The sequence below is a fragment of the Eleutherodactylus coqui genome, chromosome 8 (assembly GCF_035609145.1).
Source record: "Eleutherodactylus coqui strain aEleCoq1 chromosome 8, aEleCoq1.hap1, whole genome shotgun sequence".
In the NCBI taxonomy this organism is placed as follows: Eukaryota; Metazoa; Chordata; class Amphibia; order Anura; family Eleutherodactylidae; genus Eleutherodactylus; species Eleutherodactylus coqui.
The window spans coordinates 99348784-99458362 of NC_089844.1; the positions used below are offsets into that span (position 1 = coordinate 99348784).

A 109579-nucleotide genomic window follows, 5' to 3' on the forward strand; every position below is an offset into this window, starting at 1 on the left:
CTTAGGCAGGGACAGAAGACATATTGATTATTGATTGAATATAGGCAGTGGGCCTTTGCAAAAAAATTTGGGGAAAAAAATCTATTTGGGCTGCCTGTGAGTGTCCTCAGTGTTCTGGGTCTCTGCTGGGTGTAGTAGTTCTCCAAATTCATATGCAGCCAGCTAAGTGTTACAGCAGGCTTGCGCAAAATTATTTCCTGGCTCTGTCTGGGCTGTGAAATCACCGCTGTATTGCAGTTCACAGTGCAACACTCTGCAGTTCTTTGACATACTCCAGGGCCAGAAGCGCTTAGGCAGGGACAGAAGACATATTGATTATTGATTGAATATAGGCAGTGGGCCTTTGCAAAAAAATTTGGGGAAAAAAATCTATTTGGGCTGCCTGTGACTGTCCTCAGTGTTCTGGGTCTGTGCTGGGTGTAGTAGTTCTCCAAATTCATACGCAGCCAGCTAAGTGTTACAGCAGGCTTGCGCAAAATTATTTCCTGGCGTTCCGTAAGCGAAGTCAGCCTCCAACCACAGGCCAATAAGCGGCACATTTAATTACAGCGTTCTGTTTCTGCATTACTGGTAATACAGCATGCTGAGGGGTAGGCCTAGAGGACGTGGACGCGGGCGAGGACGCGGAGGCCCAAGTCAGGGTGTGGGCACAGGCCGAGCTCCTGATCCAGGTGTATTGCAGCCGACTGCTGCGGGATTAGGAGGTTTCTGGCGTCCCCACATTCATCGCACAATTAATGGGTCCACGCGGTAGACCTTTATTAGAAAATGAGCAGTGTGTGCAGGTGCTGTCGTGGATGGCAGAAAGTGCATCCAGCAATCTATCGTCCACCCACAGTTCTGCGCCGTCCACTGCTGCAACTCAGAATCTTCTGGCTGCTGCTCGTCCTTCCTCCCAGCCTCCTCACTCCATTACAATGAGACATTCTGAGGAGCGGGCAGACTCCCAGGAACTGTTCTCGGGCCCCTGCTCAGATTGGGCAGCAGTGGTGCCTTTCCCACCAGAGGAGTTTATCGTGACTGATGCCCAACCATTGTAAAGTTCCCGGGGTCCGGGGGATGAGGCTGGGGACTTCCGGCAACTGTCTCAAGACCTTTCAGTGGGTGAGGAGGACGATGACGTTGAGACACAGTTGTCTATCAGTGAGGTAATAGTAAGGGCAGTAAGTCCGAGGGAGGAGCGCACAGAGGATTCGGAGGAAGAGCAGCAGGATAATGAGGTGACTGACCCCACCTGGTTTGCTACGCCTACTGAGGACAGGTCTTCAGAGGGGGAGGCAAGGGCAGCAGCAGGGCAGGTTGCAAGAGGCAGTGCGGTGTCCAGGGGTAGAGGCAGGGCCAGACCGAATAATCCACCAACTGTTTCCCAAAGCGCCCCCTCGTGCCATGCCACCCTGCAGAGGCCGAGGTGCTCAAAGGTGTGGCAGTTTTTCACTGAGAGTGCAGACGACCGACGAACAGTGGTGTGCAACCTTTGTCACGCCAAGATCAGCCGGGAAGCCACCACCACCAGCCTCACCACCACCAGCATGCGCAGACATATGATGGCCAAGCACCCCACAAGGTGGGACGAAGGCCGTTCACCGCCTCCGGTTTGCACCGCTGCCTCTCGCCCTGTGCCCCAACCTGCCACTGAAATCCAACCCCCCTCTGAGGACACAGGCACTACCGTCTCCTGGCCTGCACCCACACCCTCACCTCCGCTGTCCTCGGCCCATCCAGCAATGTCTGTCAGCGCACCGTCCAGCCGTCGCTAGCGCAAGTGTTTGAGCGCAAGCGCAAGTACGCTGCCACGCACCCGCACGCTCAAGCGTTAAACGTGCACATAGCCAAATTTATCAGCCTGGAGATGCTGCCGTATAGGGTTTTGGAAACGGAGTCCTTCAAAAGTATGATGGCGGAGGCGGCCCCGCGCTACTCAGTTCCCAGTCGCCACTACTTTTCCCGATGTGCCGTCCCAGCCCTGCACGACCACGTCTCCCGCAACATTGTACGCGCCCTCACCAACGCGGTTACTGGCAAGGTCCACTTAACAACGGACACGTGGACAAGCACAGGTGGGCAGGGCCACTATATCTCCCTGACGGCACATTGGGTGAATTTAGTGGAAGCTGGGACAGAGTCAGAGCCTGGGACTGCTCACGTCCTACCCACCCCCCGAATTGCGGGCCCCAGCTCGGTGGTGGTATCTGCGGCGGTGTATGCTTCCTCCACTAAAGCACCCTCCTCCTCCTCCTTCTCCGCAACCTCTGTCTCGCAATCAAGATGTGTCAGCAGCAGCACGTCGCCAGCAGTCGGTGTCGCGCGGCGTGGCAGCACAGCGGTGGGCAAGTGTCAGCAGGCCGTGCTGAAATTACTCAGCTTAGGAGATAAGAGGCACACTGCCCACGAACTGCTGCAGGGTCTGACAGAGCAGACCGACCGCTGGCTTGCGCCGCTGAGCCTCCAACCGGGCATGGTCGTGTGTGACAACGGCCGTAACCTGGTGGCGGCTCTGCAGCTCGGCAGCCTCACGCACGTGCCATGCCTGGCCCACGTCTTTAATTTGGTGGTTCAGCGCTTTCTGAAAAGCTACCCACGCATGTCATACCTGCTCGGAAAGGTGCGCCGGCTCTGCGCACATTTCCGCAAGTCCCACACGGACGCTGCCACCCTGCGCACCCTGCAACATCGGTTTATTCTGCCAGTGCACCAACTGTTGTGTTCCCACACGGTGGAACTCTACGCTCCACATGTTGGCCAGGCTCTATGAGCAGCGCAGAGCTATAGTGGAATACCAACTCCAACATGGGTGGCGCAGTGGGAGTCAGCCTCCTCAATTCTTTTCAGAAGAGTGGGCCTGGTTGGCAGACATCTGCCAGGTCCTTGGAAAGTTTGAGGAGTCTACCCAGGTGGTGAGCGGCGATGCTGCAATCATTAGCGTCAGCATTCCTCTGCTATGCCTCTTGAGAAGTTCCCTGCAAAGCATAAAGGCAGACGCTTTGCGCTCGGAAACAGAGCCAGGGGAAGACAGTATGTCGCTGGATAGTCAGAGCACCCTCCTGTCTATATCTCAGCGCGGTGAGGAGGAGGAGGAGGAGGAAGATGAGGAGGAGGGGGAAGAGACAGCTTGGCCCACTGCTGAGGGTACACATGCTGCTTGCCTGTCATCCTTTCAGCGTGTATGGCCTGAGGAGGAGGAGGAAGAGGAGTTTCCTGAAAGTGATATTCCTAGTGAGGACAGCCATGTGTTGCGTACAGGTACCCTGGCACACATGGCTGACTTCATGTTAGGATGCCTTTCTCGTGACCCTCGCGTTACACGCATTCTGGCCACTACGGATTACTGGGTGTACACACTGCTGGACCCACGGTATAAGGAGAACCTTTCCACTCTCATACCCGAAGAGGAAAGGGGTTCGAGAGTGATGCTATACCACAGGACCCTGGCGGACAAACTGATGGTAAAATTCCCATCCGACAGCGCTAGTGGCCGAAGGCGCAGTTCCGAGGGCCAGGTAGCAGGGGAGGCGTGGAGATCAGGCAGCATGCACAGCACAGGCAGGGGAACACTCTCTAAGGCCCTGGACAGCTTTATGGCTCCCCAGCAAGACTGTGTCACCGCTCCCCAGTCAAGGCTGAGTCGGCGGGAGCACTGTAAAAGGATGGTGAGGGTGTACGTAGCCGATCGCACGACCGTCCTCCGTGACGCCTCTGCCCCCTACAACTACTGGGTGTCGAAGCTGGACACATGGCCTGAACTCGTGCTGTATGCCCTGGAGGTGCTTGCTTGTCCTGCGGCTAGCGTCTTGTCAGAGAGGGTGTTTAGTGCGGCTGGGGGAATCATCACAGATAAGCGTACCCGCCTGTCAACTGACAGTGCCGACAGGCTTACACTCATCAAGATGAACAAAGCCTGGATTTCCCCAGACTTCTCTTCTCCACCAGCGGACAGCAGCGATACCTAAGCAATACGTAGGCTGCACCCGCGGATGGAAGCATCGTTCTCTATCCCCATCAAAAACGGGGACCTTTTAGCTTCATCAATCTGTGTATAATATTCCTCCTCCTCCTCCTGCTCCTCCTCCTAAAACCTCACATAATCCCGCCGAACGGGCAATTTTTCTTAGGCCCACAAGGCTCAGTCATATAATTTTTGTAAACAATTTTTATACGTTTCAATTCTCATTAAAGCGTTGAAACTTTCACCTCAACCAATTTTTATTTTAACTGGGCTGCCTCCAGGCCTAGTTACCAATTAAGCCACATTAACCAAAGCGATTAATGGGTTTCACCTGCCCTCTTGGTTGGGCATGGGAAATTTTTCTCAGGTACATTAGTACTGTTGGTACACCAATTTTTGGGGGCCCTCGCCTACAGTGTAATCAAATGAATTTTTAGCCCACCTGCATTACAGCTGACGTTACATCAGCTGTGTTGGGCACTGCAATGGGATATATTTATGTACCGCCGGTGGGTTCCAGGGAGCCACCCATGCTGTGGGTCCACAGGGAGTTGTAACTGCATGTGTCCACTTCTAAAGAACCCCAGTCTGACTGGGGCATGCAGTGTGGGCCGAAGCCCACCTGCATTAAACATGACATTACCTCAGCTGTGATGGGCAATGCAATGGGATATATTTATGTACCGCCGGTGGCTTCCTGGCACCCACCCATGCTGTCGGTCCACAGGGACTTCACAATAGGGAGTTGTACCTGCCTGTGTCTATAAATTAAAAAGCCCGGTCAGGTTGGGGCATGCAGTGTGGGCCGAAGCCCACCTGCATTTAATCTGACGTTAGCTCTGCTGTCCAGGGCACTGCAATGGGATACATTTATGTACAGCCGGTGGGTTCCAGGGAGCCACCCATGCTGTGGGTGCACACGGAATTCCCATTGCGGAGTTGTACCTGCCTGTGACTATTTATAAAAAAACGCGGTCTGACTGGGGCATGCAGACACCTTGACAGAATGAATAGTGTGTGGCACATAGGTTCCCCATTGCTATGCCCACATGTGCAGCTCCAGATGGAGGTGGCACAGGATTGGATTTCTCATTGCTTATGTACAGCATTGTGGACTATCGCCCCGCCCCTTTTAAAGAGGGTCGCTGCCTAGCTGTGCCAACCCTCTGCAGTGTGTGCCTGCGGTTCCTCTGCAAATAAATAGACATGAGGGTGGCGTGGCATGAGGGCAGCTGAAGGCTGGGCAGGGACAGTTTGGTGTGCGCTGTGGACACTGAGTCGTGGGGGGGGGGGGCGGTTGGGCAGCATGTAACCCAGGATAAGTGGCAGCGGAGTGTCATGCAGGCAGTGATTGTGCTTTGTTGGAGGTAGTGTGGTGCTTAGCTAAGGTATGCATTGCTAATGAGGGCTTTTCAGAAGTAAAAGTTGTTGGGAGGGGGGGGGCACTCTTGCCGCTATTGTGGCTTAATAGTGGGACCTGGGAACTTGAGATGCAGCCCAACATGTAGCCCCTCGCCTGCCCTATCTGTTGCTGTGTCGTTCCCATCACTTTCTTGAATTGCCCAGATTTTCACAAACGAAAACCTTAGCGAGCATCGGCGATATACAAAAATGCTCGGGTCGCCCATTGACTTCAATGGGGTTCGTTATTCGAAACGAACCCTCGAGCATCGCGAAAAGTTCGTCTCGAGTAACGAGCACCCGAGCATTTTGGTGCTCGCTCATCTCTAGTAACAATGTCTTCTAGTTGTGTAGCTGAATAGGAATTTTCTATGAAAATGTATAGAATGGACTGATTAAACATATTGCAAAAATGCTTGTAATTGCCTATTCTGTACATTTTAAGGAAAGAATTTAAAGTGCAATTACACTCTAATCTTTTTTCCTTTAATTGTTTTTTTCCCATTAGAGATGAGGTTTTAAGCATTAACCCAGAGACACCAAGCCATGTTGCATACATCAAACAAATCTGCAGTGATTTACAGGTAGGTTACAAATACACTTGATGGAGTTAAGTACCTTCTGCCTGTTTTTGAAAAGGTCTTTGCAGTATTTTGATGAAGTAATAGGATAGTACACCAATCGCTGAATCTTACAGACAATATCCAGGTTTTGCCTTTTCATATCAAATTCTCACCTTGCTTGCTGCTGAAAACCATATGCACAGGCGTATAATGGAGAAATTCCTCTAAAGTGATTCTCCTCTCCTGCTCCTGCCCTGGCTGACCCGCACCCCACAGGCAAACATATCTAATCATTAACCCTTTTGGGACCCACCAATTGCTTGTATGTTTTAAACACAAGCTGAACTGACGAAGGGGTTATCCCCGAAACACCTTTTTATAAGCTGATCACGTACTTTATTAAATAAAAGCAGAAGTTTCCCAAACCTTTGGTCACTTTCTATTTGCTTTAACCTGGAGTGTTGCGCCTTCTCTACTGCCAGTTTTTTAGTTCTATTCTCTTCTTCTATTGATGACAGACAAGTCTTCAATAGATGATCCCCAGCAATCAGTTGATTCGCTGTGTCACTGTCACTATGGTAAGTGGAGGAAGCTGAAAGCATTGACCATAGTGCAGTGGCCCAGGTTGGCATTGCAGCTCAGCTCTCATTGAAGTCAATGAGAAGAGCAATTCTAACCCAAAGCATTGCACAATGGTCAGCACTTTTGCTTCCTCTGCTGTCTATAGCGATGGTAGCAATGGCAATCAGCTGATTGGCGGGGATTTGAGCAACCGGTTCCTGCTGATCATGTATTGAAGACCTGTTAATCATTAATAGAAAAAGTTCACTAAGTCCTGGAATGCCACTTTAATCCTCATAGTGCCTTGAAATCTAATTAATCCTGACCTTGATAAAACAATAATCTTTAAGATTCCCTAAAATTTTGCAATGCCCCTAAATAAAAAGATACAAACTCCTATCTTTCAACTGGTTTTTTGAAAAGGACAAAATAAAAGGAGCAGATCATAGCAGAGCTGAACACAAGTGTTGAAGGGAATCTCTAGCGAACATTCAAAAATGGTCAGATACTTGTAAATCAGGAATCAAATCAGCAAAGAAGCAAAGATGGTTGTTTTATTTTTGATGTGGCAGACATTTTGGCAATAGAATGTGCAGTCATATCGGTTCTAATTTTTACAAAAAACTTAATTTTCATACCACAGGAGATGATCCTGTTGATTGCACATTTTCCAACATATCTGATTATGAGGCTGCAGCAAAGGTATAATTCCTGTTTCAGCCACCAGAGGTGGTTATCTGCTTAGGGTTAGCATGCTGTATGTTTGCTTCCTTTGCTCACCGGCCTCTAATTGAGTTTTTTACCTATATACATCAATAGAAAATTATTTGTGAATTAGAAGTTTGTGACAAGATTTATTTAATTATCTCCACGTTCAGAGTTAATTGTACTCTCTTAAGACTCGTACACACGAGTGTGTGTTTTGTGCGCACATAATGCACTTGAAAAAGACCCTTGCAGGGGTTGAAACGTCGTTTGTTGTTGCAGTCGACCTAAAGCTTATAGTTAAACCAGTCGTGCATGAAAACTATTAGATAAGATTATAATAATAAACAAAGAAACGAAGTTTTGTTTATTCTGAAGTCTTATTAGTTTGGAACAATGTAGGGTCTGAAAAAAAGCTGCAGGTTCTCCTCTAATGCTTTTTCCTTCTTAATATAAGAGGATTATTATAAGTATGCTGGGTGATTCAAAATTCAGGGTCACCTGGAATAACGGTAGTGTCCAGGACAAATCGAGAATTGCTTTTCCAAGCACTGTTAGCGGTTTTCATGAAGAGTCCACAGAAAAGCACCAAGAGACTAGCATCGGGGCATTGTGTAAGTCAGTCAACTGTCACAAGGATCCTTCAGATGCTACATGTCCTGGACACTACCAGTTTCCCTGAACGTCTGAATTAGTTTCCTGATAGCTTGTACACCCACTGGCTGTCTACTTGTGTGTTCTTGATTGAAAGCCTCAGCCACCACATGTAAACTTCAGCTACCAACCATCAGGACAATTTCAATTTTGTCCTGAATTGTTAATGGCATCTTCTGGTCCCTGAAAGGACATGTGATTAGTGTTTTCCATATATCATACCTGAAAATATTAACTTTATTAATACTGAACATGACATCATCCATAGCTTGAAAATGGTTGTAGGTATTGGAAAAAAATGACTGCAGCTATAAATTTCCTGATGAAATTCTACCCTTGAACCATGTATCTCATGACCCCCTTTCCATTGAAGTCTTTTAAATCTAAGATGACTGCTACCAAGATAGCTGACAGGCACAACCATAATATCACAGTTTTCCCCCCACCCATCTACGTGTTCTGCAAAGTTTCTTACTTGTACTTCTTTACATTAAGAAGATATGCCAGGTGGTCTTGACTTTTGAATCACCCTGTATGATAAACTAATTATTGTCAGAATAATAATGCACACAGTGTCCAAAGTCCAGTGTTTAACCCAAGTACAATCAAGTGTCGTACGTGTATAGCACCTTGACCTGGGACGGTGCATGTGCTTGTATGTAGAGCTGTGTACATGATGTCTCTGACAGCTCAGGTAAAGCAGATAACTACCAGGAAGCAATAGCTTGTTCTCTGATCATGTGATCACCATGGCATCAAGTTGTGATCATATCAGTGTTACTTAGTAACTTGTTACTTTGTCCCCTTTCTCATCAAAATGCTCCACACTTCCGGAACCAGCGTGTGCATAGTGACGGTGTCTGCTGTGGGCATTGCCTCACTGTCATCATGCGGATGTGCCAATTCTGCAAGTGTGGTACAATTTTGTGCTGATGGATGGGGACAATACCCTGAAACTGAATCGCAGATTGGATCATTTGTAGCTACTTTGTATACCTTGTGAATTGCTTAAAAACTGGAGACACTGGGAAGAGAAAATCTGTTCTGGCCCTTCAACATGGGACGATAAATCATTCAGATTCCTGCATTCAGCTGGAATCTGAACAATTATTGTTCATTGTAAATGCATACCCCAACTGAAAGACGAAAAAAAATTCATTCACTTCTCGTTCGTCATTCAGTTTATGCATGCATAAAGCTAAACAATGGATTGGTCCATGTAAACAGGCAGTGGTTCACTTATCAATAACTGCCGGCTTAGGGTGACTACCCACTAGTGTTTTTTTTTCTGCTGCGAATTTGCTCCTATTTTTTCTTCCAATTGTCAATGGGACTTTCTAATGTTAAAAACGCAAAGTTGCGATGCGTTGCGTTGCGTCGCGGTTTTAACATTAGGAAGTCCCATTGACAATTGGAAGAAAAAATAGGAGCAAATTCGCAGCAGAAAAAAAACGCTAGTGGGTAGTCACCCTCAGGCCTTAGTCAGACGGGCGTTTTTTCGCGCGATTTGCGGATCACATGACGGATGCGCATGCGCAAATCGCGTGACCGGGGGCGAAAAATCGCGGGAAAAATCTGCACCTAGCTGCGTTAATCGTCGCAGCAAAACGCCCGTCTGACCGGAGAAAAATCGCCGTGCGCATCAAAATGTGCATGAAACTTAGACTGGCCGGCGAAAAAAACGCAGCTAGCTGCAGTAAATGATTTTGGTGCGCACATAAAACGCCGAACGCAGATAGGCGCGATCTGCAAATCGTCGAGTCCTATAATTTATCGCATATCCGCATAAAAAGCGGACATGTGACCGATACCATAGCGAACTATTGGTTCTATATATGCGCGAATCGCATGCGCAAATCGCGTGAAAAAACGCCCGTCTGACTAAGGCCTCACTGTGAATGTAGGTGAACGGAATGATCCCCTTGCCTGCTCAGCCTCCATTTACTAGTGATCGTCGTTCTTGAGTAAAAGCACAGTAGTGATCATCATTCTGACGACCTGTCGGGCATCTCCCCCCAAAAGGTCATCCTGTGTAAAAGAGTCCTTATAATTAGAATTGCTTGCACATCCCACATCTTTAGGAAGGATTGGTTTAGGATGCTAGCCTTAGGTGATAGACTTCCTTTAATTAACACATCTGTGAAATTTGTGCTGGTAATTAAAGTTGTATTCTGGTAGCTGCTGTTTCTAAAGTAGTCACCTATACACTGGATAAGTAAAAACTGATTGGTGGGGGTCTAATGGCTTCATTCATTCAGTTCTGGCAATCAGTCGGGATCCCAGTGGTTGGATCCCCACCAATTTATCAGTTTCCACCTATCTAGTGGATAGGTGAAAATTTGAAAAATCATCACCTAACCAGAACACCCCTTTAAGGTATAATGCAACCCAGTCACACAAAGGTTAATGCATGCAGTATAAACTACTCAAGTATGTTTGACCTATAGATGAACTATAGTATAATCTGCCTACTCCAAAGTTAACATACAGCATGTTGACATTCCATTCTGTTTCACTGCAGCTCGACTTGTGGAAACCAAATTACTTAGAGGACATTCACCCTGGCAGAGAAGTACATGTACGGGTGCCATCATCACAGTTGTATGATACTAAGCAAAATCTGCAGCAAAAAAAGATTTCATTTAAGTATGTGTGTTTTATTAAATAAGAGCAGCTGGAAGAAATGTACGAAAGGTTGCTTTTTTTCTGTTAGACTTACACAAGGCATTCTATTACATTTGCCTATATACCTTTAAAATGACAAACAATATGCAGATTGTCCCACAGCTGGGTCATATAGCTCACCAAATAAACAGGGGCATCATCATGCCAGAATGTGTTACGATGCTGTTCTGGCACTTTTTTTGGCTAGCAGGACACTCTTAACCCCTTCCAGCCCCATGACATACATGTATGTCATAGGAAGGAAGCAGTTCATGTGAAATGACATACATGTACAGCATGTAAATAGTGCAAGCTCAGGAGCTGAGCCTGCGATATCCGCAGTGGGTGCTCGGTGTACCTGATACCTCTGGGTTTTCTATGGCTTGTGATGGCAAAGATAAGAGATAATACACTGCAGTACAGAAGTACTTCAGTGTATTATCTGAATGATTATAGGATTGCGGGTTCAAGTCATCTATAGGGACATAGAAACAGGTAAAAATTAAATTAAAATATTTTTTTTTTTAAATCCCAGTCAAAATTAACCAAAAAAACTTTGCACTTTTCTTTTTTTTTTGTAAAAAAAAAAAAGACAAAAAGACATGTTTGGTATCACTGCATTTGTCACGACCTATATAATAAATTGGACACACCTTTAATCTGGAATGGCAAACATAGGAGTTATTGACTGTTGCAGGAATGTGTCAGCTGTTTAACACAGTTGGCTTCCACTAGATACGAAGTAGATTTGGCTCCTAAACCTACTCCATACCACCACTCCTATGACCTATAATGTGTATATATGTCATAGGCTGCAAAAGAGTTAAAGATGGCCCCTGCACAATGACGGTCAGACACGGCAGGAACAAATAAGAGGAGATAGCCAGAGCAAGCCCAGAGGGTGTTCTGCACATTGGTTTATTGCTACTGCACTGAATTACTGATTAAAAAAGAACTTGTTGGTCTTCTCGACAGGAGAACATCCAGTCAGCATTTCTCATTGTAAATAGTGAAGGATCAATAGAATATGAGAGTGAGTGTTGGCCAGGGTTGCCAACCATCTGTAAATTACTGAATAGTACATAAAATAGGGTTTTCTTTTACACTGTTTGTAAAAAATGTGTGCCCGTGACTTTTTGAAGCTGGAGAAACTTGTGCAAGTTATCATAATTTTATAGTTCACAGTAAATGCAGGTCATGTACTCATCTTACTATTATGAGCTATAGACATGCATCACTTATCATATTAGTCATTCAGTACGGTTTTCCGTGATTTTTAGATATGTTGTCCAGAAAAAAATTAAAAATTACAAAGTATTTTTTATAATTTCTAGAGTCTTAATAGCTAATAACCTGCTTAAATATGTTTTCAACCAGTACCTCAACTTCTGTAACTTTTTTTCTACATGAACATGCCTTTGCATAATCGCACCCACCAAGCCTGAGCAAACTGGACAACTCTGTTGTTTATTGTCTCTTCAGACATTATAGCCCTTTTTCTTTAAGATGATACCTCTGCACAGTGGCATACATAGAAGAGATGGAGCCCCATAGCAAAAGCTTAGCTGCCCCTCCCCCCCCCTCCCATTATGGTGCCCAGTTTTGCCCCCCACCAAGCACAGAAGGGATTGACTCTTGTTTCCCATTCCATGCCCTTTAATATGAGCCTTGGGTCAATTCTCTACATCCTTGTTGCTAACAATGCAGTTTTTCTTTGGAGGAAGGTCCCGATCCCATATATTTGTTCTTGCTAGCAAAAAGAGATGGTGCAATCAGAGATCAGGCCTCCTTTTTCCATGGACCCCATAGCAGTCACTTGGTCTGCCTCTATAATATGTGATCTCTTGCCCCTGCATATAAGTCTATTCGACAAGTCGCTGCTCTGGTACATCAACTATCTGTCCCAGCCACTATGCTGTGTGCTGCCACTCCTTACACCTACCTCTCGTACATGATACAAATCCACTCCCAATCCCCATTATTAATATGACTTTCTTCATTTCTATAAATGAGTCCTTACTGGAACATTTAATAGCTAACAGAATAAGTTATAATGAGGAAATCCTTCTAAGACAATAGTAACTTACCTTGTTCTTTTTGATCTTGTTTCCTTTCAGGATTCTGATAGATGATGTACAAAAGCTTATAGATGAGCAATTTGTTTCAGAACGCAGACATGAGAAATCATTGGATTCATTTAATTATACAAAATACCATCAAATGAATGAGGTAAGGAGGGGGTTTAATGTTACTTTGTTACAACGTATCGTATTATTGGACAGGTTTGAACAGATTAACCCCTTCATGACGCGCCTCTTTTTTTTTCCATTTTCGTTTTTTCCTTCCCCCTTTAAAAAAATTGTAACTCCTTTATTTATTCATCGACGTCACTGTTTGAGGGCTTGTTTTTTGCGGGACGAGTTGTAGTTTTCAATAGTGCTATTTAAAGTACCATATAATGTACTGAAAAACTTTTAAAAAGTTCTAAGTGGAGTAAAATGAAAAAAAATACGACATTCCGCCATATTTCAGTGCATCTTGTTTCTACGACGCACAAACTGCAACAAAAACGACAGGATAACTTTATTCTATGGATCGGTACGATTACTACGATATCAAACTTGTATAGGTTTTTTTTACTACACTACTCTTTTTACTACACTACTACTGCAGGTGATGGCAGAAGAGTGGTCATTTGTAAGATCTGCAGTAATTGCTTAAAATACAGTAAGAGCATAGATAACCTCAACCAATGTGTATGAACGGCCACATGAACTCCCCCCACCTGCTGCCTTGGAGAGCTCACCTGGGCCAGAGGGCAAATAGTCAGCCTCATCCTGCTCCCTCTTCCTCTGCTGTAGCTGCCTCTTTCTCCATTTACTTCCCTGTTCATGGAGTAGCCTCTGAGCACAGAGAGGCAGTTTTGTGTAGGAGGAGTAGCACGCCTACTTCAGGCCACTCCTCATGACCAACAGTGAAAAAAGGAGAGTAGAAGATGAGCTGCTACCATCACCATCATCTTCATCGACATCTACCCAATATTTCAACGTGTCCCAGGTCAGCCGACAGCCCTCCATCCCCCAGCTATGGAAATGTAAAATAAAATAACCACCCCAACCATCCACGAGCACAGAGCCTGAACACAAGCATTAAACAGCTGCTTGCAATGGAAATGCTGCCCATTAGGCTCGTGGACACAGTAGCCCTCCGCAACGTGATGCTCTGTGCTAACCTACAGTACCAGATTCCTAGCCACCATTTCTTTGTCCAAAAAGCCATCCCTGTGAGTGATAATGTGGCTCCGTGCAGTGACCGAGACACAAGGCCCACGCTGAGGAGCTGGCGGGGGTAGAGATGGCACTTCTCATGGTGGCTCTACCAAACTCCTCCCGGGAGTTTGGTAGAGCCACCGTGCAACCTTGGCCAAGGCACTGCTAGGCCTCTTCCAGGAAACGCTGGGTAGTGGTTACCTGTATAGGTGTGTAGTGGACTGTAGAAGTTGTCACTCGTGACACCTCCGTTCCTTCTCACTGATGACTCTTCAGCGGTAGAAATGAAGAGAGTCCACACACAGTTAAACTTGTGAACCTCAATTACTGGGAACAGGCAGTGACTGGCAAACTTTACTTCAGACTTTTACAGAGTACAGCTTACTCGCTCATGCAGGTAATGGACAGTTTAGCTGACGGTCAGGGAGGAAGACCCAGGATGATATTGGGCCTACAGTCTCATTATCTGTAAAGCTCCGCTCCTAGATACACACACTCCGGGATGCAGAATAACACTGGAGGGGGACACAACACTCTCCAGACACTCACTTGAAGCTTAGCAGGTAAATTGCTGCACAGCAGACTCTTGCTCCTCTTTCTATTTCATTCTCCTCCTGGGATTTGGAATGTCAGGATACCTTTCTTCTGCTTCCATCACTTCACCACATAAGGGTTGAAGGTACCCTCATGTGGCCGGCACTCCTACTCCATTTCTAACCGTTAAAGATGATAGACCTCTCCTCACTGAACTCACTCATATATATAGTCATACGACACTACGTGACTAGACAAACTTGTTACTTTTTCCAAACATATCCCAGCCACTTTCAGACATTAACCTCTTGCATGCTGCAGCTGTGCAATACACATAACAGCAGACAAGACATGTTGCACAGTGTATCCACATAAAAACATGACAAGTGTAACAATTATGGAGGGGCCACATATATGGACTTTCAGGCCACTACACCTGGAGTTGCAGAACACTGTCAGTGGCAGGGTGTACCTAACCACAGACAAGTGGTTAGGCAAGCATGGTCAGGGGCATTACTTATCCTTAACACTGGGTCAATGTCCTGCAGGTGGGGCAAGGAGCCGAAAGGGATGATCCACATTTCATAGTACGACAAAGACACATTGGACATTCATCAGTTTCTATCCCCTCCTCACCACTCTTTTCCTTCCTCCACCTCTTAGTACCACATCAGCATAAGTATCTGTATGTGACAAAACACGGCCTCCATACAATGCTGCTCATGGTAAAAGCCAACATGCTGTCCTAAAACTCATATGATTAGAGGAGTTCAGCCACATGGTCAAAGAGCTGATGATGGCTCTGCGAGCCAAGGCTGACAAGTGGCTGACCCCACACAATCTGAAGCCAGGCAAGGTTGTGCATGACAAAAGGGGCAACCTGCTGGCAGCCCTGTTGCAGAATTAAGCCAACAGTAGAAAGCAATCACAGAGTACCAGATGGTGTATTTTGTTAGCAGGTGCTGTATGGAGATCAATTATCTGACGCCTGTGGAGTGGCTGCAGATCAAAGATATGTGTGCTCTTTTAGCCTACTTTAAAGGAAGGGACCAAAATGGTCAGTCATGATGATGCACTGATCATTATGATCATCCCTATTGTCTGCCTGCTGGAACAGGGCCTCAAGGACAATGATATATTGTTGTCACACAACAAGGAGGAGGAAGGGATACCCATTTCCCTACTGTCTGGCCTGTTCACCATTGCTCAACATAGACGCGAGGAGGGTAGCTTTCAGCAAGAAAAGGGGACGTTTTCTGTAACTCATCTCTTCACCTATAGAAGAAGTATAAAGAAGGAAGAGCAGTAGGAGGATGAAGTGGACAATAAGGAGGGGACTAATTAAGATACAGAGGCAAGGGAGGGAGCTACACAATGTTCCTTCTATCCATCACTAACCCAAGCCATTCTACATGGAAGGGGACACTCTTAAATCTGACCCTGAGGAATGTGGGCCATTGCCCTGAGGCTTTTTGAGACATATGAGTGCTTTTATGCTTCAGTGCTTGCAGAAGGACTATCGCATAGCCCACAAAGGCCATACATGACTGGAATAAGCATTAAAAAAGTCTTGGCATGAACATATATCTATCCTAAGAGGAAAATAAACAGGAAATAATATAAGACCAGGCTAGATGGGACACGTGGTCTTTTTCTGCTGTCAATTTTCTGTATTTCTATAAAATACTAATGTTTAGCACAGTTGAAGACCATTTGTCAAAAATATTTTGATGCAATGCATTTAAAAGGGTCCGGAATACTGTAGTGCATGTGTGTAGGCATACACAATCTATAAATTTAGCTATTTCAAGAAAGTTTCAAAGTAAATTCGTTATTTTTGATAATTAGACCCATCATAATAATTAATATGATGAGTGGCAATGTAGCGTTAATCTGTTCAATAGATAACCATAGATAAAAAGTGTGAGAAAATTACATTTTCATCCTCCTGTCTGCTTTCTAAAAAGCAAATGTTTCACTTTGGAGTTACAATTACATTTTTTTCTGACTGTTTCCAATTTACAGATCTATGAATGGATGGATCAAATCCAAGAAGCATATAAAGAATTAGTTACATTACGTTATCTGGGGTCAACCTATGAGACAAGAGCCATTTACTATTTAAAAGTAAGCTTCCCTCATGCTTTACAATGTTATGTGAGTAAATTATATTTTGTGCCATCATGGTAAAGAAAATACTATAAACCTCATGATTACCACAGGCTGCAGTTCTCTGAAATCATTAAAGAGGTTGCCTGAGTTGTAATATCCCAGTACAACCCCTTCCCCATGCAGTAACATAAGAAATAGTCATATACTCACCTCTCCTCGCTACCTCTGTGTTCTGCGCCAATGGTCAGTGACCCATATCAGTCTGTGTTTACAGCTGCAGACATGCCTTGTTACAGACGGGACCACATCTGCAAACACAGACTGGAGCAAGGGACCAAGCATTGTTGCTGGACACAGGGGAAGTGGAGAGAGGTGAATATATGACTATTTCTGATATTACTGCACGGGGAAGTGGTTGTATCGAGATATTACAACTGGGACAACCCCTTTAACAATTTACTGTGATTTCCAACTAGGATATGTCATAACATTAAAATGACCCTACAGTTTCATGCCAAAATTCTGTCCCATGACTGGAAAGTGGAGGGATATCTTACCTGTACTTTATATTCTCTTCTTGGACCCTCTATTCCACTGGTTCAGTGCTTTGCTTTAAAGTTATGATGGCCACCACCATTTCCTAAGGTGAAGGTAAGGTAAAGTCCCCTAGTGCAAGCACTGAGTCGTGACAGACTCCTAGGGTGATGTCACATCATGACTAGAGATGAGCGAACGTACTCGTCCGAGCTTGATATTCGTGCGAATATTAGGGTGTTCGGGATGCTCGTTACTCGTAACGAGCACCACGCGGTGTTCCGGTTACTTTCAGTTTCCTCTCTGAGACGTTTGCGCGCTTTTCTGGCCAATTGAAAGACAGGGAAGGCATTACAACTTCCCCCTGTGACGTTCAAGCCCTATACCACCCCCCTGCTGTGAGTGGCTGGGGCGATCAGATGTCACCCGAGTATATAAATCGGCCCCTCCCACGGCTCGCCACACATGCCTTGTGACTTAGCTGAGGGAAAGTGCTGCTGCTGGTGCTGCTGTAGGGAGAGCGTTAGGAGTTAGTGTAGGCTTCAAGAACCCCAACGGCCCTTCTTAGGGCCACATCTACTAGTGTGCAGTACTGTGTTAGCACAGTAAATTTTTTTTTTTTGTCCAAAATTGGATCTGCAGAGCATTGCGCCCAGCAATAGGGACAGAAGTGGGGGTTAGGCAGGGAGAGTGTTAGGAGTTAGTGTAGGCTTCAAGAACCCCAACGGTCCTTTCTAGGGCCAGTTCTATCCGTGTGCAGTACTGTCCAGGCTGCTGTTAGCAGTGTTGCATATTTTTTTCTTCTCAAAACCGGCTGTGCAGAGCATTGCACCCGGCATTAATACTACAGGGATAGAATTGTGTAGGCAGGGCCAGAAGACATTTATTATTCATTGAATACACGCAGTGGGGTCTTCCCTAAGCTAAAAAGGAAAATAAATTATATTTGGCCTGCCTGTGTCAGTCCTAAGGTCTGCGTGTATGTGTGTGCTGCGTGTACTACGTACAAAAATCAGACGCAACCAGCTACGCTTTACTGCAGCCTAGCGCCATTGTCTTTCCTGACTGGCAAATACCTGCTCTGCTAGAGTTAATAACTCTGCTACACTATAGTTGTGTGACACTTTTTGAGGGCCACACCACAGATATTAAACTTCTTGTTCATTGAATATACGCAGTGGGGTCTTCCCTTTGCTAAAAAGGAAAAGAAATTATATTTGGCCTGCCTGTGTCAGTCCTAAGGTCTGCGTGTACGTGTGTGCTGCGTGTACTACGTACAAAAATCAGACGCAACCAGCTACGCTTTACTGCAGCCTAGCGCCATTGTCTTTCCTGACTGGCAAATACCTGCTCTGCTAGAGTTAATAACTCTGCTACACTATAGTTGTGTGACACTTTTTGAGGGCCACACCACAGATATTAAACTTCTTGTTCATTGAATATACGCAGTGGGTGCTTCCCTAAGCTAAAAAGGAAAAGAAATTATATTTGGCCTGCCTGTGTCAGTCCTAAGGTCTGCGTGTACGTGTGTGCTGCGTGTACTACGTACAAAAATCAGACGCAACCAGCTACACTTTACTGCAGCCTAGCGCCATTGTCTTTCCTGACTGGCAAATACCTGCTCTGCTAGAGTTAATAACTCTGCTACACTATACTTGTGTGACACTTTTTGAGGGCCACACCACAGATATTAAACTTCTTGTTCATTGAATACACGCAGTGGGGTCTTCCGTTTGCAAAAAAGCGAAAACATTATATTTGGCCTGCAGGCTTGCGCCAATTTATTTCCTGCCTGGGAAATCAAATCACTGGTAATACAGCATGCTGAGGGGTAGGGGTAAGCCTAGAGGACGTGGACGTGGACGTGGCCGAGGACGCGGAGGGCCAAGTGAGGGTGTGGGCACAGGCCGAGCTCCTGATCCAGGTGTGTCGCAGCCGACTGCTGCGCGATTAGGAGAGAGGCACGTTTCTGGCGTCCCCACATTCATCGCCCAATTAATGGGTCCACGCGGGAGACCTTTATTAGAAAATGAGCAGTGTGAGCAGGTCCTGTCCTGGATGACAGAAAGTGCTTCGAGCAAGCTATCATCCACCCACAGTTCTGCGCCGTCCAGTGCTGCAAATCCGAATCCTCTGTCTGCTGCTCCTCCTTCCTCCCAGCCTCCTCACTCCACTACAATGACACCTGCTCAGGAGCGGGATCACTCCCAGGAACTGTTCTCGGGCCCCTGCTTAGATTGGGCAGGAGTAGTTCCTCTCCCACCAGAGGAGTTTATCGTCACTGATGCCCAACCATTCGAAAGTTCCCTGGGTCCCGGGGAAGAGGCTGGGGACTTCCGCCAACTGTCTCAAGAACTTTCTGTGGGTGAGGAGGACGATGACGATGAGACACAGTTGTCTTGCAGTGAGGTAGTAGTAAGGGCAGTAAGTCCAAGGGAGCAGCGCACAGAGGATTCGGAGGAAGAGCAGCAGGACGATGAGGTGACTGACCCCACCTGGTGTGCAACGCCTACTCAGGACAGGTCTTCAGAGGGGGAGGCAAGGGCATCAGCAGGGCAGGTTGCAAGAGGCAGTGCGGTGGCCAGGGGTAGAGGCAGGGCCAGACCGAATAATCCACCAAGTGTTTCCCAAAGCACACCCTCGCGCCATGCCACCCTGCAGAGGCCGAGGTGCTCTAAGGTCTGGCAGTTTTTCACAGAGACGCCTGACGACCAACGAACAGTGGTGTGCAACCTTTGTTGCGCCAAGATCAGCCGGGGAGCCACCACCAACAGCCTCACCACCACCAGCATGCGCAGACATATGATGGCCAAGCACCCCACAAGGTGGGACGAAGGCCGTTCACCGCCTCCGGTTTGCACCGCTGCCTCTCCCCCTGTGCCCCAACCTGCCACTGAGATCCAACCTCCCTCTCAGGACACAGGCACAACCGTCTCATGGCCTGCACCCACAGCCTCACCTCCGCTGTCCTCGGCCCCATCCACCAATGTCTCGCACCGCACAGTCCAGCCGTCGCTAGCGCAAGTGTTGGAGCGCAAGCGCAAGTGCGCCACCACGCACCCGCACGCTCAATCGTTAACCGTCCACATAGCCAAATTTATCAGCCTTGAGATGCTGCCGTATAGGGTTGTGGAAACGGAGTCCTTCAAAGCTATGATGGCGGCGGCGGCCCCGCGCTACTCAGTTCCCAGTCGCCACTACTTTTCCCGATGTGCCGTCCCAGCCCTGCACGACCACGTCTCCCGCAACATTGTACGCGCCCTCACCAATGCGGTTAGTGGCAAGGTCCACTTAACTACGGACACGTGGACAAGCACAGGCGGGCAGGGCCACTACATCTCCCTGATGGCACATTGGGTGAATTTAGTGGAGGCTGGGACAGAGTCAGAGCCTGGGACCGCTCACGTCCTACCCACCCCCAGAATTGCGGGCCCCAGCTCGGTGGTGGTATCTGCGGCGGTGTATGCTTCTTCCACTAAAGCACCCTCCTCCTCCTCCTCCTCCTCAACCTCTGTCTCGCAATCTAGATGTGTCAGCAGCAGCAGGACGTTGCCAGCAGTCGGTGTCGCGCGGCGTGGCAGCACAGCGGTGGGCAAGCGTCAGCAGGCCGTGCTGAAACTACTCAGCTTAGGAGATAGGAGACACACGGCCCACGAACTGCTGCAGGGTCTGACAGAGCAGACGGACCGTTGGCTTGCGCCGCTGAGCCTCCAACCGGGCATGGTCGTGTGTGACAACGGGCGTAACCTGGTGGCGGCTCTGCAGCTCGGCAGCCTCACGCACGTGCCATGCCTGGCCCACGTCTTTAATTTGGTGGTTCAGCGCTTTCTGAAAAGCTACCCACGCTTGTCAGACCTGCTCGTAAAGGTGCGCCGGCTCTGCGCACATTTCCGCAAGTCCCACACGGACGCTGCCACCCTGCGCACCCTGCAACATCGCTTTAATCTGCCAGTGCACCGACTGCTGTGCGACGTGCCCACACGGTGGAACTCTACGCTCCACATGTTGGCCAGGCTCTAAGAGCAGCGTAGAGCTATCGTGGAATACCAACTCCAACATGGGCGGCGCAGTGGGAGTCAGCCTCCTCAATTCTTTTCAGAAGAGTGGGCCTGGTTGGCAGACATCTGCCAGGTCCTTTGAAACTTTGATCAGTCTACCCAGGTGGTGAGCGGCGATGCTGCAATCATTAGCGTCACCATTCCTCTGCTATGCATCTTGAGAAGTTCCCTGCAAACCATAAAGGCAGATGCTTTGCGATCGGAAACAGAGCCGGGGGAAGACAGTATGTCGCTGGATAGTCAGAGCACCCTCCTGTCTATATCTCAGCGCGTTCAGGAGGAGGAGGAGGAGGATGAGGAGGAGGGGGAAGAGACAGCTTGGCCCACTGCTGACGGTACCCATGCTGGTTGCCTGTCATCATTTCAGCGTGTATGGCCTGAGGAGGAGGAGGAGGAGGAGGAAGAGGAGGATCCTGAAAGTGATCTTCCTAGTGCGGACAGCCATGTGTTGCGTACAGGTACCCTGGCACACATGGCTGACTTCATGTTAGGATGCCTTTCTCGTGACCCTCGCATTCAACGCATTCTGGCCACTACGGATTACTGGGTGTACACACTGCTCGACCCACGCTATAAGGAGAACCTTCCCAGTCTCATTCCCGAAGAGGAAAGGGGTTCGAGAGTGTTGCTATACCACAGGACCCTGGCGGACAAGCTGATGGTAAAATTCCCATCCGACAGCGCTAGTGGCAGAAGGCGCAGTTCCGAGGGCCATGTAGCAGGGGAGGTGCGTAGATCGAGCAGCATGTACAGCCCAGACAGTGCAACAGTCTTTAAGGGCCTGGCCAGCTTTATGGCTCCCCAGCAAGACTGTGTCACCGGTCCCCAGTCAAGGCTGAGTCGGCGGGAGCACTGTAAAAGGATGGTGAGGGAGTACGTAGCCGATCGCACGACCATCCTCGGTGACGCCTCTGCCCCCTACAACTACTGGGTGTCGAAGCTGGACACGTGGCCTGAACTAGCGCTGTATGCCCTGGAGGTGCTTGCTTGTCCTGCGGCTAGCGTCTTGTTGGAGAGGGTGTTTAGTGCGGCTGGGGGAATCATCACAGATAAGCGTACCCGCCTGTCAACCGACAGTGCCGAGAGGCTAACACTCATCAAGATGAGCAAAGGCTGGATTTCCCCAGACTTCTGTTCTCCACCAGCGGACAGCAGCGATACGTAAGCAATACGTAGGCTGCACCCACGGATGGAAGCTACGTTCTCTCTCACCATCCAAAACGGGGACATTTCTGCTTCATCAATCTGTGTCTAATATTCCTCCTCCTCCTCCTGCTCCTCCTCCTGAAACCTCACGTTATCACGCTGAACGGGCAATTTTTCTTAGGGCCACAAGGCTCACTCATAATTTTTCGAAACAATTTTTATATGTTTCAATGCTCTGAAAAGCGTTGGAACTTTAACTTGAACCAATTTTTCGTTAAACTGGGCTGCCTCCAGGCCTAGTTACCACTTAAGCCACATTAACCAAAGCGATTAATGGGTTTCACCTGCCCTCTTGGTTGGCCATGGCCAATTTTTCTGATGTACATTAGTACTGTTGATACAGCAATTTTTGTGGGCCCTCGCCTACAGTGTAATCAAATTAATTTTTAGCCCACCTGCATTACAGCTGACGTTACATCCGCTGTGTTGGGCAATGCAATGGGATATTTCTATGTACCGCCGGTGGCTTCCTGGCACCCACCCATGCTGTAGGTGCACACGGAGTTTTTACTACATCTGTACACTTGAAAAGAACCCCACTCTGACTGGGGCATGCAGTGTGGGCCGAAGCCCACCTGCATTAAGCACGACATTACTACCTCAGCTGTGTTGGGCAATGCAATGGGATATTTCTATGTACCGCCGGTGGGTTCCAGGGAGCCACCCATGCTGTAGGTGCACACGGAGTTTAACCTACATGTGTCCACTTGTAAAGAACCCCAGTCAGACTGGGGCATGCAGTGTGGGCCGAAGCCCACCTGCATTAAGCACGACATTACTACCTCAGCTGTGTTGGGCACTGCAATGGGATATTTCTATGTACCGCCGGTGGCTTCCTGGCACCCACCCATGCTGTGGGTCCACAGGGAATTATAAATGCATCTGTTTCCACTTGTAAAGAAGCCCAGTCTGACTGGGGCATGCAGTGTGGGCCGAAGCCCACCTGCATTAAGCACGACATTACTACCTCAGCTGTGTTGGGCACTGCAATGGGATATTTTTATGTACCGCCGGTGGGTTCCAGGAAGCCACCCATGCTGTCGGTCGACAGGGACTTCACAATAGGGAGTTGTACCTGCCTGTGTCTATGAATTAAAAAGCCCGGTCTGACTGGGGCATGCAGAGACACCTTGACAGAATGAATAGTGTGTGGCACATAGGTTCCCCATTGCTATGCCCACGTGTGCAGCTCCTGATGGCGGTGGCACAGGATTCTATTTCTCATTGCTTCTGTACAGCATTGTGGGCTATCGCCCCGCCACTCTTAAAGAGGGTCGCTGCCTAGCCGTGCCAACCTCTGCAGTGTGTGCCTGCGGTTCCTCCTCATGGCAGACGCTCTTCTAAATAGACATGAGGGTGGTGAGGCATTAGGGCAGCTGAGGGCTGCGCAGGGACACTTTGGTGTGCTCTGTGGGGGGGAGGGGGGGCGGTTGGGCAGCATGTAACCCAGGAGAAGTGGCAGTGGAGTGTCATGCAGGCAGTGATTGTGCTTTGTTGGAGGTAGTGTGGTGCTTAGCTAAGGTATGCATTGCTAATGAGGGCTTTTCAGAAGTAAAAGTTTTTGGGAGGGGGGGGCCCACTCTTGCCGCTATTGTGGCTTAATAGTGGGACCTGTGAACTTGAGATGCAGCCCAACATGTAGCCCCTCGCCTGCCCTGTCCATTGCTGTGTCGTTCCCATCACTTTCTTGAATTGCCCAGATTTTCACACAAGGAAACCTTAGCGAGCATCGGCGAAATACAAAAATGCTCGGGTCGCCCATTGACTTCAATGGGGTTCGTTATTCGAAACGAACCCTCGAGCATCGCGAAAAGTTCGTTCCGAGTAACGAGCATTTTGGTGCTCGCTCATCTCTAATCATGACATTTTCTTGGCAGACTGCTTTTGTGGGGTGGTTTGCCATTGCCTTCCCCAGTCATCTTTATTCCCTAGCAAGCTAGGTACTCATTTTATCGACCTCAGAAGGATGAGTCAACCTTGAGCCGGCTACCCGAACCATGCAGGGCTTGAACCTGTAAATTTCAGGTTGTGAGTGACTGCATTCATTGCCTTAACACTGTGCCAAACGAGGCTCATAGCAATCTGACACTCTGAACTGCTCTGTGATTGGCAACCCTGATCAATCACAGGACAGCTACAGTACATTACTAGTCTTAACACTACCAATGCCCTATAGATGCTTAGGTAGCCTAAAGTTGGTGTCAGACATCTTGGCTACCTGAAAATTGGAATCTGAACCAGCAGACCAAAAAGCCAGAAAGAGAAGATAAACTTCAGGTTAGATCCCTCCAACCTCTGGTCCTGGGAGAGATATTTGTCCACAAATTGGATAGTTGCTTTAAGATCAGTGGGATCTGCAGAATTTCTTGTACTTGGTTTACAACATTCTGTCATTTGTAACTTTTTTAAAAATTTTATATCCCCATAACTGTTTGAGAACTTGTTTTTTGCGGAACAAGTGGAAGTTTTTTCAAGAATTCTTTAGTTAAAGATGTGTTCCCATGTTGACCAAGCATGGGCGAGATCGGAACAGTGCTCTGTATGACATGGCCAGGTGCTAGGCATTACAACCAAGCACAGCTGAGCTATGATGTTTCTGTGTAACTCCTATAGAAGTCAATGGGAGCTACTCAAACAGCATAGAACAGGGAGTTATGCTATTTCTGTAACGTGGGAGTTACAGGAACAGTGTAGCAAAGCATGCTGAGTCATTCTTGTAATCATGACCAAACCTTGGCCACCTCTTACAGCTGGGCTAGTTATATTGCGGGCCAGAAAAAGCTACAGGTCCAAGAGGTGGGACCTGCACCTATTTGATTTTTATGACATATCATGCAAATATGCCATGAAAGTCTGTGAAGGCAATATCCTTTTAATTTAAAATGTGCTTTGGATTATATTGTCTTGTTGTTGTAACTGTATTAGGGATGCCTGAAGTAATAATTAGCCATACAATTAATTTATTTTGTCAATTATGGTAAATACTGTAAAAAAAATAACCAATCCGAAATATAATTCTTAAATTTTCTACATAAATTAAATCCTAACTTATATGTGCCCCAAAATAATTTGTAAAAAAAAGATTTGTGTTTTGCAATGGCCAAGTCCTGCACTTTACCCTATTAAGATACTGTGGCATGACCTGAAGAGGAATGGTCCAAAATTTTTCTTTAAGTTTGTGCAAATCTTAATTGGAGTTACAGAAAACATTTAGTGGAAGTGACTGCTGCTAATGGGGAATTTACAGATTCATAAAGTTCACTTACTATTTCTCCCTGCAAAGCACTGTGGATGTTTAGTCAATGGGGCACAGATACTATTTAAAGTTCAAAGGTTTTTGAGGACAAATTGTACCAGAAAACTGCCTTACATGGTTTTTGCCATATTTATTATGAATTTTTAAACACTTTCGGCCTAAGTGTAACACTTTTTTAGTCCCTTCAAGGACTTTTAAACTTTTCAGCTGTTCTATTTTATGTAAAATGCACAGGCACCTGTTGTGGGCATACCTAAAGTACCTATAATAATAAGGTACCTTATAATATACTTAGCTATGGGAGCTTATTTTAGGCCTCAATCTGACACTATAAAACAATCAATCACAGCAATCGAAATAATAGGGCTGACAAAGAGATGGCAAAAGTCCAATAGGTCAATGAGCGAGGATTGGAGTTTCCTTCAATCCAAGCTATTGCTGTGGGAGAGCAGTTGTCAATCAGCGCATCTAAGCCCTGCGCAGTTACCATCACCTTTATGAGCAATGGGATGTGAGAAGGGGATATTTACCATGCCATAAAAGTAGTGTAGGAAAATGGTAATAATAAAAAATAGCTTTATTAGTAATACAACACTAATAATCACCAAATCGATATACATTTTGGTGTTGTTTATAGTACCTTGGTTATTTGTAATTTATATGCATTTTTCAACCTTTTTGGGTCTAGAATATATAAGCATTTGTTTGCTATTGGTCATTCTATATATGCTATACATATTAAAGGTAACTGTATTACAAGAAGGCTGGGTTCACACAAACATGACGAAACAGTAAACTCCGCACACGGGTCTTGTGCGCGTGATACGCCGTAAAAATCTGCCACAGGCCGCCATGTTGCCACTTATATGATTTGTGATAAGTATGAACGCAAAAAAATTACAGCATGTTCTATCTTGGTGCGTATTACGCGTACATACACACCGAGATAGTACATGGCTATGGGCAGCCTGCAGAAAGTACAAAATGTCATTGTGTATTTGCTGCGTGCCTCTCGTGGGTGGCACATTGCGAATCACAGACGTGTGAGCCCAGCCTAAGTATTGAAAGTGTACTTATTTTACAAACATTTGAAATATAAAAATGAAAAAGAGAATTTTCCAATTATATTTTATGATTTTCTAGATCGGGTTGCCATCTTACACAAGAAAGAAAATCATATGGATGGACTGTGGAATTCATGCTCGTGAATGGATCTCAGTGGCATTTTGTCAGTGGTTTATTAGAGAAGTATGTAACTATTTATTAGGATATATTATTTATTCCTATTATTATTATTATCTATTTTTAAGGTACCAATAATTTCAGATTTTTTTAGAGTTGAGTAAGATGAGGAAAGATAATGAATTCTTTTTTCTGCTATGAGGAGCAAAGCCTGTCTTTGGAGCTCCATTTTGTTTGCTGCAGTCTACTTGCTTATTGTAATTAGGGCTCCCTGGTAGGGATTTATCAGTGGCCTAGGTACGCATGCGACTCCGCACTTATCAGAGCGATTGGCCTGCTGGTTAGGCAGGACTCGCTCCTGGAACAAGGGGTTTTGTTTAGGGAGAGATTTCCCCTTTTTGGTTTAGTTACATTCGTTATGCACAGTGGTGCTTTGGTTTAGTTTCGCACAGTCATGTTTCTTTATGTTTATTTATCCTTCATGTCCAGTCAGGACGCTACACTGCATATCTTGGAGGAACCTTTCTCCTTGTTCCTCGGAGTATGCTCCCATGTTCTGCTTGAATTTATGTAGATGAGAATCCAGGATATGAACCTTGAGCGACATCCTGCAGTACATAGCGTGGTATTTCTTCACCATTGTTTCCACCAACTCCACATAGTTGTCTGCTTTGTGATTTCCCCAAAATAATAATAATAATCTTTATTTGTATAGCGCCAACTTATTTCACAGCACTTTCAAGCACAGGAGAACATAGACAATACAACAATTACATGTGGTATACAATCAATTTAAAACAAACAGGGTGGGGGTGATACAGGATGTACAAGGGGGGAAGACAAGGCATGGAGGAACACAGTCAGTAGGGGGATTACCTGTGGAAATCAGTTATTAAGAAGCAAACAGGGTGGGGCAGTAAGGGGGTGCAGGGGCAAGGGTCATATGCAATAAGCTGGGTGGAAGGTGTGGGGAGCCATAGGGAGGTGCAGGGGGACTAGGTTAGGAGAGTTGGTATGCCTCCCTGAAGAGGTGCGTTTTAACACGCATCTGAGGTTTTGTTCATTGGGAATTGTCTGGATGTCTTTGGGTAGAGTGTTCCAGAGGATGGGTGCTGCTCTGGTGAAGTTCTGTAGGCGAGCATGTGAGATTGGTATTATAGGGGTGTTTAGTCTGAGTGTGTTAGTGGATCAGAGTGTGCGGGTTAGGTGGTGTACAGACAGGAAGGAAAAGATGTACGGTGGTGCGGCGCCATGGAGAGTTTTGTGGGTGAGGTTGAGGAGTTTAAATTTAGTTCTGCAGTGGATGGGCAGCCAATCTAGTGACTGGCAAAGTACAGAGGCATCTGAGAAACAGCTGGATAGAAAAATGAGCCTATCAACCACATTTAGTATTGATTGGATAGGAGAGACTCTGGTGAGGAGAAGGCTAATGAATAGTGAGTTGCAGTAGTCGAGTCGAGAGTGGATGAGGGCAACAACGAGTGTCTTTAGCGTGTCCGTGGCTAGGAGCAGATGGATTTTAGCAATATTTCTGAGGTACAGGTGGTATGTTCAGGCCAGAGATTAGATGTGGGGGGTAGAGAAGAGGTCAGAGTCCAGTGTGACCCATAGGCAGTGGGTATGCTGGGGATTATGATGGTGCCAGACACTGGAATGGAGATATTGAGGGGAGGTCAGTTGGAAGGCGGAAAGACAAGAAGGTCAATTTTAGAGAGGCTAAGTTTGTGAAAAAGGGAGGACACAGTATTAGAGACAGCAGACAGACAGTTGGTTTTATGTTGGAGGAGTGGTTCAGAGATATCACGGGAGGAGGTATATAGTTGGGTATCATCAGCATAAAGATGGTATTGAGGGCTGAATTTGCGGATGGTTTGTCCAATTGGGGCTGTGTAGATAGAGAAGAGAAGGGGACCAAGGACCGAGCCCTGGGGGACCGCAACAGCGAGAGGAAGTAGAGAGGAGATAGAGCCAGCAAAGAAGACGCTGAAAGAGCTGTCAGAGAGGTAGGAGGAGAACCAGAAGACAGCAGTGAACCATCGCAACAAAACTGCCCAAAGCTGCTTTCTGTACTTTTGTGAGTATTTCAGGAAATTTCGGACATTCTATAATCCTCTTGATTTGTGGTCCCACAAAGATGCCAGCTTTTACCTTGGCCTCAGGCAGCGTCGGGAAGAAGTTTAGTAGACGTTTCATTGCTGTAAATTATTTATCTAGAGCTGTGACAAACTGTTTCATAAGCCCAAGTTTTATGTGAAGAGGTGGCATCAGAATCATCTCAGGATCTACTAGGGGTTCCCACTTGACGTTGCTTTGTCTGACAGGGAAGTCAATACGTTCAGGCCAGTCTCATCGATGATGAAGTGTTCAGTTTTGGCTCTGCTACCCCAAAGGCAAAGATAGCAAGAAAACTTTGTGAAATCACCTTGAGGGCCCGTTAGGAAAACAACCATCTTGAAATCTCCAATTACCTCTCAACCATAGTGATCGTACTTCAGAACTTGCAACAGGAATTTGACACTACTGTACTCCTTGAAATGTGCAGAGTGAGCCACCGGAAGGGATGGAAGTTGATTTCCATTGTGGAGCAGAACTGCTTTCAGGCTCTAGGAAGACCTGTCGATGAAAAGGAGCCAATCCTGTAGATTACAAGATATCCCAATTTCACTGAATAGACCTGTCACATCATGGCAGTAACAATCTTGAGTCAATCTTAAAGAGTGAAGAAGCTAGAAAACATTTGATGACGTTTTCTTTGACTTGTAACTTGCACGCTATCATCCAGCAAGTTTCACTGTTTCTGCCTGGATGTCAGAATTTCTGCTTTAGCTTTGTAAGACTAATATCTCTTACCAAATCATAACATCCTTCTGGTTTGGGTAGTATGGTCTTCTGTCATCTTCGCCAGCATGGAAAGGATCAGTTGCATCTTCACTGTCTGAGCTGATGTTTTCTGAACATGTCTGCACACTATGCATGCTCTGTGGAAGCGTCAGAATGGGGAGATCAGAGCAATGTGGTACCGGGGCCATAGATATAGGAATGTTTGGATACATCACAGCAACTGCATTTTTTCCACTTCAACATTTGGAGGGGTCTACCATGCAGAAATAGCCGTTGGTGGAATGATCAGTTGTCTCCGGCCAAATTCTTGGCATTGCAAAATTTATGGCTCTATTTTTTCCTCTGAACCAACTTTCAAGAGTTTTCTTGCAATTATCGCAGCTGAAGTGATTCGCAGGCTGCATTCATTTTTGCCGTTGTTGCCAAAGAGTGCATCTTTGCCTGTGTCTTGATGAACTCTCCGCGTACATAACAGAAAGCATCTGCAGGATATTTACAACTAGAGATGAGCGAGCACCAAAATGCTCGGGTGCTCATTGCTCGAGTCGAACTTTTCGCGATGCTCGAGAGTTCGTTTCGAGTAATGAACCCCATTGAAGTCAATGGGCTATCGAGCATTTTTGTATATGATGCTCCGCAGAAAACATCCGAAAGTCATTGAAACACCACAGAAACGGATAGGGAAGAGCAGGAGCAGCATGCAGGGCTGCATTTTAGGCTCCCAGGTCTCACTATTAAGCCACAATAGGGGCTAGAGTCTGCCCCCCCCTAACAATTTTTACTTCGAATAAACCCTCATTAGCAAGGCACACCTTAGCTAAGCACCACACTACCTGCAACCAAGCACAATCACTGCCTGCGGGTCACACCGCTGCCTCTTCTCCTGGATTACATGCTGCCCAACCCCCCGCACGACCCAGCGTCACCAGCGCACACAAAAGTTTCCCTGCACAGCCTTCAGCTGCCCTCATGCCACACGCTCGGTTCATAGCTACACCACCCTCATGTCTATTCATAAGTGCGTACTGGATGAGGAGGAACCGGAGGCACACACTGCAGAGGGTAGGCAGGGCCAGGCAGCGACCCTCTTTGAAAGGGGGGGGCGATAGCCCACAACACTGTTGAGAATTGATGAGAAATTGACGTTCGATCTTCATTCCAATCCTGTGCCACCTCCGTCAGGAGCTGCAAATGTGGGCATAAAGGGGACTCAGGTGCCAGCCCAGCACTTCTACACATCTCCACAATGCAGCAATACTCTGTGTGGGAAGTATGTGAGCGGGCCCTGGGTCAGGCTCGGTCCCAGCAAACACCTAGTGTGGCCCAAGCTGCTGCGAGTGACATAGCAATGGGGAATCCATGAGTCCACACACTACTCATTGTGTTTGGGTGTCGGATACCTCATCGACAACTCAAGGGGAAAGGCATCTGCACTCTGCACCCTACCCAAGTCAGTCAGTGTCTTTGTGCCAGACAGGTAAAACACCGTGATGGGAAGTCTGTGTGCACCCACAGCATAGGTGGGTCCTAGGCAACCCAAGAAATGAACCATTAAGAAATCAGAGTTCCCAAACATGGCAGACTTTCACTGCGCCGAGGACATAGGCTTCTGCACAAATCCTCAGCAATCGTGGGCATAGAGCGGACTTCGATGCTAGTGCAGCTATGAATGTCTCATAAGAGCAGTATCGCTCCTCTTATTTGGGCCAAAGCAGTGCCCCAGATAACTGGGGTAACGCGAGAGAAAATACATATTGGCCTCGGCCCACAATTCATGCCCTAGTCAGTGAGTGTTTTTGGGCCAAATAGGTAAAACACCGTGATGGTAAGTCTGTGTACACCCATAGTATAAACAGACCCCTGTAACATTCCAGTAGAAAAGGTATAAGCAGACCCCAGTAACATTTCGGCAGCAGTAGTATAGGCAGACCCCAATACCATTTCTGTAGTAGAAGTATAGGCAGACCCCTGTAACATTTCTGTAGCAGAAGTATAGGCAGACCCCTGTAACATTTCGGTAGCAGGAGTATAGGCAGACCCCAGTACAATTTCTGTAGAAGTATAAGCAGACCCCAGTAACATTTATGAAGCAGCCGTATAGGCAAACCCCAGTATCATTTCTGTAGCAGCAGTATAGGCAGACCCCAGCACCATTTCTATAGTAAAAGTATAGACAAAGCCAAGTAACATTTCTGTAGCAGCAGTATAGGCAGACCCCTGTAACATTTACGTGGCAGAAGTATAGGCAGACCCCTGTAACATTTCAGTAGCAGGAGTATAGGCAGACCCCAGTACCATTTCTGTAGAAGTATAGGCAGACCCCTGTAGCATTTATGTAGCAGCAGTATACACAGACCCCAGTATAATTTCTGTAGCAGCAGTATAGGCAAATCCCAGCAACATTTCTGTAGTAGAAGTATAGGCAGACCCCAGTAACATTTATGTAGCAGCAGTACAGGCAGACCCCAGTATCATTTCTGCAGCAGCAGTATAGGCAGACCCCAGCACCATTTTTGTTGTAGAAGTATAAACAGACCCCTATAACATTTCTGTGGTAGAAGTATAGGCAGACACCTGTAACATTTCTGCAGCAGCAGTATACACAGACCCCTGTAACATTTATGGACCAGCAGTATAGGCAGACCCCTGTAACATTTTTGTAGCAGAAGTATAGGCAAACCCCTGTAACATTTATGTGGCAGAAGTAAAGGCAGACCCCTATAACATTTATGTAGCAGCAGTATAGGCAGACCCCTGTAACATTTCTGCAGCAGCAGTATACACAGACCCCTGTAACATTTATGGAGCAGAAGTATAGGCAGACCCCTGTAACATTAACGTGGCAGAAGTATAGGCAGACCCGAGTAACAATCTTGTAGCAGAAGTATAGGCAGACCCCAGCACCATTTCTGTAGTAGAAGTATAGGGAAACCCAAGTAACATTTCTGCAGCAGCAGTATAGGCAGACCCCTGTAACATTTACGTGGCAGAAGTATAGGCAGACCCCTGTAACATTTCTGTAGCTGAAGTATAGGCAGACCCCTGTAACATTTCAGTAGCAGGAGTATAGGCAGACCCCAGTACCATTTCTGTAGAAGTATAGGCAGACCCCTGTAACATTTATGTAGCAGCAGTATACACAGACCCCAGTATCATTTCTGTAGCAGCAGTATAGGCAGATTCCAGTAACATTTCTGTAGTAGAAGTATAGGCAGACCCCAGTATCATTAACGTGGCAGAAGTATAGGCAGACCCCAGTAACAATCTTGTAGCAGAAGTATAGGCAGACCTCTGTAACATTTATGTGGCAGCAGTATAGGCAGAACCCTGTAACATTTATGTGGCAGAAGTATAGGCAGGTCCCTGTAACATTTCTGCAGCAGCAGTATACACAGACCCCTTTAACATTTATGGAGCAGCAGTATAGGCAGACCCCTGTAACATCTACGTGGCAGAAGTATAGGCAGACCCCAGTAACAATCTTGCAGCAGAAGTATAGGCAGACCCCTGTAACATTTATGTAGCAGCAGTATAGGCAGACCCCTGTAACATTTATGTAGCAGCAGTATAGGCAGACCCGTGTAACGTTTATGTGGCAGAAGTATAGGCACACCCTAGTAACATTTTTGTAGCAGAAGTATAGGCAGACCCCTGTAACATTTACATCGCAGAAGTATAGGCAGACCCCTGTAACATTTATGTAGCAGCAGTATAGGCAGACCCCTGTAACATTTATGTAGCAGCAGTATAGGCAGACCCCTGTAACATTAACGTGGCAGAAGTAAAGGCAGACCCCTGTAACATTTATGTGGCAGCAGTATAGGCAGACCCCTGTAAAATTTATGTAGCAGCAGTATAGCCAGACCCCTGTAACATTTACTTCGCAGAAGTATAGGCAGACCCCTGTAACATTTTTGTAGCAGAAGTATAGGCAGACCCCTGTAACATTTTAGTCGCAGAAGTGTAGGCAGACCCCAGTAACATTTTTGTAGCAGAAGTATAGGCAGACCCCTGTGGCATTTATGTGGCAGAAGTATAGGCAGACCCCTGTAACATTTATGTAGCAGCAGTATAGGCAGACCCCTGTAACATTTATGTAGCAGCAGTATAGGCAGACTCCTGTAACATTTATGTAGCAGCAGTATTGGCAGACCCCTGTAACATTTATGTGGCAGAAGTATAAACAGACCCCTGTAACATTTATGTGGCAGAAGTATAGGCAGACCCCTGTAACAATCTTGTAGCAGAAGTATAGGCAGACCTCTGTAACATTTATGTGGCAGCAGTATAGGCAGAACCCTGTAACATTTATGTGGCAGAAGTATAGGCAGGTCCCTGTAACATTTCTGCAGCAGCAGTATACACAGACCCCTTTAACATTTATGGAGCAGCAGTATAGGCAGACCCCTGTAACATCTACGTGGCAGAAGTATAGGCAGACCCCAGTAACAATCTTGCAGCAGAAGTATAGGCAGACCCCTGTAACATTTATGTAGCAGCAGTATAGGCAGACCCCTGTAACATTTATGTAGCAGCAGTATAGGCAGACCCGTGTAACGTTTATGTGGCAGAAGTATAGGCAGACCCTAGTAACATTTTTGTAGCAGAAGTATAGGCAGACCCCTGTAACATTTACATCGCAGAAGTATAGGCAGACCCCTGTAACATTTATGTAGCAGCAGTATAGGCAGACCCCTGTAACATTTATGTAGCAGCAGTATAGGCAGACCCCTGTAACATTAACGTGGCAGAAGTAAAGGCAGACCCCTGTAACATTTATGTGGCAGCAGTATAGGCAGACCCCTGTAAAATTTATGTAGCAGCAGTATAGCCAGACCCCTGTAACATTTACTTCGCAGAAGTATAGGCAGACCCCTGTAACATTTTTGTAGCAGAAGTATAGGCAGACCCCTGTAACATTTTAGTTGCAGAAGTGTAGGCAGACCCCAGTAACATTTTTGTAGCAGAAGTATAGGCAGACCCCTGTGGCATTTATGTGGCAGAAGTATAGGCAGACCCCTGTAACATTTATGTAGCAGCAGTATAGGCAGACCCCTGTAACATTTATGTAGCAGCAGTATAGGCAGACTCCTGTAACATTTATGTAGCAGCAGTATTGGCAGACCCCTGTAACATTTATGTGGCAGAAGTATAAACAGACCCCTGTAACATTTATGTGGCAGAAGTATAGGCAGACCCCTGTAACATTTTTGTAGCAGAAGTATAGGCAGACCCCTGTAACATTTATGTGGAAGAAGTATAGGCAGACCCCTGTAACATTTATGTAGCAGCAGTATAGGCAGACCCCTGTAACATTTATGTCGCAGACGTATAGGCAGACCCCTGTAACATTTATGTAGCAGCAGTATAGGCAGACCACTGTAACATTTATGTAGCAGCAGGATAGGCAGACTACTGTAACATTTATGTAGCAGCAGGATAGGCAGACCCCTGTTACATTTACGTGGCAGAAGTATAGGCAGACCCCTGTAACATTTATGGAGCAGCAGTATAGGCAGACCCCTGTAACATTTACGTGGCAGAAGTATAGGCAGACCCCTGTAACATTAATGTGGCAGAAGTATAGGCAGACCCCAGTAAAATTTCTGTAGCAAGAGTATAGGCCAACCTCTGAAACATTGGGGTACCATGAGTGTAGGCGAAGTCCAGAAAAATTAGTTGGATAAGAGTGTAGGCGTGGGCCAGAAAAATTTGTGTACTAAGAGTACAAGTGTACCTCTGAAAAATTTATCAACTGAGAGGGCAGGTGAAACCCATAAATATTTTTTGGTAGATACAGCTCACTGTTGCTTAATTTCTAACAGAGCCTCTAGCCAGCCCTGTTAAAAAAAATTGGTTCATATTAAAGTATCAATACTTTTGAAACTTTGAAAAATTGTAAAAAAATTGTTAGATGAGCCTTTTGGGCCGCAGAAAATTGGCAGTTCAGCATGATGACATGTTGTTTCTGGAGGAGGAGTAGCAGGAGGAGGACTAATATCAGGGACAGATTGACAAAGCTAAATGCCCTGTTTTTCTGGTGATACAGAAGAGTGCTTTTATCTGCGGTTGCAGCAAAAAGAATCTTTAGGTTCCGCTGCTCACCGCTGGTAGAGAAGAGAAGTCTGGGGAAATCCAGGCTTTGTTCATCTTTATGAGTGTAAGCATGTCGGCACTGGCAGTTGCACTAAACACCCTCTCTGACAAGACGCTATCGGCAGGGCAAGCCAGCACCTCCGGGGCATCCAATAGTTGTATGGAGCAGAGGCATCACGGAGGACGGTGGTACGGTCGGCTACGTACTCCCTCAGATGGACCCGACTGGAGAGTGTTCCCCTGCCTGCGCTGAATATGCTGCCTGATCTTCGCGCCTCCCCTGCTACTTGGCCCTCAGAACTGCGCCTTCTGCCGCTAGCGCTGTCAGATGGGAAGTTTAGCATCACTTTGTCCACCAGGGCCCTGTGGCATTGCATCACTCTCGTACCCCTTTCCTCTTCAGGAATGAAAGTGGAAAGGATCTATTTGTACCATGGGTCGAGAAGGGCGTACACCCAGTAATCCGTGTTGGCCAGAATGTGTCTAACGCGAGGGTCACGAGAAAGGCAGCCTAACATGAAGTCAGCCATGTGTGCCAGGGTGCCAGTACGCAAGATATGGCTGTCCTTGCTAGGAAGATGACTTTCAGGATCCTCCTCCTCCACAGCCCATACACGCTGAACAGATGAGAGGCAAGCAGCATGGGTACCCTCTGCAGTGTGCCCAGCAGTCTCTTTCCCCTCCTCCTGCTCCTCCTCCTGCTCCTCCCCTTCCTCCTCCTCCTCCAAAACGCGCTGAGATATAGACATGAGGGTGGTCTGGCTATCAAGCGACATACTGTCATCCCCCATCTCCTGTTCCAACCGCAAAGCGTCGGCCTTTATGCCTTGCAGCGAACTTCTCAGCAGGCATAGCAGCGGGATGGTAATGCTAATGATTGCAGCGTCGCCGCTCACCATCTGGATAGACTCTTCAAAGTTTCCGAGGACCTGGCAGATGTCTGCCATCCAGGCCCACTCCTCGGTAAAGAATTGGGGAGGCTGACTACCACTATGCCGCCCATGTTGGAGTTGGTAATACACTATTGCGCTACGCTGCTCATAGAGCCTGGCCAACATGTGCAGCGTAGAATTTCACCATGTGGGCACGTCGCACAGCAGTCGGTGCTCTGGCAGATTAAACCAATGTTGCAGGGTCCTCAGGGTGGCAGCGTCCGTGGTGGACTTGCGGAAATGTGCGCAGACGCGGCGCCCCTTGCCGAGCAGGTCAGATAAGTGCGGGTAGTTTTTCAGAAACCGCTGAATCACCAGATTGAAGACGTGGGCCAGGCATGGCACGTGTGTGAGGCTGCCGAGCTGCAGAGTCGCCACCAGGTTACGGCCGTTGTCACACACGACCATGCCCGGTTAGAGGCTCAGCGGCGAAAGCCAGAGGTCGGTCTGCTCTGTCAGACCCTGCCACAGTTCGGGGGCCGTGTCTCTCTTGTCACCTAAGCTGAGTAGTTTCAGCACGGCCTGCTGACGCTTGCCCACCGCTGTGCTGCCGCACCGCACCACACCGACTGCTGGCGACGTGCTGCTCACACTTCTTAATTGAGAGGTAGAGCTTGCGTAGGAGGAGGAGGAGGAGGGGAAGGGTTTAGAGAAGGTAGTGTAGACCGCCGCAGATACCAGCACTGAGGAAGGACTCGCTATTCTGGGTGTGGGTAGGATGTGAGCGGTCCCAGGCTCTTACTCGGTCCCAGCCTCCACCAAATTCACCCAATGTGCCGTCAGGAAGATATAGTGGCACTGCCCGCCAGTACTTGTCCACGTGTCCGTGGTTAAGTGGACCTTCCCAGTAACCGCGTTGGTGAGGGCACGATTTATATTGCGGGAGACGTGCTGGTGTAGGGCTGGGACGGCACACCAGGAAAAATAGTGGGGACTGGGGACCGAGTGGCACGGGACCGCCGACGCCATCATGTTTTTGAAAGCCTCCGTTTCCACAAGCCTGTACGGCAGCATCTCCAGGCTGATTAATTTGGCAATGTGCACGTTTAAAGCTTGTGCGTGCGGGTGCATGGCGGCATATTTGCGCTCTGGCTCAAAAGCTTGCGCTAGCGACAGCTGAACGCTGCGCTGAGAGACATTGCTGGATGGGGTCGAGGACAGTGGAGGTGAGGGTGTGGGTGCAGGCCGGGAGGCGCTCGTGCCTGTGTCCTGAGACGGGGGTTGGATCTGAATGGCAGGTTGGGGCACAGGGGAAGAGGCAGTTGTGCGAGCAGGAGGCGGTGAACGGCCTTCGCCCCACCTTGTGGGGAGCTTGGCCATCATATGCCTGCGCATGCTGGTGGTGGTGAGGCTGGTAGTGTGGCCCCCCGGCTAATCTTGGTGGGACGCAGGTTGCACACCACTGTTCGTCGGTTGTCCACGCTCTCACTGAAAAACATCCACACCTTTGAACTTCTAGCCTTCTGCACGGAGGCTTTGCGCAAGGGTGTGCTTTGGGAAACAGTTGTGGGATTCTTCGCTCTGGCCCTGCCTCTACCCCTGGCCACTCCACTGCCTCTTCCAACCTGTCCTGCTGCTGCACTTGCCTCCCCCTCTGAAGCCCTGTCCTCAGCAGGCTTAGCAAACCAGTTGGGGTCAGTCACCTCATCGTCCAGCTGCTCTTCCTCTGAATCCTCTGTGCGCTCCTCCCTCGGACTTACTGACCTTACTACTACCTCACTGATAGACAACTGTGTCTCATCATCATCATCATCCTCCTCATCCACTGAAAGCTCTTGAGACAGTTGCTGGAAGTCCCCAGCCTCATCACCCGGACCCCGGGAACTTTCCAAAGGTTGGGCATCGGTCACGACAAACTCCTCAGGTGAGAGAGGAACCATTTTTTCCCACTCAAGGCAGGGACCCAAGAACAGTTCCTGGGAGTCTGCCTGCTCCTCAGAATATGCCATTTTCATGGAGTGAGGAGGCTGGGAGGAAGGAGGAGCAGCAGCCAGAGCATTCAGAGTTGCAGCAGTGGACTGCGTAGAAGATTGGGTGGCCGATACATTGCTGGATGCATTTTCTGCCATCCACGACAGGACCTGCTCACACTGCTCTGTTTGTAATTAAGGTCTACCACGTGGGCCCATAAATTGTGATATGAAGCTGGGGACCCCAGAAGCTTGCCTCTCTCCTAATCCCGCAGTAGCCGGCTGTGATTCACCTGGACCAGGAACTGGGCCTATGCCCACACCCTCACTTGGACCTCCACGTCCACGTCCTCGACCCCTACCCCTACCCCTCATCATGGCGGATTACGAATAGAGCAGGGGCCAAAAAAATTACCCCACTGTACAGCACTGAAAACTGGGCCTTAATTCACTGCACACAGAGACTTGTAGATAGCGGAGGCTCTATGCTGTGACTATGAAAAAGTAAACCGCTGTCTCGCGCTGATACCTTGGGGTAATTTACTGCTCGCAGAGACTTGAAGATTATAGAGGCTGTGTGAAGTGGGAGAAGACTGTAAAGCCAGTGGATAGTGCTGGTAACTGCGGCGATCTCAACCCCACCCACGGAAATGGTATTGTGGGACGCTCTGCACAGCGGCTGAGCTGAAATACTTTGCAGTGGCCCCGGTAATATTTAGCGATGAGACCACGGTCTAATTCACTGCAGACAGAGAACTGTATAAATAATTATGCAATTATTTGCGTACACTTTCACTCTGACAGCGCTATTGTAACGCTAACTCCAGACAGAAAAAAATAATACGGAAGGCTGCAAACAGGTCTAGCTATGAAATACTGAAGCAGTACAACTCCCAGCAGGCACCTAGCAAAATGGAGACGTTGAGATGCAGCCCAAGGAAGGTTTTTGGGTTTTTTTGTGAAAAAGAATACAGGCTGTATACTGTGTATATCACTTTCCCTCTACAATTGGCTGTGTTGGCCCTACGCTGTGCGAATAATTGACTGCAGACACATACCAGTGTAAATAATTATGGAATAATTTGCATACACTTTCACGCTGACAGCGGTATTGTAACGCAAACTGCAGCCAGAAAAAAGTTATACGGAAGGCTGCAAACAGGCCTAGCTGTGTAATAGTGAAGCACTACAACTCCCAGCAACCACCCAGTAAAATGCACACGGTCAGCGGTAGCCCTAAGAAGGACCGTTGGGGTTCTTGTAGACAGGATCCTACACTAACACTGTCCTTATCTCAGCAGCACTTCCCCTATATTCTGTATAATTGACTGCAGACTGAGAACGCTTTAGCTGTAATAGCCTGCACAGCCCGAGATGAAAAAAAAATGTGTGCAAAACTGCTCCCAGCAGCCACAACAGTAATGCACATGGTCAGATGTGGCCCTAAGAAGGACTGTTGGGGTTCTTGAAGACAGGAATCCTACACTACCACTTTCCCTATCAAAGCAGCACTTTCCCTAATCTCTCCCAGTGTGTGTCTGAGGTGAGGCGCAGGTTGGACCGCTTTAAATACTTGGCGGTCACTTGATCTCCACAGCCACTCTCAGCAGGGGGGTGGGATAGGGCTGGCACGTCACAGGCGGAAATGGTAATGCCTTTCCTGCATGTCTGCATGTTGGCTAGAAAATGGCTCTAAACATGCAGGGAAGGAAATGGAATTGACTCGAGCACCGCGTGGTGCTCGTCTCGAGTAACGAACATCTCGAGCACCCTAATGCTCGAACGAGCATCAAGCTCGGACGAGTGTGCTCGCTCATCTCTATTTACAACCTCTTGGTGCCATACTTGAATTAAATAATCAGCAATTTATCTACAGATGTAACAAAACAAAAAAATAACAGCGTTATATTAGCATAGAAAATAATTACTGTACATATATAGTCATGAACCTGCACTGTACATAAAATCTAAGCAATTTGACGATCAACGTTTTGGTTTAAAGGGGTTGTCCCGCGCCGAAACGGGTTTTTTCTATTGAACCTAATAGCTCAGGGCACAAGGTGCGGAATTCCACCGCGGAATTCCACACCGTGAAATCTCCCGTCCTCACACGCGGCATGCTCTATTTGCCGCAGGTGTACGCGCTGACGGCTTCCATTGCAGTCAATGGAAGCCGTCCGTTCACGCTATCTCCCGCTGTAACACAGCGGTAGATAGCGTGAAAATGCTTTCCCGCCTACCGCCGCCGCGTCATATGACACGGCGGCGGTGGGCGGGGAAGCGTCATGCGGGAGCGAAGACGCCGGATCCACTGGTAAGTATGGGGTCTCTGGGGGGCGCTGTGACGGGCTTCGCCGCGGAATATTCCGCGGCGGAGCCCGTCACGCTCATGTGCAGCCGGCCTAACAATATCTTATTAGTTGCCTATTTTTCCTATATTTACAGATATACCAGATTTTAACTTGGCAAAAAACAAACAAGACACATTAAAGGTTTGCTGCTTAAGGGCGTCCACCCACTGGCGATTTTTTTCCCTGCGAAATTCGCAGCATTTTTTTCTCTGCAGGGGTCTATGGGACTTGTAATGTTAAAATCGCGATCGCGCAAAATCGAAATTTACCGCGAAATCGCGATTTTGCGCGATCGCGATTTTAACATTACAAGTCCCATAGACCCCTGCAGAGAAAAAAATGCTGCGAATTTCGCAGGGAAAAAAAATCGCCAGTGGGTGGGCGCCCTAAGGGCTCCTTTCCACTGGCGATAGTGATAATCGCTGCGAGAAAATCGCAATGCTAAAATCGCATCGCATCGCTACAAAATCGCAAGTTTTTGCGTTGCGTTGCGATGTGAGAATCTGTTTTGTCATTACACTGTATGTGCGAGAGAAAAACGCAAAACGCTGAAACAGTCCCCCTGCTGCGATTTTTAATCCTCGCATCGCAGCTTACCCTTAAACATCGCTAATGGAAAGGTTGTCATAGAACAACATGTGCAGGACTTTCCTGCGAGAGCTCACACTCTCGCATCGCACTGAAAACGCACGATTCTCTCGCCAGTGGAAAGGAGCCCTTAAGGTTATGTTGTCACAATTATTGTTGCTTGTCATGATCAGCTGAGTAATATGATCAACCTAAATTACGCTGGTAGAATTTGTCCTTTGCACACTTTATGACATTGCTTTTACAACAAGCACCGCACCTGCTGTCTTCCCGACATAATTTTCAGTAATTCTACTGTTTTTCTTTGGAGGAGAAGGAAAAGAAGGCATGTACTTGAGTGTTTTGTTCACCTGGTAGACTTTGTCCTTGTAGACAAGCAGCACGCCTGCTGTCTTGCATAGGATAATTTTTGGTAGCTCTATAGTTGTTCCTTGGAGTAGGCTTGTGCTTGAGTGTTTTGTTCAACTAGTGCAATTTCTCCTTGTAAAATTTATGAGATTGCTTTTAAAACACCACACCTGCTGTCTTCCTTGACACCATTTTTTTTATGTAGGAGACCCTACTGGGGCTTTTTTAAATTTTTAATGACATCCCTGTGTTTTGACTGACCCCTACACCACTGTACACTATTTTTACCAATTTTTAGAGGGAGCACAGTGTTCCCTAGATCTGTGGCTGTATTCCATATAATTTGGGGCTTTGGCTGCATTATGGAACTTCTGGACGGCAAATTAGGGAATCCAATTTTTACTCCCATTGACTTTAATGGGAGTCGGAATCAACCAAATCCATAAGGATTTTTGTGAAATCTGTCCAATCCTGACACAAATAGATTACATTAATCATTCATCATTAGTTATGATCAGCAAGGCTTTGTATATGATCTAGAAGAGCACAGTGGGATATTTCGGCAATATCAGCATTAAAGGAGATGTCCCGCGCCGAAACGGGTTTTTTTTTTTTTAAACCCCCCCCCCCCGTTAGGCGCGAGACAACCCCGATGCAGGGGTTAAAAAAACCACCCGCACAGCGCTTACCTGAATCCCGGCGGTCCGGCGTCTTCATACTCACCTGCTGAAGATGGCCGCCGGGATCCTCTGTCTTCATGGACCGCAGGGCTTCTGTGCGGTCCATTGCCGATTCCAGCCTCCTGATTGGCTGGAATCGGCACGTGACGGGGCGGAGCTACACGGAGCTACACGGAGCCCCATAGAGAAGAGGAGAAGACCCGGACTGCGCAAGCGCGGCTAATTTGGCCATCGGAGGGCGAAAATTAGTCGGCACCATGGAGACGAGGACGCTAGCAACGGAGCAGGTAAGTATAAAACTTTTTATAACTTCTGTATGGCTCATAATTAATGCACAATGTACATTACAAAGTGCATTATTATGGCCATACAGAAGTGTATAGACCCACTTGCTGCCTCGGGACATCTCCTTTAAGAGAAGTAACATTTTTGAGAAATGTTGTGAAACATGTCTGGCTAAGGGTTCCCACCCACTGGAGTTTTTTTCTCCACTGCGCTGTGAGGGTAAGTGAAAACTCTCGCAGAGGAGTGCGAGTAAATCGCTGGGATATCGCTGTGACAGCGCTAGCCCCATTGCAAAGATATGGAGAATGACGCGGACTTCTGCCACAGCGGGGACCGTGGGGATGAAGGAATCCTATGTCACAGCTATGACAGTTGTCACAGCTGTGGCAGAAGTCAGCGGCATGCTATCCCATTGCTTTCAATAAAAAAAGTGGTTAAAAGAATAATAAAAAAGTTACTCACCTCGCCTGCTGTCAGCCGCGCCCTCCGGCTGGCTCCCCGGCACTGCTACTGAGCTCTTTCAGCAGACGGGTATTTAAAAATCCCCGCCTCTTGAAAGGGCTGTGCAGATTGGCTGAGGGCTCAGCCAATAGCAGCTACTGCTTAGCTATTGGCTGAGTGCTCAGCCAATGGCAGATAGCTCTTAGCTATTCATTCATGAATAGCAATATCTTAGCTATTCATGAATGAATAGCTAAGAGCTATCTGTCATTGGCTGAGCGCTCAGCCAATAGCTAAGCAGTAGCTGCTATTGGCTGAGCCCTCAGCCAATCTGCACAGCCCTTTCAGTAGGCGGGGATTTTTAAATCCCCATCTGCTGAAAGTGCTGGACAGCAGTGCCGGGGAGCCAGCCGGAGGATGCGGCTGATAGCAGGAGAGGTGAGTAACTTTTTTATTATTTTTTTAACCACTTTTTTATGATTATCGGGGAAGGGCTTATATTTCAAGCCCTTCTCCGATAATCATTCTGCGGGGCTTGTCAGAAACCACTGCTTTCAATGGGATCAGCAGCAGTGCCGATCCCATTGAAAGCAATGGGATAGCATGCCGCGGACTTCTGCCACAGCTGTCACAGCTGTCACAGCTGTGGCAGAAGTCCACGGCATTCTCCATATCTTTTCAATGGGGCTAGCGCTGCTGCCGCTGGCCCCATTGAAAAGACTGGCGATGTCGCATCGATATCCCAGCGATTTTGGGATATCTGCCTGCGTTTTTCTCGCACTGCGATGCGAGACTTTAACTTTAGAATCGCATCGCAGTGGAGAAAAAAACGCCAGTAAGTGGGAGCCCTAACAGCTGAATTTTCACTTAATCCCCAGAGCTGCACTTAAATGCAGATATTTACTGTATATAGACAAAAAGTGTCAATGATAAAATGTGTTGTTTCCCTGAATTAACTTTATGTTCTCTTTACAAGGTTCAGAGCAGCTATGGTTCTAATTCAAAGTTTCTGTTCTATTAAATGTATGTGTTGGGTAAGATTTCTCTTTATTTTCCAGATTCTGAATCAACACAGCAAAAGTACCAGGATACATAAAGCTCTGCAGAACATAGATTTCTATATTGTCCCTGTCCTCAACATTGATGGTTTTATTTATTCCTGGACTACAGTAAGAACAAGTGTAGATTTTATAATCTAATATAATTATATATCATTATGATAATAAGCAATCAGAACATAAGCTGCATACTTCTGTATTTGTAATGATGAAATAACCAAATTAATTTATTTTGATGCACTAATCTTGTATCTCAACTAATGATATCATTAAATAAATACCCTTAAACAAAATGTAACATTTGATATATTATGTATTTTAACTTAGGATCGTCTTTGGAGAAAATCCCGCTCACCTCATGACAATGGCAATTGTTATGGTGTTGATCTCAACCGAAACTTTGACTCACACTGGTGCTGTAAGTTTTCCATAAGTAACAGTACGTTGCTTCATGAGCATCCAGAAGATATAATGTATGCACTGATAAGCAAATCACTGTTTCAAGGGTAGCATTTTGTTTGATATCAGCTGAACTTTGGGTAATGTTCACATCATATACACCTAATATGTCCATAAGATATAATAAGTCCAACATACCCCAAAAGATTGGTTCTTTGACATATACTAACGATCAAACGTTTTAGAGCACCCTAATATTTTCAGTTTTTATTGATATCTACATAGTTTAATTTTTCAAATATACTTTAAAATGAATTGATAGAACAATTAAACAAACTTAGGATGAATTAAAATAATGAACTACATTTGTTTCACTAAATGAAATCTAGATTCTTGACTCTTCTAAGTAACCACCTCTAGCTGATATAACAGCTTTACACAATCAAGGTATTCTTTCTACAACTGCATTCAGATATTGTTGCAGAAGTTCCCACAAATCTGCTGCACTTGTAAGTTGCTTTGATTTCACCCTTCTGTCCAGTTCATCTGAAGCACGCTCAATAGAATTTAAGTCTGGAGACTGTGCAGGCCATTCCATTTTTTGAAGCCTACCAGCTTCTTCTTGTCTGACATAACATAGAAGTCTGTTTTGGATCATTGTCTTGCTGTAATATGACTCCCTGAACCGAGAGGTGTAACTTGAAGCTCCTGGGCCCCAATGCAAAACTTGTAACAGGGCACCCAACTATAACACTTTATTCATAGTACTGGGCTCCATATATAGAGAAGAGAAGAGAGGCCTTATGGGCCCCCCAAGGCTCTTGGGCCCTGGTGTAACCACATCCCCTTATAGTTATGCCAGTGCCCTGAACAATTAGGCATACATCAGAGGGTACTGTACTGCATGGCATATCAAATTGCTGTGGTACCCATTTTCATCCAGAAGAGTCCCAGGCCATCACGCTTCCTCCTCCATGTTTGACAATTAGTGTCACACACTAAGGAACCATCCTTTCACCTATGTGATGGCATACAAAAACCCTGCATAATATACAAAAGGTGTCAAATTTTGATACTTCAGTCCATAAGACCTTTTTTCACTCTTCTTTTTTATATTAAATATTTTTTATTTGGATTTTCATCACTTTTCTTATTTAACAAAAACAGAAATCAAGAAAACAAAAGTGTTGCAATTGCCCCTTCCTTGAGCCTCTCTCGTGTATCTACTATGTAGATCGTCCAGCATTCTGAGTAAACAGCAGAAAAATTAATGAAAAACACAATAAGGCCTCGGTCAGACGACCGTTTTTTGTCGCGATTTTTGGATTCGCATGCGATCTGCACATATATAGAACCATTGCTTCGCAATGAGATCGGTCACATGGCCGCTTTTTATGTGGATGTCCGATAAATTATAGGACACGAGGAATCGCAGATCGCGCCTATCTGCGTTCTGCGATTCCTTGTGTTCTATATATGCGCTAAATGGGGCCGGCGGCAGCAGCGCCGACCCCATTGAGAACATATACTATAAAGATCATTCTCCTCTGCCACAGCTGTAACAGCTGTGGCAGAGAAGAACGATGTTCGCCCATTGAATTCAATGGAGGCGGCAATACAGCCGGCTTCATTGAAAGCAATGGGCTGCCGGCGAGCGCGGCATGAATTTTTGGGAAGGGCTTAAAAATATAAGCCCTTCCCTGAAAAACATCCAAAAATGTGTAAAAAATATATATATATATATATATATATATATATATACTCACCTTGTCCCTGCAGCCGGAGTTCAGCCGCAGCCGGCCGGCAGTTCTCCTGAACTGCTCTGTGTAGTATTCAGCAGGCGGGGATTTAAAATCCCCGCCTGCTGAATGGGCTGCCTCTGATTGGTCACAGCCCTCACCAATCAGAGGCAGCTCTCACTCACCCATTCATGAATTCATGAATGGGTGAGTGAGTGCTGCCTCTGATTGGCTCAGCGCAAGGACCAATCAGAGGCAGCTCTCCGCTATCATTCAATAGCTGTCATTCAATAGCTGAGAGCTGCCCCTGATTGGTCCTTGCGCTGAGCCAATCAGAGGCAGCACTCACTCACCCATTCATGAATTCATGAATGGGTGAGTGAGAGCTGCCTCTGATTGGTGAGGGCTGTGACCAATCAGAGGCAGCCCATTCAGCAGGCGGGGATTTTAAATCCCCGCCTGCTGAATACTACACAGAGCAGTTCAGGAGAACTGCCGGCCACGGCTGAACTCCGGCTGCAGGGACAAGGTGAGTATATATATATTTTTTATTTGTACACATTTTTGGATGTTTTTCAGGGAAGGGCTTATATTTTTAAGCCCTTCCCAAAAATTCATGCCGCGCTCGCCGGCAGCCCATTGCTTTCAATGGAGCTGGCTGTATTGCCGGCTCCATTGAATTTCAATGGGTTGGATAGCGCTCCTTTGATCGGGCCCATTTCGCCAAAAACGCTACTAGCTGCAGATTTTTCGGGGAATCGTCGGCCCGGTCACGCTATTTGCGGATGCGCATCCGTCATGCGATCCGCAAATCGCGACAAAAAAAGGTCGTCTAACCGAGGCCTAAAATAGCTTATTGTATTTCAGTTGCAGATTTCTCAAAATATGCTTTATAATCTTCGAATTACCTTGCACTGCAGTTAGAGCTTTCTGCTCTAAAAGAAACGCGAGGCAAAACAATGCAAGCCAGCAGTAAAACTGTTTTTGAACATTTTGTAAAACGAAATCGGTTCAAATCTGTGATTGAAACCTGAACATATATATCACTGATTCTCAATCAGGGTGCCGTGAGAATCTCCTAAAGGTGAGAAAGAGAGAGAGTTAGGAGAGAGATTCCATCCCCTCCTGCACTTAGTCCCTAGCAAGGGACTCTTAACCTACTGCCTACAAGGTCCACTCTTTGCTTGCTGCACCAACACTGTTTCCTCTTCTACATCAGGACTTTCCACGAGTTCCCTTTATGCAGGGGATCTGACCCGCACCCCCAGCAAGGGAATGTGGCTACATTATGTGGCTTGCACGTCTCCGCTAAATGGGTGATTCACTAGCCATATCATTGCTGGACTGCAAGGTGGTTTGAACTTTCTCTCCTGTTGAACTGGGATAGGCGGAGTACATAAGAAGGCCAGTCTCCACCTCTGCACTCCTTAGAAAGGCATTCATACTCTCTTTCAGGTTGTCTTTCTTGGGAAGGTGGAGAGACTCCTCAACTCCCTTCCAGTTACAGGAGGGATTACTCATAGAGGTATAATGCAAAGAGTAGGTGTCATATTTTATAGGAAAAACTGATTTCATTAAAAAGCATAGAGGAATGTTAGTTTTTCTCTTATATGAAGCCACATAGTGTGTGATATTATATTTACTGATTATTTCCTCAAATTTAGGGGCAACTGAGTTCCAACCGCTGTGAGAATAACAATTTAGCAATATCGTATTGCATGAATTCTTCTTCAGTTTCTCATTTTTTATGCATTTCTATCTAGCAATTGGGGCCTCAACAAACTGCAGCAGCCTTACCTTCTGTGGAACTTCACCTGCGTCAGAACCCGAGGTCCAGGCTTTGTCCCAGTTAGTGAACAGTCTTAAATCTGATATTGTGTGCTTTATAACAATGCATTCATATGGACAGCTCATTCTCCTTCCTTATGGGTTCACCAAAGATCCATCTATCAACCATGCTGAAATGGTAAGAAAATTAATCCATCTTTAGTCAACCACCAGGTTTAGCAGGAAGACTCATTTATCTTATTGGAAGTTCACACAGAAGTCAGATTATGATACTTGATTTTATGAATAAAAGTTTGACATTAAGATAGTTAAATCATCTGCATAACTTACAGCCAGGAAAGAACGCCAGATCACTAAGGCCTCATGTCCACGGGGAAAATCAGGCCCGCTACGGATTCTACATGGAGAATCTGCAGCGGGTCCCTCCTGCCCCGTGGACATGAGCGCTGAAAATAGGAATTTAAAAGAATTTACCCATCCGGAGCGGTTCGGGAAAGTCTTCTCTTCCTCACGGCCGGATCTTCTTTTTCGGCCGGCGGATGAACTCGTCACGGCTGCGGCACGTCGCCGGCACGTCGCCGAAGTGCCGCGCGCATGCGCCGGGCACATCCGCCGAGCCGAAGCAAGAAAGATGCGGCCATGAGGAAGAGAAGACCTTCCCGGTCCGCTCCGGATGGGTAAATTCTTTTAAATTCCTATTTTAGGTCTCCCGCGGATCCGGACGGCTTCCATAGGCTTCAATAGAAGCCCGCGGGAGCCGTCCCCGCGGGAGACCCGCATGAAAATGGAGCATGGTCCAGATTTTTTCATGCTCCATTTTTTTTAAATCCCTTTTATTGACCATCCACGGGTATTTATCTACCCGCGGGTGGTCAATGCATCCCTATGGGGTGCGGATCCGTGCGCGGGAGAAGAGTTAAAATCCGCTGCGGATTTTAATTCTTCTTTTGCCCGTGGACATGAGGCCTAAGCCTCACTGATTATCTCCTACTGAGTACACAGACATAGAAAGCCACTGCTTGAACACCATAAGCAGGCCTGTCACATATCCTATGCACCATTCTGCTCTATGATTATATGTGGAATAAAGTTATTTTTCTGAGGTGCTGGAAAGTGAAGTTATATCAACCACATGACTTGGAAGTTTTTTCAGGCATTCACATTCATTTTATTGAGGGTGTACCATGCTATGGTACCCTGGATGTAGAGGACTCAGAATAGATTGGTTACATGCCTTCTTTTAATGAGGGAGAACTTGTGTAGTGATCCCAGCTACATGATCCTTCAAATATGAATTTGCAGAGTAAAGGCCCTTTTACACGCAACAATTATCGCTCAAAATTCTTTAAAACGCTGGCTTTTGAGTGATAATCGTTGTGTGTAAATGCTACCATCGTGCGCTTTTCATTTGAATGATGATTTTTAGTTCAGCATAAAAACAATTGTTCAGACCACATACTGGGAGCAGGAGATAACATTGTATTCTCGGTGCAGCCCATGGCTGAAAACAGCCAGGAAGCTTATTTGCACACAAATAAAGCTGATAAAATACTAATGGGCATTAGTGCCTATTAGTGCTTTATGCAAAACATTAGTACTTCATTGCATGTAAATGGGGCTTAAGGGCTTAAGCTCCATTTAAATGCAAAGATCATTCAAAATTTGTTCAATCATTCCGCATAAAGTACTAATAGTCACTAATGCCCAGTAGTACTGTATCAGCTTCATTTGCATGCAAATGAGCCTCCAGGAGCTGTTGCAGAACTCAGCATTAACACACAATGATTATCACTCAAAAGCCATCATTTTAACAAATTTTGAGTGATAATCATTGCGTTTAAAAGGGCCTTAAAGGCCCATTTACACGAGCAGATAATCGCTCAAAGATCACTCAGACGACAGTTATTATTGCATAAAAAATAATTGGTCTTTAAGTAGCTACTCAGCTACCTAAATATCAATTATGTATGCAAATAAAGCTTTCACTGAATGCAGGCTAACAGCCTGAGGCTATTACCTGTGCTCAGATCCTTTGTTCTCCACGGGAAAACAATGCTATCAGCACTTCCCCATGGAGAACTACTGATAACAGTGAGCTATGATTTTTAGGTGAGCTTAATTTTAATAGTCAGCTAAAAGTGCCCGAAATGCAGGTGCCCAGCGCCCATTTACATGCACCGATTATCGCTAAAACGATCGCCGATTAGCGAATTTTTTGTGATAATCATCCAGTGTAAATGGGCCTTTACTCACACAAGCATGTTTGCTCACATATTGCACAGAGAATAGAACCCATTGTTTTCAATTAGTTATTTATCACTGTCGCTTTTGAGTGCACATTTCGCATAACCTCTCCACCCCCCACACTCCCCCCAAAAATGTGACATGCTCTATTTTGGAGTGCATTTGCACACTTAAGGCACAATAGGAGTCTATGCGGTTATGCAAATGTGCACCCAATCCCCCTGACATTGTGCAATGAATTACACAAGTTTGTAAGGAAATCAATATTACCAGGGACTAATTAGCCTGCACAGGCTCCTAAATCATGGAGGAGGTGTGTCCCGTGCCAATGTGAACAGTTCCCGGCAGAGCAGAAAGTACATGATCGCTCACTGAATGGAGGTGGAGAGTGCTGCAGATCTCTTCTAGCTTCCTGTCTCAAAGATGAATGACTGCTTGTTTATGTGGGCCAACAGTCACCTAGGTGAGCTAAAAACCAAGTGACTCAGACAAGTGAGCGATTCAGACCCACTTGTCCCATTGGTTTCTGTGTTTACATGGGATGACAGTCGACAATTGCTCTTTTGAGAGATTACTTGGGCAGCTACCGGCCTGTATAAGAGTACCAGAAGCTCAAGTATTTAAAACAGACAAGCTCAAAACAGCAGCAAGTACTATTGTCCTAAGTTATTAGGGGTGTGATGGTGCTAACCAAAACAAGAAATGGGTTTCGGATTAAGTCATAAACTACTACATTTCATGCTCTCTTTTAAGCACCCCAAAATATCTAGCAAGTGTGAGATCCTATTAACATTAGGTTAATTTCAATGTAATAATAATAACAATAGAAATGATCTTAGAGAATTATTTTAATTAAGAGGAACCAGATTATTCTAAGTAAAAGTGCCTACCCACTAGTGTTTTTTTCCGCTGCGAATTCGCTGCGTTTTTTCCAGATGCCTATGGGACTTCCTAATGTTAAAAACACAACGCGACGCAACGCAACTTTACATTTTTAACATTAGAAAATCCCATTGACAATTGGAAAAAAAAGCAACGAATTTGCAGCAAAAAAAAACGCCAGTTGGTAGTCACCCTAAATTGGGTGATTAGGAATCACTAATCAAATACTCATAAATTTTGTACTTCAGAAATAACACTGTTATGCAGAAATGCATGCTTACTAGAGATGAGCAAGCACACTGGTCCGAGCTTGATGCTCGTTCGAGCATTAGGGTGTTCGAGATGCTCGTTACTCGAGACGAGCGCCACGCGGTGCTCGAGTCAATTCCATTTCCTTCCCTGCATGTTTAGCGCCATTTTCTAGCCAATAGACATGCAGGAAAGGCATTACCACTTCCTCCTGTGACGTGCCAGCCCTATCCCACCCCCCTGCAGTGAGTGGCTGGCGAGATCAAGTGACCGCCGAGTATTTAAAGCGGTCCCGCCGGCGGCTCGCCTCAGACACACACTGGGAGAGATTAGGGAAAGTGCTGCTGACGACATAGGGAAAGTGTTACTGTAGGATCCTGTCTTCAAGAACCCCAATGGTCCTTCTTAGGGCCACATCTGACCGTGTGCATCACTGTGTGGCTGGCTGGGAGCAGTTTTGCACACATTTTTTTTTCACCTCAGGCTGTGCAGGCTATTACAGCTATAGCATTTTAAGTCTGCAGTCTGTAATACAGAGTATAGGGAAAGTGCTTCTGAGATAGGGAAAGCGGTAGTGTAGGATCCTGTCTACAAGAACCCCAACGGTCCTTCTTAGGGCTGCCTTTGACCGTGTGCATTTTACTGGGTGCCTGCTGGGAGTTGTAGTGCATCACTATTACACAGCTAGGCCTGTTTGCAGCCTTCTGTATAATTTTTTTCTGGCTGCAGTTTGCGTTACAATACCGATGTCAGCGTGAAAGTGTATGCAAATAATTCCATAATTATTTACACCGGTCTGTGTCTGCAGTGAATTATACGCACAGCGTAGGGCCAATGCAGCCACTTTTAGAGGAAAAGTGATATACACAGTATACAGCCTGTATTCTTTTTTTTTTTTTAAACTAAAGCTCCTTCGTTGGGCTGCATGTCACTGTCTGCTGTTTACTAGGTGGCTGCTGGGAGTTGTAGTGCTTCAGTATTACGCAGCTAGGCCTGTTTGCAGCCTTCCGTATAATTTTTTTGTCTGGAGTTTGTGTTACAATATCGCTGTCAACGTGAAAGTGTACGCAAATAATTCTATAATTATTTACACCGGTCTGGGTCTGCAGTAAATTATATGCACAGCGTAGGGCAAACGCAGCCACTTTTAGAGGGAAAGTGATATACACTATACAGCCTGTATTCTTTTTTTAAAAAAAAACAAAAGCTCCTTCGTTGGGCTGCATCACACCGTCTGCATTTTGCTGGGTGCCTGCTGGGAGTTGTAGTGCTTCAGTATTACACAGCTAGGCCTGTTTGCAGCCTTCCATATAATTTTTTTCTGGCTGGAGTTTGCGTTACAATACCGCTGTCAGCGTGAAAGTGTATGCAAATAATTCCATAATTATTTATACCGTTCTGTGTCTGCAGTGAATTAGACCGTGGTCTCACTGCTAAACAGTACTGTAATATTACCGGGGCCACTGCAAAGTATTTCAGCTCAGCTGCTGTGCATAGCGTCCCACAATACGCTTTCCTTGGTGGGGTTGAGATCACCGCAGTTACCAGCAATATCCACTGGCTTTACAGTCTTCTCCCACTCCATACAGCCTCTATTATCTACAAGTCTCTGCGAGCAGTAAATTACCCCCAAAGTATTAGCGCGAGACAGCGGGTTACTTTTTCCTAGTCACAGCATAGAGCCTCCGCTATTTACAAGTCTCTGTGTACGGTGAATTAAGGCCCAGTTGTCAGTGCTGTACAGTGGGGTAATTTATTTTGCCCCTGCTCTATTCGTAATCCGCCATGATGAGGAGTAGGATTGAGGACGTGGACGTGGACGCGGACATCCACGTGAGGGTGTGGGCACAGGCCGAGTTCCTGGTCCAGGTGAATCACAGCCACCTGCTGCGGGATTAGGAGAGAGGCAAGTTTCTGGGGTCCCCAGGTTCATATCACAATTTATGGGTCCACGTGGTAGACCTTTATTACAAACAGAGCAGTGTGAGCAGGTCCTGTTGTGGATGGCAGAAAATGCATCCAGCAATGTATCGGCCACCCAGTCTTCTACGCAGTCCACTGCTGCAACTCTGAATCCTCTGGCTGCTGCTCCTCCTTCCTCCCAGCCTCCTCACTCCATGAAAATGACACATTCTGATGAGAGGGCAGACTCCCAGGAACTGTTCTCGGGTCCCTGCCTTGAGTGGGGAAAAATGGTTCCTCTCTCACCTGAGGAGTTTGTCGTGACCGATGCCCAACCTTTGGAAAGTTCCCGGGATCCGGGTGATGAGGCTGGGAACTTCCGGCAACAGTCTCAAGAGCTTTCAGTGGGTGAGGAGGATGATGATGATGAGACACAGTTGTCTATCAGTGAGGTAGTAGTAAGGGCAGTAAGTCCGAGGGAGGAGCGCACAGAGGGTTCGGAGGAAGAGCAGCTGGACGATGAGGTGACTGACCCCAACTGGTTTGCTAAGCCTACTCAGGACAGGTCTTCAGAGGGGGAGGCAAGTGCAGCAGCAGGACAGGTTGGAAGAGGCAGTGGGGTGGCCAGGGGTAGAGGCAGGGCCAGAGCGAAGAATCCCCCAACTGTTTCCCAAAGCACACCTTCACGCCAAGCCTCCGTGCAGAGGGCGAGGTGTTCAAAGGTGTGGATGTTTTTCAGTGAGAGGTGGACGAACAGTGGTGTGCAACCTGTGTCGCACCAAGATCAGCCGGGGAGCCACCACTACCAGCCTCACCACCACCAGCATGCGCAGGCATATGATGGCCAAGCACCCCACAAGGTGGAACGAAGGCCGTTCACCGCCTCCGGGTCCCACCACTGCCTCTTCCCCTGTGCCCCAACCTGCCACTCAGATCCAACCCCCCTCTCAGGACACAGGCACGAGCGCCTCCCGGCCTGCACCCACACCCTCACCTCCACTGTCCTCGACTCCATCCAGCAATGTCTCTCAGCACAGTATTCAGCTTTCGCTAGCGCAAGCGTTGGAGCGAAAGCGCAAATACGCCGCCATGCACCCGCACGCACAAGCTTTAAACGTGCACATTGCCAAATTAATCAGCCTGGAGATGCTGCAGTACAGGCTTGTGGAAACGGAGGCTTTCAAAAACATGATGGCGGCGGCGGTCCCGCGCTACTCGGTCCCCAGTCGCCACTATTGTTCCTGGTGTGCCGTCCTAGCCTTACACCAGCACGTCTCCCGCAACATTAATCATGCCCTCACCAACACGGTTATTGGGAAGGTCCACTAAACCACGGACACATGGACAAGTACTGGCGGGCAGGGCCACTATATCTCCCTGACGGCACATTGGGTGAATTTTATGAAGGCTGGGACCGAGTCAGAGTCTGGGACCGCTCAAGTCCTACCCACACCCAGAATAGCGGGTCCTACCTCGGTGCTGGTATCTGCGGCGGTCTATGCCACCTCCTCTAAACCCTCCCCCTCCACCTCCTCCTACGCAAGCTCTACCTCTCAATTAAGAAGTGTGAGCAGCACGTCGTCAGCAGTCGGTGTGGCACGGCGCGGCAGCACAGCGGTGGGCAAGCGTCAGCAGGCCGTGCTGAAACTACTCAGCTTAGGTGACAAGAGACACACGGCCACCGAACTGTTGCAGGGTCTGACAGAGCAGACCGACCTCTGGCTTTCACCGCTGAGCCTCCAACCGGGCATGGTCGTGTGTGACAATGGCCGTAACCTGGTGGCGGCTCTGCAGCTCGGCAGCCTCACACACGTGCCATGCCTGGCCCACGTCTTCAATCTGGTGGTTCAGCGGTTTCTGATAAACTACCTGCATTTGTCAGACATGCTCGGCAAGGTGCGCCACGTCTGCGCACATTTCGGCAACTCCACCACGGACACTGCCACCCTGAGGACCCTGCAACATCGGTTTAATCTGCCAGAGCACCGACTGCTGTGCGACGTGCCCACAAGGTGGAAGTCTACGCTGCACATGTTGGCCAGGCTCTATGAGCAGTGTAGAGCAATAGTGGAATACCAACTCCAACATGGGCGGCGTAGTGGTAGACAGCCTCCGCAATTCTTTACCGAGGAGTGGGCCGGGAAGGCAGACATCTGCCAGATCCTCGAAAACTTTGAGGAGTCTACCCAAATGGTGAGCGGCGATGCTGCAATCATTAGCGTTACCATCCCGCTGCTATGCCTGCTGAGAAGTACGCTGCAAGGCATAAAGGCCGACGCTTTGCCGTTGGAACAGGAGATGGGGAATGACAGTATGTCGCTTGATAGCCAGACCACCCTCATGTCTATATCTCAGCGCGTTTTGGAGGAGGAGGAGGGGGAGGAGCAGGAGGAGGAGCAGGAGGAGGTGGAAGAGACAGCTAGGCACACTGCAGAGGGTACCCATGCTGCTTGCCTCTCATCTATTCAGCGTGTATGGGCTGTGGAGGAGGAGGAGGATCCTGAAAGTTATCTTCCTAGCGAGGACAGTCATGTATTGCGTACTGGCACCCTGGCACACATGGCTGACTTCATGTTAGGCTGCGTTTCTCGGGATCCTCACGTTAGACACATTCTGGCCAACACGGATTACTGGGTGTACACCCTTCTCGACTCACGGTACAAGGAGAGCCTTTCCACTCTCATTCCCGAAGAGGAAAGGGGTACGAGAGTGATGCAATACCACAGGGCCCTGGTGGACAAAGTGATGCTAAACTTCCCATCTGACAGCGCTAGCGGCAGAAGGCGCAGTAGCAGAGGAGGCACGGAGATCAGGCAGCATGTTCAGCGCAGGCAGGAGAACACTCTCCAAGGCCTTTGCCAGCTTTATGGCTCCCCAGCGAGACTGTGTCACCACTCCCCAGTCAAGGCTGAGTCGGAGGGAGCACTGTAAAAAGATGGTGAGGGAGTACGTAGCCAATCGTACCACCGTCCTCCGTGATGCCTCTGCTCCATACAACTATTGGGTGTCAAAGATGAACAGATGGCACAAACTTGTGCTGTATGCCCCGAAAGTGCTGGCTTGCCCTGCCGCTAGCGTCTTGTCAGAGAGGGTGTTTAGTGCAGCTGGGGGAATAATCACGGATAAGCGTACCCGCCTGTCAACTGCCAGTGCCGACATGCTTACACTCATAAAGATGAACAAAGCCTGGATTTCCCCAGACTTCTCTTCTCCACCGGCAGAGAGCAGCGGAACCTAAAGATTCTTTTCGCTGCAACCGCAGATAAAAGCATTCTTCTCTATCACCAGAAAGACGGGGCATTTAGCTTTGTCAATCTGTCTCTGATATTAGTCCTCCTACTCCTACTCCTCCTCCTGAAAGATCATGTCATCACGCTGAACTGCCAATTTTTCTGTGGCCCAAAAGGCTCATCTAACAATTTTTTTCCAATTTTTCAACGTTTCAAAAGCTTTGATACTTTAACATGAACCAGTTTTTTGAACAGGGCTGCCTCCAGACTGTGTTACAAATTAAGCAATAGCGAGCTGTATCTTTAAAAAAATATTTATGGGTTTCACCTGCCCTCTCGGTTGAGCAATTTTTCAGGGGTGCAAATCTACTCTTGGTACCCCAATTTTCAGAGGTTCGCCTATACTCTTGCTGCAGAAATTTTACTTGGGTCTGACTAGACTTCTGCTACATAAATGTTACTGGGGTCTGCCTAAACTTCTGCTACATAAATGTTACTGGGGTCTGCCTTAACTTCTGCTACATAAATGTTACAGGGGTCTGCCTATACTTCTGCCACATAAATGTTACAGGGGTCTGCCTATACTCCTGCTACAGAAATGTTTCAGTGGTCTACCTATACTTCTGCTACATAAGTGTTACTGGGGTCTGCCCATACTTCTGCTACAAAAATATTACAGGGGTCTGCCTATACTTCTGCTACAGAAATGTTACTGGGGTCTGTCTATACTGTTACTACAGAAATGTTACAGGGGTCTGCCTATACTTCTGCTACAAAAATGTTACAGAGGTCTGCCAATACGTCTGCTACAGAAATGTTACTGGGGTCTGTCTAGACTTCTACTACAGAAATGTTACTGGGGTCTGCCTATACTTCTGCTACAGAAATGTTACTGGGGTCTGCCTATACTGTTACTACAGAAATGTTACAGGGGTCTGCCTATACTTCTGCTACAAAAATGTTATAGGGGTTTCCCAATACTTCTGCTACAGAAATGTTACTGGGGTCTGTCTATACTTCTACTACAGAAATGTTATTGGGGTATGCCTATACTTCTGCTACAGAAATGTTACTGGGGTCTGCCTATACTGTTACTACAGAAATGGTACAGTGATCTGCCAATACTTCTACTACAGAAATGGTAATGGGGTCTGTCCATACTTCTGCCACATAAATGTTAGAGGGATCTGTCTATACTGTTACTACAGAAATGTTACAGGGGTCTGCCTGTACTTCTGCTACAAAAATGTTACAGGGGTCTGCATAAACTTCTGTGACATAAATGTTACAGGGGTCTGCCTATACGTCTGCTACGAAAATATTACAGGGGTCTGCCTATACTTCTGCCACATAAATGTTACAGGGGTCTGCCTTTACTTCTGCTACAGAAATGTTACTGGGGTCTGTCTATACTGTTACTACAGAAATGTTACAGGGGTCTGCCTATACTTCTGCTACCAAAATGTTACAGGGGTCTGCCTATACTTCTGCCACATAAGTGTGACAGGGGTATGCTTATACTCCTGCTGCAGATATGTTTCAGGGGTCTGACTATACTTCAGCTACATAAGTGTTACTGGGGTCTGCCTATACTTCTGCCACATAAATGTTACAGGGGTCTGCCTATACTTCTGCCACATAAATGTTATAGGGGTCTGCCTATATTCTGTAACAGAAATGTTACAGGGGTCTGCCTATACTTCTGCTACAGAAATGTTACAGGGGTCTGCCGATACTGCTGCTACATAAATGTTATAGGGGTCTGCCTATACTTCTGCTACAGAAATGTTACAGGGGTCTGCCTATACTTCTACTACAGAAATGGTACTGGGGTCTGCCTGTACTGCTGCTATAGAAATGTTACAGAGGTCTGCCTATACTGCTGCTACAGAAATGTTACTGGGGTCTGCCTATACTTCTACTACAGAAATGGTACTGGGGTCTGCCTATACTGCTGCTACAGAAATGGTACTGGGGTCTGCCTGTACTGCTGCTATAGAAATGGTACTCGGGTCTGCCTATACTGCTGCTACAGAAATGGTACTGGGGTCTGCCTGTACTGCTGCTATAGAAATGTTACAGGGGTCTGCCTATACTTCTGCTACTGAAACGTTACTGGGGTCTGCCTATACTATTACAACAGAAATGTTACTGGGGTCTTCCTATACTTCTGCTACAGAAATGTTACAGGGGTCTGCCTATACTTCTACTACAGAAATGGTACTGGGGTCTGCCTATACTGCTGCTACAGAATTGTTACTGGCGTCTGCTTATACCTTTGCTACTGGAAAGTTACAGGGGTCTGTTTATACTATGGGTGCACACAGACTTCCCATCGCGGTGTTTCACCTATCTAGGCCAAAAACACTGACTGACTAGGGCATGAATTGTGGACCGAGGCCAACATGGATTTTCTCTTGCATTACCACAGTTATCCAGGGCACTGCTTTGGGCCAAACAAGAGGAGCGATACTGCACAAATGAGACGTTCACAGCTGCGCTAGCATCGGAGTCCACTCTATGCCCGCGATTGCTGAGGGTTTGTGCAGAGGCCTATGTCCTCGGCGCAGTGAAAGTCTGCCATGTTTGGGCACTCTGATTTCTTCATGGTTCATGTCTTGGGTTGCCTAGGACCCACCTATGCTGTGGGTGCACACAGACTTCCCATCGCGGTGTTTCACCTATCTGGGCCAAAAACACTGACTGACTAGGGCATGAATTGTGGACCGAGGCCAACATGGATTTTCTCTCGCATTACCACAGTTATCCGGGGCACTGCTTTGGGCCAAACAAGAGGAGCGATACTGCACAAATGAGACGTTCACAGCTGCGCTAGCATCGGAGTCCGCTCTATGCCCGCGATTGCTGAGGGTTTGTGCAGAGGCCTATGTCCTCGGCGCAGTGAAAGTCTGCCATGTTTGGGCACTCTGATTTCTTCATGGTTCATGTCTTGGGTTGCCTAGGACCCACCTATGCTGTGGGTGCACACAGACTTCCCATCGCGGTGTTTTACCTATCTGGGCCAAAAACACAGACTGACTAGGGCATGAATTATGGGCCGAGGCCAACATGTATTTTCTCTCGCGTTACCACAGTTATCCGGGGCATTGGTTTGGGCCAAACAAGAGGAGCGATACTGCATAAATGAGACGTTCACAGCTGCGCTAGCATCGGAGTCCGCTGTATGGCCGCGATTGCTGAGTGTTTGTGCAGAGGCCTATGTCCTCGGCACAGTGAAAGTCTGCCATGTTTGGGCACTTTGATTTCTTCATCGTTCATGTCTTGGGTTGCCTAGGACCCACCTATGCTGTGGGTGCACACAGACTTACTATAGCGGTGTTTTACCTGCCTGGCACAAAGTCACTGACTGACTTGGGTAGGGTGCAGAGTGCAGATAGCTTTCCACTTGCGTTGTCGATGAGGTATCTGGCACCCAAACAGAATGACTAGTGTGTGGACACATAGATTTCCCATTGCTATGTCACTCACGGCACCTTGGGTCACACAAGATGGAGGCTGGGACCGAGCCTGACCCTGGGCCCGCTCACGTGCTTCCCACACAGAGTATTGCTGCATTGTGGAGATGTGTAGAAGTGCTGGGCTGGCACCTGAGCCCCCTTTATGCCCACGTTTGCGGCTCCTGACAATTTTGCGATGGAGGTGCTATGGGATTGGAATGATAATCGTATGTCAATTTATCATCGATTCTCAACAGCATTGTGGGCTATCGCACCCCCTTTCAAAGAGGGTCGTTGCCTGGCCCTGCCAACCCTCTGCAGTGTGTGCCTCCGGTTCCTCCTCATCGCAGATGCACTTATAAATAGACATGAGGGTGGTGTAGCTATGAAGCGAGCGTGTGGCATGAGGGCAGCTGAAGGCTGCGCAGGGAAACTTTTGTGTGCGCTGTGGACGCAGGGTCGTGCGGGGGGTTGGGCAGCATGTAACCCAGGAGAAGAGGCAGCGGTGTGACCCACAGGCAGTGATTGTCCTTGGTTGTAAGGTGTGCCTTGCTAATGAGGGCTTGTCCAAAGTAAAAATTGTTAGGGGGGGGGGCAGACTCTAGGTGCCTTAATAGTGGGACCTGGGAGCCTGAGATGCAGCCCTGCATCCTGCCCTTCGCTATCCGTTTCTGTGGTGTTTCCATGACTTTTGGATGTTTTCCAGATGTTTCACAAGTGAAGACCTATGCGGAGCATCGGTTATGTATAAAAATGCTCAAGTCGCCCATTGACTTCAATGGGGTTCGTTACTCGAAACGAGCTCTCGAGCATCGCGAAAAGTTTGACTCGAGCAACGAGCACCCGAGCATTTTGGTGCTCGCTCATCTCTAATGCTTACTAACATGAAATGTAAATTATATATAATTATATATAAAGGATCTGGGAATGTTTACCTTGCAAAAAAGAAGGCTGATAGGAGACTTAATAGTTGTCTACAAATATCTGAAGGTTTTTCACAGTGCAGAGGGATCAGCCCTATTCTCATCTGTACAAGGAAAGAAGCAATGGGATGAAACTGAAAGGGAGGAGACACAGATTAGATATTAGACAGTGAGGGGAATCAATGAGTGGAACAGGTTACCATGGGAGGTGGTGAATTCTCCTTCAATGGAAGTCTGTGGACGGAGCCTGGATAGATGTTTGTCTGGGATGATTAAGTGAAACCTGCACTGAGCAGGGTGTTGGACCCGATGACCCTGGAGGTCCCTTGCAACTCAACCATTCTGTGGTTCTATATTAATATTGTTTTGTGTAACAGCACCTGAAGAAATACAATGTACTGCAATACTGAAGTGTTAAAGTGTACTGTATAGGCGATCAGTTAATCTCTAGTTCAAGTTCAATAGATTATTTACATCACAAGGCAAACAATGTAGAAAAATGTAAAAAAATCCTACAAGAAAAAAGCCCTCATACGGCTACATCAACTGAAAAATGGGTCTCTTAATATGGCACTGCAAAAGCGGAAAAAAGCCTATAGTCATACGTGGCAAAATAACCTCGGTAATTATGTGGTTAAGATTATCAAACATACTTACAATGCATAGTACAATATTTGTCACACACAGTGGGACCAGCTTCAGAAAAAGGCAAGTAGAAAACTTTTTCTTTTTCTTACATTTTGATTATTGTTTCCGTAGTTGTCAGTCGGGCAGACGGCGGCTTCAAAAATTGCAGAGACTCATGGTGCTCAGTATCGAGTTGGATCTGCATCTCACATACTGTGTAAGTATGAGGCAAAATGAGCTACAGCATGTTTGTACTTTCACATGAAACCCGAATGTTATTGATAAGGTACATGATGTTAGTCCTTGCATGACATACATGTCCTACATGCCCTAAAGGAGAAGTAGGTTCATTTAGCTAAATATCAGCTGCTAAGATGTAACCCAAAAAACAGTACAGAATCCCAGAGTATTCAGTTTATACTGTTATGTACATGTTCGGGGTTTAATAGCAATGTTTTAAGTAATCAATATACTATTACACTTACAATTCTTGGGTCAGGAGGGGTGTTGTGTCTCCTTAAGGAGAGCACCCAAAAAGTGTGTGGAGACACCTAGGGGGTGAGTGGGTAAGGGGATGACATAGTCTCTCCCCAAGGAGAGCACCCAGAAGGGGTGTGGGAACACCTAGAAGGTGAGTGAGGAGACTTATAGGGCCATGCTAGCTCATCTGGGTAATTTTATGCAAATAAGGAAGATGGAAAAAAACCTCCGCAGCGCAACATTTTTTCAAATTAATGTGACTTTTTACCAAGTCTTAACAATGATTGATAATAGGAAACCAAACCAAGCACAATTCTGTGCTTCAGGAACCACACTTGTTATTTAGTGCTCTTAGTACTTCATACTGTTTTTCTAATGACTAATGCTTGCATTTATGCATATAAAACCACTTTATTCTACTCAAAAACAGAACAGTCTCCATACGTACTAGCAAACATATACAAGCTGTAGGGCACATTTACTGAGACAAGCATTTCAGATGTTGGTTATATTGCAGAGTGCCAGAGTAAGACGTGACAAATTTAAAGGGAACTTGTCATCTCCATCTGTAAACAATGGGAGAGATTCCGCAAACCTGTCAGCAGAGGCAGAGGTTCCCTTCATCCCCGAAGTGAGGCGAGGCTCTTTTGAGATGAAAATTCATGGCCTTATATCGCACTCGCTCGAGTGAAGTTAGCCTTACTTAGTTTATGATGCTGTTCCCAGGTGACGGGTTCCCTTTTATAAGAGGAGTGCGTCTTTTAATACATTTGATAGATCTCTAGCAATCTTGTATGCCATGCATAAGCTGGCACAGGTTTGCACTATAATTTATGACAGATTCTGGTTTTATGCGCTCCCATCTGGGACCAAGCAAACCAAGCAATATAGACTTTCCACCTTTTCTCTAACTTTTTCTTATAACTTTATCTCTCATCTTCATTAAAGGAATTTTTGGAGCTTTATGTATAGTTGTGCTCATAAATGTACTTACCCCATATAGAATTTGTAAACATTAGAAATCAAAGATGTCTGTTTTTTTAATGTGTTTCAAATTAAACTCAGTCGGGAGGGGTAACGTCTCTCCTTAGGGAGAGCATCAAGAAGGTGAGTGAGGAGACTTATAAGACTATCCATGCTCCTATGGGTTATATGCAAATAAGGAAGATGGAACAATACCTCTGCAGCGCCACCTATTGGATGCAGCATTCCTTCTGCACACTGATGAAGGGCAAAAAAAAACCCAAACAGCCGTATGTGCATGGATTCAGGCTTGGTTTTCAATTCCTCATCATTGCTCTGCAGACCTGTGTAAAGGGTCAAGCATTGATTTGAAGGAATGCTGCCATCCAATAGGTATTGTTCCATTTTCCTTATTTTTAAAATAAACTATTATGTGCCACAGATTCACACAACCAGAATGGTAATAAGTAGTATACCCCAATATTCAGTGCCAGGTTCTCTATTGTTTAACTTATTTATTAATTATATAAAAAGTTGGATTTAGCACTTTTTCTATTTTTGCAGGTGACAAGTAATGTAATATAGTGCAGACTATAAAACATATTCATAAACGACAAGCGAATTTGGATGCACTGAGCAAATGAGCATCCACATGGCAAAGACAAATCGACCCCAGGGTGTCCCTGATTTTTGGCAGTAGTGGTCACTTATGTGTTCCACTGCGCAATGCTCTTCAATGGAAATGTCAGAGATAGCCGAATTCAAGTGCTAAGCAATTTAAGATAGTCGGATTCAGTGCACTTGCCGAGTGCTTGAACTCTGCTATCATTAGGGATCCGTTGGAGAGGGGATAACTTCAAATTGCAGGAAAACCCTTACATTTTCAGAATGGACACCCTTTTTGTATGTACATATTTTTCAAGACATAATGTAGTAATGACTTTAGCTATAAATTCCTCCAACCTAGAAGAAACTTACTAATTGTGTAATGAGAAATTATGCAACTTTCTATTGTATTTCAATTCTTCGTCATTTTGAATAGAATTTACAGAAACGGCAAAATAATCTCTACCACCAATAGGTATTTTTGACTGTCTTTCTGATAAAAACTTTATAAGTTATGTTGCACTACTGATTTAAAGATTACACTTAATGTATTCCTATTGTTTTAAACAGATAGTAACTCTGGCTCTTCAAGGGATTGGGCTGCCGAAAAAGGAATTCCTTTTTCATATACCTTTGAGCTAAGAGATAATGGAACTTATGGATTTATTCTTCCTGAAGACCAGATTCAACCCACTTGTGAAGAAGCTACAGCTGGGATCCTATCCATTGTCGACTATATAAATGAAAATCATATTAATGGCGTGTCAAGTGTTTTTTCTGGCACTTTGTGGATTAATCTAAGTGTTTCACTAGTCATTGGCACTTACCTTTCTGTACATTGATAATATTGAAAACAACCTGCATGCTGTTAGTAGGCAGTGAACGGAGGTAAAATAAAAGCTGTTAATGTTTTTGTTTGATTCTTTGACTATCTAATTACTGCTGCCAGCTTATTACTGTCAATATGCATTAAAAAGGAAACAAAAAGCTAATAATATGTCTTTTTCTGTTTCTATATTGTTTAAACAATTCATGTAAAAGCAGCAATGTAGTAATAGGATGAGCAGAAGTAGCAATAGCACCTAAATCCTAGCAGAGGTAGAAAAACGGCAGCTTTATTTGGTCATACTCCTACCATTCCTTTAACCCCTTAAGAGCATGGCCTATTTTGTTTATAAGGAGGTAACGATTTTTGGGGGATTTTCATCTCCACATTTTAAAAGCCACAACTTTTTTTATTTTTCCACCAACATGGCCATATGAGGGCTTGTTTTTTGTGTGACAAACTGTGTTTTTCTTTTTTTAATAATTGAATTTTTATTGGAATTTTTTAAAATAAACAACATTTTACAGTTTTAAGGAGGCACCTTAATAGGTGAGCAGTAATCATAGCAGAGTTGAGATTCAAACATAAACATAAAGAAAAACATATGTAAGTATAAGGACATAAACAAAAACATCAGAGGTACATTTCCATATTTAAGAAGGTGGTTGTTTTAGGGTTCTGCTAACCGGTCATTGCGTTCTAGGGTGAGTTCAGGATTTGAAAGCTGTGTTTGGGAAAGAGAGGGGGAGAAGGGGAGAGGGAGTAGTGGTGGAAGGTTGCTTGAGGAAGGTATGGGGGCGGGGAGCCGTTGACTTGTGGAAGTCTCCTTTCTGTCTATCTTTCACGGCCTCCTCTTCATTTATTTATTGGTTCCTGTTCTCTCTAAGGGGGGTTTCCTGGTTGTGTAGTCCAGCCAAGTTGCCCAGAAGGATGTACGGGGTGTTGAGAGACAAATCTACGTAAGTAAGCTTCCTCTAGGTGGAAGGTGAGTTCCACCGAGTTTCCAACCTCTGATATGGAGGGAGCTTCTTTTGATTTCCAGTGTTTAGCTATTGCTAGACGTGCCGCTAGGATAATGTGTGAGGTGATGGCTGAATAGAAAGGGGATATTTTATCTGTTTTTAAGAAGCAGAGAGCCAGGTGAGGGTCCGGGGGTACGTGCTGGTTTGTGACGGAGTGTATTAGATTAAATATTAGGTTCCAAAAGGACCGTATGGTGGGACATAGCCACCGCATGTGTAAGTAAGTGCCTTTTGCACCGCACTCTCTCCAGCAAGCCTCCGAGGTTGAAGGGTTCATTTTGGCTATTCTTGCCAGGGTGAGATACCAGCGGAGAAATATCTTCTGGGAGGATTCCCAATGAGAGATGCCATGTGAAATCTTTTTGGTCCATTAAAGCGCCCGGCTCCACTCCTCCAGACTGAAAGTTTGTTTGAAATCAAGCTCCCATAGAGTCACGTGGGTTGATTTAGTTTGGGCGATCTGGGAGAGACAAACTGTAGTTTTTATTGGTACAATTTTTGGGTATATAATATCTATTGTAAAACGTTTATAATTTTTTTTGAAAGCAAGGAGAGAAAACAAATAAATTCTGCCACTATTTCCAACAATACCAAAATTATTATTATTTTTTAGCTTTTTTTTCACTTTTGCACAATAAAAACACTGTTTTTGGATATTGCGTTTTTTGGGAGGCAAAAGAACAAATTAAGCATTTTGTCTCTATTTTTTAGTTTTTACAGTTTTTTACCGTTTTTGGCATGAGCGATAAATATGATAGAATGATATTAAATATGTGGGATTTTTATATATTTTTTATTTTTCCTTATACAAATAAGAGAAAGTGTGCAAACAAAGAAGGGGGTTGTAATTTTCTTTTTTTACTCAATTTTTATATTTTTTTTACATTGTTTTTGTCCCTGTCGAGGTCTTGAACCATAACACCTATGTTGGCTATGATAATGTATTGTAATTAGAGATGAGCGAACCTACTCGTTTCGAGTATTTACTCGATCGAGCACCGCGATTTTCGAGTACTTCAGTACTCGGGTGAAAAGATTCGGGGGGCGCTGGGGGGCGGGGGGAGGCATGGCGGCATGGGGGGTAGCAGCGGGGAACAGGGGGGAGCCCTCTCTCTCTCCCTCTCCCCCCCACTCCCCGCTGCAACCCCCAACTCACCCACGGCGCCCCCCGAATCTTTTCGCCCGAGTATGGAAGTCCTTGAAAATCACGGTGCTTGGGCGAAAAAGGAGCGTGTCCGAGTACGCTCGCTCATCTCTAATTGTAATGCTTCTGTACTGCAGTGCCTTATTGCTTACAATAGCAATCCTTGTCTACACTGAACAGCATGTTGTTCAGTTTTCTGCATGCAGAAATTCAATGACTAAACAACTCTTGTTCAGTCGTGGCATGCATTTACACTGGATGATTATCGTTCAAATTCCAGCAGAAATGTGGGAATCTGAATGATTCTGAATGATATTTGTCTTGTGTAAAAGGGCCAATAGTCTGTGTTAATTACAATATACTAGAAAGATGACTGTCTGAGGGCAACATGGTTGATTCTGGTCAATCCTGATTAGTCTACAGTGCTTTTTTTTTACAAGTAATGTCACTAATTTTACAAAGGACACATTACAAAAGCTGAAGAGAATAACCAAGCATGGGCCTCCTCCACCAAGACAAAGCAGTAGAGCTACCAAAAATTACACCAGGGAAGACAGCACGTGTGGTACTTTTTTTTTACCAGTAATAACATTAATTTTGCAAACGATTAATTATACCAGGTGAAGAGAAGACTCAAACATGGACCCAAGCATAAGTGTCCTCCAAGGACAAAGAGTACTTCTACATTTTTTTTTTTTTTTGCGCTTTTGAAACATTTTTTGTTATGGAGGGGAAGGAAGAAACACAATGGAAGTAGGAAAAGGACAGCAGCACCAACACCACCATAAGGGCAGAGTGTTACAACTATAGCTCTTTCTTTTGCTTTTGACATATTTTTGTTTTGGGGGAGAAGAGAAAGGGAAGTAGTAGTAGGAGGATTCATAGTTGGGGTGCAGAAGTCAGGTGAAATACATGCCTAGTTCATTTTTATGAACATCAGGTGATCCACATTGTCTGTGGACAGGTGGTTGTGTCTGTCGGTTATCACACCCCAGTTGTGCTGAACACCCTTTCTGACAGCCCACTGGTAGCAAAGCAGTCAAGCACCTCTAAGGTATGTTGGGCAAGCTGCTGCCACTCATTCAGCTTACACATCCAGAAGTCAAAGGGGCCAGTGCCATGTCTGAGTACATCCACGCAGGAGATGACATATTCTTGGACCATCAGGGAAAGTGCTGCCTGTGACTGTCAGTCCTACTTTGTGCTGGGGTTGTAAGCTGCAATTTTGGCCTTGTAATCGGGATCAAGGAGGGTGGCCACACAGAAATGATCTGATATTTTTTTGTGGGCTATGCAATGGTCCTTCTGCAAGCAATGCAAAATAAAAGCACTCATATGCCTTAAAGTGCATAAAGGTGATAGCCCAAATTCCTCAAGGCAGGCCTAAGAGTGTTCTCCAGCTGTTCCAGCCATCCACGAAGAATATCTAGGGTTAGTGATGGATGTAATGTCCTTTATGTAGATCCTGCTGCCTCTTATATATCACCCCCTCCTCTTCTTCCTCATCCTGTTCTTCCTCCTCTATACTTCTCTCATAAGTGGAGAAATATTTCAGAGAAAACATCCTCTTTTGTCACTCAAAGCTACCTACCTGGGGTGTTGAGTAATGGCGGACCAGCCTGCAAGTTGGCAGAATGGTATCTCTTCTTCCTCCCGTGAAAATAACATGTAATTTTCTCTGAGGCCTTGCAGCATCTGTTCCAGCAGGCAGACAACAGGGATGGTCATACCATTGTGTCCTTATGACTGACAATTTTGGTCACTTCTTTAAAGTAGGCTAAAACAGCATGCACATCCTTGGTCTGTAGCCACTCCACAGGCATCAAGTGCTTAAGCTCCATACAGCATTTGCTAACAACACACACCATGTAGTACTCCATGATCGTTTTCTGCTGCCGGCTTAGCCTCTGAAACAGTGGATGTAAATCTGGGTGATTGTTTAGGAATCATTGGACTAACAGGTTCATCGTGTGAGCCAGACAATGTATGTGTGTATGATTTCCAAGGAGAAGGGCTGCAAGCCGTTTGGCCCCATTGTCACACACAATCTTGCCTGGCTTCAGCATATGTGGCGTCAGCCTGGGCCTGCAGAGCAGTCAACAGCTCTATGGCAGTGTGGATGCAATCCCCTAGACAGATGAGTTATAACACTCCATTTCCTGCATAAGGAGGCCGTGTTTTGTGAGATACCAATATTGGTATCGATATGGAGGGCATTAAAAAGTGGTAGGAGGAGGTGGAGGAAGAGAAGGAGGAGGGGGGATGAGGGGGCACACACATGAATGTCTCACGAGTCCTGGGGGGTACTATGAAATCAAGGCCACCCCTTTCAGCATTATGCCTCACCTCCAGGACATTGACCCAGTGTGCTGTTAGGAATATGAAATGCCCATGCTTGCTGGTCCACGTTTCAGTAGTCAAGTGTCCCCTGCCACTTTCTGTGTTCTGCAATGCCAGGGACACATTATCACTCATATGACAGTGTAGGACAGGGACCGCTTTTTGGGCAAAGCATTTCCATCAACAGCAGCTATGCAGTGCTTGCATTCAGGGTTTTTGCTCAGAGGTGCTGGGGGGGTACTTTTTTTTACGCTCCCAAAGCTGGGGTATGTAACATAGTAACATAGTTCGTAAGGCTGAATGAAGACAATGTAGGGCTGGCTGCTCACTTGGGATGCACTGGAATATGGTAGTCCAAGGAGAAAACAGAAATACTGTGCTAATAGCACTACTCTTTACATGAACCACTATTGAGATCAGGACATTAAACCTGACTCCTCTTTATTAGGCAGAAAACCAGCACGTTGTTACGTTTCAGGGATACAGTCCCTTCCTAAGAATGGCTGGATAGACAATAATTATAATAATAAACTAGAAAAAAAATGAAATATAAAGGAAGAATGAAAGGAAACAAAAAAATGAAACAATGAAAAAATAAAATCAGTAATACAATACTTGTTAATCAATAATACACTGAAAATATAAAGACAAGAATAAACTTACAAAATGTAACTATAATTAATAAATGATGATAGAAAAATAAATAATAAAAAAAATAATCCTAAATAATACCTAAGAAATTGGAGTAAATGCATATATGGACAAAAAAAGGGCAGCACATCCATGATTATAAATAATGTAATCCTATTTAAAAATGTACACTATATGGGCAAAAGTATTTGGATACTGCATGTTTTTCAGAAAAAGTGCTTTATTCTTCTATTTAGTGACATGTCGGCCCTCCTTTTACTTGTATTATAGCGGTAACACCTCGGCATACTTTCCACAAGATCTCTGTAAGTCTGGGCAGGAATCGCTCGCCATTCCTCGTGCCAGGCTGTGAGAAGAGATTGTTGTGAGGATGGGCGTAGGTGGCGATGTCGTACCCGTCACTCCAGTTCGTCCCACAAATGCTCCATCGGATGAATGAATAGTTATTACAAAATGAGCAGCTTTTTATGTTACCCATGCCCTTCCCAGAATACTGTTCGGCAAACTCAGGATTTGCATATTTGATGATTTTCTGCAGTGTCCAAATACTTTTGTCCATATATTGTATGAATACATAGTTAACACTAATACTGAATAAAGAGATTTTTTTTTTTTTTAAATTAAAGTATTTTTTATTAAACTTTTTCCACCTTTTGCATATTTTAACCCCTTAGTGACGGAGCTTTTTTGCTTTTTTCCATTTTTGTTTTTTCCTACTCCCTTTTAAAAAATCGTAGTTCCTTTATTTATCCATAGACGTCGCTGTATGAGGGCTTGTTTTTTGCGGGACGAGTTGTATTTTTCAATGGCACTATTTATTGTACCATGTAATTTACTGAAAAACTTTTTAAAAATTCTTAGCGGAGAGAAATGGAAAAAAAAACGACATTCCACCATCTTTCGGTGCGTCCTGTTTCTACAGCACACAAATTGCAACAAAAGCGACCTGATATTTTTATTCTATAGGTCAGTACGATTGCTACGATACCAAACTTGTATAGTATTTTTTTTGCTGTAGTACTTTTATTTTTTTTTTAAGATATTTAATTTTTTTCAATTATTTTCTGCGGTCATTTTGTGCGCGCAATACCTTTTTTATTTTTTCGTCGATGTAGTTGAGCTAGGGCTCATTTTTTGCGGGATGTCCTGAAGTTTCCGATAGTATAGATTTGGAATACATACGACTTTTTGATCACTTTTTATTGAGTTTTTTCTGGGAGACAGGGTAACTAAAAAAGTGTATTTCTGGCGTTCTTTATTTTTTTTTCACACGACGTTCACCGTGCGGGAAAAATAATGCACTACTTTGATAGATCGGACTTTTACGGACGCGGCGATATCAAATACATATTTTTATTTTATGATTTTGATTTTTAATAATGGATATGGCAAAAGGGGGGTGATTTAAACTTTTATAACTTTTTTTTTTTTAACAATTAAAAAAACTTTATTGATTATTTTTTTTACATTACTTTGAAGTCCCCCTGGGGGACTTTAACATGCGATGCTTTGATCGCTCCTGCAGTATGACGTAATGCTATAGCATTACGTCATACTGCTTTTTTACAGGCAGTCTTTCAAGCCACCCTGTGTGGATGGCTTGATAGGCAGTCTGCTAAGGCAGCCCTGGGGCCATTCATTAAGCCCCCGGCTGCCATGACACCTGCACGGCTCCCCCGACCTAGCCGCGGGGGGGCCATGCGGGACCCCCGAACAGCGTTCGGGGGATTTAAATGCCGCTGTCAGAATTGACAGCGGCATTTAAAGGGTTAATAGCCACGATCGGCCGAACGGCCGAGCGCAGCTATTGCCCGCGGGTGTCAGCTGTAATAAACAGCTGACGCCCGCGCTGTATGGAGGGAGATAGCGCCGCTACCTCCCTCCATACACGCCCTGCAACAGCAGGACGTAGTTTCCCGATGGGGCGGGACGATACACTCTGTGTATTAGGAATATTTGTGAGACTCTGTGTGACTCGCTCAGAGATAGCTTGGGTGTCATTTGTAGGATTTCCTCCCAGTGCGACTCCTCAATGGGCCCTATGTCTGCTTCCCACTTTGCTTTTGTTGGTAACGGGTTTAGTGCGTTAACCGTGTCCTGTATATGGGAATATAGTACAGATATTTTTCCCGCTGTGGTGGTGGCCTTTCCTATTATGTCCGCTACTACCGTGTTTCCCCGAAAGTAAGACAGTGTCTTACTTTCTTTTTATCCCCAAAAGCCCCACTATGTCTTACTTTCGGGGTATGTCTTATAATAAAAAAAAAATCATTACTCACCTCCTCCGGCGTTCTGTCGCGCTCCGGCAGGATGTCGCTCGCTCCTCGTCCCCGGCGCAGCATTGCTTTCTGAATGCGGGGCTTGAAATCCCCGCCTCCAGAAAGCTAATACACACGCCAGGGTACCTGTACGCAACACATGGCTGTCCTCACTAGGAAGATCACTTTCAGGATCCTCCTCCTCCTCCTCCTCAGGCCATACACGCTGAAAGGATGACAGGCAAGCAGCAGGGGTACCCTCAGCAGTGGGCCAAGCTGTCTCTTCCCCCTCCTCCTCATCCTCCTCATGCTCCTCCTCCTCCTCAATGTGCTGAGATATAGACAGGAGGGTGCTCTGACTATCCAGCGACATACTGTCTTCCCCCGGCTCTGTTTCCGAGCGCAAAGCGTCTGCCTTTATGCTTTGCAGGGAACTTCTCAAGAGGCATAGCAGCGGAATGGTGACGCTAATGATTGCAGCATCGCCGCTCACCATCTGGGTAGACTCCTCAAAGTTTCCAAGGACCTGGCAGATGTCTGCCAACCAGGCCCACTCTTCTGTAAAGAATTGAGGAGGCTGACTCCCACTGCACCGCCCATGTTGGAGTTGGTATTCCACTATAGCTCTATGCTGCTCATAGAGCCTGGCCAACATGTGGAGCGTAGAGTTCCACCGTGTGGGCACGTCGCACAGCAGTCGGTGCACTGGCAGATTAAACCGATGTTGCAGGGTGCGCAGGGTGGCAGCGTCCGTGTGGGACTTGCGGAAATGTGCGCAGAGCCGGCGCACCTTTCCGAGCAGGTCTGACAAGCGTGGGTAGCTTTTCAGAAAGCGCTGAACCACCAAATTAAAGACGTGGGCCAGGCATGGCACGTTCGTGAGGCTGCAGAGCCGCCACCAGGTTACGGCCGTTGTCACACACGGCCATGCCCAGTTGGAGGCTCAGCAGCGCCAGCCAGCGGTCGGTCTGCTCTGTCAGACACTGCAGCAGTTCGTGGGCCGTGTGCCTCTTATCTCCTAAGCTGAGTAGTTTCAGCACGGCCTGCTGATGCTTGCCCACTGCTGTGCTGCCACGCCGCGCGACTGCTGCCGACGTGCTGCTGCTGACACATCTTGATTGCGAGACAGAGGTTGCGGAGGAGGAGAAGGAGGAGGGTGGTTTAGTGGAGGAAGCATACACCGCCGCAGATACCACCGCCGAGCTGGGGCCCGCAATTCTGGGGGTGGGTAGGACGTGAGCGGTCCCAGGCTCTGACTCTGTCCCAGCCTCCACTAAATTCACCCAATGTGCCGTCAGGGAGATATAGTGGCCCTGCCCGCCTGTGCTTGTCCACGTGTCCGTTGTTAAGTGGACCTTGGCAGTAACCGCATTGGTGAGGGCGCGTACAATGTTGCGGGAGACGTGGTCGTGCAGGGCTGGGACGGCAAATCGGGAAAAGTAGTGGCGACTGGGAACTGAGTAGCGTGGGGCTGCCGCCGCCATCATACTTTTGAAAGCCTCCGTTTCCACAACCCTATACGGCAGCATCTCCAGGCTGATAAATTTGGCTATGTGCACGTTTAACGCTTGAGCGTGCGGGTGCGTGGCGGCGTACTTGCGCTTGCGCTCCAACACTTGCGCTAGCGACGGCTGGACGGTGCGCTGACAGACATTGGTGGATGGGGCCGAGGACAGCGGAGGTGAGGGTGTGGGTGCAGGCCAGGAGACGGTAGTGCCTGTGTCCTGAGAGGGGGGTTGGATCTCAGTGGCAGGTTGGGGCACAAGGGGAGAGGCAGCGGTGCAAACCGGAGGCGGTGAACGGCCTTCGTCCCACCTTGTGGGGTGCTTGGCCATCATATGTCTGCGCATGCTGGTGGTGGTGAGGCTGGTGGTGGTGGCTCCCCGGCTGATCTTGGCGCGACACAGGTTGCACACCACTGTTCGTCGGTCGTCTGCACTCTCAGTGAAAAACTGCCAGACCTTTGAGCACCTCGGCCTCTGCAGGGTGGCATGGCGCGAGGGGGCGCTTTGGGAAACAGTTGGTGGATTATTCGGTCTGGCCCTGCCTCTACCCCTGGCCACCACACTGCCTCTTCCAACCTGCCCTGCTGCTGCCCTTGCCTCCCCCTCTGAAGACCTGTCCTCAGTAGGCGTAGCAAACCAGGTGGGGTCAGTCACCTCATCGTCCTGCTGCTCTTCCTCCGAATCCTCTGTGCGCTCCTCCCTCGGACTTACTCCAATTACTACTACCTGAGTGATAGACAACTGTGTCTCATCGTCATCGTCCTCCTCACCCACTGAAAGCTCTTGAGACAGTTGCCGGAAGTCCCCAGCCTCATCCCCCGGACCCCGGGAACTTTCCAAAGGTTGGGCATCGGTCACGACAAACTCCTCCAGTGGGAGAGGATTCTGAACCATTGCTGCCCATTCTGAGCAGGGGCCCGAGAACAGTTCCTGGGAGTCTGCCTGCTCCTCAGAATGTGTCATTGTAATGGAGTGAGGAGGCTGGGAGGAAGGAGGAGCAGCAGCCAGAGGATTCAGAGTTGCAGCAGTGGACGACGCAGAACTCTGGGTGGTCGATAGATTGCTGGATGCACTTTCTGCCATCCACGACAGGACCTGCTCACACTGCTCATTTTCTAATAAAGGTCTACCGCGTGGACCCATTAATTGTGAGATGAATGTAGGGACGCCAGAAACGTGCCTCTCTCCTAATCCCGCAGCAGTCGGCTGCGATACACCTGGATCAGGAGCTCGGCCTGTGCCCACACACTGACTTGGGCCTCCGCGTCCTCGCCCGCGTCCACGTCCTCTAGGCCTACCCCTACCCCTCAGCATGGTGTATTACCAGTAGTGCAGAAACAGAACGCTGTAATTAAATGTGCCGCTTATAGGCCTGTGGTTGGAGGCTGACTTCGCTTACGGAATGCACAGCAGAGCCAGGGAAGAATTTTGCGCAAGCCTGCTGTAACACTTAGCTGGCTGCGTATGAATTAGGACAACTACCCCCAGCAGAGACCCAGTACACTGAGGACGGTCACAGGCAGCCCAAATAGATTTTTTTTCCCAAATGTTTTTGGAAAGGCCCACTTCCTATATACACTAAATATGTCTTCTGTCCCTGCCTCACCACTACTGGCCCTGGACTATGTAAAATTACTGCAGAGTCAGACTGTTTCACTGTGGACAGGAATACAGCGGTGATGTAACAGGCAACACAGAGCCAGGAAAGAATTTTGCGCAAGCCTGCTGTAACACTTAGCTGGCTGCGTATGAATTAGGACAACTACCCCCAGCAGAGACCCAGTACACTGAGGACGGTCACAGGCAGCCCAAATAGATTTTTTTTCCCAAATGTTTTTGGAAAGGCCCACTGCCTATATTCTATAAATATGTCTTCAGTCCCTGCCTCACCACTACTGGCCCTGAACTATGTAAAATTACTGCAGGACGCAATGCTCTGCACGGCCAATATACAAAAAAAAAAAAAAGTGCAACACTGCAAAAAGCAGCCTCCACACTACTGCACACGGTTAGATGTGGCCCTAAGAAGGACCGTTGGGGTTCTTGAAGCCTAAAATAACTCCTAACACTCTCCCTATAGCAACTCCAGCAAGACAGCACTTTCCCTGAACTATGTCAGAATGCATCTGTGGCGAGCTGCGGGAGGGGCCGATTTATATACTCGGGTGACACCTGATCTCGCCAGCCACTCACTGCAGGGGGGTGGTATAGGGCTTGAATGTCGCAGGGGGAAGTTGTAATGCCTTCCCTGCTCATCTCTATTAATGACCGAATTAAAGTCGCCTATTATAAGGACTGGGATGTCCGGTTTATCTGCTATAAATCCTATTACTTGCCGCATTATCGTGTTATTATATGGTGGCGGGATATATACTGAGGCTATAATGCATGTGTAGTTGTAGATTCTGCAGTGTAGGCATATAAAGCGGCCTTCTGGGTCAATTTTACGTGAGAGGCATTTAAACGGTATATTTCTGAGTACCACTATGCTGACCCCCCTGGAATACCTCGTGTGTGTGGAGTGGAAGCTCTGTCCCATCCCCCCTATTTTGAGCGTGTCCGTATTTTCTTTTGATAAATGTGTCTCCTGCATACATATAATAGCCGGACCTTGCTCCTTGATGACTTGCAGTATTGCTGATCGTTTTGTCTGGTCGCTCATACCTCTCACATTCCACGAGACGACCCTGACCTAACTACTCATTTTCCGTGTTTTTTGTTTTCCGCAGGGTTGCTATTTTCTGGGCGTTACCACAACTTTTTGTTTTTGTGAGTGAGTCGCACTGGGAGGGTCCCCATCTCTGTATTTGCGTCTCACCCGTGTCGCTCCGTATATATGTATGTGTACTACTGTTCGTTCTCAGCAATGGGCCTCTCCAGCAACATTTTGGTTTGGCCCCCCACATCCACCAATACATACATTTATCCGCCTTTACTGTGCACATTTTCGTTATTTGCAATACACTTTTCATTTGTACAATTACATTAACATTTCTTCCCCTTATCCCACCCTGAACCGTTTTTCTATCATATAACCTTATCCCTTCTAACTGTATCTTGTCTAATATTCCCCAAATATACGAGAGAGAGACCAAACAACAAACACCCCCAACATATAACTCACTGATCCGTTGTCTCATCGGATCGGGGTACCAGTCCTCCATTCTCCTTCGCGATGCATCCTGTCGTCCCAGGAGCTCCTTTCAGAAATTTTCGGTTCCCTTTGTATGAACGTTTCTTTGGGTGCAGCCTCTTCATGGTGACTTGCGCGGCGATCTTCCCCTCCGGATCTGTTCTTCATTTTGATCTATCCAGACACCTGCATCTTTTGGGTTTTCAAAGAATTGTGTCGTGCCCAGCGCCGCCACTCTCAGTTTAGCCGGGTACAGCATCCCGTAGGGCACTTGTAGGTTTCGCAGTCGTCTTTTTATTTCTACAAATGTTGCTCGCTTCTTTTGTATTTCCGTAGAGAAATCTGGATAAAAGGAGACTTTCGCGCCATTAAATTGGATTTCACCCTTTTCGCGGGCTTTTTGGAGTATGATGTCTCGGTCTCTGTAGTGCAGTACTTTGATGAGTATCGGTCTGGCGGGAGCCCCCGGGGGGAGGGGTCGTGTCGGTACACGGTGGGCTCTTTCGACTGCAAACATCGCAGTTAGAGTGTTTCTTCCGAACAGTTCGGGTAGCCATGTTTCAAAAAATTCTGCTGGGTTTCTTCCTTCCGTCTTTTCTGGGAGGCCCACAATCCGCACGTTGTTCCTTCTTGACCTATTTTCTAGGTCGTCTACTTTGTTCTGTAGATATTGTATGTCATGCAGGTTTTTTTCCACGTCTCGTTGCATCGGCTGTATTGCGTCTTCTACGTCGCTTATACGTTGTTCGGTTTCTGTCAGACGCTCCGATATTTTCCTCATGTCTTGCCGTAACAGGTTTACAATACTTTGCATCGCCCCCATCTGCATGTTAAGATTGCTTAGCGATGCGTTGCCTTTAGTAATTGCGCTGAAGATTTCTTTCAGCGTAGGTTCTCTGGCACATCTTTCGTCTTCTTGTCTTTGGTCTTTTTCGGCAGCATCTTCAGTACTTTGGAAGGCATCCCATGTACCTCTTTCTGGTGTGTTTACGTAGTTTGCGCTGTGCGTGAAATTGTCTGGGTTACTTGCACTATTTATGTTGTCTCTCGCGCCATAATCGGCTGTATTGGTACTATTTGCGCCATTGTTTTCGTGGTTGGGGCTGTCTGCATGACTTATGACTTCTTGCCTGTTGCCAACAGAGCCTTGTACAGTGTATGCACTGCTTTGTTTGTCTTTGCCCTTGCTGTGCTTGTCTGGGTCTGTTAATGCGTTTGCTTTGTCTGTCTTTTCCTTATTTCTCTCTCTTTCTGTATGCACTGTGCCTGTGGCTTCTTCCTCCCCTCCTGTTCCTGCCATTTGTGTGCTTCTCTGTGGGCTCCCCTGTTTCTCCCCTCCGCTGTTTAGGGCTTATAGAGTCCTCTTTTCTGCCTTCCTCCTCCCTGGCATACCTTGCCAGTTTGCGTGCTGTGTCTGCACTATTTATGCTGAGCCGCGGTATGAGCGTTCTCGGCTCCCTCCCGCCGGCGCCATCTTGCTTCTGCCGGCCGCCGGCTTCTTCTGCCTTTCCTCGCTCCTTGCCGCGCACCATTTTCACTGCTGGTGTCCGTTTCACCTCTGGAGCTTACTGCTGTGCCTCCGCTGCTTTTTAACGGCTTTTCGCCGTCTCTGGGTCCCGTTTTCAGGATGGGATTGTCGGATCTTGCGGGAGCTGCTCTGAGATGCGACTGTCTACATCTCCCGCCAGGCTCCGCCCCCGAATAAAGAGATTTAATATATATTTAACACCTGAGTTTCTACATAAATGCAAAATAACACTCCATAATTTAGCCGGATAGTGATAACATAAGTAAATGTAAAAGGAATGGTACAAATGAATGGCTGATGACAGTTATAGTTTTTATACATAAAGACTAATTTACTGCAACCAAATGAATATTGGAAAAAACAGGAAAAAAAATCTAAACAATATGGTGTCAATTATTAATAGAGATGAGCGAACACGTTCGGCTCCGCCCCTTTTTCGCCCGAACACCGAACTTTGCGAACACTTCAGTGTTCGGGCGAAAAAGTTCGGGGGCCGCCGTGGCAGCGCGGGGGGGTGCGGCGGGGAGTGGGAGAGAGAGAGGGCTCCCCCCTGTTCCCCGCTACTGCCGCCCGCGCCGCCGCGCATCTCCCCGCCCCCCGGCGGCACCCGGACACTTACGCGCGAACACTGCAGTGTTCGGCAAAGCCGGTGTCCGGGTGCGGATGTGTCCGTAACGGACACGTTCGCTCATCCCTAATTATTAATATATAAAATTGATTTAATATCTTAAAAAATAGCAATAAAAACACAAATAAAATACAGTACAAAGAAGAGAATGTCAAAGTAAACCAAAATTAGGCACTATGCCTTAGCATCTGATCACTAAAAGAAACATATCTCATTTATATATACACACACACATATATATATATATATATATATACACATATATATATATATATATATATATATATATATATATATATATATATATATATATATATAAAAGAGAGACTGTAGTAGTGAAATACCAGTAGTGGTCACCGGGGGACATGAGTGTAGTCTCTAAGGAAATCTTGGGCAGGATTAATTTCACCTGATCAGCAGACACAGGTATGGGCGTGCCTGCACTACAGAAAGACCTCTGAGTTGCTGAACTCAGGGTTGACTGTGTTATTGCTGCTGACTTACCACTATGAAAGGGCTGACATGCATAAACTTTTACATAAACTTCTGGCCTGGACATGGTTTTCTAGTGTGCTGCCATCCATCTGGAGGAAAGATGGCAATCTGCTGAGCTAACAACCCCCAAGTTGTCACTATATATATATATATATATGAATAATATATTAGAAATAAGAAGTGGCACTTGCTGTTGGGGGAGGTCTTTCTCCAGATGACCTCCCAAAACTACTTCAGGCCAAAGGGAGAGATATCCTTTAAAGTTTTTATCCTTCAATGTTAGACAGACAGTTAAAAGATATAACAATAGAACACAGTTGAAACGCATTTCAGGGCTACTCCAGACCCTTTTCTCAAGCATATACATGTTTAAAAAGTGTACCTTTATAGTAAATCACTTGCTGATTTAATATGTGGGGCGTGTTGGCGTTTGTAACAGAAACACCTACCCAAATGTCGTCATTTGGCCTGAAGTCGTTTTGGGAGGTCTCCTGGAGAGAGACCTTCCCCCAATAGTAAGTGCCACTTCTTATTCCTATTGTAGTACTTAATTCGGTGAGCACATGACCATTTTTTTTTATTTTTTATTGTACTTGCCCATGGATCATCACTAGAGATGAGCGAACGTACTCGTCCGAGCTTGATGCTCGTTCGAGTATTAGCGTGTTCGAGATGCTCGTTATTCGAAACGAGCACCACGCGATGTTCGAGTTACTTTCACTTTCATCTCTGAGACGTTAGCGCGCTTTTCTGGCCAATAGAAAGACAGGGAAGGCATTACAACTTCCCCCTGCGACGTTCAAGCCCTATACCACCCCCCTGCAGTGAGTGGCTGGCGAGATCAGGTGTCACCCGAGTATATAAATCGGCCCCTCCCGCGGCTCGCCACAGATGCGTTCTGACATAGTTCAGGGAAAGTGCTGTCTTGCTGGAGTTGCTATAGGGAGAGTGTTAGGAGTATTTTAGGCTTCAAGAACCCCAACGGTCCTTCTTAGGGCCACATCTAACCGTGTGCAGTAGTGTGGAGGCTGCTTTTTGCAGTGTTGCACTTTTTTTTTTTGTAAATCGGCCGTGCAGAGCATTGCGCCCTGCAGTAATTTTACATAGTCCAGGGCCAGTAGTGGTGGTGAGGCAGGGACAGAAGACATATTTATAGAATATAGGCAGTGGGCCTTTCCAAAAACATTTGGGAAAAAACATCTATTTGGGCTGCCTGTGACCGTCCTCAGTGTACTGGGTTTCTGCTGGGGGTAGTTGTCCTCCTAATTCATACGCAGCCAGCTAAGTGTTACAGCAGGCTTGCGCAAAATTATTTCCTGGCTCTGTGTTGGCTGTTACATCACCGCTGTATTGCAGTCCACAGTGCAACAGTTTGCAGTTATTTTACATACTCCAGGGCCAGTAGTGGTGACGCAGAGAGAGAAGACATATTTATAGAATATAGGCAGTGGGCCTTTCCAAAAACATTTGGGAAAAAACATCTATTTGGGCTGCCTGTGACCGTCCTCAGTGTACTGGGTCTGTGCTGGGGGTAGTTGTCCTAATTCATACGTAGCCAGCTAAGTGTTACAGCAGGCTTGCGCAAAATTATTTCCTGGCTCTGCTGTGCGTTCCGTAAGCGAAGTCAGCCTCCAACCACAGGCCAATAAGTGGCACATTTAATTACAGCGTTCTGTTTCTGCACTACTGGTAATACAGCATGCTGAGGGGTAGGGGTAGGCCTAGAGGACGTGGACGCGGGCGAGGACGCGGAGGCCCAAGTCAGGGTGTGGGCACAGGCCGAGCCAGTGCGGTGGCCAGGGGTAGAGGCAGGGCCAGACCGAATAATCCACCAACTGTTTCCCAAAGCGCCCCCTCGCGCCATGCCACCCTGCAGAGACCAAGGTGCTCTACGGTGTGGCAGTTTTTCACAGAGACGCCTGACGACTGACGAACAGTGGTGTGCAACCTTTGTCGCGCCAAGATCAGCTGGGGAGCCACCACCACCAGCATGCGCAGGCATATGATGGCCAAGCACCCCACAAGGTGGGACGAAGGCCGTTCACCGCCTCCGGTTTGCACCACTGCCTCTCCCCGTGTGCCCACACCTGCCACTGAGATCCAACCCCCCTCTGAGGACACAGGCACTACCGTCTCCTGGCCTGCACCCACACCCTCACCTCTGCTGTCCTCGGCCCCATCCAGCAATGTCTCTCAGCGCAGCTTCCAGACGTCGCTAGCGCCACTGTTTGAGCACAAGCGCAAGTACGCCGCAACGCACCCGCACGCTCAAGCGTTAAACGTGCACATTGCCAAATTTATCAGCCTGGAGATGCTGCCGTATAGGCTTGTGGAAACGGAGGCTTTCAAAAGCATGATGGCGGCGGCGGCCCCGCGCTACTCGGTTCCCAGTTGCCACTACTTTTCCCGATGTGCCGTCCCAGCCCTGCACGACCACGTCTCCCGCAATATTGTACGCGCCCTCACCAACGCGGTTACTGCCAAGGTCCACTTAACAACGGACACGTGGACAAGCACAGGCGGGCAGGGCCACTATATCTCCCTGACGGCACATTGGGTGAATTTAGTGGAGGCTGGGACCGAGTCAGAGCCTGGGACCGCTCTCGTCCTACCCACCCCCAGAATTGCGGGCCCCAGCTCGGTACTGGTATCTGCGGCGGTGCATGCTTCCTCCACTAAACCACCCTCCTCCTCCTCCTCCGCAACCTCTGTCTCGCTGTTACGGCACTCTGCCCCCCGAGCGCCAAGTGGGATGCCCTGATCTTCCCGCACCCCACTGTCCCTGCCTACTTGCCTCGGTCCTGGCTAACCCCAGGCGGACAACTGGACGGCGGTCCCTGCACTGGCTAGGGACCTGGCGGCTGACAAGCAGGAAACTACCTAATGGGGGGAACAGAGTGCCGACAGAGGAGGCAGGTGTAACAGACCAAACAAAACTGACAAGGCTGGAGATGGAACTCACAGGCAAACTGGCAGAGTGCTGGATAGCAACTAGTGCTGACTGGGCCAGACTAGATTAGAGGCAAACAGAACCAACCAAAACAGACAGAGTAATAGGGGACCAGAGGGAGCTGACCGACAACTAGGGACTGACTGAGGAGAACCGCAGACAGACTGGCTAGGTGCATGCAGAACCAATAACTGGCAATGAGCTCAGTTCACTGCCAGTCTTTTAACCACAAGGTTCCGCCCAGGGGCGGAGAGTGGGAGGAGGCAACTCCACCCACTGCTGTATAAGAAGCACAGAGGAGTGCGGGCGGCACCCTATGGGCGGGCACGCCCACGCCGCCGCCCACTGGCCAACCCAAGCTGCTGGGATGACCTCGACACAGGGCTCCAGGCTGCTGGAGCCGATGCCGGAGCGACGCGCGCCGACCGCGGGACCCCATGCCGCACTGTATGGTAACATTACCCCCCCTCTGACGGGGGACCTCCGGGCCCCCGGAAACTCGACCAGGCTTATCCAGGCAAAGGCTGTGAAAACGCTGTACCAACCCGAGAATGTGACCCTCCTGAGCGGACACCATGGAACGATCCTCAGGTCCATGACTTCGGTAGTCTGTGGCTGCCCCATTTCCTTCAGGGCCAACCGTTGACATATCGTCATGTTTCAGGTCGTCTTCCGAGTCAATGTCCAACCATTCGCCACTGTCTTTTGACCCATCCTCGCTACCAATGACGCTGCCTTCAAAATCTGAGGCATCTCTAACTTTAAAATCACTGTCATCTGAGCTATCATACTCCAAAAAACTCTTCCGGGCCCCCAAATATTGTACGGTTCCTGGACCCCGGCAAGAATCCAGGACCTCCTGGGCCTTGTGTTCAACTTCATCACAGACCAGGGTGGGCGGCGGGGGACCGGAGGTGGGCATCACCGAAGAGACAACAGGTTTCGACAAAGACTTATGGCACCCCGTGCGACCCCTCCTTTTGCGATTTCCAGAGGACCGGTACCCCTTCTGTTCGACTGAGCAGGGGGGAGGGGGAGCACGATGGCTATGGCAGGACGGCCCCCACTGGGTTAGCTCCCCAGTGGCCCAATCAAATTGGGGGTTGTGCAAAGCCAGCCACGGCATCCCCAGTACCATGTCTACCGACATTTTCTCCATCACCAGGAATGATAGACCTTCCGCATGGCGACCCCCCACCATGAGTTGTAACACTGGGGTCCTCCATCCAACCAAGCCCGAAGCAAGAGGAGTAGCATCAATGCTAGCAAAACGAATTGGCGTCTTCAGCGCCACAAATTCAGCCCTCAGGGGCTCAACGAGACGCATGCTTATCAGGTTAGCAGCTGCTCCGGAATCAATAAACGCCTGCCCTAGGCGGGAGAAGTTCCGGAATCTAACCTGGCAGGGTATCAGAAGTCTAGGACGTACCTGAGGTCCTAGGCGACCCTTCCTGCAGTCGCCTAGGACTGGAAGTCTTTCTGCCGATTCAGACTGTGGACACTGAGGCCTCCAGGGGCAAGTTATCACCCGATGTCCAGCTTTCCCGCAGTAGAGACAGAGATTATGTAATCACCGAATCCGGCGTCGCTCCTTGGGGTCCAGCGGGTCCAGTTCCATAGGTTCGGGAACAGAGACTGGTACGGACGGGGAGGGAACAGGACAAATGACCTCCCTGACTCTATGGGTCGGTCTATCTTGCTTCCCAGCCCTGAGCCTCCTATCTGCCTTCACTGCTAACTCCATAGCCTCCTTTAAGGACCCGGGGACAGGATGGGAGATCAACAGTTCTTTGACCGCGTCCGAGAGACCTTGCATAAAAACGTCTTTTAGGGCGCTATCGTTCCATGCAGTATCACCCGCATAGCGTCTGAAACTCGAGCAATAATCCTCCACACAAAGCGACCCCTGATGCAGCGCCAGCAACCGTGAAACCGCCAACCCCACTCTATCCGGTTCATCGAAGATGCCCCCGAGTTCCTGAAAAAAGGAGTCCACCGAATGCAGGGAGGGGGAACCCTCGGGAATGGAAAAGGCCCAAGTCTGGGCAGAGCCCCGCAGCAGGGACATTATGAGCCCGACCCTCTGGACCTCCGAGCCGGAAGAGCGGGGACGCATCCGAAAAAACAGGCGACACGCCTGTTGAAAAACGAAAAACTTGTTCCTCTCCCCAGAGAACACCTCAGGAAGAGGGCACTTGGGTTCGGGACAGGTAGAGGCGTTCTGCTCCTGCGACAACGCCCACTGCTCCTGGGCCACCATGCGAGCTGACAAATCCTGGATCACCGGCACCAGGTCTTGCAGCTGGTTTGCAAGGGCGCTGATCGCCGCCATGAAAAGAAAAACAGTATTTTAAGGGCCAGTTATTATGTTACGGCACTCTGCCCCCCGAGCGCCAAGTGGGATGCCCTGATCTTCCCGCACCCCACTGTCCCTGCCTACTTGCCTCGGCCCTGGCTAACCCCAGGCGGACAACTGGACGGCGGTCCCTGCACTGGCTAGGGACCTGGCGGCTGACAAGCAGGAAACTACCTAATGGGGGGAACAGAGTGCCGACAGAGGAGGCAGGTGTAACAGACCAAACAAAACTGACAAGGCTGGAGATGGAACTCACAGGCAAACTGGCAGAGTGCTGGATAGCAACTAGTGCTGACTGGGCCAGACTAGATTAGAGGCAAACAGAACCAACCAAAACAGACAGAGTAATAGGGGACCAGAGGGAGCTGACCGACAACTAGGGACTGACTGAGGAGAACCGCAGACAGACTGGCTAGGTGCATGCAGAACCAATAACTGGCAATGAGCTCAGTTCACTGCCAGTCTTTTAACCACAAGGTTCCGCCCAGGGGCGGAGAGTGGGAGGAGGCAACTCCACCCACTGCTGTATAAGAAGCACAGAGGAGTGCGGGCGGCACCCTATGGGCGGGCACGCCCACGCCGCCGCCCACTGGCCAACCCAAGCTGCTGGGATGACCTCGACACAGGGCTCCAGGCTGCTGGAGCCGACGCCGGAGCGACGCGCGCCGACCGCGGGACCCCATGCCGCACTGTATGGTAACACTCGCAATCAAGATGTGTCAGCAGCAGCAGCACGTCGCCAGCAGTCGCTGTCGCGCGGCGTGGCAGCACAGCAGTGCGCAAGCATCAGCAGGCCGTGCTGAAACTACTCAGCTTAGGAGAGAAGAGGCACACGGCCCACGAACTGCTGCAGGGTCTGACAGAGCAGACCAACCGCTGGCTTTCGCCGCTGAGCCTCCAACCGGGCATGATCGTGTGTGACAACGGCCGTAACCTGGTGGCGGCTCTGCAGCTCGGCAGCCTCACGCACATGCCACGCCTGGCCCATGTCTTTAATTTGGTGGTTCAGCGCTTTCTGAAAAGCTACCCACACTTGTCATACCTGCTCGGAAAGGTGCGCCGGGTCAGCACATTCTAATATGCGTAAGATCTTATTAAAGAAGATAGAGCCCCTCAAGGGCTGCCGCCGTGTGGATGAATCTGTAAAATGTAAGAAAACTTATGAAAATGTGTGACACCGACCCGCACGGCAGATTACAAAATGGTGTCTGGGAGGAGGTCTTTAGGACCGAGAGGTGCCTTGAAAGACCAAGGTTTGCTAGGAGAGAGAGAGACAGTCAGAGTAAGTTAAGTATATACACATTATTTGTTTAAGAAAGTATCCGTAAGTGAAATGTTGAAAAGTACAGTAAGTGATCAAGAGGGCGTCAGGAGAGTGTCTATTGAAGGTTATATTGGCAGTTAGGTAGGGGAGAGAAATAAGGGGAGCAGGCAAGTCGATAAGAAAGTTACAATGCATGTGATTTGTTGGCAAAGAAAGGAGAAAAATGTGTATAATACAAGATAGATAATAGATATGGATATATATGTGTGTATATATATATATATATGTATATACTGTATGTGCAAATAGTGCAAATAGTTAACTGAGCTTGCTTTTAGGGGAGAAGAGTTTGTTGACATGTAGCTGCGAGTCTGTGTAAGCTTTCCAAGGTCGGAAGATAACAGCGAGAGAGAAAATGCAATAACAACCCTGGATAATATCTCTGCTTGCTGTAAAGGGATGGAGGCTTGAAATGAATTTAATTAGTTATACTGTCTTAGTAGGCAGGAAATATAGCAATCAATTTCTAAGTTATATTCTTACTTATACAGGGGTTGAAAATGAAGAACATGTTGTGCTGTATTTATGAGTTCAAATGCAGGGCTGTTCAGTCAGTGAATGCATATTCAGAGATTTATTTTGAAAAGGTGGGGGCTTTCAGAATTCACTCCAAATTCAGGGTCACAGATTCTAAAACACTTCAGCGTTTAATACAGCATATAATAGCTTCAGTAGATAGGAAATATAGAATATCTCAGTCACTCAGCAAACTTTTTCACATAATTTGTCAAAGATAGCGCTCATTCACAATCTCATCTCAATAGAATTATGTACTTTATAAAATGATAGCACTCACCTCAATGTTTTTCAACGGATGTATGTATGTTTGTCAAACTTTTTTGTCTGTGCATCTGCATGGACTGGTACGCCTTCAAGGGGGGTGACGGAGCAGACTTGAGAGCATGGATGGATGAGAGTTAGTGACCCGTGTTCGGGCTGTGGTGGAATGTGTGATGCAGATAATTGACTGGGGATAAAAGTCCTCCCCATGCATGGGACTTTGCTTGGTTGAGATGTGGACATGTGGACTGTTACACTGAAATTAAGTTGGGAAGACGGACGCACGGAGCCAATATCGAAGGGGTGGAGCTAGATGATGTAATAGTACGTAGTAATGTTTCATCCCTCTTGCACAAGGGAGGGGTGAGGAGTTTGAGCAGCTAGTAAAAGTTTTTGTTTTGTTTTGTTTTGTCTCCCGTCCCAAATTTTGATAAGACATTGCATGCAGGAACAGACTAATAATGAATTCACTTAAAGGGATCTCACATTTCCAATATTAGTAGATGTTTTGTAGATTATTCTGCCCCGGTGTAACTCATGTTTCTGTTATTGATGCTAACATTTTACAGGCCTTATCTGCTTCCATCAAATCTTTTTACAATGTGGTACTAACTTAAACCCGGCTACTATTCTTCCAATTGAGTACCCTGGTTTAAAGGGGGGGAGGAGAAGGCATAGGTGATCTAGGTATTGGAAGTCAGCCATTTTTAAATTTTTTGCAAGCCATTTTTTTTTAATTTTTAAATTTTTTGCAACAAGGTTCTGATCTTTTTCAAATAGAATACCAGCCTGATTGTCTAGCAGTGATGCAACAAGAAAATTTAAGTTTTAAAAAGTTACTGAAGCCCTTGTTAATAATGCATATTTTGAGTTGTTTTTTATAGATGGTACCAGGGTGATTGACGACTCCACACTGGATATACGGTGGTTACACAACAAGATGTCCTAAAAAGCAGAATGTCTCCGCATGTCGCAGTACAAGAAGCGGAATTAAAAGCACTCACGGAGGCGTGTGGAGTGGCCACAGGTAAGACGGCAAACATTTACACTGACTCCCGGTATGCATTTGGCATAGCTCATGATTACGGTCTAACATGGAAGGCCAGACAGTTTTTTACCACAGCAGGACAGCCAATTAAGAATGATGCAGCGGTGCAGTCTCATGGAGGCCCTACTTCTACCTGACAAGGTGGAAAGCTCACACCAATTCCTACACCGGAGAAGCAAAAGGCAACGCCATCACAGACCACACAGCAAAAGCAGCGGCCCTTAAGCCGTGGAAGAAAGAAGAAAAGAAGAATTTGATAATAACTTTGGACTTTGACCACACTTGGACTTTGATAAAAACTTGGACTTTGATTTGAACTTGAACTTTGATTTGAACTTGGACTTTGATAAAAAAAAATTGGACTTTGATATGCTAAAAACTTTACAGTTACAAGCCAGCAAGGAAGAAAAAGACAAATGGACTAAAAAGGGACGGCGTATGGTTAACAGTCAACAGAACTTGCTTACCATAGGCCCTGTGCCCCATAATGGCCCAGCTGACGGACGGAAAGACGCACCTCTCAACGCAGTAATGATGTCGATGGTTGAACAAGGACGGGTGGCTCCTTGGTTTTCTGTAGCTGCTGCATCATTTGTCCAGTTTTGCATGATCTTTGCCGTAAGCAACAGGGCAGAAGTAAATTTGCCACATCACACTTGCCTAGGCCACTCTACCCATTTCAGGGATTGCAAATTGGCTACACTCAGCTCCTACTTGTTGGGAAGCATGAATATGTGCTTGTTGTTGATTTCTTTTCAGGTTGGAGACCTACCCTGTTACCAAAGTAATTTCCAGGTAACCGCACAGAAGCTCATGAATGAGGTAATCCGCAGATATGGGGTACCAGAAGTGATTGAGTCAACAAAGGTACACACTTCACAGGTGAAATAATGCAGCAAATTATGTCTGTTTTGGGTATATTCCAGGCTTTTCACACACCCTACCGTCCACGGAGTAGGGGGAAAGTAGATACAAAAGGCAATGAAGAAAATGGGCAAATTTTGAATTGAGTGTTTTCCATTAGTTTTTTTTCCTTAGGAGGATACATGCCACAGTAGCTGAGTTTGGGGAATGATTTTCTTGTTAATGTTGTCATAGGTCTCTCCAAGGAATTGTTAGTAATGTATTCTGTAGTCTCTGCTTTTCTCCCAGGTTCTACAGATGAGTGTCACAATCTAAAATCAGGTGACAGGGTCTATGTGAAAAAGTTTGAGAGACAAACCCTGGTTGAAGGTCCTTACCAGATGTTGTTCACCACCCCAACTGCAGTCAAGCTCGAAGGAAAGCCCACTTGGATCCACACTAAAACTAATGATCCTGCATATCCTTTACATGCTATAATGTGGTACAATTCCTCTAACACACACCTTTGACTACTGTACACTAGCCCCCTGTTTCAGAACAAATTAATACAATCAAATGTGCAATATGAATCCTACACTGAGGGTGAGAATCCAACACCGCATCGTGCTAAGAGAGAAGTTAACGTTCAAGGTGGTAACTTTGATCCACATGTATATATAGATGCAATAGGAGTGCCAAGGGGGGTGCGAGATGAATTTAATTCTAGAGATCAGGTTAAAGCAGGTTTTGAGTCCTTATTTGCTTTTGTCACTGTTAATAATAATGTAGATTGGATGAATTATATCTATTACAATCAGCAGAGGTTTGTAAACTGCACCAGAGATGCTTTGCAAGGGTTAGCTGACCAGTTAGGGCCCACTGCAACCATGGCGTTCCAAAATAGAGTGGCCCTGGATATGATTTTAGCAGAAAGAGGTGGGGTATGTAATTTCCTGTTTGTGTATTATCCCTTTAATGTGACCAAAATTTCCCTTGTTTGAAAAAGATGAAGAGCCAGTTCCGATAATGCCAACCACATACGTTAACAGAAGAATGGAGAGATGAACTAGGGAAAGTGCAGAAGACCTTAGGTTCCGGCGAGGGCACACCCTGCGGGGTGTTAACTCATACAGATAGAGGGTATGGATGCCCGGAAATAAGCCCAGGGAATCCATGGCCTCCTTCTGAGGTGAGGTAGGGATCCCTCCCCTTTAGGAGTAGGGACTTACGGGCAGTGGAGAAACCCTGACGCAAGGGAGAGACGACCGAGGAAGAGTGCAAGGTCTGATGCTTGATCTCCATATTAAGTTTTTTAGGGGGGTTTGTGAGGGTATATATATATATTGCCATATGTTTTTTATGCTTTTATACCTGTATGCAAGTTCTATACAATTCCAAATGAGAGAAAAAACTTATATGTCGCCTTAGATCAGATATTCCAAGGCTTTAGAAGGCTGAGAGAGATGTTCTAGAAATTCAGAGAAGATACGGAACCAGACACAAGGACGCATGTACTTGGCTGTTTTCCCAGAAGCGCTGGAACAAGATATCAAGATGTTCAAATGTACATAACTTTCACTGTCTTAGGCCAGAAATCCGGACTTCCCATATATGGAGAATGCATGTTTGGCCGTTTTCTTAGAATTGAGTGGGTGATTCTTTGTACTGGAGTTAATTGAATACGTGATTTTCTGTACATAAGCCAGAGGCGCCGTAGCAAGGCCGGAAATCCTGACTGCCCATATATGATTATAAGCCCATCACCCCTTGTTGGGGATGGGACAAAAGGGTATAAGATCTCATGTAGTCTGTAATAAAGCACGTTGGCACAGCCGAGAGCCATGTCCCGTGTGAGGAATTATACCAGACCTCTGTGTGGTGTCTCTTCTTACCGCCGGCAACGGGGCAAGTGGGGTGGGCCCGATTGGTGCTGTACTTAGAATATTTTATTACCCTGATACTTGGAAACTTTGAGGAGTCTACCCAGATGGTGAGCGGGGATGCTGCAATCATTAGCGTCACCATTCCTCTGCTATGCCTCTTGAGAAGTTCCCTGCAAAGCATAAAGGCAGACGCTTTGCACTCGGAAACGGAGGCGGGGGAAGACAGTATGTCGCTGGATAGTCAGAGCACCCTCATGTCTATATCTCAGCGCGTTGAGGAGGAGGAGGAGGAGGGGGGAGCATGAGGAGGAGGGGGAAGAGACAGCTTGGCCCACTGCTGAGGGTACCCATGCTGCTTGCCTGTCATCCTTTCAGCGTGTATGGCCGGAGGAGGAGGATCCTGAAAGTGATCTTCCTAGTGAGGACAGCCATGTGTTGCGTACAGGTACCCTGGCACACATGGCTGACTTCATGTTAGGATGCCTTTCTCGAGACCCTCGCGTTACACGCATTCTGGCCACTACGGATTACTGGGTGTACACACTGCTCGACCCACGGTATAAGGAGAACCTTTCCACTCTCATACCCGAAGAGGAAAGGGGTTCGAGAGTGATGCTATACCACAGGACCCTGGCGGACAAACTGATGGTAACATTCCCATCCGACAGCGCTAGTGGCAGAAGGCGCAGTTCCGAGGGCCAGGTAGCAGGGGAGGCGCAGAGATCAGGCAGCATGTACAGCGCAAGCAGGGGAACATTCTCGAAGGCCTTTGCCAGCTTTATGGCTCCCCAGCAAGACTGTGTCACCGCTCCCCAGTCAAGGCTGAGTTGGCGGGAGCACTGTAAAAGGATGGTGAGGGAGTACGTAGCTGATCACACGACCGTCCTCGGGGACGCCTCTGCCCCCTACAACTACTGGGTGTCGAAGCTGGACACGTGGCCTGAACTCGCGCTGTATGCCCTGGAGGTGCTTGCTTGTCCTGCGGCTAGCGTCTTGTCAGAGAGGGTGTGTAGTGCGGCTGGGGGAATCATCACGGATAAGCGTACCCGCCTGTCAACCGACAGTGCCGACAGGCTTACACTCATCAAGATGAACAAAGCCTGGATTTCCCCAGACTTCTCTTCTCCACCAGCGGACAGCAGCGATACCTAAACAATACGTAGGCTGCACCCGCGGATGGAAGCATCGTTCTCTATCACCATCAAAACCGGGGACCTTTTTGCTTCATCAATCTGTGTATAATATTCATCCTCCTGCTCCTCCTCCTGAAACCTCACATAATCACGCCGAACGGGCAATTTTTCTTAGGGCCACAAGGCTCAGTCATATAATTTTTCTAAACAATTTTTATACGTTTCAATGCTCATTAAAGCGTTGAAACTTGCACCTGAACCAATTTTTATTTTAACTGGGCTGCCTCCAGGCCTAGTTACAAATTAAGCCACATTAACCAAAGCGATTAATGGGTTTCACCTGCCCTCTTGGTTGGGCATGGGCAATTTTTCTGAGGTACATTAGTACTGTTGGTACACCAATTTTTTGGGGCCCTCGCCTACAGTGTAATCCAATTAATTTTTTGCCCACCTGCATTACAGCTGACGTTACATCAGCTGTGCTGGGCACTGCAATGGGATATGTTTATGTACCGCCGGTGGCTTCCTGGCACCCACCCATGCTGTCGGTCCACACGGAGTCGTAACTACATGTGTCCACTTCTAAAGAACCCCAGTCTGACTGGGGCATGCAGTGTGGGCCGAAGCCCACCTGCATTAAACATGACATTACCTCAGCTGTGATGGGCACTGCAATGGGATATATTTATGTACCGCCGGTGGCTTCCTGGCACCCACCCATGCTGTCGGTCCACACGGAATTGTAACTACATGTGTCCACTTCTAAAGAACCCCAGTCTGACTGGGGCATGCAGTGTGGGCGGAAGCCCACCTGCATTAAAGATGACATTACCTCAGCTGTGAGGGGCAATGCAATGGGATATATTTATGTACCGCCGGTGGGTTCCAGGGAGCCACCCATGCTGTCGGTCCACAGGGACTTCACAATAGGGAGTTGTACCTGCCTGTGTCTATGAATTAAAAAGCTCGGTAAGGTTGGGGCATGCAGTGTGGGCCGAAGCCCACCTGCATTTAATCTGACGTTAGCTCTGCTGTCCAGGGCACTGCAATGGGATACATTTATGTACAGCGGGTGGGTTCCAGGGAGCCACCCATGCTGTGGGTGCACACGGAATTTCCATTGCGGAGTTGGGGATTCCCAGTTGTACCTGCCTGTGACTATTTATAAAAAACCGCGGTCTGACTGGGGCATGCAGACACCTTGACAGAATGAATAGTGTGTGGCACATAGGTTCCCCATTGCTATGCCCACGTGTGCAGCTCCTGATGGCGGTGGCACAGGATTATATTTCTCATTGCTTCTGTACAGCATTGTGGGCTATCGCCCTGCCCCTTTTAAAGAGGGTCGCTGCCTAGCCGTGCCAACCCTCTGCAGTGTGTGCCTGCGGTTCCTCCTCATGGCAGACGCACTTATAAATAGACATGAGGGTGGTGTGGCATGAGGCCAGCGTGTGGCATGAGGGCAGCTGAAGGCTGCGCAGGGACAATTTGGTGTGCGCTGTGGACACTGGGTCCTGCGGGGGGGGGGGGGGGGGGGTTGGGCAGCATGTAACCCAGGAGAAGTGGCAGCGGAGTGTCATGCAGGCAGTGATTGTGCTTTGTTGGAGGTAGTGTGGTGCTTAGCTAAGGTATGCATTGCTAATGAGGGCTTTTCAGAAGTAAAAATTGTTGGGAGGGGGGGCCCACTCTTGCCGCTATTGTGGCTTAATAGTGGGACCTGGGAACTTGAGATGCAGCCCAACATGTAGCCCCTCGCCTGCCCTATCCGTTGCTGTGTCGTTCCCATCACTTTCTTGAATTACCCAGATTTTCACAAATGGAAACCTTAGCGAGCATCGGCGATATACAAAAATGCTCGGGTCGCCCATTGACTTCAGTGGGGTTCGTTACTCGAAACGAACCCTCGAGCATCGCGAAATTTTCGTCCCGAGTAACGAGCACCCGAGTATTTTGGTGCTCGCTCATCTCTAATCATCACCTGTGCTGTCTGGTGTTGCTTGGTGTGTTTGCTCTCCACCTTGGTGGATGAGGGAAGTAATGGGATCTGAAGCACCAAGTGAATTTTTACAGTCTTTGGGATGCCATTAAAGCTTGTGGTCGACTCTTTAATTAGGGTTTAGACCGAAAACGTAAGATGAGTTCCATCTTTTATATAGTGATACACCTACCCTGTTTCCCTGAAAATAAGACATAACCTGAAAATAAGACATAGCATGATTTTCCAGAATTTTTGAGGATGCAAAATGATTTTTCAGGCCTTTTGAGGATGCTTGAAATATAAGCCCTACTCCAAAATTAAGCCCTGCTAACAGTTAATTAAAAAAGTCAATTTAAATAGTGTCCAGGCAGCTATACATGTAAAAAAGTTAAACGTTTTTGAACAAAAATTAATATAAGACACTGTCTTATTTTCAGGGAAACACGGTAGGTATATGTCTATTTTCAGAGCACTGTCCCTTTATTTACTTTTACTTATATAATCTAAAGGGATAATTCTAAGGAGAAACTCACAGAGAAGAAACTTTTGCCAGATTGTATAGGATGAGCATCATTTACCAGCTCCTGTGTAGCAAACAGCTTTAACGCATTCAAAGAAGAGAAGTGACAGGGTGCCCATGGTTTGGAGAATGCAAAAAAAAGCTATCAGCAAACAAGAATATTTTCTGCGCTCACAAAATAGTGCGCATCCACAAATAGTAATCTGTCAAGGAAAATGCATAGGAGTTACACTTACTGGGGAGGAGGGGGGTATGATGACCATGAGCCCCCTCCTTGAAGTGATGTCTCCAAATAGATGTTTCCACACGTATACGAGATGAAACAATAACACCTTTTATTCTCAGACTTCAGTAAAATAATGGGCAACGCGTTTCAGTGCGCACAGGCACCTTTCTCAAGCCATGGCTTGATGGATGGCTTGAGAAAGGTGCCTGTGCGCACTGAAACGCGTTGCCCATTATTTTACTGAAGTCTGAGAATAAAAGGTGTTATTGTTTCATCTCGTATACGTGTGGAAACATCTATTTGGAGACATCACTTCAAGGAGGGGGCTCATGGTCATCATACCCCCCTCCTCCCCAGTAAGTGTAACTCCTATGCATTTTCCTTGACAGATTACTATTTGTGGATGCGCACTATTTTGTGAGCGCAGAAAATATTCTTGTTTGCTGATAGCTTTTTTTTGCATTCTATTTCTTTGGGACCACTCTCTTCTGAGAGACCCCAATTATCTCTGCAGCTCTCCCCCTTGCATTGGAGGATTAGAATAGTGTCGTTTTCCACTGAATGACAACCTGAGGCGCTATCTGGCTATATCTCCTCATGGTTTGGAGAGGATATTTAAAAAGCAGTTTCATGACTAGGGAGTCCCAGGGAGATGCATGTGCTCTATATTATATGGACACCAACTGAGTACAGTTAAGTTACAACTGGGGATATACCTTATGAGTGCATGCATTTTGAAGAAGGCAAATGTCCGCTCTAAAGAAAGAAAATGCAAAAACAATGTGCAAGTGCCTATAGTCTATGTGATTGAACAAATGATTGTAGTGGAAAATAGAAGAATGGGCTAAAAACTATGTGAAAACATTACATGACAAAGGAAAATTGGTTCAATTCAAATTGGGAGTACTAGAGGTGGAATGAATAAAAAAGGAATGAAAAGAAGCAACTACAGTGAGAAAATAATCAGGATGAAAAGAAGGAATTGAATATTAGGATAATAATATATCAAATCAATATCAATGTTTTAAGACTAAATGTCACGTTGTGCTCCTGGGACTTGTAGTTCTATGGATTTCCAAGAGAACACTTCCACAGGTGTGGGATGATTGAACTGGCTGGGTGTGTATTGCTCCTGTCAGCCAATCAACACTGGCCTGCTGTACGTAAATGCCAGCCGCTCTTGCTAGAGGGTGCTGGCCATTTATCTTTCTCCTTATTCCCTCTAGAAAACCCTGGTGTTTTGAGCCATGCATGTTTTTCTTGGTGTTGCTGCATGTATGAGGTTCTGGATTGGATTCCCTTGTCTGTAATTCCCTCATCTGTTGGTGTGAACACTGTCCTGTTCAGCTTCTATGCCGCTTACCATCTCTGGCAAGCCAGGCCCCTAGGTTCCAGCACAGGGCTGTCCCTATTGGGACAATTGCCCTGCTTGCAGTCAAGACTCCTTGGGGTTTAAGTTGTCTTGTTAGAGTAGGGGCTCACGAGACAATGAGGACCCTTGTCATTGGCTCATGAGCTTAAGTATCCTGGCCAAAATATGAACCAATACCTTGTACATACTTTAGCTATTCCATCTGCTTATGCATGTTGGTCTTCTAGGCAAGTGTTTTGGTGTTTGTCAGTCATTGTTTATATGGCCTGCACGGATGTAACATAAGGACCAGCCTTCTATATGCATTCATCTTATGTGAGGTGTGCATTACGCTCAAGCCGAACGTGACACTAAAATAGGCAATTTCAATGTAGTAGAATAAATATGAATTGGAGTTAATAGGAAGTATGCAACACATAGAAGCATACTGAATTAATATTGAGTCTGTGTCAGTTATTGAATGAGTAAGTCTTGGAAAGCAGGGGGAGATAACTACAATGGGAGATGAATCATAATTCAAAAAGTAAATTGGATCATAGAAAATTATAGAAAAAGCGGAAGAGGGACTAGGACAAGGCTGACTCTTTGCCCTTTGGCCCTCCAAGGTGTGGGCTCTCCAAGGCAGTGGTTAGTGAGAGTTCATATGGCTTTTTAGACATGTTCTCTTGAGGTTGTTTTTGTTCTTTTAAATTGTTTCATTTTAAATGCGTACCACAGATCTTACAAATAAACATTGTACTGTCATTATCTGTGGTTTCAAAGAATGTCTAGGCTGCACAAGTCCTGTGAGCTGACATAGGTGTTGGTTTGATGCTGCTGTGGCTAGTAGTAGCTGATGGTGGCGATATGGTCTTTTGTTTTCCTACTCCATGTTTTGGAAGGGTGCTTCTCTGCAATGTCCTCCTTTCCCTCTGAGCTGCTATGATGACGCTCCCTGCCTTCACACCATGTTGGGCCAAGTACATCATCATCTTTCACCTGATCCTCTTCATCAGCCTTCTCCTCTTTAGTGGACTCTATGCTACAGTGAGAACTAAGAGCTGGCACCTCTGTTTCCACATTCCTCTGCATAAACATTGCACTGCTTCACCCTCATCTCCCTCTTTGAAAGAGAAAAGTAGGTGGGCATCAGTGCATACAATGTCTTGGTCTTCTCTCTCTGCTTGTGTATACTGCCGCATTGACGTCCATGACACTGAATGATCGAATAGCTCTTCAGACTGATATCTCCAAAATTCATGTAAGCAGCACGAGGGGTTAAGACTGATTCTCATGGACTGCTTCAGAGAGTATGGGGGATTCGGCACAGAGTGAAATAAAGAGGGGATGCTCTTAGCTGACTGGTGCAGACTGATTCTTGTGGACTACTTCAGAGAGTATGGGGGATTCGGCACAGGGTGAAGTAAAGAGGGGATGCTCTTAGCTGACTGGTGCAGACTGATTGCTCTGTGGCTACGTTTGGGAGAAAGAGAAGGTGGTGATAGTTAACACAAGCTGTGTCATCCACTCTATGACCTGTTCTGCATGCTGCGGATTTGACGCCTGTGCAAAACCACTTAAAAGAAATGGCAGTGAGCTTGCCTCACCTTGTGGAGAACATAGAACCATTGCTTCAATGGTAGCCACTTGACGTGCCAACTTGGCCTTTATTTGGGGCGCCCCTAGACTGTGAATTCTTACTTTTGGGTGATGATTGACTCTATGTGGGTATAGTAGTGGACAATTAGAACCTCTCTCTAATAATTAATTGGTTAGCCATAGATGTTTTTTTACTAAATTATTTCAGTACTATATGAGATTAAGTGCATAGAATGATATTAGTAATATAATCCCCAGTTTAACGCACACTGACTAGTTGTCAAATGTGGTTCTGATTAACATCGGTGGAAATTTGTTAAAGCAACATATTGGGGCAGTTGTTTTTATTTTATTAGGGTCTTGTACTAAAGTATTTGGGCAGTCATCACATATATTGTACTCTATATGATATATTGGTAAATTGAGGTTCTTTAAATGAGGTTTAATATCTCTATAGTAATATTTACTATGGGGTTCTGACAGACGAGGGCGCCATCTTTGTTATAATAACCTGTCAATTAGTTCCCCCTAAAATTGTTCCACTGTATCACAATATAGACAGCTTGTTTTTTCAATATTTGGTTTTGATTTTATAGTATCGTTCTGATCCAAGGCTTATGTTGTGCATCTACATCTATGGATGACGCAATATCTAGCCCTGTCTGCGCAAGTGCAGTATACATATGAGAGGTTGCCCATACTATCGCGGTGTTCCATAATTCTCGCGCATGCGCAATGTGTAGTTCGGGAAACCATACTGTTGACATCAACACGGAAATACTGAATGGGTGCGTGATACTGAAGAGATCTCGCGCATGCGCGCTGTTTCATCATAGATGCTAACATGCTGTCTGCACATGGATAGAGGCATCTGGAGTATGGACCCTTGACTGACCCTATGCTTGTTATGTATGTTTAGCTGGGGGGGTGTCCTACTGTAATTGTCTTGTGGGTGTGTACACTGTGTTTATTGGCAGTTGTTTATTTGTTTTTGCTATTTAATGCCTATGTGTGAATGGCATTTCAGGCTTGAGAAAGACCGAGAGGGTCGAAACGTTGCCTGTTGCAATTTTTTTAAACATGGAACAATAAAGCTTTGAATTTTTATTTCACTGCTCATGTTGCCACTTCTTTGCAATTACTTGGACTTTGAAGGGAATAGACGGTTCATGGTTCTTGGTGTGGCTTGTGCATCTCTCCACCTCACCCTATTTGGGATTCTAATTACTGAGTGCTGTTGGACGACACAATTCTTATACTAAGGACTACGGCGGGGGTTTCAACACTGAACCCCTCAATGATCTTGAGAACGGGACTCCCTTGCCCCACTATACCTGTCACTGTGGGGGTTGTTTCTCCCCCCACAGTGATGTCACAGTGAATGGAGCATTGCCCGAGCATGCATGGTCGGCGCTCCATTCATTTCATTGAGGCTGATGAAAATAGCATAGTGGATGGTGGTTGGCTATCTTCGCAGTCGCAACACTCCATTCAGTGGCAGTAACTCCATGGTGAGGAGCGGGAGACACGAGACCCCCATTCTCGAGATCAGCGGGAGACACAGGATCCCCATTCTCGAGATCAGCGGGGGTCTCGGCATGAGACCCCTATCAGCAAGTTATCCTCTATCCTCTTGATAGGGGATGACTTGTAATGGTGGTACAATCCCTTTAACATTTTAATTTAAAGAAAACCACAGGTAGGTACCTAATGTATGCAACAATCTCGTGGGACAGACTTGCGAGTTTGAAAAAATTGTGATACCAGAAACACAATGTATGGCTTTGGCTTTTTCTCTATTATGGGTTTTTATTTAGTTCACAAAAGCCTACAGGCAGCTTCGTTAGAATCTAATGGGCCACAATACAATTTGTGAGAGCTGAAGCAGAGAGTTTAGCTTTTGGGCTTTCAAGATTTTCAGTAGGTACCTATCATATGTAATAATCTCATCTCCCACAGTACAGAGCACATTTTCTATAGGAATGTAAACTTGCTGAAGCTTGTATGGATTTACCTTGCTGTCATCACAGTGTCCTTGTAATCAATTGACATATGACTAGCATGCAGCCCCCTAAAGTGATGGTTATTTAGCTATCTTCTCATTAATGTGACAGTGGTGTTTGTAGAATATTGCAGCATCTATGGCCCCACTTTCAATCTTGCCCAGGGCCCTACTTTGTCTAAGACCAGTCCTGACTACAAGAACCAAACTGGTGCTTAAAGGCCAACAGCTTAATCTAGCTATGGCTCTGATCAAAAGCCAGGAGAACATGAGCAGGAGGTAAAATGTGCACATTAAAAGACTACTAGAGATTTGGGTCACAGATGCTCTTCATAAAGTGGCATGGCAAATATTTGAATCGCTACTAGGCCCTAAGAACCCCCCCCCCCCCCCCCCCCCCCTCTAAAAAAAAATGTCATTTGTGGTTTATTGAGCTTCAAAAAATCATGTTAATTTAATATGAATAAGCCTATATGTTTTTTATTGCGCCCCACTTTGACCCCTTTGCTTTAACTTTGGTGGATGATGTTGGTGTCATTAGATGACACACATGCTCACCGGCACTGTAAAATCATCAAATGTGAGTTTAATACATCCAGTGACCTGTCAGGCAGGTTGAACGTTACAATGTAAAATCTATGGGCAGGGCTGCTGTGCTTCAAGCGCATGCTGGAATGAGTGAAGCGCTGCTAAGCAACACAGCATACACTGCTAAGCTGCACCATGCACTGCCCAACCACCAGGGTGCCACTCACCCACTCAGCTGATGTACCTCCTCCGCCAGTCACCTCACAGCTGCGACTCTTCACGGACAGCAGGAAGCAGATTGCTGGGGAGGAGCAAGCCCCACCCACTCAGCTGCTGTCCCTCCCCTGCTGGTCACCTTCACCTCCCAGCTGTTACTCTTCACAGACAGCAGGGAGCAGAGCACTGGGGGGGGGGAGGGGGCAAGCCCCAGCCACTTACCTACTTGGCTGCTGTCCATTCCCCGCCAGTCATCTCCACCTTGCAGCTGTGACTCTTCACAGACATCAGGGAGCAGAGCACTGGTGGGGGGACCCCCCGCCACTCACCCGCTTGGCTGCTGTCCCTCCCCCGCCACTCACCTGACAACTGTGATTCTTCACAGACAGCATGGAGCAGAGCACTGGTGGGAGGAAGCCCAAGATACTCACCTACTTGGCTGCTGTGCCTTCCCACCGGTCACCTCGCAACTGCGACTTATCACGGACAGCACAGAGCAGAGGACTGGGGAGAGGGGGGCAGCTGCTGTATGGGCTCCATGACTCGCCATACAGCGATAGAGAGACAGACAGAGAGCGATAGAGAGGCAGACAGAGAGCGCAATAGAGAGACAGACAGAGAGAGCAATAGAGAGACAGAGAGAGAGTGATAGAGAGACAAAAAGAGAGCGATAGAGAGACAGAAAGAGAGCGATAGAGAGACAGACAGAGAAAGACCGATAGAAACAGAAAGAGAGAGTGATAGAGAGACAGACAGAGAGAGATAGACAAACAGAAAGAAAGGGACAAAGAGAGAGAGACAGACAATGAGAGAAGTAGAGAGAGAGAGACAGAGAGAGAGACAAACAGACAGACAATGAGAGAACCATAGACAGAGATAGAGAAAGAGATAGACATCTAAAAACTCACAAAATGATTCCGATCATTAAGGCACAAAATAGGCCAGATATTAAGGTGTGAAATCATTTAAACTTATCTGTTATTATTACACATGTTCATACCTCCTTTTAGGTCACATCAGATGTATACAGATATATGGGGTTGTGTATTAGATTCGTAATATCATTATTAGGATTATTTTACACTCAGTTGTAATTTAGCAGTAAAACAAATTCATCACTGTATTAGAATTTGAATGTCTTAATATCTAAACCCTAAAACACGTTATCTCTTAATTGTGTAGATATAACTGGAAGTAGATAGAGAAGCAGATAGAAAGATAAAGATTTTAGATACTGAAAACAACCCCATAAGGTTGGAATGCAGAGATGTTTATGATACCCTTGTAAGACTTTACTGGCAGAGAGATAGCATAGATAAAATTATCTTTATGGCATGGGTCAACCAGGTTACACATTTATACCTGAATAGATGTGCAGGCAGCAATCAGATTCAATCACTTTAGCTATCTTACCTGGTATGATAAGCGCTGAAGAGAAAAGATGAAGTATTTTGCCTGGACCATTTTAGGATTCCTGCTATGTAATGGGACGTGTACTAAAGTTAAATATGATGGGTAAGTATGGAAGAATTGAATTGAGTATGCATTTTGTACTTTATTTAGAAAACAATTATTATGTTGTCAAGTTAGTTAAATAGCATTCGAAAAATTCAGGAGAACGAATACAAATTCAGTACATTCTGCATTATTATATGCTTGACATATAAGCATGGACTCACATTGTCTATAGCTGATACAATGTGATTTACATGTGAAAATTGATATTCTCTGTCCTGCTATCTCTAGATAGTCAAGGATCCCGAACTGAGGAACAAGTATTATGTTTGGATATGATCTAAAGGTAGAACAAAACTGATTGGCAAATGCCACCAAATTCATACAAGACTGCACTGATGTTCACAACAACGGACTAACAAAGGCTTATCATGTGTCATGACCTTTGAATTCTGTTCACAGAATAGTAGCAGAAAATATTTCTAATTGAGAGAATAATGATTGAGAGTAATTTTAAAAAGTATTCTGGCCCACAAAACAAACCACTTTACAAGAACGTGGTAATGAAAATGAAATAGTGTTTAATTTTTTCTTAATTTTGTTGAACTCCAAGAAAATTGAGGGTAAAATGATATACAATATATAATTTGGATATGCAGTGGATATAAAAAGTGTGCACACTGCTGTTGAAATGCCATGTCTTCGGTTATGTTCAAAAATTTGACAGACAAATCACTTGAATCACTGTAAGAGTAGTGAGAGTGTGGAACTCTCTGCCTGGGAACGTGGTGATGGCAACATCCATAGAGGAGTTTAACCCTTTGTGATCCAATTTTGGATTCAGGGTTTCCTAGGGGTTTTTGTCTTTCTGCCATTATACAATGGTGCCATCTGCTGGCTAGAGCCAGTACTGCGGAATGGGACATGCTGGAGAGGCCCCCGACAACAGAGCGGCCAGTAATACACAGTAAGAATACCCTGCCGGACATCTTCCAACATCGTAGCTGTACAGCCTTCAATCAGAATGTCTGAAGACGTCAGGCAGTGGATTGGAAAGGGTTAAGAGGGGACTAGACGTCTTTCTAGAGCGCTGTGATATTACAGGATATAGACATTAGGTGACCAGCGGGTTGTTGATCCGGATCTTACAGTCAGGTAGGAGCTATCAGAGGTTGATCCAAGGATTATTCTGACTGCCATTATGGAGTCGGGAAGGAATTTTTAGGACTTAGGGCTAATTGGCTTCTGCCTCTTGGGGTTTTTTGCCTTCCTCTGGATCAACAAGGAGGTAGAAACAGGCTGAACCAGATGGACATTGTCTTCATTCAGCCTAACATACTATGTTACTATGAATCATATCAGATTTATTTCCACCTTCAATGTGACCCAATATCTGTACAACTCCATTGAAAAACAAAATGAAATCTTTTAGGGTGGAATAATTTAAAAAGAAAACTAAATTAATCTGGTTACACAAAAATACGCTATAAGTATAGCCACTTTAGTAAGTGCACAACACACACCCTGGTGTTTTCAGCATAAAAGTGTAGAAACACATCTAACAATAGACAGACCTGGAACATTTTAGTCATATGTATTAATAATAATGCTACTGATAACATGAATTTCACCCACAGTTGTACATCTTACAAATAAAATTACGGATATCACAATCTACAACTCTAAAATGAATACTTTGTTGATGTACCTTAAACTTTAGGGCAGCATTCAGTCTTTATAGGTAGGTGTCTATCTCCATGGCACATCTTGACTTGGCAATCTTTGCCCACTCTTCCTTACCAAAGTGCCCCAAATCTGATAGATTGCAAGGGCATCTCGTGTGTAGCGCCCTCTTCAGCTCAACCCACAGAACTTCATTGTGGTTCTGGCGAAGCCATTCTTTTGTTGATTTGGATGTGAGCTGCGGGTTGCTGTTGTGCTCTTCACTCACCATGGCTTTTGCTGTAAAATGCAACTAAGAAAATGCCAGAAAAGTACTACTAGAGGAGCTGAAGTTTATATGGGGGAAATCAGTATAAATAATGGCAGCGGAGTACAGACTACCATTCATCATGAGTTTAAATGTGATTGGCTAATTCTGAACACAACCACATCCCCAAATATAAGAGGCTGTTCACACTTATGCCACCACATTATTTTAATGTTTTTTATTTTTATTTCTCCACCTTAAAAGATTTCAGCTTGTTTTCCAATAGAGTTGGACAGATAATGGGCCACATTGAAGGTGAAAATAGGGCCTTTTTCACACTGGCTACAAAATCACGCTACAAAACGCATGTATGCCCCGGGTTTCCAATGGGTTCTTTCACATGACAGATGTTTTGTAGCCTGAAAGAACCCATTGGAACCCATGGGCTTCACATACATGCGTTTTGTAGCCATGATTTTGTTGCATGGCTTTGTAGCCTGTGTGGAAGAAGCCTTATAAATCTGGAATGATTAATCTCTGTTGGATTTTTCAACATGGCAAAAACATGGCATTTAACAGGGGTGTGTAGACTTTTTATATCCACTGCATATGCTAAATAGCAATTGCTTCCGTTGGTATGAGCACATATTACTTTAGTAGTGGTTTTCAATACATAAAAAACCAGTCATCCTATATTCATCTATAGTTACAGTATGGAACCCAAAACTGCACCCTATGTTCGAGATGAGGTCATATAAGGGATTTGTAAGAAAGGAATATTATATTTCAGTGTTGCATAATGCAGCCATGTCATTATTTTACTTTTCTCCTCACTAAATTCCATCTTTTGACATCAACCCATTTGGAAAACAAGGATCAACAGATTGCATTTCAACCTGATACTTTGTATACATCAGAGATTGTACTTGTTGAATACTCCATACTTTCCAGAGGTGTCTGACCACCCAGTTATCTCCCTTCATCTATTAAAAATAACCAATTTAGGGGCCATTTGGTTAGTTGGCAGCTATTACAGGCGTGTTTCTGTAGACAGTTTCAGACAATACATGTATCCAACTGCTTTCCTTTGCTACCGGCCTTTAATGATGACATTAAACATTCTGAACACTCTGTCAGAAAATGATCTACCGTACTTTTGTGGATTATTGAGCTGTTAATTTTAGTTCGTAGTTTCTCAAGGTGGCCAATTTACAACCAAATTCAAAACATTATGAAAGGGCACCCTCATGTTCCATAACAGTTCTTATCTATGTATGGATGTATGTGTTTGCACTGAACAAACCCAATCTGATGGCCAGCTGTTGGATTATTATATGCTGTAAGCATTTCAACAATTCTATTAGTAAAGATAGTGCAAAAATCTTACCCGCTGTGCTAAATAAGTCAACAAAACACACATCATTAAAATTAGGGCTCTTTCACATGGCCGTATGCATTTTTAAGTTTTCTAGGTTGCACCCCAAAATTGCATAAACAGCTGTTTTTTCACACTCACGGCGAGCATTTTCTCGCCCATTGACATGACCGGAAGCGACAATTTTAGCGCTTTAGGGCTAAATAAATGCACAAAACACATCCTGATAGGTTTTCAGGATAAAAGTGTAGAAAAACATCTAACAATAGACAGAACCTGAACATTTTAGTCATATACATTAATAATAATGCTACTGATAACCTGAATTTCACCCACAGTTGTACATCTTACAAAGAAACTGACAGATATTACAACCCTAAAAAGGGTTATATGTCACATAGAGTCCCTACTAGAGATGAGCGAGCGTACTCGTTTAAGCAAATTACTCAAGCGAGTATGGGCATTTTCGAGTACATGCCTGCTTGTCCGAAAAGATTTGAGGGCCAGGGGGGTGAGCGGTGAGTTGCGGGAGTGAGCATGGGGGAGCGGGGGGGGGGGGAGAGAGAGAGATCTCCCCCCGTTCCCACCAGCTCTCCCCCGCCACCCCTCGCCGGCCCCTGAATCTTTTCGGGCAAGCAGGCATGTACTCGAAAATGCCCATACTCGCTCGAGTAATTTCCCTTAACGAGTACACTCGCTCATCTCTAGTCCCTACAGCTATATACACTTTGCAATGCTTCTAGGGAAAACTGCTACTATAAAACAACATCCAATTACATAACCTTTTAGATTTTGTACAATTCTATGGGGAATATACTTGTGTGAATGCTTCTGGGGAAGGATCAAAAGTAAAAATGTCCGCAGCAAAGTACAGCAAACCAGAAAAAGAATCAGAGTGCAAAAAGCTCTAAGAACAGGACGGACTGTATTATGTTTTCTAAACACTTATAGAAAAAAAAAGACATTCTAAATGATTCTATTAATGCATCTTACACTGTATGTGATTATGTTACTTACATTATGTTAAAATTGACGTGTAGGTGTAAGAAAATAAAAATGTTCAGGAACTAAACTGAACTTTTCCCAAACATACAGTTAACCTATAAAAGCTTAAAACCTTTACGAAATAAGTCTCAACGACAAGCAGTGTATACTGTTTTGGAAGCCCAACCTTTGAAGGAAATAAAAATGCGCAACTATGAACCTTGTGTCATTTTAAGCCCAATAAAGACTCATAAAATGCAGATGTGTGCTGACAGGGCTGTCACACGAACATAATAAGGTTCTTATAATAATACTTCTGTAATCCAATGATACCTTTATAGCCATATTTAACTCAATTTTCAAATACTGTGCTTACGTATTACCAAAATATTTATTTCCTTTATGACCCCATAAAGCAGAATGTGCACAGTCATTTATGACTTATTTACAAATTTATTGGTTTTACATGTAAATTATACATCAGGGGTAATTCCAAAGGAATTTCAAGTTGGGTACATTAGAGGGTCATAAAACCAAATTCTGCCAACAAACACTTCAAGAACTATACGAATTGTTGGAATAGTTAAACATCAATGATTAAGAACACATGAAGAGTGTAAATTGATTACTCTGGCACAGATTAACTCTTGAAAAATACAGATACTTGGAACCTTAGCATGGGGCGATGATCGGTTGAACAAAAGTTCATTCCCGATTACTGCGTGACATAGAAAAGTTCCAATGTATCAAACAGTTTTAATCTATGTAACAACATCCGTGTTTCGAACTCCTCCTCTTCGCTTTATTTTCATTCTGATGAAATTAGCAACTCAAGCTCCTATTAGCTCCCCCCCCCCTCCCTGAGCACAATTGAGAAAAAAAGAAGAGAAAAAGGAAGAGAAGAAAAAGAAAATGGCAGAATGTTTTTTTTTCCCTTTTACTTACATCTTTTCTCATCCCTTTTGACTTCCTGCAGTGGGTTACTTGCTAAGTTTTGCTTATCTTCCTTTCCCAGAGTTTTTAAATAACACACCTTTATTAGCATTTCAAACCAAATGTTGATATTAGATGGCTATTGGGGTCATACATTTCTGAGCAATGCTTAATTTTGAATAAAACAATAGACAATATACCATTTCTTTATTTTTTATCCAACTCAGAACGCCTGGAACATTTTTAAGTAGCTCTCACCTGAGCTCTGCTCATTCCTTTTACTGTGGAATCTGTTTTGTGAATCATAAAAAACACATCATTTTTTCTTTAGTCCTCACAAGATATCTGCTGTAGTTTGTACACATTCTACCAACTCCAAAATGTCTCAACGTCTCTATTCTATTTCTCCCAGCTTTTAAATATGATTGATATTGAGACTTATGTTTAATGTATTATAGTGCAGTATATGTTTTTTATCTTCTTAAATTCTTGTAATTGGTAATAAAATCATGTTTCCACAAGGCAAAGATTTGTAATCCTTGCAACTGCATTTTTAATTTGTAAATGTCTAGACTGTAACTTCCCCAAATTGCTGACTTCAGTTTGCAAAGATTCATATGATCAAAAGTAACTAGAGATGAGCGAGTATACTCGCTAAGGCACATTACTCGAGCGAGTAGTGCCTTAGCCAATTATATCCCCGCTCGTCTCTAAAGATTCGGGGGACGGCGGGGGGCGGGGAGCGGCGAGGGAGAGCGGGGAGCAACGGAGGGGAGATCTCTCTCTCCCTCTCTCCCCCAGCTCCCCGCCGCAACTCACCTGTCACCTGCACCGGCACCTGAATCTTTAGAGACGAGTTGGGAGATACTCGGCTAAGGCACTACTCGCTCGAGTAATGTGCCTTAGCGAGTATACTCGCTCATCTCTAGAAGTAACCATTATGAACAAATTGTGTAGATACCAAAATCCTTCTGTGCTGCAATATGTGCCCCAACAATCTCTCCAACTTTGGAAATAGCTTCCTATAGCATATTGGAGTGATATACCATACCTCCTAACGATGTGTGTGTCTCTCATATCTGATGAGATTCTAATAAATTTAAAAAATAATATTTTCGTAACTGCACAAATATGCTAAATGCAATGCCATGCAGTATAATTTAATATTCGAGACTCATAGCCTACTTAAGTATTGAGAGTTACTTAAATGCGGCAGTTTAATTTTCATTCGTCCCCCCAATTAAATTAGTTCATTTAAATATTTTCTAATAATCTGAAACCTTTGTTATCTAGACCTACAGAAGCTTAACCTGTACACAAAAAATGTGATACCATTTTTACCAGGCTTGATCTTATCTGCTTTGTTTAAAAGCAGTCTGGTCCATATTTTAACTCTCAATTCTTTGGAAAAAAGCTCAAATCTTTATACTAGGGTGGCCCATAGAGATATAGCAGAAAATAAAGTGGCAGCTATTCAGCAAGACACCTTCCCTATTTGTTGTATCTGCTAATAGTAATGTTAGGGTTAAGTTTTAGCTTTAAATTCCAACTGTAAGATAGTGCTCAAAACTTATGTATATTATGGGAAATGGCGCTTAAGCGCAAGATTTCCGATTACACAAGCTACAGCATTAATATGAACAATTTGCTTTTGCAAAACAACCACTATACTTTAAACCATTAATAAAGATGAGCGAACACCAAAATGCTCGGGTGTTCGTTATTCGAAACGAACTTCCCGCGATGTTCGAGGGTTCGTTTCGAATAACGAACCCCATTGAAGTCAATGGGCGACCGGAGCATTTTTGTATTTCGCCGATGCTCGCTAAGGTTTTCATGTGTGAAAATCTGGGCAATTCAAGAAAGTGATGGGAACGACACAGCAACGGATAGGGCAGGCGAGGGGCTACATGTTGGGCTGCATCTCAAGTTCACAGGTCCCACTATTAAGCCACAATACCGGCAAGAGTGGGCCCCCCCCCCCTCCCAACAACTTTTACTTCTGAAAAGCCCTCATTAGCAATGCATACCTTAGCTAAGCACCACACTACCTCCAACAAAGCACAATCACTGCCTGCATGACACTCCGCTGCCACTTCTCCTGGGTTACATGCTGACCAACCCCCCCGCACGACCCAGTATCCACAGCGCACACCAAGTTGTCCCTGCGCAGCCTTCAGCTGCCCTCATGCCACGCCACACTCATGTCTATTTATAAGTGCGTCTGCCATGAGGAGGAACCGCAGGCACACACTGCAGAGGGTTGGCACGGCTAGGCAGCGACCCTCTTTAAAAGGGGCGGGGCGATAGCCCACAATGCTGTACAGAAGCAATGAGAAATATAATCCTGTGCCACCGCCATCAGGAGCTGCACACGTGGGCATAGCAATGGGGAACCTATGTGCCACACACTATTCATTCTGTCAAGGTGTCTGCATGCCCCAGTCAGACCGGGCTTTTTAATTCATAGACACAGGCAGGTACAACCCCCTATTGTGAAGTCCCTGTGGACCGACAGCATGGGTGGCTCCCTGGAACCCACCGGCGGTACATAAAAATATCCCATTGCATTGCCCAACACAGCTGAGGTAGTAATGTTGTGCTTAATGCAGGTGGGCTTCGGCCCACACTGCATGCCCCAGTCAGACTGGGGTTCTTTACAAGTGGAAACAGATGCATTTATAATTCCCTGTGGACCCACAGCATGGGTGGGTGCCAGGAAGCCACCGGCGGTACATAAAAATATCCCATTGCATTGCCCAACACAGCTGAGGTAGTAATGTCGTGCTTAATGCAGGTGGGCTTCGGCCCACACTGCATGCCCCAGTCTGACTGGGGTTCTTTAGATGTGCTTTCAGATGCATTTATAATTCTCTGTGGACCCACAGCATGGGTGGGTGCCAGGAAGCCACCGGCGGTACATAAAAATATCCCATTGCATTGCCCAACACAGCTGAGGTAGTAATGTCGTGC

General features: G+C 46.2%; 1 protein-coding gene across 1 annotated transcript; it reads left to right on the top strand.

Moving 5' to 3' along the window:
* Nucleotides 1-10208: 10208 nt before the first annotated feature.
* Nucleotides 10209-64504, top strand: LOC136577903 (carboxypeptidase O-like). Its single transcript, XM_066577820.1, has 10 exons — nt 10209-10229; nt 10349-10473; nt 12609-12720; nt 16320-16421; nt 26604-26708; nt 44173-44283; nt 44500-44590; nt 48074-48276; nt 61746-61830; nt 64233-64504. The coding sequence occupies exons 1-10, from the start codon at nt 10209-10211 to the stop codon at nt 64502-64504; spliced, it is 1227 nt and encodes a 408-aa protein (XP_066433917.1).
* The last annotated feature ends 45075 nt before the right edge of the window (nt 64505-109579 follow it).

Bases quoted from the DNA above. Each gene is read 5' to 3' on its own strand.
- LOC136577903 (XM_066577820.1), top strand. From the start codon at position 10,209: ATGCAACCCAGTCACACAAAG. The intron at 26,709-44,172 runs GTATGTAACTAT...TTTATTTTCCAG, and splicing joins GTCAGTGGTTTATTAGAGAA to ATTCTGAATCAACACAGCAA. The intron at 44,591-48,073 runs GTAAGTTTTCCA...ATTTCTATCTAG, and splicing joins CTTTGACTCACACTGGTGCT to CAATTGGGGCCTCAACAAAC.